The sequence below is a fragment of the Lytechinus pictus genome, chromosome 11 (assembly GCF_037042905.1).
Source record: "Lytechinus pictus isolate F3 Inbred chromosome 11, Lp3.0, whole genome shotgun sequence".
Classification (NCBI taxonomy): Eukaryota; Metazoa; Echinodermata; class Echinoidea; order Temnopleuroida; family Toxopneustidae; genus Lytechinus; species Lytechinus pictus.
This window is the reverse complement of record NC_087255.1, coordinates 29,619,263-29,741,158: the sequence shown is the minus strand read 5'-3', so window position 1 is coordinate 29,741,158 and position 121,896 is coordinate 29,619,263. Positions and strand designations below refer to the sequence as shown.

The 121,896-nt window shown below is 36.3% G+C and overlaps 4 protein-coding genes across 6 annotated transcripts; all 4 read right to left on the bottom strand.

Moving 5' to 3' along the window:
• Positions 1–5,755: 5,755 nt before the first annotated feature.
• On the bottom strand, positions 5,756–35,303 carry LOC129271146 (beta-1,3-glucan-binding protein-like). Of its 2 annotated transcripts, XM_064106297.1 has the most exons (13): positions 34,760–35,303; positions 32,482–32,583; positions 30,873–30,998; positions 24,912–25,055; positions 16,089–16,234; positions 13,692–13,766; positions 13,353–13,413; positions 12,382–12,564; positions 10,583–10,660; positions 9,860–9,974; positions 9,278–9,352; positions 7,355–7,496; positions 5,756–6,503 (listed from the first exon to the last, which is right to left on the bottom strand). In XM_064106297.1, exons 1-13 carry the CDS (start codon positions 34,881–34,883, stop codon positions 6,270–6,272), a joined length of 1,605 nt encoding a protein of 534 aa, XP_063962367.1. In that variant the 5' UTR covers positions 34,884–35,303; the 3' UTR covers positions 5,756–6,269. The 2 variants fall into 2 exon arrangements, with proteins under 2 accessions (XP_063962367.1, XP_054764485.2); XM_054908510.2 differs by lacking the exons at positions 24,912–25,055; positions 30,873–30,998; positions 32,482–32,583; positions 34,760–35,303 and adding an exon at positions 19,594–20,134.
• A 1,008-nt stretch (positions 35,304–36,311) lies between these two features.
• LOC129271660 (receptor-type tyrosine-protein phosphatase epsilon-like) lies at positions 36,312–59,091 on the bottom strand. 2 transcript variants are annotated; one of them, XM_064106295.1, is made up of 21 exons: positions 58,762–59,091; positions 56,405–56,466; positions 53,351–53,418; positions 52,914–52,983; positions 52,266–52,387; positions 51,322–51,731; positions 50,447–50,534; positions 49,577–49,653; positions 48,692–48,728; positions 47,929–48,026; positions 47,110–47,232; positions 46,615–46,763; positions 45,794–45,929; positions 44,815–44,967; positions 43,190–43,289; positions 42,605–42,681; positions 41,869–42,000; positions 41,341–41,463; positions 40,504–40,643; positions 39,761–39,896; positions 36,312–39,023 (listed from the first exon to the last, which is right to left on the bottom strand). In XM_064106295.1, the coding sequence occupies exons 3-21, from the start codon at positions 53,376–53,378 to the stop codon at positions 38,730–38,732; spliced, it is 2,493 nt and encodes an 830-aa protein (XP_063962365.1). In that variant the 5' UTR covers positions 53,379–53,418; positions 56,405–56,466; positions 58,762–59,091; the 3' UTR covers positions 36,312–38,729. The 2 variants fall into 2 exon arrangements, with proteins under 2 accessions (XP_063962365.1, XP_063962366.1); XM_064106296.1 differs by lacking the exon at positions 56,405–56,466 and having other exon boundaries at positions 58,762–59,090.
• Positions 59,092–60,507: 1,416 nt separating this feature from the next.
• LOC129271145 (alpha-N-acetylneuraminide alpha-2,8-sialyltransferase-like) lies at positions 60,508–69,070 on the bottom strand. The gene is made up of 8 exons (XM_054908508.2): positions 68,698–69,070; positions 67,523–67,760; positions 66,454–66,579; positions 65,544–65,715; positions 64,553–64,665; positions 64,129–64,218; positions 63,422–63,660; positions 60,508–62,936 (listed from the first exon to the last, which is right to left on the bottom strand). The coding sequence occupies exons 1-8, from the start codon at positions 68,699–68,701 to the stop codon at positions 62,704–62,706; spliced, it is 1,215 nt and encodes a 404-aa protein (XP_054764483.2). The 5' UTR covers positions 68,702–69,070; the 3' UTR covers positions 60,508–62,703.
• A 487-nt stretch (positions 69,071–69,557) lies between these two features.
• Positions 69,558–103,130, bottom strand: LOC129271144 (MAM and LDL-receptor class A domain-containing protein 1-like). Its single transcript, XM_054908506.2, has 19 exons — positions 102,898–103,130; positions 95,334–95,468; positions 91,486–91,799; positions 90,402–90,486; positions 89,581–89,742; positions 88,883–89,205; positions 85,272–85,356; positions 84,678–84,842; positions 84,026–84,291; positions 82,815–82,905; positions 82,151–82,402; positions 81,216–81,499; positions 78,412–78,520; positions 76,483–76,611; positions 74,353–74,627; positions 73,848–74,073; positions 73,156–73,448; positions 72,084–72,171; positions 69,558–71,303 (listed from the first exon to the last, which is right to left on the bottom strand). The coding sequence occupies exons 1-19, from the start codon at positions 102,992–102,994 to the stop codon at positions 70,999–71,001; spliced, it is 3,684 nt and encodes a 1,227-aa protein (XP_054764481.2). The 5' UTR covers positions 102,995–103,130; the 3' UTR covers positions 69,558–70,998.
• Between the last annotated feature and the right edge of the window lie 18,766 nt (positions 103,131–121,896).

The following is a 121,896-nucleotide window of genomic DNA, read 5'->3' as shown; positions in this document are numbered from 1 at the left end:
CCTATTTGGGGTGTACGTGTGCACCGCCTAGGGTACTCGTATAGGGACAAGCATGTGCACCCCTAAGGGTGTTACCTTACGAGGACATTTCACCTCAGAAAACAAAAATGTTAACTCAATGATCGTCTTCATGCCCATCATTAATGATTTCTTGCTTTCATTTAGTTTTAGACGATTAGCTTGTATAATTGCACAAATATATGTATTGCACAGGACCATCGTCTTTTACAGGGCCAATTTCCAAATTATGTTTTCACTTTTCACACATACTTGTATTTCCCAAAACGTTCTGACATTTCAATATTTTTAATGCTATCAACTGACTTGATATGCTAGTAACTATTTTTGCAATTGTCTGTTCAGGAATATTCGGAAGCCATTTTGCTTACGACTACAAATTTACTTTTTCTTTATTCTTCCATTGTATTTTGTAATCTTTGAGCTTTATAGATCCACATCCGTTTAGAGTTAAATAATATTTATTTATGTTATTCGTATTTACTTTTCCATTGTGGAACAAAAGTTATGCATTGAAAACCTTCGAAGACATTTCACCTTAGAAAAAAAAACCCAATGCTTACTCATTGATCGTCTTCATGCCTTTCATTAATGTTTTCTTGAATATTATTCTAGTTGCCTCTGGAAACCAAATTTCTGTGTATTCATGTTTACATAGACCAAATCATTTATCTCATGTCATGTGTCATGTATTTATGTAAAATAAATCTCACCAAAATTGAAAGCCTTGACAAAACTCACAGTCGGCCATTGACACAATGTGAATTCCTTTATCATGTTTATCATCAATACTTTTTTTTCAAAGTTCATGAATGCTGCTTACCAAGATACATGTATATGTATATACTTTAATTTTTAGAGACTAATATTGACTGGTTCTGATCTCTCCTCGAGGGGTGTTTCAAGAGACTAACTTGCAATTGATTGCCGAGTTTGGTGATCAGTTTACCATTAATATCTCAATTTTGATAAATAAATAGTAATGAATAGCAAATCAATCCATGCTTATGGTTAAACAAAAGACACATTTGATCAATAACAAATTTGAAGTAATTGTGAGACATAATTTATTTTGGATATTTGACTTGCCATCTGTCGCAAGTTTCTTGCAGTACACCTTTTTAATATGATATTAGGCAATGCCAAACAATTCAGCATCTTAATGTGTCAGAATCGAATGATATTGTATTATAAACATGGTCAGTATTTGCACTGTAATTTGTGGTGGTATTAAAACATTCCAGACCTAACCAACCATCCCCCAAAAAAGAATAAATAAATTGAAATATGTTGAGCATAGTTCAAAGCACAAAGGTTAAATATATCACAAGATTCATATCCACATTTCAGGAAAATACTGTATTTGTTGAGTATATTGTCATTTTAATGCCTAAATGATTACCTCACATTGATTAAGGTATGAATATTATACATACATGTGCTCTTGATCATGATTACTTACGTTTATCATATTTATTTGAAAATTTTGATTTTGTAGGCAACAGGGCCCATCTTACAAAGAGTTACAATCATACGGAAGACCTCAACTATGTATAGAAATCCACCAGTGCCATAAATTTTTCCACAGGAAATTTGCACATAACCTTTTTTACATGGGAGAAGCATTCTAAATTGTCAGAAAAATTATGAATGTATGAATATAAACTCCTCAAACAATGTTTGTAAATCTGACTTTGATCGATAATCCCTCCTCGGTTTGAGTGAATATTAATGTATGATTGATACCAATGAATAGATCATCTAATTCTCTTTAAAATTATTCCCTACATGATATGATTATGGTATAAATGAAGGTGAAGTGCCTTGAAATGTGGGCACGGTCAAAATTTCAAAAGTTGCAAAATGACACAATATTGAAAGTTACTGTTCTTTTTTCTGTGGTGATGAGTGAGTTTCTCAGCGGATTCTTTTATTTTCATGAACCTTAACATCAACATTAACATGAAATCAAACACACCTCTGCACAAGCAAACACATAACAAACAAACAAACATGCATGTGTATTTCAAACCATGGCTAAAACCATGTTATCTCACAGAACCATCACTACATAAGCCACAACAAAACATAAAAAATGAACTTTTGAATGATATCAAATATGCATTGCATTAAATTGGGAGTGAGGAGAAATTAATGACCAAACTCAACAAAACATCAAAAATTATCTTTTGAATGATATCAAATATGCATTGCATTAAATTGGGAGTGAGGAGAAATTAATGACCAAACTCAGATTTCCAAACATTTTTGAGGGGTTTATATCATATCTACAAAACATTTTGAACAAACATGCATTCATGATGTTGGCGTTGCTGGCTTTCCATAGTTGTGGTTGATCGGATCAATCGCAAGTCTTTGTAAGACTGAGCCCTGGGGTTAAATGTGTGCAAACTTCCCTGTCAATTCCTTGTAAAAAATATTTGCCAATATTGCTGTGTCTATCATATCTTCAGAAATATTTGCGCTACAATAACAATTTGGTTTCAAACAAAATATAGCATTTCATTCATATTACATTGTCATCTTATTAAGCAGTTGTATCTTATATGATTCTGCTGATGAAAATGCATCAAGGGTTAATCAGCCACCTCCTTTAAAGCCCAATATCAGAGAGATATTATTTCATGGACATGAAAAAAAAGGATATAAGCCTTAACATTTAAGTAAACATTGAGATAAAGTTGCATGAAATACTTGTTAAGATTAACATTCATTCATGCCCAAATTACTTAAGAATTTTTTTTTAAGAAGAACTTTGTTAAACTTTACTTCCTATACCAAATCTATTTTGGTAGCACAAATATTTATTGAGATTGAGATATGGCAGATTTAATGATTCCGGCAAGTTTGTGTGGTATTGACGAAGTGTAAGTAAACTTTTAATCTCAACTGTACGTGTAGATGTGAAAAAACTCGTAGTGATGTAAGTTGTAATCTACAGAGACACCTGTGAAGTTTCCCAAGTTGTTTGTCTTTTTGAGGTCACTGAACTTTTACAGACTACTGTTATTCCAGATATTATAGGAAACTCCATTTGCAGGATAAATGAAAAACATTCATTACAAGATTTCAAATTCTTTTATGTTTTTTGGGTAGAAAGGTAGGAGAAAAAAAACCCTACTGCAAATGATTGCTCTGATACTGTCCCTGTATACATAAATCATCATAATCCTCAGAGTATAGGAAAAACAAGAATTTTTCTTAATTCATATTTGTGTAAGATGCAATTTGTGTAAAAATATTGGCTGAATACTGCTGATTTTATTATAGGCTGTCAATCACTTTTAATGTGATATTACTTCATTATTTATGGACAATACTTGCAATGGGCATTTGAATTTATTTAACGTGGCTAAGTATCATTGTTACCTAAGCTTATTTATTATGTAAATTGATGTTAATCATTGTTATTTTATATTGTGTATTATTTATCTATATAATCTATCACAGGGTATATATTTTTCATATGAGAAAAATACCAAAAGTATATATTTGTGCAGTACTGAATTTACCAAAGTAGAGTAATGAAACCAAATTCTATTGATGATGTAAATATTATCTACACCGGGTACTTGATTGTGTATGTATTATGTTTTCAGCATGTTAGTTTGTGTACACATCTATCCATACAAGCTTATGGAATCCATGTAATATTTTGAGAAATGATTGTTATGAAACTTATTATTCCAGTCAACCTATTTTGGGGGATGATAATCTAGTCATGCCATCATCATGTAGAGTTGCCAGATAGTAGGATTTTTGAGGAGAAAAGGACACTAATTAAAATTTGTTTTCCCCTAGATATAGGATTTTTGAAACTTGTAAAGAATGATTTTTTTTCAAGGTTAAAAAAAATCACATAATTTTTTTCAAGGTTAAAAAAATTTAGGCTTGAAAATTGACTAAAATGAATTTTGTTTCACAAATAAGGTTGACAGCCGGGGGGGGGGGCAGTCAAATATATTGCTGTACACACGCGTGACCCACCAAAAAACGCGTTTAAAGGGGTGAATTGAATGTGCTATAATTGTTTTTCTTTTCAATATTATGGTCATCCTTGAGTCAATGAACATGAAACAAAGTTCAGACATGGTCAGTGAATTAAATTTTCATAATATATTCATGATCTGAGATGAAGAAAATTTACAAGAATTAAAGATGTTGTTATGAATTACATTAAAAGTACTTGTAAAACACTATTAGAACAAATTATTCAAATCAATTTTGTTAATTTAACTAATGTTTCTCCTTGCGTAGGATTATGGAGATTTAGGTTTCCCATCAAAATCTTCTGATTTGGAAGATCGGCCTTAGTGTACATGGAAAAGTTGGGGGATTCAGGGTTAACTGATAAAGATTTTGCATTATGGGTTAGGTTATGAAGCCTTCAGTTCGTACATAAATAAATATAATTGTGTACGTTGATATTGCTGTATATAAACATTTTTGTTATTGAGAGTTTGAATATAGACTACACAATCTGTGATAACATTACACAGTCAATTTTCAATAATGACAGTAAAGTAAATGTTTCGGGTTTTGAGGTATAATTATACATATAATAATAGTGAATAATAATATACATGTAGAATAAATGAATGTATAAAATCACATAATTTATGCTTGCGAGCAGGCCTTTGCAACTTCATTGATGATTAAAGAAGTCACAAATATCACTATATATAAATCGAACCAAAGTAGTCTGTCCTCGTTGCATTTCTACCGAGATTGAAGTGATGTTTGATATTATTATTATTCAACACTTGTTATCTACAAATCGTGTTTTGTATAAAACAAATATTCAATGTTTTTCCATTCATGCGTCCCTTCTAATATTACATCAGTTACAAATTGGGGAGGTCTATTCAACTCCGCTTTGCGTCGACTCGCTAAACTTGCACGCTCATGTAATACTCAGAACGATCTCACCCGGCCATAAACATTGAATATTTTATAATATAGCCCAGTATCATGTATGATTTAAAGTCAAAAGCTTGGTTTTTACTTGCACTCAGCATAGCATGTTTTACTGTACATATACAAAATTACTATGTCTATTCATCACCATTTCTGCACTTCATGATGCTCCTTCCAGTGGCTTACTTTATTCATCATCCAAGTAGAGCTTCTGTATGAGCTGCCAAAGGGATTACTACATCTGGTGTCAAGTATCAAGTATGATAGAGAGAGAGAGAGAGAGAGAGAGAGAGAGAGAGAGAGAGAGGGAGTGGGGGGGGGCAGTAAATGAAACAATGATAGAAAGATGACAATTACCTTCTTGGTGTTTGCCAATCCATCTGCAGTATTCATCACATTAAAGCAAAACTGTTTACTCTTTTAATATAGTTTTTCAAAATTTTATAGATACATTTGTAGGTTTATTTAGGTGTTTATCTATTTAATTTTATTTATCTTATTGATTTGTTTGATTTTTGATGGGGGAATACTTTACAACAAATATTGTTTAACTTTGATCTATTCTGCACATCTTTCAAGTCTGTCTTTCTTACCCTCCCTCTCTATTTATTTTCCATTCTCTGTCCCATCTCTCTCTCTCTTTTCCTTCCAAATTTTACCCAGAGTCACTTGTTATCTATCTCTAGCATACTCGTCGCTCTCCTTCCATTTTGTTCTCCTTCCTATTTTAATCTTTGTCATCTCTTCCTCAACATGATTGCTCGACTAAAGAATAAATTTACCACGCAACAAAATTCGATGCCGATATATGAAGAATTGATTTAATCAGGTATGAATAATGTTGAAAGTAGCAGAAGAACTCTACAATGATCAACGGTTTAATATTTCAGAACTTTTCATACAGGTAATTCCCTGGTCAACTGTTCTTTGTGTGTGTGTGTGTGGGGGGGGGGGTACTCGCATCAATACATATAATTTGATGATAAGATCAAAGAGTTTTTAGAGACAGATGTTGATAGTGAGAAACCGATCATCCCATTACAGAGAAAATCATAAATCGACTTGAGAAACGTCTTATTTACAATTCAATTATGTTGTCAAATTCATTTTACAGACTAACCAGAGACAATGCTCTTGGTGACGTTTAATCGTTTTAACGTTACCATGGAAAACCTTGACGATTTAATTCCTGTTTTTTGTGTCGTACGTTCGGTTTATAATCCATGTTTATGAATCGGATTATGTAAAATGAATGAAGTCGAATTAAAATATCGATTTCGTCATGCAAGAGCGATCGGTTTATATCGGTCGGTCTATCGGTCGCGCAAGTGGTAGGTCGTCTGACCGTCCTGGGCGTACACACGAACATAGTTAACCTGCATGGCAGCTTCTTCCCCGTTCCAAGTAGGTAGCCAGTCATCCTTAGCGTTCCAGAAATCACGGGAAGCAGTGGGAGAATCGTTCGTCCAGGGTTTAGGGGGGTCGTAGGTTGCTGTGTCACCGAAATAATTTACTCCTCCAACGGCTACGTTCAGGATCAAGTAAAACTAATGAAGAGGGATAGAAATAAAGCGATGTTTTTTATTGTTTTGTTAAAGGTCTCGATACGTATCTGGAATACAGATGTATATAACGTGTCTCCCCACATTGCAATTGTCTTTACAGGACTTTAGACTGTTTATATTATCGTTTACTTATTGAATTTCCCAGGATTTAATGGTAAATTAGTTTGAACAACTTATCATTCCAAGAAAGCCCCTAACATCTTAAATTACGAATGTGTTTTTAATTCGGATCTGTGAAATTAACAAAGATAAGTATGTAATTTCGATTCCCATTAAAGTTTAACCACTTTATGTTAAACCAGTTTATTTTCCGACAAGTTATCAGAACTTTCCTTGATTTTGATCGAATGAGAATCAATGTTTTTATGACGACTTTCGGAAAACATTTAGAGTTTGTCAGATAAAACGTCCGAAAATTACTTTCATGAAACAATCCCAGGATTTCAGCATACGCGCTAGATTGATTTGCACAAGTTATATAAAAAAGACAATATATTTCGTATTTTTGGTTGGTTGATTGCATAATAACGATTTCTTTAGAATGAAGTGCAATACAGAATAAGAAAATAATGAAATAGATCAGGCTTATAATTGACAAGCATGTCTATCTGGTTCTGAACACGATTAGACCAGGGGGCCGTTTCATAAAGCTGTTCGTAAGTTTAGAGCGATTTTAAGAACGACTGGTGAACCTTTCATACGCGCTTAACCATCGCCAATGAATATACCATTTACCACAAGAAAGGATCACCAGTCGTTCTTAAAGTCGCTCTTAACTTACGAACAGCTTTATAAAACACCCACCACTTAAACAATTTTGAAAGCTTCTTTACCTCCTGGTCAAATGGAGTGAATTTGTTTGAAGAGTGTTCCCATGGATTGCCAATATCCGGTGCTTGTTCCGCGAATTCACCAAACTCCCAGAAGCCACTGCCAGGGTCTACAGACAGTATTTCCTCGTCGTCAACGTAAAACCTGAATGTAGTAAGTAGAATCGTCAATTGTTAATTGTTTTAAATTCATTTACAAGAATAAAATAATCTATACAGTCTAATGTAAAGTAGTATTAGGAAAAAGTAATAGGGTAGAAAAATAGCAGTACTCTGCTTTAGTAGTGTAGTAATAGTAGTAGTAGAAGTAGTAGTAGTAGTAGTACTGTAGTAGTAGTAGTAGTAGTAGAGGTAGCAGTAGTAGTAGTAGTAGAAGTAGTAGAAGTAGTAGTAGTAGTATAAGTAGTAGTAGTAGTAATAGTAGTAGTAACTGGTAGTGATGATAGTGGTGGTAGTAGTGAAAGTAGTAGTAGTAGTAGTAGTAGAAGAAGTAGTAGTAGTAGTAGTAGTAGTAGTAGTAGTAGTAGTAGTAGTATTAGTAATAGTAGGAGTAGAAGTAGTAGTAGTAGTACTAGTAGTAGTAGAAGTAGTAGTAGTAGTAGTAGTAGTAGTAGTAGTAGGAGTAGAAGTATTAGTAGTAGTAGTACTATAGTAGTAGTAGTAGTAGTATTAGTATTAGTAGTAGTAGTAGTAGTAGTGCTAGTAGTAGTAGTAGTAGTAGTAGTAGTAGTAGTAGTAGTAGTAGTAAGAGTAGAAGTAGTAGTAGTAGTAGTACTAGTAGTAGTAGTAGTAGTAGTAGTAGTAGTAGTAGTAACTGGTAGTGATGATAGTGGTGGTAGTAGTGAAAGAAGAAGTAGTAGTAGTAGTAGTAGTAGTAGTAGTAGAAGTAGTAGTAGGAGTAGAAGTAGTAGTAGTAGTAGTACTATAGTAGTAGTAGTAGTAGTAGTAGTAGTAGTAGTAGTAGTAGTAGTGCTAGTAGTAGTAGTAGTAGTAGTAGTAGTAGTAGTAGTAGTAGTAGAAGTAGTAGTAGTAGTAGTAGCATCATAAGTAGTAGTAGTATTAGTAGTATTAGTAGTAGTCATAGTTGTAGTAGTAGTAGTAGTAGTTATAGTAGTTTTCAAATCCTTTACATGTCCCAACACCTAGTCATAGTGGGCTTTTAGTGTGGTTGGGCTTTTTTTAAATGTTTTATTTAACCTATGTTTTCAGTATTAATATTTATATACCTTTTAAATATGTATGCGTTTACTTATTTTAAATATGTACACTTTTACCTATTTAGCATTTTTAAAATGTTATTTTGACTTAAACAAAAACAAGGATAAGACCGTCATAATCATGTGTTTAATGACGCTAACTGGCAGTTGCTGGTATTGGTCTTCATCCTCCACTGATTTTATTGTATTTGTATTTGTATTACTTTATTTTTAAGTATTTCTATTTATTTTGCTGGTGTTATTTGTTGTTGTTTTCTGGTTTTATAGTTGTTTTCTTTGTATGTTGTATGTAATGTTTTACTCTTTTTACATTGTATAATATTGTAATATGATTGTATTTTAACAGGGCTCTCTTGTAAAGCAGTTTTGTACTGAATGAAGAGACTACCCTGGGTAAATAAAACAAAATCAATAAATAAATAGTAATAGTAGTAGTAGGAGTAGTAGTATTAGTAGTAGTAGTAGTAGTAGGAGTACAAGTAGAAGTAGTAGTATAGTAGTAGAAGTAGTAGACGTAGTAGTAGTAGTAGTACAAGTAGAAGTAGTAGTAGTAGTAGCAGTAGTAGTCATAGTTGTTGTAGTAGTAGTAGTAGTTATAGTAGTTTTCAAATTTTGATACTGTTGGAACTTAGATTTAAAAAAAATCTTTGTTAAACAATATTCACATTCTAAACTTCCAAAATAATAATTAGAATGTATTACAACTTACTTCATTGAATCCATAGTCCAGTCCAGTGCGTACTTGTGAAACCCACTTCCAAATGTTTGACCATCGGGGAGATTTCTGAAATAAATAACATTTCAGGTTGAGGTACTGTTGTGCAGTAGATAATGTCTTTGGATTAAAGATCACTAAGTGGGGGTTCAAGTCTCACGACGGTGCATAGTCTTTATTCATTTACACCCACACCCATGCACCCTCTCGCACACATTCATACAGGGGCTAGTTTACTTTATAAAGTTTGACAAGCAAGCAAAAAAAAAAAAAGAGAGATATTAAAAAAGGAAGGTGATTTTGGTCACTTAGAAATAATTGTAGAGCAAAAAGATAAGAGGTAATAAAGGCATTTCGCTCCAAAATGAAGGTGATTTGGGCCAAATCTCTACATTATACCATACCGATTAAATCCAAATCTAAGGGGGTTATTGTCCCATCGCGCCCGCTTCCCATGGCGATGAATGCTAAAAAAATAGTGCAGTTGACCGATATCGAATCCCCCCACCCATGTTTGAAGATCTGTCTTCGCCATTGACGTCATCTAGAGTACTTAAAATTTTTAAATGAACTTACTTTGTTGCATGCGTTTTCGGGTATCCGTTGAGAGGCCAGAATGGTCCCCAATGCATAGTCGATCCCATCTGATCTACCCCAGCTGATTCGTCACCGTATCTCATATTTGCATTACCTAACGAATAAAAAAAAATCAATCATATTTAAAGTAATGATTTATGATATACTAATTTTCCAATCATTAAATGTGTGTGGTATTCTTAGGGAAGCATAATGAGCATATTATGTGTCAGTGATTTAGTTTGAATTTGACGAGATATGTTATGATTATTACAGGTTTATCACATCATCATCATCATCTTCAACACCAACATCATAATCAGCATCATCATCATCATCAGCAGCACAAATACCATAATCAGTAGCAACATCAGCATCATTATTATCATCATCATTGTGAAATGTTCAACCTAGGTGCAAGTCTGAAGGGAGGGGGAAATTTAGGCGCGTGTCCTATTTTTGTTAACCTAAATCTGCATTATAATTTCCCATACTGCCTCTGCTTCTAAAAAAAAAAGTAGGTACTTCTCTTTGTTTTGTCAGACATTTAGAAGGAAGTGACCCAAAATACTCTCTTGACCATGAGGACCCATATCTGGTCCCTCCCCTCACAATCTAAATGACAGACTATAACAGTAGTATTTTCTGGATTGTATTGGCCTATAGGCATCACTCCGATTAATAACTGAGTTATTTTTATTCTGATTTGACGATACAACTCACCTCTGCTTTCAACCAGATCTATTTCTCCCGAAGCAGGCCAAGTTCCATATGCATTACGAGTAGGTAAAAGCCAAATAGCTGTCAATGTAAACAAAAATATGATTTTACTTCATCCATTCCAACTTTAAATCACAAATTTTATTTGATTGTAATTATTGTATAGTGGCATATTAAGGGTTTCAAGGTAGTTAATCTATTTATTTGTAATTATACAAGGGAACGGTTACTGAACAAGCGCTATGAGCTTCTTTGAATGGTATGTGTGCTCTAAATATCTCCAATATTATTTATTTATTTTATTATTATTACTATAGTATATAAATGACTACATGAACTAATCGCGTTGGGAGGGGTATGAAGGGGAGAAACATGAAAATCAATTGAGACTAAATAATGACTGCATTCGGGGTATCGTAATAGATCTTAAGGAAATGTTTAAGTTTAAAGTACTTTAAAGGACAAGTCCACCCCAGCAAAAAGTTGATTCGAATAAAAAGAGAAAAATCCATCAAGCATAACACTGAAAATTTCATCAAAATCGGATGTAAAAGAAGAAAGTCATGACATTTCAAAGTTTCGCTTAATTTCACAAAACAGTTATATGCACATCCTAGTCGGTATGCAAATGAGGAGACCGATGACGTCATCCAATCACTATTTCTTTTGTATTTTATTATATGAAATATAAAATACTCTAATTTTCTCCTCATTGTCAAGGGAAACAACGATTAATTCCTCCCTGTACATGTGGAACTATGTGGTTCAGTCAAGTTGGTCCTTATTGTCAAATATGTAAAAAATGAAATATTGTATAATTCAAACAATAAAAACAAAAGAAATAGTGAGTGATGGACATCATCGACTGACCCATTTGCATGTCACTGAGTTGTGCATATCACTGTTTTGTGAAAAATAAGCGAAACTTCAAAATGCCATGACTTTTTTATTTTACATCCGATTTTGATGAAATTTTCAGCGTTATAAATTTTCTGGGGTGGACTTGACCTTTAAGCAAACTTGCGGTTATACTTAAGTCTGTGTGACAGCAACTCCTTTCCAATGTATTATCGGTAGCCTTATCGAATATGCATAGCAATGTTTTCCCGGCTTTTTACCATAGGTTCATAGGTTTTACACTATATGGCAAGTTTCAGTATTAATCAAGATTTTAATGCTTTATAATACTGTTCAGTGCTTGTGTTGTTAGCATAAATTTTCCAGTCAATTTTATGTGTTTAGCTTTAACATTGATAAATCATGTATTAATTTTCATGTGCTTGATTGTCCATTATAGAAACATGAATTTAATTTGATATTTTACTTTTTCATGTTCACATTTACTATTACCTTGTATGCACCGCTTTGTTCGAAATACCCGATAGATATTTCATCTTGTATATTATTGATGTTTTGAAAACGGTATAGCATTTCTTCGTTTTCTTCTTATTATCATTATTATCCTTTTGTATTCGTATTTTCTTCTTGTTTTTTTCTTCGTTGTCTTTTTCTTCTCCTCCTCCATTTCCCCTTCTTCTTCCTTTTTTCTTCTCCTCCTCTCTTCACCTTTCTATGATTCCTTTGTAATATTTCATTGATGCTTCTGTTTATGTTAACATATTTTTTCATATATATTGTCCTGTAACACTGGTTTTTAAATGTTTACTATGCCAATTAGATATTATGTTCCACAATGGAAATAAGTCTGAACTCTTTGGGCTTTTAACCTTGTATTATAAAGTAAATCTTATCTTATCTAATATTCGATTTTTGATAGGTAACAAAACATAATGACGTCATACCAGGCCACAGCCAATCACCAGTAGGTAGCTTAGCCTCCACCTCCAGTCGTCCGTACTTAAAGGAGAACGAATCGACAGTTCGCAGGCGAGCAGATTGTATTGGATTCAGAATGTTATCAGCAGTTCCAGTTCTGTCACATCCCCACCATGCATTTCCAGTACAAAGGTTAGCAGGCGAAGCACCTTCATCAATGAAAATTTATTTTCAAAACATCAACATGTTTAACAACGGTGTAAATTAAATTCTTTCATCAATTTAGAGATATTCATTTTCTAGGTTTGAATCAGAAGGTAGATAAAATGAAAGATTTACATCATAGTTAAGGTGTTCAGGGCAAGGCCATACAATGGCTGAAATTTTATCTCTCTTTCCATTCACAGTCAGTTCTCCTAAATGGTGTTACCTCTTACCTAGACCTGTTACCCAGACTTCAGTGTCCTCCTTCAAGGGCAACCTGAAAACATACCTGTTTAAGAGTGATTTTTGATAGACATTGACTTTGACATTGACTTGATTGTTCAGACATGTATTATATGTAAATAGTTTTTGTTGTTCTGCTCTGAAGCGCCTTGAGCATCTAATCAAGATGGATCGTGCGCTATACAAATCTCATGTATTATCATTAACATAAAATGTGCGAACGGTGCGATCTAAAATCTGATGCAAGTAGGAAAGATGTGCAATTAAAATGTCTGAATCAACCCAATTACCCGGCATTTTGGCTTGCATCATTTTTTGTACAAAGGACCATTTTTCAAACATGGAATAATCCAAAACCTTTTTGTTTTCTCTTTCTCTTTCTCTTCCGTTCCCTCCCCTCTATGCTATACTCTTTTTCTCCCTCCCTCCCTCCCTCCTTTCTTCCTTCTTTGTCCTCCACTTCCTTTATAATATATCCCTCCCCTCTCTGCCTCAACCCCCTCTCCCTTTCCATATATAAAACGGAGTATATCAAACGGTGCGAACTCACCCCACAGATCTAATCTTGAATTTGTCACCGAGCCAGGTCCCAAAAGATCCTCGGTTAATGTCTGATCAATGGCGTTTTGAAAGAGAAGGGGAGAGAGAAAGTGAGAATGAGAAAGGTAAGATCAATAGAGAGAGAGAGGGGGGGGGAGGAGGAGGGAGGGAGGGAGGGAGATACATGTATATTGAAGTAGAAAAGGTAAGGATAGGGAGGGGATAGAAATAGGTGAAAGGGAATCATCGTAAGAAGGTGAGGGTGAACAATCAAGAAAAGAATATTCAAAACCACAATGCTTTTCAATCACTTGTTCATCAATCATAACTGATTGATTGTGCTGCCTACCGGTTTTATGAAGAGCTTTCCATCCTTGACGTAGCTGTTTGAGCGATTGTTGGTATAATATTGGAATTCCCAGTTCTGCAATGAGAAAACATTTATAGAGTATCGTGAAATCTTTACTATGCAAACTTATAATTTGATCACAAATATTTACTGACATCTATTCACAGAGCTGTAACACTGGATATTAATGATGATGGGATGGATAAATAGGGCGCCAAGAACACATTTCACAAAGAGATGCAATTGAACGCATCTCCGCAAATCATTCAATTTGATTTGCATTCAATAAGAGGTCCACATTCGGGTTTGCGCGAGATTTCGTTTTAATTACAATTTGCGTAACACTGGATATTAATGATGATGGGATGGATAAATAGGGCGCCAAGAACACATTTCACAAAGAGATGCAGTTGAACGCATCTCCGCAAATCATTCAATTTGATTTGCATTCAATAAGAGGTCCACATTCGGGTTTGCGCGAGATTTCGTTTTAATTACAATTTGCGTTTAAATGCAACACTCTCTTAAACGGGGCTTCCTATCAGTTTGTTCCAAATAAAATGAATGTGTAAAACTTATTTAAAAAAGATAGATTACCTAATAAGCAAACAACTAATAAGACTTTAATAAAAAAAATCATACAGGAATACCTTTAGAAGTTAATAAAAGCAATTGCAAACAGAAGAAATCATAAATGACGACAGTAAAAGACCAACAGGCCTATGGTTTATATGCCATTGTTGCGTAGTATCGTATATTCATTACAATAATCAAAATTAAAACGGGTCGCATACATTTTTTAAAAAGAAGTTACCGTTAATAAACTTTCAATCCAATTTCAAAACATACGTAATCATCATTCTTATAATTCCTCCTCCTTCTCCTACTTCTCCTTCGCCTTCTTCTTCTCCTCTTTCTTCTCCTTTTCCTTCTTCTTCTCCTCCGTCTTCTTTCTTTCTTTCTTTGCTTCTTCTTCCTATTCTTCTTTCTTCTTCTTCTTCTCCTCCTTCTCCTTCTTCTCCTCCTCCCGACGAAGATCAGAGTTCACTTGCTTGCTCCAAACGTCTAGACCATCAGTTTTCTTACGATCTATACAGTGGGTGATTTCAAGTCCGATGTTGGCCTTGGTGTTGGTGTTAGTGTTGAAATTTGGTTTGCTTCCCCTAGCTCCAAAACTAATTCAGATTTTGGAAAACTTATCCAGATCACTTGATTGACATCTCAACAACTAGTGAGTGGCTTTTCGGGACCATTTTCATGTTATTTTTGGTGTTATAATCGTGTAAAAATTGACCTAACACCAACACCAAAAGGTCAACACTGAACTTGAAATCACCCAGTGCGTATCAAAAAAAAGTTTACACTTTGAAAAAGCCCTGGGAATTAAAAAATATACAACATGTGGGTATTTTTTTCACATATATTCTTGGGTTTGGGTCTCATCTATCCAATGAAAGTAAAATTTTTGACAGAATGTTACACTTGAATGAGCACTGTCCATTTTTGTAAAGCTCGCAGAAATCTGTTTGCGCAGAAATGCTCGTTTTCACGCTGTGTCAAGGGGAAAAGGCGAAATAAAATTTATCCTGCAAAACATTTCTCATACATTTTCTTTGCACTTTGAGTCAAAATGCAAGCATTTTGTAACTATTTTGTCACCAAAATTAAATTTTTAACACTTAGTAAGCACAACCTTTACGTTTTTTGTGCCAGCTGGATCTGAGGACATGACTAAATCTAAACAAAGGCATATATCAGACATCTCCAACATTTTTTCATTAAGTTTTTATCATTTAAAGTGGGTCTACATTTCATTTTTCATTTAATACTTGTTTCTCCACACTTTTCCTAAGCTTGACAATGATTAACAAAATGAAAATCAAGCCTAAGCCCTTCATGAAAATCACTGCTCAGTGTAAAGCAAATATCGTCACGATGACCTTGGTGTATGGGGGAGTGGGGTGGGGCGCAATGGCACTCTTCGAAGTGTTTTGGACAAGGAAACAAGTTTAAAAGGTAAAAGATATCTTCAAATCAATTTCACTAGCTAAATTCCTCATGATTAAGGTCTACTTTTATTCGCATAACTATTTCAAATTTCTGCGCAAATCATTTTTCACTAACTTTTCAAAAGTAAGTGGTGCTCACTCAAGCGGAAATATTTTTCGACAGTTATATCGTCATTTGCTTAAATGGATCTGTACCAATGTTCAAATGTCGTAAAATCTTCAGGATATTACAAATATATAATTTTACAGGATTTTTTCTAAGTGTAAACTTTTTTTTGATACGCACTGTATATCATCAGAAATATTTTATGCCTAAATGTTCTTTTGAGGGCTATCTAACATGATGAAACCAAAAGCTTTGTCATATATTGTTATCATTACTACATACCCCTCCTCCTCCAGCTGTAATTTCATGTTCCCAGATGTCTAGATTTAAAGAATTAAATTCTTCTTGGAAGATGAGACCATTGCAGGGTGGAGATGACGAGTTACATGATGAGTCACATGGGTACATGCTACATTGTGATGGAACACCTACAAAGAATCAAACCAGGTAATTTTATGATTAACAACTCTTACCAAATATCAAACATTTGATATTAACAGGCTAAATTGCCAGTCAAACACATTAGATTCGATCGCTTGTCAACCATAAATATCACAAAATCGCAGGCTCGCTTGGTTGTCAAGCAGAAAACAACAATAAAAGGCTCAATCTCTAATCAACCACTAACACAACAAAAACTGCAGGCCCAATCGGCTGTCAACAATAAATATACTAATTGCGTCCTTATCTCTGTGTTGTCAACAACAAGTTTGACAACACTCCATCGTCAACAACCATCATGACAACATTGCGAGCTTAATAACTCTACAACCGCTACATATAACATGCAGACTCAATCGCTCGTCGGCCATAAAATATGATAAAATCACAAGTCCCGTCGTCCGGTTACCACAAAATATGACAACATTGCAAACACGATCACTCGTCATCCACTAAATATGACGAAGTTATGGACTTGATCACTCGCCAACCACAAAATATGACAACAAATTCAGACTCTATCACCCATCAAACATCAAATATAACATTACAGACTCGATAGCTCGCCAACCGATAAATATGACATTCCATTCTCAATCGCTCGTTCACCAATAAACATGACAACATTTCACACGCAGTCACTCGTCAACCAATAAATATGACAACATTTCAGGCCCAATCGCTCGTCAACAAAATAAATATGTCAACATTTACGGTTAGATCGCTAGTAAACAAATACATATGACAACATTTCAGGCACAAATGCTCGTCAACTAATAAACGTGACAACTTTTCAGACTCAATCGTTCGTCAACCAGTAAACAAGACAGCATTTAAGGCTCGATCGCTCGTCAACCAATAAACAAGACAGCAATTCAGGCTCGATCGCTCGTCAACCAATAAACAAGACAGCAATTCAGGCTCGATCGCTCGTCAACCAATAAACAAGACAGCATTTAAGGCTCGATCGTTCGTCAACCAATAAACAAGACAGCAATTCAGGCTCGATCGCTCGTCAACCAATAAACAAGACAGCAATTCAGGCTCGATCGCTCGTCAACCAATAAACAAGACAGCAATTCAGGCTCGATCGCTCGTCAACCAATAAACAAGACAGCAATTCAGGCTCGATCGCTCGTCAACCAATAAACAAGACAGCATTTAAGGCTCGATCGTTCGTCAACCAGTAAACAAGACAGCAATTCAGGCTCGATCGCTCGTCAACCAATACACAAGACAGCAATTCAGGCTCGATCGTTCGTCAACCAGTAAACAAGACAGCAATTCAGGCTCGATCGCTCGTCAACCAATAAACAAGACAGCAATTCAGGCTCGATCGCTCGTCAACCAATAAACATGACAGCAATTCAGGCTCGATCGCTCGTCAGCCAATAAACATTGGAGGTACCGTGGCCGAGTGGTCTAAGGCGCCTGGCTATACATGGAAAGTCCGGGGTTCGATTCCGGCCGCGGCACCTATGTCCGTGAGAAAGACATTTAATCGACATCGCTCTTTTATCCTACATTCAAATAAATGGAAATTATTGGTAACTATATAGGTGTGGACTTGTTTTTTTTTAACATGACAGCAATTCAGGCTCAATTGCTACTTAAATTAATAAATATGACATTTCATGCTCAATCGCTCGTCAAACAATAAATATGACAGTATTTCAGGCTCAATAGTTCGTCAACCAGTAGCGTATCTAGGGGGGGGGGGCAAGGGGGGCGCAAAAATGGAAAGGGGCGCAAATAAAAAAAAGAAAGCGAAAAAAAAGGGAAGAGAAAAGGCAAGGGAACAAAAGCACAGAAAATGAATACAAATGAAGGTGATTAATACCCCCGTCATATGCTAGTACCATTGTAATGAATTTTCCAACATATTTAGAAAATGAATCTTGCATGTCTTCACCCAGGGATGGATATTCGTGACACATTTTGATTAGTATTATACTTCTCCTTTTCAAGATTCCAACAAACAGTCCTTAAATTCCTTTTTCAGACGCAAATATCAGAATTTTTCATCTCTAGCTGCGGGTTTGCATTTTTATATTTTTTCTGGCTAATTCTCAAAGCTTTCCATCACGCACTGATTTGATAAGGGAGATACAAATCCTCTTCATTAATGTTCGCAACTAATCATTAAAATGCCTCAGCCCTTTAAGGTGAATATATATAAAAAGGCCAGAAAATCAGATCGCGCTTCGCGCTCGCATTACGCCGATGAGATACTTATCCTTTTCCATGAATTCCTACAAATAGTCCTTAAAATGTTATTCTTTCAGGTAAGCATATCAAAAATTTCAGCTCATCCCTCGTGCTTGTATGCTTAGTTAGATACGCATCGTGAGATTACTTCTTCCTGACATGTTCCGATTATAAGTATAAATATCAATAATTTTCAGCTCGAGCTTCGCTCTCGCATTTATGTTTAGCTATGCATCATGTTAATGATTACAAAAAGTGCTTAGAATGTTCATCTGAGTTAATAGCTCCATGGAATATTCATTCTTATGACCCCAATCATGGAGCTACTACGGCTGTGTTAATAGCTCCATGATCCTAATATTGGAATAAAAATATGCTCTCGCTTCGTCCTCGTATTCGGTCGATTTATTTAATGAGATACCTATCATCTGTATCAATTCATATACAATGTTCCCTTTTCAAGTCTGAATATCGATAATTTTCAGCTCGCGCTTCGCGCTCGCATTCATTGTTTAGATGGATAGGAATCAAGTTTATGATTGATAAAAATATTTAAATATTAACTTAAATCTTATCGTCATAATATTGAAGAAAAAAAAATATATATGACAATACACTTTGAAAGGGGCGCGATTTTAGCATTTGTCCCGGGCACCGTTTGTCCTAGATATGCTACTGTCGTCAACCAATAAATATGATGACCTTTCAGGCCCAATCGCTCACCAACAACAAAGTATTGATAACACGACGGGCTTAATCACTTGGCAACTACTTAATATGACAAAACGTATCGATAAGCGCAAAACAACTAAATTTTATAATTAATGTACAATACCTAAAAAGGTTATCTAGCAATTAAAAGGCTTTGACAGAAGACAAAATGGTTACTTTATATTTGATGTAAGAAATAACAAATGCATGACTAAAGCTATATTGTCAATAATAAGACGGCTGATCAAATACACCATTTTAGAGAAATAGTCATGCACTAACCTTTTAAAATATTAATAAAAAAGGTAATTCGCTCATGGTGTTCCAAAAAATTACAGTTGACGTACATATGTTTGGAATCAATTAAAATGATGTAGATGAAACAAGGATTTAATAAAGACATCATCGTGATTTTGAAAATCCTCACCAATTATGGAATCGTTCTCACTAGGGTTTGTATCCCCTAATGTTAGAACTAAAGCTGTGATTACTGCCGCGCCGATAGCCAGGACTACGACCACCCCAAACGCAAGCCAATGGGACGACGAACTTTTCATTGTCTTTTCTTCAATAATCAAGTCGCTCTTAGATACAGAGTTCCCATTCGATTTCATCTCATACTTTCCTTCCGACATCTTTGGATGAAATAACGCAGGTTTTCAAATAAATTAGAAGACTTTGTACGTGGATATCGAAGGTAAAGAAATGAAGAGATTTAGGCCGGGTCACTACACAATTTCTTTCATGTCCAGACTCGACTGTTGTTTGTGCTGCTCTTCAAACTGTCAAATGCCTAATATCTTCAATTTAATAAAAAATGACAATGTCACGATATCTGATCCAATATGTATTTTATTTCTTGCAGCTTGATGTTTCCACGACAGAACTACTCTACACAAGTATGGGTAACCTCCTTGTATTGGGTGGTAAATATTGACTGGACCAAATTGGGATAGGAGACCTTATATAATAGACATATTTAAGGGGCGTGTCTCGTTTAAACAACGAATCGGGACGTTTTTTTTCACGGGTGTTGTTTTCTATTATAAGGCCAAAACATTGGGAGAAATGCTAACATGTGAAATAATTCCAAGAGGAGCCATTATAAATGTCTAAGTGCAAGGACGGAATTCTTTTTTCTTTCTTGCAAGTGGTATCAGACATCTAAAAAAGGTTTCACGTAATGATGCGAATTCGAGATAAAATAGAAAAAAAAACATGAAGGTCGTGTCCCTGAAACAAAGTCAATTCCACCCTTTTCGCATTTTACCTGACTTCATGAAAGCGATCGGCGATCGCCCCCTGCCGCCTCCGACTACTACTACTACTACTACTACTACTACTACTACTACCACTACTACTACTACTACTACTACTACTACTACTTCTACTCCTACCACTACTACTTCTACTACTACTACTACTACTATACTACTACTACTACTACTACTACTACTACTACTACTACTACTACTACTACTCCTACTACTACTTCTACTCCTACTACTACTACTACTACTACTACTACTACTACTACTACTACTAAAGCTACTACTTTTCTAACTTTTAACCCTTTACATAAGTGTTAAGTACTCACCAGAGCATAAATTATCGTTGTGCAACTGCGTAACATGTCATACAACTGACCATTAGTTTAGCTGCTTCTTTAAAGTTTATAAATCCTCCTAAAATTGGTTGCAAATTGCCCATTGGACCCAATTTTAACTTTTTATAATATTTACTGTTTTTTCAGTGGATATTGTCGAGGACTTTATTTTGACCATAAACAAGATGAAATTAATTGATTTTAATCAGTTAAGCAATTTTGGGTCTGCATGCACTTACAAAATATCGTGTAATTCATGAACCGCGTACCCGGGGATCGCAATTTTGGTTTCAAAAGTTTTGCGGGACTTGCGGGAAAGTAAAAACTCAGCGAGCGACGCGGTCAAAATAATTTGCGCAGCGGATTTATCGCGAAAATGTCGGGGGGGGGGGGGCTGAATCAGCCCCTCAGTCTTATTAGGGTAAACCCTATTCTGGTAACCAATTATAAATGAATGAGAACTACACTGGGAACATATTATTTCTGCATTTCTTAATTGTACACAAGCAATTAAAAAAAACGCGTAAAAGGGCAATCTTTGCTTGTTGGGTTACGATATACGCGTGGCGCGTTAAGAGTGTAAAAATTAATTTGTTCAGTTCTACAAATTGGTTAAAAATGCGGGCAAAAATGTATCTTTCTGAATTTGTCACAATTGTTTATAAAGGGTATATTCACCACCGTTGGTCTGAGTTTTTATTCTAATATAACGATAATTGTTCATATCCATACGGGGTCATACTTGCTGAAGAGTATGTCGATCAGATGTCGAAAATTTGACTAGGAAATACGTTGGAATAGTTGAGATGCCCCTCAAAACAACCAATCATCCAAAGTTTCCATGAAAGTTACCACAAATGGAAAACGTACATGTACATCTCGTTAGGGGAACAGTGGTTAAGAGCTTTTCTCATGGATGGGGGGGGGGGGGGTCATGGGTTCGATCCCGCTCGAGTCTCTTCGCTTGCCGCTGACTCTTCAAATTGGGGGAAAATATGATATTATGGGAGGATGCGATAGCACAGTAAATAATGAAGAACCCTGGATAAATCAACGATTAAAATAACAGTAATTGTTTATATTTTTAATCGTTACTTAATCTTGGTTTTTATACATGACGGTCCTGCCCGGTAACGTGGATGCATAACATGCCCAAATTTTATCAGTAAAGACTCATCTATGTCCATGGAAAACCTGCCCAGATGTTCTCGCTTACACATTCAGTCCAATTGAGACAATAAAGATAAAAGGTAAATACAATCAACATATCAACCCGATTGATATCTCCATAACGAAAAGGTGTACAAAGTTTACCTCAAAAGCTCGGTTTTATAATAGTCTAAAGTTCAACGGATTTTGTAATACTGTGACATGCTATAATATTTGCCGTGTATTTTTTGTTTGAATTTCTTAAAAACTTTATTGAATTTGGTAACCACCCAGAAAACCCCAAACAAGGATGTGTATTAACTCTACGGCACTCGATTACAATAATAACTGTATTTTTTGTTTAAAAACTATTTCAAAGCATGGGTATGCGAATGAGGGGTTGTAAATATCAGGATATCACCATTGTTTGGATGTCTGATGTGTTATCACTAAATATCTAAAAGAGGTGTTCAAGGGGTTTTCAAATTGAGAAAAAACATTAACGTGAGAGGTGCTTAATGTTTTCAATTAGGTGTACAAAGTTTACCTCAAAAGTCTGTTTTTGTAACACTCTGATACATAATGATATCGTGTATCGTATTTAGTTTAAAGGACAAGTTCACCCCGAGCAAAAAGTTCATTTTAATAAAAAGAGAAAAATCCAACAAGCATGAGACTGAAAATTTCATAAAAATGTAAAATAAGAAAGTTAAGACATGTCAAAATTTCGCTTAAATTGACAAAACTATAATATGCCTATCTTGGTCTGTGTGCAAATGAAGGGGCTGATGACGTCGCTCACTCACTCACTAATTCTTTTGTATTTGATTATATGAGATATAAAATATTCTATTTTTTCTCCATTGTCAGGTGAAAGAAAGTTTTATTCCTCCCTGAACACGTGGAACTACCATTATTTCGACATTTTATGGTTCAGTCGAGTTGGCCCCTGTCAAATTTGTAAAAATTGAAAAATTGTATAATTCAAATAATAATAATAAAAAAGAAATAGTGAGGGACATAATCGACTCTCATTTGCATGTCACTTATTTGCGCATATAACTATTTTGTGAAAAATTTGCGAAACTTTAAAACCTCATAACTTTACATCCAATTTTGGTGAATTTTCAGCGTTATGCTCGTTTGATTTTTCTCTGTTGATTCAAATCAACATTTTTCTGGGATGGAATTGACCTTTAATATTCTTACACACTTGACTGAACCTGGTAACCACCCAGATAACCCCAAACAAGAACATTTACTATGTCACTCAATTACAATAATGTAATCTGTATTTTTCGGTTTAAAACTATTTGAAAGCATGGTTATTGGCAATGATGGGTTGTAAATTTAAGGATACAATCATTATTGTTCGGATGTCTGATTTACTACCACTAAAGTTCTAAAGACGCTGTTCAATTGGTCTTGAAAATTAGACAAACATGAACGTGAGAGGTGCTAGGGATGGTCCGGGCTGAAAATATTTATATTTTCATAGAGTAGAATTCACTGAGCAAAATGCCGAAAATGTCATCAAAATCGGATAACAAATAATAAAGTTATTGAAGTTTAAAGTTTAGCAATATTTTGTGAAAACAGTCGTCATGAATATTCATTAGGTGGGCTGATGATGTCACATCTCCACTTTCCGTTTTCTTAAGTTATTACATAAAATCATAATTTTTTCATTATTTCATACTTGTGTGAATAATATGTCTCCCTTATAATGAAATAAGTTGCAGCAATAAATATCTAATGCACTAAATCAGTTGTCAATCCAATTTTTCTAGTTCTTGGAGGAACAAATTTGAATAAACCTAATTTCATATAATAAAATACAAAAGAACAAGTGGAGATGTGACATCATCAGCCCACCTAATGAATATTCCTGACGACTGTTTTCACAAAATATTGCTAAACTTTAAAATTCAATAACTTAGTTATTTGTTATCCGATTTTGATGAAAATTTCGGCATTTTGCTAAGTGAATTCTACTCTATTTATTAAGCTATACATAATTTCAGCCCGGACCATCCCTTTAATGTTTTCAATAATGAAATTTAAATTTTCACGGACCGTCAAACAACGATGACGACGAGCAACAGAAGAGTGGTTACCACACTTTAGATAGGCTAGCATGTGATGCACCACTATAATTCACATTACTGAAAAAACTTTAGACATATTTTGAGCTTCCCTGTATCAGTTATTATTCTGACACGATCAGATGCATGCATGAAACGCAGGCGCGGTTCTAGACTATAAGTTTTTTTTTTTTTTTTTTTTTTTGGGGGGGGCTTCAGTCCCTAAAGCCCCCCTAAAACCGCGCCCGATGAAACGTCTTCCCCCTAATCGTCATCATCATCATCATCATCATCCTCATCATCACCACCATCATCATCATCATCATCATCATCGTCATCACCATCCTCATCCTCATCATCCTCATCATCATCATCATCATCATCATCATCCTCATCATCATCATCCTCATCATCCTCATCATCATCACCATCATCATCATCATCCTCATCATCACCATCATCACCATCAACATCATTATCAGCATCATCATCATCATCATCATAATCATCCTCATCATCATCCTCATCATCATCACCATCATCATCATCGTCGTCATCATCATCATCATCATCATCATAATCATCCTCATCATCATCACCATCATCATCATCGTCGTCATCATCATCATTATCATCATCATCTTAATCATCATCATCATCATCATATCCAAGATTGCTCCAGTGATGGAGTATATTCATTGCAGCAGCCAATCTCCGAATTAATATAAATTGTGTTTTTCTTATCATTTCCTTGCTCCCTTATCCATACTCTTAGGTCCCTTCTGTCGAAGATCCTTAACCAAACTCGTTTTACCTTCTCGGAGTATGAAGGGTTTTCCTGTCAAGAAGAGAATAAATTTATGCAAATTCTTTTTTTTTAATTAGAAAACGTTATAAACCCCTCACCTCCACCGTTGGGGGGAGCCGTCTCCCCGGAGGGGTTGGTGACTGGCGGGTCGCTCACAGTGGTCACGGTGGTAAGAGTGGTCGAGGCGGTTGAAGTTGGGTTGGTAGGTGGCTTGGTGGTTGTTGTTGGAGCCTGTGAAGGTTCTAGAAAAAGAGGGCGAAAGTGTAATCAACGCAGCATCTGTCATGATTGACACTATCAGTAATCATTTTGCTTATTTTCCCAGAAAATATCAACATTGTCTCCTCTTTTGCAATTCCTTCATATTCACTTAGACGAATAAATATAAAAGCTCAATAATCATACATTATTATACACTGCCTAATTGGACACCAGGGAAGCCTTTCATCAACGTTTGTCTGAATTTGATTGGCTGAGAAGCACTGTTACTATGGTAACTGTTCGATATAACAAGAATTGTCGGATAAACTTCTGACAAATCCTTTCATGAAACGGTCCCCTGGTCACAAACTTCTGGGGCCCGTTTCATTAAGGACCTGCAACTGTTGTAACTTTGCCATTATGGCAACTACCATGGAAACCTTGATTCTGATTGGCTGCTGAGCCCTGTTACCAATAAACATGACAACATTTCAGGCTAAAACGCTCGTCAACAAATAAATATGAAAGCATTTAATGCTCAATTGCTCCTCAAATTGATAAATATGACATTTCATGCTCAATCTCTCGTCAACCAATAAATATTACATTATTTTAGGCTCAATCGTTCGTCAACCAATTAATATGACGACCTTTCAGTCTCAAACGCTCGTAAACAAATAAATATAACAGCATTTCAGGCCCAATCGCTCACCAACAACAAATTATTGACAACACGACAGGCTTGATCCCTTGGCAACTACTTAGTATGACAAAGCTTTGTCTCGATAAGCGCTAAACAAAACTAAATTTTACAAATGTACAATATTTATAAAGGTTATTTAGCAATCGAAAGGCTTTGACACAAGACAGTGTTTTCTTTATATATGATGTAAGAAGTAACAATATTAAGGCAGTTGATCAAATACATCATCTTAAAGAAATAGCCACGCACTAAATCTTTAAAATATCCATAAAAAGGTCAATCGCTCATGGTGACCCCCAAAATTACATTTGGCGTACATTTGTTTGGAATCAATTAGAATGATGTAGATGAAACATAATTTAATAAAGACATCGTTGTGATTTTGAAAATCCTCACCAACTATGAAATCGTTCTCACTAGAGTTTGTATCCCCTAATGTTAGAACTAAAGCTGTGATGACTACCGCGCCGATAGCCAGGACTACGACCATCCCAAACGCAAGCCAATGGGACGACGAACTTTTCATTGTCTTTTCTTCAATAATCAAGTCGCTCTTAGATACAGAGTTCCCATTCGATTTCATCTCATACTTTTCTTCCGACATCTTTGGATGAAATAACGCAGGTTTTCAAATGAATTAGAAGACTTGATACGTGGATTTCGAATGAAAAGAAATGAAGAGATTTAGGCTGGGCCACTACACACTTTCTTTCATGTCCAGACTCGACTCTTTGTTTGTGTTGCTCTTCAAACTGTCAAATGCCTAATATCTTCAATTTAATAAAAAATGACAATGTCATGATATCTGGTCCAATATGTATTTTATTTGTTGCAGCTTGATGTTTTCACGACAGAACTACTCTACACAAGTATGGGTAACCTTCTTGTATTGGATGGTAAATATTGACTGGACCAAATTGGGATAGGAGACCTTATAATTTTTATAATAGACATATTTAAGGAGCGTGTCTGCTTTAAACAGCGAATCAAGACGTTTTTCACGGGTGGTGTTTTCTATAATAAGGTCAAAACGTTGGGAAAAATGATAAAATGTGAAAAGATTCCAAGAGGAGCCATTATACAAATAACGAATAGGCATGAGTGCGGTGGTGCGAGATTTCGCAAGAGGTGAAAGAAAGATGCTCTATTCGACGAACGTAGAGGGCAGTAACACTTTGCAGTATTGCTTTTAGAAAGGTCTGCTCAGATTTTGTGACCACTCTAAGCCCCGCCCCTCACTCAGAACTTTTTTGGTAGATTGTAGAGTTTATTTTTTTCTTCAGTTCTCTGAGTGAGGGGCGGAGCTTAGAGCGGTCACAAAATGAGCTTCGTCAAATCGGGGTGAAATTAGCAGATTGGTTTATTTAATGACAGAATTCAATCCTGTTTACTGAAGATTTTAAAAAATATGACCATAAATAGTAATAGTTTTTTTTTATGAGTTACATTATTATCCGATTACAGTGTATTTGCATATTTATTTTTACTCCTATTATTTGAATCTAGTATTGTCATAATCTGTTAGTCTACCTCTATTTCGCTATTAATCCCTGAGTTGTACACTATAAAATGTCTAAGTGCAAGGACGGAATTCTTTTTTTCTTTCTTGCAAGTGGTATCAGACATCTAAAAAAGGTTTCACGTATTGTATTGATGCGAATTCGAGATAGAAAGACAAAAAACATGAAGGTCGCGTCCCTGAAACAAAGTCAATTCCACCCTTTCCGCTTTTTTTTATGAACGCGTCTTAACATGTGTCAGTTGTTGTTTCCAATGCGCTATTGCTGCTGCTGCTGCTGCTGCTGCTGCTGCTGCTGCTGCTGCTACTACTGCTACTACTACTACTACTACTACTACTACTACTACTACTACTACTACTACTACGACGACGACTACTACTACTACTACGACGACTACTACTACTACTACTACTTTTACTACTACTACTACTACTACTAAAACTACTACTCTGCTAACTTTATACCCTTTACATATTAAGTGTTTATTACTCATCAGAGCATAAATTATCGTTGTGCAACTGCGTAACATGTGATAAAAGTAAACTGACCATTATTTAGCTTCTTCTTGAAAGTTTATAAATCCTCCTAAAATTGATTTCGAATTACCCATTGGACCCAATTTTTTTTTAATATTTAAATGGTTTATCTATAACTAGCCCATTATTTTTTCAAGCAAAGCTGATATATATGTTTTACGATTTTTTTTATGGACAAGCAAACATGTGGTTAACCCTAAACAGACTGGGCTATTTCGACGCCTAAAAAGAAATAGGGGGGGGGGGGATGATTCAGCCCCCTTATGATCTCGGCCATCGATCGCGTGATCGCGACGAAAATGGGCATACACGTTACCTATTGCATAATCTACAAAACTATAATTGTATAAGATCAAATCTTCGAAATATCTCATTGCTAATTAATTATGCTAATTTATGCGTAAAATAAAAAAATACTCTGATTAACTAAATAATGCCCCTAAAATTCGATTATCGGTTCACAGGCTCTGGAATCTGATCAAACGTAGACTAAAAAATCAACATCACATTTACTTTCTTTTGTATTTCATTGTTTTTCAAATATCTTACGTAATTCTTTGTTTTTCGACTTTTTGTTTTTTATTGTTTTTTTTTTCAGTGGAAATTGTCTGGGACTTTATTTTGACCATAAACAAGATGAAATTGATTGATTTTAATCAGTTAAAAGAAAATAATTATACATTTATGAAGTTTGGCTAAAACACTATTTGCATTTTCAAGCAATTTAGGGTCTGCATGCACTTACGGAACATTGCGTAATTCCGGAACCGCGTACCCTGGGGGTCGCAATTTTTGTCTCAACAGTTTTGCGGGACTTTAAAGTAAAAAGTCAGCTAGCGACGCGGTCAAAATAATTTGCGCCGCGGATTTATCGCGATAATGTGGGGGGGGGGGGGGGTGCTGAATCAGCTCCAGTCTTATTAGGGTTAACCTATTCTGGTAACCAATAAATAAATGGGAACTACACTGGAAAAATATTCTTCCCGCATTGCTTGCTTGTACATTCGCAAGTGAATAAACACGTAAAAGGGTAGTTTTTGCTTGTTGTGGTACGATACGTAAAAAAATGATTTGTTCAGTTCTACAAATTGGTTAAAAATGCGGGCAAAATATATCTTTCTGAATTTGTCACAACTGTTACAGGGTATATTCCCCACCGTTGGTGTGAATTTTTATTCGATTATTACGTTAATTGATCATATCCATACGGGGTCACACTTGTGAAAGAGGATGTCATTCAGTAAAGTTGACAAGGAATAGTTGAGATGCCCCTCAAAACAACCAATCATCCAAAGTTTCCATGAAAGTTACCACAAATGGAAAACGTACATGTACATCTCGTTAGGGGAACAGTGGTTAAGAGCTTTTCTCATGGATGGGGGGGGGGGGGTCATGGGTTCGATCCCGCTCGAGTCATAACAAAGATCTTACCCTCTTCGCTTGCCGCTGACTCATCAAATTGGGGGGAAAATATGATATTATAGCAGGATGCGATAGCACAGTAAATAATGAAGAACCCTGGAAAAATATAAACAATTACAGTAATTGTTTGTATTTTTTATCGTTTTTTAACCTGGGTTGTTTATACATGACGGTCATGTCTGGTGACGTTGATGAATAACTTGCCCAAAGTTTATCAATAAAGACTTATCTACTTTATGTCCATTGAAACCTGCCCAGATGTTCTCGCTTGCACATTCAGTCTAACTGAGACAATAGAGATAAAAGGTAAATATACTCAACCCGACCGATTGACATCTCCATAACGAAAAGGTGTACAAAGTTCACCTCAAAAGTTGGGTTTTATAATAGTCTAAAGTTCAACGGATTTTGTAATACTGTGACACTTCGTAATATTTGCCGTGTCCTTTTTGTTTAACTTTCTTGAAAACTTTATTGAATTTGGTAACCACCCAGAAAGCGGCCAGAAAGCCCCAAACAGATGTGTATTCATACTACGTAACTCGATTATAATAATAATAACTGTATTTTTCGTTTTAAAACTATTATTTTAATGCATGGGTATGCGCAACCGCAATGATGGGTTGTAAATATCAGGATATCATCATTGTTTGGATGTCTGATGTGTTATCACTAAATTTCTAAAAAAGGTGTTTAAGGGGTCTTCAAATTGAGAAAAAGAAACATTAACGTGAGAGGTGCTTAATGTTTTCAATTATGTGTACACGGTTTACCTTAAAGTTTTTTTGTAACACTCTGATACATACAAATTTGGGCCTGTATTTTATTTTGTTTAAAGGAAGTCCACCCTGTGGCTCGTTTCATTAAGGACTTGCAACTGTTGTTACTTTGCCATTATGGCAACTACCATGAAAACCTTGATTCTGATTGGCTGCTGAGCCCTGTTACCATGGTAGTTGCCATTATGGCAAAGTTACAACAGTTGCAAGTCCTTTATGAAACGGGCCCCTGGTTTTATGGTTCACTGATTCGTATTAAAGTGAGGAGGTGATGGTGCTACACACTCCAATTGATACAGTACTCGGCATGCTCAGAGGCGCTGAAAGTGAGCCTCCCGTCCGAACCCAGCATCTGACGGTAGAACTACTACTGATTTTTTTAAAAACCCTTTTTTGCTTTTCATTCCGTAATTCCTTTGAGTGCTCATTAGACGACTTTCGATTTACAAAAATACCCCCCCCCCCAAAAAAAAAATATATATTGTTTATCTCTTCTTTACGTCCCATCACACTTATAGAAAACAGTGCATATCTGTACCCTTGTAATGCAACACAAATTGACTAAATGTAGTTCCTTTATGTACAACACACTTAACTGTGTAAGACGTAAAAAAGCGCATGCTTTGCACCTTTTTCACGTCCAATGTAATCTTGCCCCAACGATGCCGCCAGTGTTGCACCGTGGCACAAACTTGATTTTTTTTCTTAGTGTGTTAATTGAATGTGTCATCGTTATCATGACTTGTCATTCAAAAAAGCTTGCAATTAGATTTTGAGAACATTTCATTTATGCAGAGCTATAGGAAAGATGACACACAGCCTCACTGACCCTCACATCTTTCTTCTTTTAATTTCCGATGTGGAAAGGTTGGCCTATGCACCAAGCAGTCTCACTTACCAGCATCAGTCCACGATTGGTCAGTGAGAGTATAGCCTGCTCCAGCTTTAAGGGCATACACCCAGTAATAAACCACATCACCGCTTTGAACCACCACGTTAGTATTTTCATGGACCCAGTAAGCTCCTGCAATAAAAATAAAACAACTTAAATCATAATGAATAGAAAATGACAGACATATTGATCGAGAAAAAAAAACTGCAACCAATGATCTCCCGTTTAATATGTCAGGGCCATGTCAAGTACTATTATAATGTACAGTATAACGGACATCATTTGTTTTATTTAAAGACGAATTTCCAATTGCATAACATCCACTGCTTCGTCTCAACCCACATGGTCTAATCTTATTTCGTCTACGAACTACTTGGTCTAATAGCCATATTTAGCCCATTTACCATTTTGTTTAATTTCAAGATAGTCTGAAATCAACCTAGCCTAACACCACTTATTCTATTCTTATACAAAATTCTCATTCGACTAAACGTGGAACTGCATTTACCCCCCTCCCCGGGGCCCGGTCTAGTTAACACGATCAGACATCATTTTACGGAGAGTAGGCCAGACCATGCAAGGCGTTCGTGCGGGGGGGGGGGGGCGATATAGGTCTACAGATCTTAAAAACTATAGTAGGCCTACACGTTAATGTATAGGACAGGTAAAAATCGATATTGCTATTTGTTACAGTTCTGCATCAAACATTACATGCAAAAAAATATCATATATCCCTTCAAAACATCGATGAAAATAATGATGGATTAAAAAAAAAATGTCGTCTCTTTTGGGGGCTTTAAGAGGGGCGGGAGGGTGCATCCTAATTCCTTTCCCCCAGTACGCCAAATGCAAATGGTTCATTTTTCATTGCGTTTGATCATACCCTTGTCACCATGCCTTGTCCATGGCACTAGGAAGCGGATGTTTTTTTTAAAATATATATATATATATATATATATACATGAAGAGCTCAATTGCAGAAGGGGTTAGATCCATTTGATTTTTTTTTGTCTCAATGTATAGACTTTTAGTAGCTCTATAAGATGATACCAAAGAAAATGTGAAATTACTATTAAAAAATGGACAATAAAAGGCAAAGAAAAATCACCTTTTTTCAAAAGGGGGTTAGATCCATTTCAGTTTGTTTGCAAAAGGAGTTAGATCCACAAAGGTAATTTTTGGAAAACAATATTTAAACAAAATATGAAGCCAGTCAGATTTCTGTTATACTAAATTTTATGTTCACATGGTCGTTTATCATGACAATTTAGTTTCGCATAAGAATATTGCAATATGGGGGAATAAAAAAAACCACGATTTTCTTGGTCTGCTAGTTTGCTATATATAAATTTAGAGTTTCGGCCAAAAATCACATTCGTTTGGAGTCAAAACCTTTTTTGATTTTGCTAGTCAGGTTTTTCTTAACCAAAATCATCTTCATTTTGAAGTGACGACCTTTTTTGGCAGAGAAGGGGTTGTCATATTTTTATAACAAACTAGAATCCTCTGTTAGGAAATCGTTTGCTGGCCCCTGCCCTTGTCTTAGTTTAACTCTTGTGATAAGATACCAAACATGACATCATAATTAATGATTTGGGTAAAATAAAAGACTTACCTGTCTTTGTATTGACGTCATAATTGTAGTCCCCAGCAGCAACCCCCTCCACAGGTTTGTTAATACTGTAGTGGAATGCTACTAGAGTAATACTGGGCTCATCTATAGAAAAACAAATCTTAATTAGGCTTATATACAGCTTTAAAGTTATAATAATGTACAAGTACGTTTAGTGGAAATAATCGGCATGAAAATAATATGTTTAAAAATGATAATAAATACACTGATAAAACAAAATCATTACTCTTCAATCATTGTACTATTCAATGCATTTACAATGTTTTACGCGCTTTTTATCATCCTTATTTATTCACATTTATTATAGGCCTTTATTGATCATTATATATAATTTTGTGTAGACCGGCCAAGAGACCGTTTGATAAAGCTGTTAGTAAATCAGGCCTGACTTGATTTGGGCAAATAACAGTTCTTTTGATCTGAAACTTGATAATTTAAGAACGTTTGATATAAAGACAATTGTATATCTCGATGAACATGCGTGCGTGTTTTAAATTCAGACATGGAATCTGGACATTCTAAATACATTTCTATCAATAATACGAGCGGAAAGCGCGAACTGAAAATATTTGATATTCCGATCTGAAAAAAGGGTCAATTTAAGATTGTTTCAAGTGGAAAAATTATGAAGTGGATATGGATTGCACTTAATAAATGATGCGAGCGCGAAGCGCGAGCTGATATTTTCATTGTTATTATTTTGACCTAGGACCGGGCATTCTAAGGACATGAAAATGATGACTATCTTCATATTCCTTTTCCTGAGCGCGAGATGAAACTTTCCGATAATCCTTTCTGAAAAAGGGACAATTTAATTGTTAGGAATTCATGAAAATGTTAACATTATCTTATCAATCTAATAAGCCTAATGAGAGCCACTCACACGTATTGCGAGGTTAGTGTACTATACTAACGAATGAGAGCGCGAAATTTGTTGATATTAAGGCCTGAAAACTTGACATTATAAGCAATTTTGCAATTATGGATAGGATGCATGGGTTAACGTATTTTAACAAGTATAATGCAAGCGCAAATCGCGAGCCATAATGTTTGATAAACTGTCATGAAAAGGGAATTATTAGTCTGTTATCGTAGTTTGTTATAGAATTACTATAAAAGTATTCATTACTCACCAATCAAAATGCGTGCGCGCAGAATAGTTGATAGGTTTTGACAATAGAATCTGACAGGAAATATTCAATTGAGAACTTTTTGGAATACACGAAGAGGTCCTTGACAAATCGGATAATGCGAATACTCGGACAATAAAACGGACACTTTACCGAGCACTTCTTCAAAATCAAATTTGTAAATCAAACAAATTAACGAAAGCTCGATGTCCGAGCTGAAATATGTTTTGTATAATGACTTCAAAACTTGATATTTTAAGGTCTGTATCAGCCTATTGAGCGAGATATGTATCTAATTGAACATGCCAAGCGATCGCGAAGCGCGAGCGAAATTTTTTGATATGATATATATTTTTTTATTTTCCAACTCTTCCCCTCAGTTTATTTTATTAACTCTTCTTTTTTCTCCCCTCTTTTTCTTTTCCCCCTTTCTTTTCCCTTTTTCTTTTCGTTTGCTCCGCCAATAGGGGGGGGGGGCAGGCCCCTCGGCCCCCCTGGATCCTGGATCCGCCTATGTATATGAATATAACATAAATATAATCTAACATGTGATCAGACAAGTTAGCATACAGGGAAATTTGCTAAGTTCTGATAGGCCTTTATCTACTTCTGTTCTTGGTTTTATTGCCTAGTCATAGTTTTGAGGTGAGGATGGTTTCTCAAATAACAACTATCAAATCCACCATCTTATAAAACAAATAATACACACCATTTGCTCGGGCAATAACAAAAATAGGAAGACACTCTTGTTACCTTTGAAACAATACTAACGCCCTCGACCGTGCATCGGGAATGATAAAACGGGTTCAAAAGCACCTCGCACATGCAATTCGTATGCCCTCGGTCATTCGTATTAATAATGAGTTTCATATCGCCAAGAATACAGTAAATGTATTGAAATTCCTATTCGAATACAAATGGACAACTGGGAAGTCTTCGTCGAAAATTGATGAAACGGAACAGCAGTTCGTTCTAGCATTGAGGACTTCGTGATATCATCACCAAGTCCTCAAGGCTAAGGTCGTTCTAAGTTTCGAACCTGAAGAAAAAAAAGTAATTTCTCCAGAGTCTAGGACGAAATTGCCGTTTTGATTCACCAATTTTCGACTGAAATATAAAACAATACATACCGGGATATGCGAATCGAATTCCTTGAGGTTCCAAGAATGATATGTCAGGATTCTTGACCTGATATGCATTGGTTGAAACCAAGAAGAGAGGCAACAAAGCGACGACTCGAAGGAGGACAGCCATCTTGCCCAATATCTCAATGAATAATGATCTATCCTCTCACATCAACTGATAAATATATTGGTCCACTGCTAGGGCATTGAGAAAGATGCAGATGTTACCATTGATATCAATGAAGATAATTATAGTAGATCACAATCAGAGATATTCTTATCCTCAGGTATTAATAATTAATTGATTATTGATTGTTGAGTGCCGTTCGCTAATTTCCTATGACATTAACACAAGTTCAATGCCTCTGTATACACTCTCCCATTTCACCCTTTTCAGTTAATTGAATGTACTTTCTGCCACCAGATATTGTACTCTTTACTTGACATGATATGCATGCATGGTGTGGTCACTAAGGAATCCGAGTCTTATTTGAATTTGAATTAGACTTTGTATCGGTATACCTTCGTATTTTCTGGTTTCTCCGTTTCTGTACCCCTCTCTATTCATCTTTCGATTATCCATTATCCTCTTGTTTTACATAAAAGCGACAATGCCTAATTCTGACTCCCGCCCTTTAATCAGACTGTCGTCAGGCATGTCAGGTCAAGTCCGAGCAAGAAGTTTTTGAAATTCCTTGGTCAGAGCCATGACATGTTTTCATCCACAAAAAATAGTGGCAGTGAAAGATCTCATATTATTTCGGGGGGGGGGGGGGTGGGATTCCAACTATATGATGTAGGAGTGCCGTGGCCGAGTGGTCTAAAGGCCACCGCACACCTTACGACTGTTCGCGATCCGATTTTGGAACAAATCGCATTTTGCTCTTTTTCTGAAAAAGTGAATGGAACATATCATTTTATTTGAGGTTAAAATTAATGGAAAGAATACTAATATAACCATTTTGAAAGATTCCAAGCCTTTATTTTAGAGTAAAGGCCAAATTAGTTTCAAATCGTAGGCAATCGTACGACTGCTATGACGTCATTACGACTAGATATTAAATTCGCTTTTATTCTAAGAAGGATGATAGCACAGTTACAGATTTGAACACAGGTATTCGTACGATGATTTAGAACATTACAAAGTAAGATATTCAAAGTCTCAATATCAGCATCAAATTCTACTACATTTTATTCTGAAATCGGGTCGCAGACCAGTCGTAAGGTGTGCGGTCGCCTTAAGGCGCCTGACTATACATGGAAAGTCCGGGGTTCGATCCCCAGCCGCGACACCTATGCCCGTGAGCAAGGCATCTACAATGCTCTTTTATCCTGGAAATGCTAAATGGAAATGCTATATGCATTATTGGTAACTAGGTGTGCACTTGTTAAAAAAAAAATAAACATGTGTACATTGTACGTTATGCATGGGTGTGTGTAGGGTTGAGGGTGGGTGTGTGTCTGAGAGGGAGAGAGGGTGGGAAGATAAGGGCAAGGTCGAGGAGCACTCGTTAAATCAATACTTGAACATGAGAATAACAGAAAACATCGTCTGACATTTAAGAGTGCTCAATCTTTAATTTATTACAAAAAAAAACAACTTCTGTCCAAAATAACTTCTGTGAATTTCAATTATTGCAAAACTGTTAGTATGATAGAAAGAAAGAGAGAGGTAAAGGGGGGTGGATAGGGGGGGGGTGAGAATTAGTTCAATTTCCATTGGTCTATTTACCATTTGGTCCAATAGGTTCACTTGCCATTTGATTTAATGATCATTTTGTAATTTACCAGGTAAGCGATTTCAATAGTTTTCTTATTCATAGAAATAACAATTTCATGTATACCCAGACAAGAAGAAAAACTCAAAATGACATGATACTACTCCACTAACCTCCATTAACACTGAATGGTATATAAAAATGAACCATGATGAAATCGTGTACAGTGGGATATCATGGTTGTTGTTATTTTTCACTCTCATGTCGTGTTACACTGTAGAAACTAGGTGTTAAAATCAAAACCATTTGGTGTCCCTAGAGGACTATAACCTGGCGTGTTAAGATTACACCATAGAGATTAAAAAACAACACAAAAGGTGTAGAAGTAACAACAAAAAATGTATAATATAGTGTTGAACAAACACTGTAAATTTAACACCAGAGTAAAATGACCCATTTGGTCCCCTATATACAACGGTTAACTTCAATGTTAACTGTGTGTCTGTAACGTTTCTTATGGTGTCATTTGGTGTCACACAACGCACAAACCAATGCCACATGATCTTGCAAAGCTAAACATTCAGGACTGCACAAGAGAGGATATTGCTGTGCTACAATTATGGGGGGGGGGGGGTGTCAATACTCAATTTGTTTTGGAAGAAAAGAGTAGACCAAATATGAAAGAGAGCAAGATAAAGGTGTGAAAATGAAAATGGGGAAAATATGGACATCGAATGAGAGGTCTAGGTCAAGTAACTCTACGTAATCATTGAACAAACAAATGACGTCCCATGAATGATGTCCTGTCAAAATACTCAAAACACCATCCATGCTTTAAGTAGTCCTACACCTTTACACTTCACATTTCTAAAAACAAAACCCATTAACATTCAACTGCTAAATGAGTTCCAAATGAATTAAAACATTGACTCGGTACACACTATGAACCTGTGATAATGTAAGAAGGTAAAATCAACAAGAGAATAAGGCCCTTTTGCAACTTATAATTGCCATTTTGTTTCTGCACGAATTCATATATTGACGGATCATATTACAAGTATATATTGCAATTATGAATAGAGGATCGTTATCAACGCCAGAGCGTGAGGAGTTTGAAGCGATAGTATAAACAAACTCACACAATGTACCTAATTTTTAAGACGCCGAAGAAGCCAGAGAGCTTATACAGTGCGTATAATTTTTTTTTTCAAAATTGTCCCGTCTTTTTATACGCACTTCAGTGTGTTCAGGTTTTGGAAAGTACCGAGTGTGGATCATAAACAAACAGTGGTGTTTGTTATCATTATTTTTCTTTTAGAATATATTGTGGATCTTTTTTTAATTTGACAGTATGCCAAAGGCCAGTCATAATGAATTCAACGTTTCGGGCAAAATAAAGGCATAGCCACGTGTACACTATATCGACTAATCATGTGATTGGGATCACCACGACTTACCAGTCAAGCATTATGGATCGCCTGCCTCTTGCTATAATACAGAGGTGATCAAGCATAACCTCGTTTTTCTTCAAAATATTTCATCAGATATTTCATTATATAAAATGAAAAGTTACATAACTACCAATATAAATAATTTCATAATAATACAAGACAATCCTTCATATCAGGTTTGGATTGACAATATTCACACATTAATCAGGCACTCTTTCGTTGCGCTCCAAATCTTAAGCTGCAAATGCTGTAGGTGAGATTTTAGAGATTTAACTATATACATGCAAAACATCGCCAATTTGAAAATGCTAGGGTCGTCTGTCAACGTTTATGTAATTTTCTGAAATAATAATATTTTGTTTTATTATTTTTTTTTATGCATTAGGGCCCAGGTCGAACAAACATTTGCGATGATTTTTTGAGATGTTTTCGTTAGACAGTTGCTAGAAACAACATATGACCTACATAATTCACCAAAACGATATTTCATCTGATGATTCTCAACTATGCGAGAAACCCGTTCGTTCCCACATCGATTCATTTAATTAAAATATAGACCAATGTGGTTTGGTGCTGTATTTGTGGAAATTAATTTCTAACTTGGTGGCTTCAAGTATTGCCTAACAAAAATAATTCATGCAATGACACAACAACACAGTATGGTTCATTGCATAACCCACTGATAATGTCTTTGTTCGTCATTGGAACCCCCCACAATTATTATTGGAGTCTTACAGTGACAGCGCTCTGAAGTCATCAAGGACTATATTAGGCTACGAATGGTACTAAATAACAACCATCTCATTGTTAAAGTTCAGTTATTTCTTCTGTTAGATTTTGATCTTCACCATTGCCACCACCATCATCGTCATCATCATCGGTATGAACGTAGTATGCATTGGGATCTACGTCATCATCTTCCTCCTCCTCATTATCATCATCACCGTCAACGTCACCACCATCATCAGCTGTCTTTGCCGACAGAGACTCAGACAGACATTCCTCCTTCTCCATCTGGAAATCTTGAACAGATTGAAAAGTAGAGTCTTGTGACATCGCCATGAGATGATTCAAGATGCGATAACACAGCCTGTAGTCCTCCTAAAATTATTGAAACAAAATTAAGATCGAAACGTCTTCAAAAAACGAATTCAAAATCAAAGTCATGAGAATATGACATCAACCAACAAGGTTGTGAATACATGAAAAGACAACGTCATTGTGAACTAAGCATACCGGGTGAAAACAGAGTGGAAAGTGCGTTACTGCTGGGTAGAACGATTCACAATATTATGTAAAATACATTCGAGCTAAAACATCTAATTCACCTCATTTAGTTAAAAATTTCGTCGTAAATAATTTTTTTTTGTTAGAGATTTAGCATACAGTATTGGATTCAAATATTTAACAATGACTATCACGCAGTTCAACCATACTCTTAAATAAAATAATGAATAATCCCGAAAGAAGTCACAATTTGTGTTCACATAAAATTCAAATAAAATTTCAACAAAATATACATTTAAAATGATGATCATAGAGAAAGAAATTGGCAGACTGGAACGAGATATGGGAAAAAAGTGATAGGGAAAGAAAGTTCGGAGATGAATTAAAGACTGAGAGAAAAATGGAAAGAAAGAGAAAGAATGATAGAAATAATATAGATAAAGGGAGGGGGAGGCAAAGAGGGAGAGAGAGAGAGAGAGAGAGAGAGAGAGAGAGAGAGAGAGAGAGAGAGAGAGAGATGGGGTGGGGGAGGGAGAGATGATCGAAGAGACAGAAATAGAAAAATGGATTAGGTTAGGATGAAATGGAAGAATATTCTAATCTAATCTTACCAAACTCTGTATCATTTGAAAGTTATCATTCTTGAGGGTCTTGACAATCTGAAATACGTCCACTGCATCTTCATACTCCAGCTGGTCAAGACACATCTTCACAACACAAAATACACCAGTCCGGCCAACCCCACTCCTATATAAGAGTTGGTATATTTTTCAAATGAAAATAGCGAGTAGTAAAAGTTTTTAAAGTTAATGCATCGTTGCTTATAGCAATATCAACATCTATTTTCCATCTTTCTTAGTTTCTAATCATGGTATAGTGTTGACAGTGGGTTTTTTAGGGTTATTTATAAGCATGGATTAAATTTCCTTTCGAATTTCGTAATCGTTTAGAGTGGTGAGTGATTTGATCAACTTTCGAATGCGTATGCTTAATTTTACTTTCACGTTTGATCATGTTGACGATATTGTCAGACATGATGTATGCGATTCACATTTATGGCACAATATTTACCCAGAAGTGAAAATGTTTGAAATATGTTAATAATAATAATAACGCAATTCTTGTATAGCGCATATCACATTATGTCATAACGTCCCTATGTGCTTCCAAAGGACTCGAATATTATGTTCGCAATCATTCCTGGTTTTCAATAACGATGGAATGGCCATCATAATTTTAAACCAAAACTCGCAATCCAATTGTCCATTCTAAAACAAATGGGACTATGACAAGAGATTAACTATTATGCGAGTAATCAATAAAACTATTTGAATTTTCAATTGAATTAACTCACAAACAGTGAACAAGAATTGGACTATCATCGCCTTGTTGACAGGTTACGATGTTCATAAAATCAAGTAATGTCTGGTAGAATTCTGTAGAATCCACTTTCTCCCACGATTGAAATTGGAAATGTTGAACAACCCTGGTGTTCTAGAAAAAAATGGAAGAGACGAAACTTGGTTAGGAAAAGTAACTACGATCTTAGGCATAGATAACTTGCTTTATAATTCAATTATCACAAGTGATGGTAAGTTAGAAATGACATGTTATTATGACGGGCCGTTAATGCCATAAGCCGCCATTCATTCACTCACTCGAGTGAGTGAATGATCTGTAGGTATTTTACCATCACTCATTAGAGAGAGTGATTGATTGAAGAGTTTTATCCAATCAGAGAACTAGAATCGTTGTACATCCATCCGAGTGGATGTACATTCACTCGAGTGAATGTACATCCACTCGAGTGAATGTACAACCACTTCAGTGAGGGGTGGGGGCCTCAAAAACAATTCAGGCTCTCTAATTGGATAAAACTGTACACTCATTCACTATAACGAGTGAGTGATGGTATAATACGTACAAAGCGTTCACTCACTTGAGTGAGTGAATGATTGACGGCTTATAGCACGAACGGCCCGTCATATGTTATATACATGTACCTCAGTCACAATACCCCTACGGCGGCCGTACGGTGAGTCGAAAACAGCCGTTTTATTCATTTTTATTCAAACAACATATAATAATAGCTGGTACAAAAATGTTAAAACGGCTGTTTTCTACTTGCCGTAGGGGAAATGTGACTGAGGTATTACTTATCCATCGCGAGTACCACACATGGTCTGAATACCTTTCTGTGTTTGAGTTCTATCGTACGTTCTGTCCAATGATCAGATTTCACGACGTCCAATACATCGATTGAAAATGGTAGAAGAATGTTTGGATTATCCCCGTCCCAGTACATAGAAGAACTCTAATGATGGAAAAGGAAATAAGAAATAGAAATAAATCCATATTGGGAATGGATAGAAAATCAATTTTTGCACTTCTACTGGGAATAACATCCTGGTAAAATTTTCCCTTCTTTTTTTTAAGGAGTCGACTTGTGGACATTTTGACTTGAACAGTCGAAGTAGTACTATGGTAAAGCTATTTAATATAGTAACTTAGGGTGAATATGGTAACTCATGGTGAATTAAGATATGAAAGGAATAACAGGAGAGAAAGGGGCGGAGAAAAGGAGAGGCAAGTTACAGGTCAAAGGAGATTGGTATATCCTTTCCTCTTTTCGCTTGGGAATGGTTAGGGGTTGCGAAATATATCGATTCAATAACAACAAAAGAAAGAGAAGATATATGTAGTATTGATATTCTCTTACGTCTTCGTCCGAGAGCCCGTTAAGCATGACGACGGTGCTAATACGATAATCGTAGATCAGTCGTAGAAAGTCCGTAACCGTCTGTGGGAGGGGCATCTGAGTCGTAATGATCCGTTCACGATCTTTGTATCCCTAAAAGTTTATTCACATATGGCATTATTATCATAGATTGAAAGCATGTCAATCTGATTTATTCATTTATGATTCGCCGATACTTAGCGTTTTCATGTTTTATTTATTAAAATGATATGTTTAAATATTTCGCACTGAACAGAAAGCAGTACGTGCAAACTTACCCAGCATCTATACTATGTACCAATCAAACCAGAAAAGTGTTGGAAACAAACACCACTTTAGTCTACGACCGAGGCTGTTTTAAGTTTAACACTGAATGAAGGTGTTTAATCATCTAGGATTTAGCCGAAACCAAATTGTTGTTGATTGAATAAAGCGTTAAATGGTACAATTAACACCAGAAGTTTTGTAGTGTGTAACACTTTGATAATTTCCGCCTTCTTATTATAATATTTTACTGATTGTTGAAGAACAGAAATCCTACGAACATAACATTTCCGAAGAGGGTTCTGTATGATCGAATAAATAAATTACTTGAAGGAAAAAAATGGATAAATGGTGGCAAAATATGATATATATCTAAAGACACATGTGATCTATTCGCTGTGTACTGGTATACGAATTTATATTTATTTGTAGAAGAAAGGAATTATCGATATACCTGACAGAATGTTGCGTTGATATACTCCGAACATGAATTGGTACTGAAGGATATCAGAAGAGGTCGATGTGTGTCTCCTAAACATTAACAAAAATCGTTCCTTTAATGAGTACGTAAAATTCAGCATAAATAATCACGGTACGTTATTGTAGCTAAAACTCATATCTCTTGTTGTCACATAAAACTCATCAATTTATAAAGATATCCTTTATATAAAAAATGCCATCTGTTTTTTAGACAATGTGATATTGTATTGGCCATGTGCAAATTTATGAAAGTCACTAAAATTGTTCTGCTAATTTGATATTTTTTCTCTATTCATTCAAATAAACTCTTTGTTGGGGTAAACTTGACCTTTACACTGTAAGAATTGAAGTGCTAATTTAGCACTTACAGTTCTTGTACATGTATAATAGTGACTGCACTACGAGTGCTGATTTTCTAGTTCAAATTTAAACTAGAAAATCAGCACTCGTAGTGCAATCACTATACAAGCACTGTTAAATTAGCACTTCAATTTTGTACAGCGTGGGAATAAAAAAGAGCCAACATTCTTCTCTTTTCCCTTCATTTATTGGTACTCACGAGGAAGGACGTTTTGGTATCGATTCTTTGATGAATTTTCTTCCATTCTCCCCATGTTACTGGCATCAATCGGTGGCTCATGACAGACTTGATTCAGGATCTGTAAAGAAAAGAGAAACTGAAACTGAAACTTTACTCTGTCGACCCCTTTCGGAGTATGAAAATATACACAGTTATACATACATCATACATTCATACATAGTATGCATACGTACATAAATACATACATAAATATAAAAAGCTATAACAAGATGGCAAAAAAGGTGAAGAAAGCCTTGAATGCAAAAGATAATACTGTTGAACACATGAATAACAAAAAGAGATAGAAAAATGATTAATAACAGCTTAATATACAGGTATATACATTTGGTACTTATCTACGAAACTGTGTCATAATAATATTAACAAACTTGGCAAGTTTTGACAGTGTTTTGGGAATTTTAGTATTAAATAGACTATGCATTTTTAAAGTGTTTGGACGTTTGGCAAACTGAGAGGGAATATATTTGCTTCTGTCTAATTTGAAGTAAGAACACTCAAATAAATAATGAAATTCATCACCAATCTTACCCATGTTACAAAGATTTCATAATCTATTCTCTCAAGGAATACCTTCATAACGACCCTTGACGCAAGGCAAATACTGACTGCCACATCTAAATTTACAGAGATATGTTCGATCTTTTTCATTAAGTTGTATGAGATAAGGCTCTAAGTTATGGGTGTCCTTGAAAATCCTGTAAATTACACATTGGTTATTTTAAAAAATGTCGTTGTGCCAGTCTTGAAAAGCCATAATATCATTGTGGCGAGAGAGAAAAGAAAATGGTTACTCACATTTCGAAATCTTTAGGGAAAAGTATCAAACTTTTCTTCCAATAGGCCACAGATGAATAGGTAAATTAGAAAGGGATTCAAATTGGCAAAAAGTTGGGTGATAGGAGCGTATAGACCCCAGTCGGAATAGCATCCAAAGCCATCATGGTCTCGGACATATATCTGAATCAATCAACGATGTTACTAGATGTTTGGACTGCTATGAAAGGCATGGTATTTTTAGAGGCTCAATGGGACCGCAACGCTAATATTAACACGTTTAACTTCGTTGACTTATGAAGTAACCAAAAATACCATAAACAACAGCGCATCTTCCAATAATCTTCTCTGACAAAGTTTGGTCATAATCATGCAGTGAGCACTGAACCAGGGGTGTGAATGTGTGTGATTATGATCGTTCAAACTTGAAGCTTGCATTTGTCAATTTCCGTTTAGCGCTAAAAGGCTCTTGGGAAATATGACAACCATTATTGTTCATGCTATATACAATATATTGTAATTTCTTTGTTTTATTATTTTCCTCACATATTTCATTCCAACTATATGAAAATTGAAAAAGTCAATACAAAGGGAAATTTAACAAATATAAAGAGAAGAGTCAAGACCGTCCGGTAATTGATCTGAACATGCTCGTTCCAAGTGTCATTCTCTCGAAAGTCCACAGGAATCTCTCGTTAATCTTTAAATGTTTGGGTGAATAAAAACTATTATCATCTTTCAAGGTCAAGTTGACAATTTACACAAATAAAAAAACGGGGGGGGGGAGGGGTGGGTTCAATCTACATTACCCTGAATTCTTGGTGTAACTTTGAAACAGCGCCATCTTCTTCAGGTTTGTTTTCCATCTCAGTGAGGTGTTCCACGAATCGGTCACGTGGTATCATAGTGTCGTGACCAACAAGATATTCCAACATGGCGTCATGGATGAATTCGTATTGCTCCTATATATTTTTTAGACAATAATACATTGATTATTATTAAAAGAAATCAAAATGTGAAAATCATCATATATAATGCGTATATGTGCGTATGATCCTCTCTGCGTTGGTTGTGTGGAGGAGGATGTGATAGGGGCATGATACTAACACGTACACACACACACACCCTCCCATCTCACACACATTGACAATCTCCCACTAAGTTACACACAAATACAAACACACAACCACTACACTCTCACGCACGTAACCTCATACCACTTACTCACTCACTCATTTACTCACTCACTCATTTATTCACTCACTTACTCATTTACTCACTCACTCATTTACTCACTCACTCACTCACTCATTTACTCACTCACTCATTTACTCACTCACTCACTCACTCACTCACTCATTTACTCACTCACTCACTCACTCACTCATTTACTCACTCACCAGGCTGAGTTCACTCCACAGTTGGATGTAACCCTCTTCATGATCGTTCCATGACTTTCAGTTCTGAGCCATACCACACCCATACCCAGAATCCACACCCACAATAACACCCACACCATTAGAACCAGGCCGACATAGTACATTGACTTTCGTGAAGCTAATTATAGGGACTGATATGGTCATATTTTGGGTTCCACGGACCGATTCCTACAAAATCTGGGTAGGGAATATTTTTCCTTATGATCCGTATAGATATGGTACCAAAAAAAGGAAGAATAGATAAATAAATAAATAAATGAATAGATAAATAAATAAGTAAATAAAAATAAATAGATAAATAAAAATGCGGCGTCATGCATACACTCATCAATTTGGAGTGGTTACTTACCGGTGTCTGTACCATCTGAGGTCTACACTGTCTCATCGATTTGACAAAATTGAAGATATCGACAAAACCAGTTTGTTTGGATCTTCTCATTTCGTTATCCAATGCGATCACCACTCCTGTACGACCAACGCCAGCACTATGGAAAAAACCAAAATAAGTTGGTATTATTGTAAAGCATGGGAAAGGGAACCTTAAGGGGACACAATTTGTTTTTCTCTCAGTGAAAGAAGGGGTGTCTTATAGCTTCATCATTTCGCAATTTAGTCAATTTCTCATTTTTTCTTTTTGCCGCTCTTTGCGCCTTTTTAGAGCTTGATTGATTCGTTATCCATTTATTTATTTGTTTTTTTTTACCAACCTTATACTACAAAAAGATGACATTTCAAACTAATACTTGGTGAAAAGTTACAGAAATAGCAATGATATTAAATGAGATGGGGGGAGGGTTATAAGAAATACAAAATTGATCTAAAGAAGCAATTTTCCTAGGTATATCGTCATGAAGAAGGATTAATACTTCGTTTGATATTTATAGTTATGTGTTCAGTTAATAAATACGACCACTTGACACGAAGTTTTTTTTAGATCTCTGTATTTCAGTTAGACAACAGGAAAATGCCCTGCTCAAATGAATCTCAGTGACACAGCCTGTTTTGCCAATTACAGTGGCTTGTAAATCTAATCATTAATTGCTGTTTATTTTGAAAATATCTATGAACAAATGAACAATGGATGGATGAATTATATATATATATATATATATATATATATATATATATATATAAAACCCTTTCATCAAAGCCACCAAACAAATGACGCACCTACAATGAACCAATAGGGGTGTAGATTTTTGGTCATGTGATGTATTAACTTCTTGTATGAATCTGAGTAGTACTGAAACGTTCCTCGGCACTCCTTTGTCTGGCCAGCGTGTGAAATGAAAATGTTCCAGGATACGAATCTCATCGCCCTTGTCAACAAAATAAATAATACAAGAAATACTCAATGTCAATTTCAATAATGCATAATGAGATTTTCAATTTGGAATAGAATGGTATCTCTCCCAAGTGCCATGTAGGTCTCATACAAATTGTCATCTCTCATTTAAATGGTTTATATTGTTTTTCTGTCATGATATAGTATGATGTGTGTGATTATTATATTGAATGCACGTGTACAATCTTAAACTGTGTAATAAAATGGCACAGCATGGAAATTAAGATGTTCATATGTTACGTCGTCGTGAAATGTAATAATCAAACAAATGTATAAGACTGCTATAGTTTTTAGCCGAACATCTGTTGGCGGAATGATACCTTGTGAATGAGGAGTGATCGTCTGGCGTCATGTATCCCATGGATCTCCGCTTCACAACTCACTATCATATCCTCAAAAAATAGTTCCTCTCCCTGATCAGGCCAATATTTCTCACATTTTATCTGTAACGACAAACGATATCTCTGATTTAGTATTTGTATATACATCCGGGGCCCGTTTCATAGCAAATTGTTAAAGCTACTTGTATCATTCAATTTGATTGGCCAATTGTGAAGTTTTTTGTAGAAATTATGCATTTGTTATTATAAAAAGTTTTGTGAATAGGGACCCGGATGGACCATTCTGTTTACACTAATAAGCAGTAGAAAAGAAAGGTCAAGTTCACTCCAACAATGTGATTGTAACTTTTTTGTGAAACCAAACACTGCTAAACACAACTCTAAAATGCAATTTCTTATTTTACATTTGCATGTGAAGACATTTTCATCGTTATGATTGTTTGTTTTTCTTTAAACAAAATTCAAATCTACTTGTTTCTGGGATGAACTAGACCTTGAAAGTTATTACATCACTCGTGGAAAATGTATTTACATATGGCAATGTAATGTTAAAGTTATTAACAGAATAACTTGTTACGTAACCGTAGCAAAATTCGGGTGACGGAGGGAGAACATTTTAAAGAAATTGGCAATCACCTTTTCACTGATTGTTCCTCTTTTTTCAGTCAGTAATCCAAAAATGAAAATATAGCTTGACGTTATGAAACATGAATGGCCTACATTCATGTCACGTTATTCGTTTGCTTGTAAAACAATCGTAACGCATTGTCACATCGAATAAAAGGAATGTGTTTATACCTTGCCCCTATCCACCAGATTGGTTACCATGACAATAGTCTCTATCTCTTTCTGCCAAACCATCCTCCAAAAATCTGATATCGAAGTCGCGTTAGGTCCTAGAAATAGAGAAGGGAAAATTATACGATATAACAAAGGAGAGAGATAAGGGGGGGGGGGGAAGGGGGAGGAAATGGGAGGGGCGATAAAGAAAACCATTACCATGTAGGTGAAACCGTATTATCATTTTGCTTTTGCATGATACAGAAACTGAGATATTGATGAGGTGAAAGAACAGGGACATGGAATAGCTTTTCAATGTATATTGTTAGTTCCATTCCCGGGGCTCCACCTCATCAATATCTCAGTTTCTGTATTATTTTCTGAATTGTGATTCTGCTTACATTTCCTGAAATACTGCTTTGAAGTCAGACTCATATTTTCAACAATTTCCTGTGACCTGAAAATCAGGATATTTTTTATACTTGTAGTAGATTTAGAACATCATTATGTAATACGAATCTTTGTAAACATGATAGCGTTTTATTATCATTGGAAATTGCAATTAAGGAGAATATTTCTGGTGCCAATTATGTGTTTTTTATTTTCTGAGATTCAGACTAGTTTTATTCACAATTTCTAGCTCCCGGTGATTAATGATATTGGATAAGAAATAAAAGGAAATAACTACACATGCCTACTTTTTATTTTATATCGTAATAGATCATTGATTAATTAGTTGAAAATTAAAAATTGTCTTGATATGAATGACTGTGTTTCTTACCTTGGGATGCAATGTATGTGTTTTCTTTTGAGAAACTCTGCAAAAAAGAAAAAAAAAGAAAAAGAAAACAATCTGCGTTAACTAGGAGGCTCTATCATACCTTTTGGCATGCCAGTGTGGACATTTGGTGATCCGTCACCAAATTTTGACAATGTTCAAATAATGACGAAAATATATCAAGAGGCAGAGGAAAATTTGAAGATTTTGTTATTAAATTTTGCCATTTTGGGGTACCAAAGTAACTATTGAGGCTTTATATCCGTAATCACTTCTTGATAGTTCCAATCTACATGAAGACATGCCATATATTGCAAAACTATTTTTCCTTTCTTTTGCTCTCTCACTTCGCGTGCTTACATTTTATATCTCGACATGTGTCGTTATGCGTCATGCTCATTCTCCTCAAAACCTAAGCTCTTGGTGTTACAGAAATGAAGGAACGCGCCTTCAGACTACCAAAAATGTCCAATAAGTCGTAAAAGGGCGTCAGTTAATAATTAAGTATATATAATTTGGGATCCATTCTGTGAGTTTTTACAATCACTTTTCATGTTTTTGGTGATATCGTTCAGTTTGGAGCTGTCAACCGTAAATTTTTTAAGGCTTAAAGAACCATTAAAATATGGCAAGTCTATGATTCTCAATTTTGACCAAACAACTTCTTAATGTTTTTATTGAATTAAAAAAGGGTATAGTTGAAAAATAGCCCTGTTTTTGTATTTGATTTATTAGATATAAATTAAGATAAAATGCATCAGCACAAAAAACAAATGCCTGATAAATACAACCTGAGTTCATTAATCCAACTTAATGCCTTAAAATCTGCTCGGTTTATTTGTAATCTATTTTTTTTCGAATGATATGTTTCCATGTGGTTTGACTCACCTGAATATAACTTGCATTGACGTAATCACTGTTAGGATCACCATTGATTAAATCAAGGATGACTCTCGTATGGTCATCTACAAGTAAACAACCGCAACGGTTCATAATTGAGAGAAATTCACAATATTATATTGATATTAAACATTTTGTTTTATTCACATAAATTATGATATCTATATGTTGGACGATACATCCATGTCACCATTTATTTTGTTTCACTCTCTGCATTATGTCGTGTATACATTTCATAAACTAGTCGTGCACAGCACATTTTACAAAGTGAAATTAATTCTTTAAAAAGAACTCGGCCAGTAAACCTGAGCATTTGTTTTAATCACATTTACACAGTTACATGCGTGGAAGGAAATTTGTTATTCAATTATGAAAAAAAAATCACATGACTTGTGTACGCACCGAACAATGTATCAGGTTGCAAGAGGCCTCACAAAAACTTGAAATTAACAGATTCATAATTCTGCCGGAGTGTCCTTTGGTGGATTTTCGCCCTACCTTCTTAACCCCTTAACTACTGAATTATTATTCACACAGGCTCGTACAAGGGTCAGCCCAGTTCGAGAAGGTAATGTGTAAAAAAAAAAAAAATCATTTTTTTTCCTTTACGGAAATTGACACAACTTGCAAGAGCGTATGCACGTGATGCATTATAAGTTTAATGTACAGCTCCTGGAGAATGGTTTGATATCATGGGGAATAACATCACATCCGTGTTGATTTACTGATGACGATGTCATCAGTGATAGCTGATATTTGGAGATTTAGTTTCGCAAAAATATTTACAAGGGATGGTTACATGACTACCTGAATGGTATATTCTAAAATTAAATGTAATTTCAAAAGCTTCTCACTCACACGGAAGAATGTTCTTGTATCGATTCTTCTTGAAGTTTGCTTCCATTAATGCAAATGACTGTGGCATGTATCTATGGTCATATAATCGCTGTAACGAAAAGACAAATCATATTATGAATGCAATCTCTCCTACCCCCTCACTCTCTCTTTTTCCCAATCCTTTCTCTCTCAGCAGACAGTTTTCACTCTGTCAACGACAGTGTAGGAACCTTAGATTTTCCACACAACGTTTGCGGCGCGCGTATATAGACAAATATGCCCTTTGCACATTCATTTTGCCCCTCCCCCCAAAAAAAAAGCGTCATAAAGTTTCAATACTATAGGAATTTTTGCTCTTGCATAGCCTTTTGCAAGGGGGGTGGATTCTAAAACATAGTAAAATACGTTGAAAATACCCGTCAAATCAAAATGAATAGCAGAGCGGTCTTTATCTCAAATGCATGAACCGGAACAGCTGATCGTCCTAAGATTCTCACCTGACGATAAATTGCAGCTATGTCGTTTGACCAGAGTCACGGACGAAACTGCTGTTTTGATTCACAAATTTTCTACAAAGACTCCTTTGTCATTAAGTTCTTTTGACAATAGATTGTCTACGTGCCAGAAAGCGTCTGCGTAGTGAGTGCGAAAACTCCATGATGTAAATTTGATGCCGCCAAAATGAGGATTAAGCAACTAAGAAGTGATAAAGAGTTGTACGTCAGTCGTGATTAAACGATCGTTACCCTAATTAGGGCCTGCAATAAAACAGTTTTCGCAACTTCTTGGTGGCAGCGCGCGTGACATCGTACGAATTCGATGCGCGTTGATTGGTTATTGATCTGATGGAGTAACAATAAAATGATTAAGAATATTTTCATATGAACATAACTCACGGCCCATTCATCGTCGAAAAATCCAGTGTCTTTCTTCATTTCCTTGACGTGGTCTACAAATTCATTAACGGATACAGGGCCTATAGTAGCCCCTTGTGCGTAGCCATGAGACTGGGTAGAATCTTGGGACTGGAAAGTTTTAGGATTATCCTCCAGTTTGGTTGATTCTACCCCTTTTAAAGCCTCATCTACTTGTTCATTTCGTTGTTCATCTCGATCTTCTTGTTGATGTTCGGCTGGTGATGGCTTCGGTTCCATGTGTTTGTATTCAATAGCTGATATCCCCTCATAACTGGCCTTCGTTTCAGGAGGAGGAAGAGGAGGAATGGAGTTTCCCGCTCTGAGGCTATCGGATCGTGGATGAACTTCCGGAGTATATTGAGTAATAGACACAATTGCGGAGGATTTGTCTGTATCGTGTGCAATCATATCGCATGTAATTATGAGATTGAATGAATCACTTTAACGGAGGGTTAAATACCTATACCATTTTGTGGCATCCACATTGGTTTAATGTAGTTACTATTAAATTAACTTCGATCTCATTTCCACGGAAATTGCGCCTGAAATGCTAAAATGTAGTGATTTAAGCAACCCTCATTTGAGAGTGAAATTCCCCTTTTTCTGCTTGTTATTTATTTGACAAAATCACCTTCATTTTGCAATTAAAACGTTTAACCACTCTTTTTCTGACTTGTCATGTTTTTTTTTTATTAAAAAAAATCACCTTCCTTAAGAAGTTAGGACCCTTTTTGTGGAAAGTCAAACAATTCTTGACCAAAATCACCTTAATTTAGGATTAAACCCTTTTCTCTGTGTATGTTTCTTTCTTTATTGTATCTTGAGAGCATGCAGCATGGCAAAGAGTTTCAATGTCACCTTGCCATATATCGGACTCTAGTGTTTGGGTGGGATTTGAACACATGACCCTCTGAAATACATACCAGTCGTGGCCTCACCGTTACCAGTCCCGGATTGAGTCAATCTTCGAGGATAAGAAAACTTGACAGCATATTCCATGTCAATCCTACTCTGCCTTCGTCGCGGTGTCCGGGATCGTCTAATCCTGTTTCATTACACAAAGACATTATGTGAAGGTAATCAATGTAATCAGAACGGGAATAAAATCATTCAGACATTAGTGCATTCAAATCGCCAGCTATTATCCAATGATTTTATTTTTGAAATAAATTCAATTCAGTTTAAGAATAATTGGTTATTGAAAAGAAATGTATCGCAGCAAAGAGAGGAATAAAAAGTGTACAGAAAATTAAAAACAGGTATTTTGATAACGATTTAACATTATTAAAGTCCACTAAAACGATAAGTGTATTTCATATGGTGGAAAAATGGCAGAGGTAAAATATGTCAGAGGTAGAAATGGCAGCGGTAAAAATGGAAGAGATAACAAAAAATGGCAGAGGCAAAAAATATAAGATGTAAATGGCAGAGATTTAAAAAAGACAGAAGTAGGCATAAAAGTGGCAAAGGAAAAATGACAGATAAAAAAAAACGCAGAGGTGAGAATGGCAAAGGTAAAAATTGACAGAATAAAAATGGCATAGGTATTAATAAAATATAGCATTACTTACCACAGACACCATATTAAGGTGGTAACGGTGACACACAGAACGCATACTGCAATAGTTGTTAGTTGAAAATCTGTAAGAATATGGGTTAAACCAAAAAGATGGTGGTTAACTGAAAGAATACTAATATAACAATTTTGGATGATTGCAAGCCTTTAATATGGAGGGAGTCAAATTAGTTTTAAATCTTAGCCAATCGTTCTATTGCTATGACGTCATTACGACTTTTATTCTAATAAGGATGATAGCATTATGTGTTAATAATAGTTCCACCCAACTTGTCTGTTTATTTGGTTCAACCCCTAACTCTGACTGATAGAAGGGCCACGCCACCGCGGTGGTAAGACAATGGTTATGCTCTAATATCTATTTTCGAAGATTTATTTGTAATGTTTCGGTTTGTTAGATTACATAAATGCATTATTATTCAATGAGCTCACCTGACATGTATGAAGTAATGGATAACATGATGCTTGGAATCCTCTTTAGTAAGATCTCCTTGGTCAAGCTTCAAACATAAAAATGTGAAACCACAGTATAATTGTTGTAATGTAATGATAAAAAACAATCATATTATATATATGAAATATTGTTAGCCCAATAACTTGCATGTTTGGTCGGTAAATTGATGCAAAATATTGTAAAACAATTGCTAATGTTGACTTACAATTTACAAATTACATAAAATATGTTTTTTTTTATTTAAACGGGCCAAATTTCCACTAAACAAACACGGGTGCTCATTCTTTTTTAACGTAATATACTATGTGGTTATTTTTATTCAACTAATTTGTATTGTATAAGGCTCCAATAGCGGATAAAAAAGTATTTCATCCGTTCTTACTCATTCTTTTTGAACAATAATCGATTCCGCGGGACAACGACAACGGCAAAATCAAATTGGAAAAAAAATAGTTGAATAAAGCTAAATCTTTTAAAAGGCAGAAAAGCTGATAAATGAAAATTCGAACAAGATCAGAAAACAATAACAAGTTAAACGTCCTTATGCCAAGATGAATATGAAGGATAATTACTTTTTAATTTTGCCCCACTTTCAGAAATAGCCTAAAATGCTATCTAGTTTTAAAATCAGAATGTTATCAAAGAGGATAGTAATAGTACATGACAAATGAAAAAAAAATAGTTTCTTACACCACTTGCAAAAAATATACTTACCCATAATATGAAGGATTACAGTCTTCAATGTCTTAGCGACCTCATTTTTGCAAACATCTATAAAATTCCATAATTAGTTTCAATTGTCTATACTGCTCACATCAACTTCTTTTCACATGGATACTTTTTATTACCAGAGTGGGTTTCCCTTTAAATGCAGTAAGGATTCTGCCTGACAACAGTTCATCATTTAGCAGAGTTTTTATTGAATTTAAACGGAAATATTTGTAGGTATGATCATTGACCATCACGATAATATACTTTTCACTTTCGTTATACCTTTTAGTATAATGCGGACAATTCATAAATTGCTTGGTTTTAATGTTTGCTCACAGGCTATAAATTGCATTTATCTTTATCATGATATTTTCGATGTGAAAATTTTAAAGTATAAACAATTATCTTTCGCTCTTAATGTTAATGATTAAAAATACATTATATTAGAATGCCTAGCATACCAACAAAAATCAAGACCTTTTCACTCGCAGTCTGTGAAATGATGTCTGTGTTAGATTATACATCCCCAGTATCTGTGGTAACGCTAATCCGAATAATGGATTTAATTTAGATTGCACATGACTATTACCGGATCTTCTTTTTATTTATCGCAAGAGATATCTAGGTGAAAATCTCTTGAAAATAAAAATGTCAATGATTCCGAACATTTTGTAAAGGCAATGCACGAATTTGGCATACAAATAAAAGAACGAGTCATTTGAAATAGGGCCGGAGAGTCTATGAACTTGCCATAGCTCCCCTCCCTATACATATAAGAAAGCTGGTATACATTTACTCTTCAGGCCGATATTCCCATGTCCCTGATGCCATTGTGTTATTCAACAAGACATTAATTAATGGCAAAGACACCGTTTGTTTAATCTTTCGGTTTCATATCGTATATAAAAAGATAATCAGGAAGTATCAGCGTATTTGCAGCGATTTGTATTATCATGATGATACGAATCCTTGCACATACTACTTTATATTACAAAGTAGATTTTAGTTAACTTTGAAAGGTTTACATTTCATATATAAACAGTCAACAGAACTGTTTCTATAAGCCAGTTCGAAGGAGGTCATTGGCCAAAAAGTGACATCGTGGTTTAATATTTGATTAGATAAGCACCAATTTGATGTATTGATTATTCATATATTCTTTTAAATTGTTTCTTTTCATTAGATCCTCAAAAGACTTCAATGCGTCCACTAGCAAGTGGTATTTAACAATTGGCCAAGTACATCGTTATAATAGTAACATGCTAATCTATTTAACGTAGAAATGCAACAAATACCTTCATATAGAATGTTAATTGGTGGCTATTCTATAGTCACCTGTTCTATACAATTTCTGCACCCTGCTATGTAAGGCATGCTAACATCATATCTTGCTTTGAAATCTGCCTATCATATTAATGAAAAAAAAATGTGAAAGGTCAAATGACCAAAATTGCCCATGATTTAACTCCGAACTGGTCTATTTTCATTTTGGAGTTTGGAAGTAGATATATTCAGCATCTGAAACTTACTCTGCTCTAGCTTCCCATACGTTATTATGATCATTGAACCAATTAGTGGGTTTCATTACCCACATTATAACAAAATACTAGTTATGTAAAACACACGCAATAGATATTTGTATAGATTGAACAACTGATACATGCTTTGGTGTCAGAAATTGCAATGAGCCATTAAACGAAGCAACTGGAGATAAGCACGAAGAATGGGTATTCACTGTTAGCTTCCATTTCTGACGCCAGTTTGGAATTTTCTGTAAAAATTATCAACGTAAATTATGTTATTAATGAATTCGACTTCAGAGCATTGTAACTCATGACGATCGATTATGCAATGAGCCAAGTGTATTGTATGCTAGTGCATAAATCACTCTCCTAGTTATACATTATCATAGAAATAGCACGCAAACCAAATTACTTCATTTATATATTGAAAATTGCGGGAATTTTGCCATTTATCATGTTTATGCAGGATGTAGAAACCGCTTTCTATTTAGCTTAATCATGTTAATGATAATCCAGAAACATCTTTATATCCCTTATAACCTTTACATACTCCAATGTGTAGATTTTTTTGGGTTAAAAAATACGTGCTTCCGTGACAGATTGATCTGAGTCAAAACTGAAACTTCACAAGTACCCTTGCTTTTGTCATGATGCTGGGATTTGAACATGTCGAACGATGATGCAAACCAGTGTATCTAAAAGTTTCCCTCTTATAATAATATAGTGTGTACTGTGATATTAATGTAGGCCTCGACCTGCTAGTAAATCAAGATGCATGACCGTATGTTCAAATATTACCTTATTTTGCCTTAAAATCCGAGCACTGTTGACAGTTTTCACCCCTTCGACGGATTGGAGATCTGTTACAAAGAATCAATAAATCTGAAATTTACATAATATTGTCCATATCACAGTGGATAAGGACAATGGTCATATTTTGAAGCCAAAATGTCTGTGATTGATGATGTAGTGATTGTGTTGTAAAGCGATAATGTGTCAAGTCTGTTCCGTTTCAATGCACTAGCAGTTTACGTGTGAATAGTCTTCATAATCATACGTAATCGTTCCAATGCGACGAATAGCAGGTAATAAGTGGTGTAATTAGCCCAAGAAATAGATAAAAATAAATGATAAAATAAGAAGTGGAGCGCCTCTGGCAGTCTCACCTGCATCGCGCGATTCAATATAGCAGCAGCGCTGACTTTGAAAACTACTATAAAATAATTATTAAAAAAAACACCATTCATATAATGATACAATACGACGTTCATTGACCCTAAATGCCATTTGACCTTGATCATGTGATCTAATTCTTGTCAGTGATACTTGATTACCCTATGTCCACAATTCATAAACTGTATCCATAATCTTTGAATGTTATGACAGCAATTTAATAATTACCTCCAACATGACAAAAGTTCATTGACCTGAATGACATTTGACCTTGGTCATGTGACCTGAAACTCGCACAGCATGTTCAGTGATACTTGATTACTCTTCTGTCCAAGTTTTATGAACTAGACCAATACAATTTCAGAGTAATGATGGTAATTCAACAGATACTGCCAAATACCGCCACCGTCGCCGTCGGAAAAGTGGCGCCTATAATCTCGCTTTGCTATGCAGGCGAGACAAAAAAAGAGGTGTTTTTCATACCCTTTACGAGTGCACGCGCGGCCCTCGTCCAAAACTGAAAAACACCCCTTTAAACGCGTTTTTGTGTCACCCATGTGTACAGCAATATATTTGACTGCCCCCCGGGCTCATTATACTCTTTTAGACCTATACACAAACATGATAATGGCAATAATGAGGAAAGTGGTTTCCACTTTTAAGGTTTTTTTAGTGGGTCGTAAAAACCTAAGCTACCATGAAAATAGGCATATTGAATTGCCCTCTTTATAATAATAAGAATTAAGACAAAATGAAATTATGCTGGTATCTTTTTTTAATCAATTAACCTACATACATAATGTCATAGGCTTTTATAGCGTACGCAGCATACTCTAAAGCAATGCTCCAATATATTGATAATAAGGCACATATGTTTTATTAAGTAATTCTTCTAAATTGATCCAAAAATCCCAAGGGGAGTACGACAATTTAGGAAAATGCTTCAGCACTTGTCATTGTAAGTCAACACTTGTTGACTTTATATACATGTACTACTTCTCTCTCTCTCTCTTCGTGCAATATCTCACATAAATAAGCCTACTCACTGGTTTTACGAATTTTAAGTGCAATTAGGGTCCATATAATTTGATATTTTGTTTTATATAAATGATAATATTTTATTAATAGTAAAGTATTTATTAATAGTAAAAGTAAAGTCCTAATTGTTTCCTGTGTGTACGATTTTGATAGTTTTAACTTTACTCATGAAATATTTATAAATCGACTAGTTTAATTTACAAGTAATAACTTAGTATTATTTTTTTTTCATGTTAAGTATTTACAGGGTCATTTTCGTGGTGCACTTTGGATGATTGTATTCAAAGTTAATTTTCTACAGGTACCCCTTTTGGGGTGCCTGGATACATTACCTAGTTTTCTGTTTGTATTTCTCCTTACTGAAATTAAGTGCACTGCGAGAGTGACCCTTTGATTTGAATTCCTATGTTAATACTGTATATTGTTTATTGTCTTTTTTATCTGTAATTCATGTTAATTTCAGTTTGTACTGCGAGACATGGTGTTTTTAACAAAATCCATTTATCTATCTTTATCTATCTATCTATCTTTCCACGCGGAAGTACATCCTATATCTAATATACGGTATAACATTGCTTGATACATTAACACTATGAAACAGTTCCTGATTCTTTGCCAATGTTTGGTGGGAAAATCCAAGAAAGACGACGAAAAAACAACACTTTAATTGAACAAAACTCAGTATTATCTCAAGTACACATGATTGTCGAGGTATCCGATGAACATTAAATCCTGAAAAAAAGCATTTCAGTAACTTGTTATTCATGAATGAACTGCAACTGCTTGGTAATCAATAAGTACATCGCTATTCATTTCAACTTTAAATTTGGAGTAACAGCTTATTCTCCAAGTTGCAATATAATGACTTGAATTAGAGACGAATGTTAGACAGCTGGTTGTATACATTTTCAAGTCACATAAATATCAAGAGTATATTGACTTACCAATCGGGTCGGCACGAATTATGGCCTGATCAGCAATATTGTAATCTCAAACAAACTGAAGCCACAGTTACCACATTATTTTTTTTTCATTGCAAAGATGATTCCATTGATGGCACAAAAGGAGAAAGACTAAGAGGAATCAGTTATTCAGCCCTGACGAAGAGACTGCATATATTGACAATTAATACCGAGATTAAACTAAATACGAAGGTAGTCCAAATGGATTGAAGTACACCAATTTGATGATAGGTTGAGGATAGTCGGAATAGTTCCACAATATGAATTGAGATACAGACAAGCCTTGTAGGTATATAGGCTACAGTGTAACTAAACGGGTAAGTATCACACACATTAAGAATTTTTATTAATTAGCTTAAGACGATGCCTATTGGTCATGTTGGTTGGTTTCGGATTGCTTATTACTCGAGAGCACAATATTTTATTATACAAGCAAGTGAAATGGGTAGCTGGATGATGGTCGTTCCTGAGGGCAAGTTACAAAACCACTTGCAATCAATTTTACCACCAAAACATCGAACGCAACCTGGTTTTCAACTAACCAGAAGCGAGTACTATAGAACTTGCGTTCGATTACGTTCCTACTGCATTTAATCCGAACTCTTTTTGCAACCGACCGACCGCCGGTGTGCATAAGAGGCTTCAAGTGAAAGTAGAGTGCCACACTGCATCATTATGCGGTCACGTGACTGAGATCGTGTTTGTTTCATTTGTATCCTTTTTGGTTTCTATCAGCTATTAATAAAGAAATTACACTTCATAACTGTGTATATACATCCAAAAGAGAGACGATTCCTTGGTTGCTTGTCACGTAATCGATACCTTCTAAGACCCTTGAACGTTATAATTTGACTTTCTTTCAATTAATTGGGTCTCCAATTGACTTATAGACCGGTTGACAGATAAAATTTTGGAATGTTCATATATTGAATTAGACAGATTAGTCAGGTAATAATAGTTGCAATGTAAAACGCTTACAAAATAAAGTATGAAGCGCAGTATGTAAGGGTGTATGCACAGGTGTATATGTATGCTTGTATTATTATTGAAAAAATAAAGGCCGTATACGTATCTCCCTAGTGGAGACATTACTGCGATATTTAAAAAACAAAAAAAATGATTTTCCAAGACGTCTCTGCGACTATTGAAATAGCGTCGACGCTCTCGCTAAGGCATAACCTTCAGGAGACTGATGGGATGCATCTTCCACGTCATACAGGTGTCAATCAATCTTTCTTGGAAGGCGCAGATTCGTCACTGGGATGCCTCATACGCTGCGGCTATAACATCCTTTCCCTGGAAACGTCGTGACGTCTCTGCGACGTCTCAGAAACAAAACGATCGCCGCAACTGATTTAGACGTTGTGGAGACGTCACCGAGACTTTTCAGAGACGGATTAAGTCCCCAAATAGCCTTCATTAAATTAATTCTCTCTCCTTAATTCTCTTGCAACTCTTCAGAGACTCGGTTAATTTGATATGGCACTTCACAGAATGACTTCTTCGTATCTTAAATATATTTAGAGATTGAAGGTCATTCAAGACATGAGCTTACTATGAACTAGTCTGTTTGCTACCATCAATTACATTGTCGATCTGAAGACATTGTCAGACGGAGTCAGATGGTATAATTTTACAGTAGCGAGATGCCATAGTGATCTGACTACGACCAGTGTTATACTATGACGCCAAGTTTAGTTTAATAATAGCAAAAATTTGAGGAAACTGTTCGTGAAGGTCTTCTGAAAGTTCAGACCACACATTTATTGAGCACTCGTAGCCAACTCCTTCACCAATGATGAATAATATTCAAATTCTGAGTGATTGATAGTGTTCATAAAACTCCCGATTAATTTTAAAGAAAATAATAACCCGAGTATAAAATAAATTTAAGTGAATATTTAGGTACATAATACATAGTAAACATTTGCCATGAATGATAAATTAAGGAGATAAGACCTAGAATTCCTTAGAAATTGATTTAAACTTGTTCTACAGTTTAGAACTTAACTCACCCTTCTAAAATAATTGAGTAAAAGTATACCCAATATTCGGTATAGAGAAAGAACATGTTTGTTGAGTAAAATATAGACACGAAATCATGTGCAAAGTGTTATGTGAAATCAAACTCATGGAAATAACGAAACAGGATTATAACATGCATTTCACCATTTATTTTTCTTTTTCTTTACAGAAGATGAGGTATTTTATCTCTCGAATATTCAACTAGAACCTTGTAACCCTGTAGAGCAACCAATGGATTCAAATAATTTTTAATATTTAGAATGGCGAAATGATTTTCACCACTCGTCAACTAACCCTACACTTTCCTGACAAATATTTCCTTTTATTTACCCATAACTGGGTAAAGTTCTTTGATTTTCTTAAATATTTCACCATTTTTTTTATTCCGTCGATAAAAACAATTGCATTTTAAATTATACACAAATCATGTATTACTAAATGTCAAGATATCTACTCAGTTTGAACAATATTTGAAATTCGTGTTAATTTTTTCATTTTTCAAATTAAACCCCTTATATTCACACTCACTCACTGAAATTCATAAAAAGTTCAAAGCACTACAATCGAACAGGATCGTATTCTGAAGTTCAGATTGACGAATGGAACTCTGTGTTTAAAATATGACAAGCTGAAAAGGTCAATTTTTTGTTGCTTGTATTATATTTTCGTTATGATTACCTCCTTTCCCCATATTGTAATGTTAAATTGTTTTAGTCATCACTCCCAGACAATTATGAATGATTTATGTGTCATATGAGCTGATAGATTGAACCTTTTTTGTAAAATAAAGTCTCAAATAGTTGTACCAAAACAGAAGTATAGACCATAATTCAAACTCAAGTTCAGAATACGGGCCACAGTGTCTGCGAGTTGGAGGTCAATTTTCATTTTTCTACAGCCAGTCATACATGCTAAAATATATTTTCGGACTAATGTAGCTCGAAATGAATTTACAATGAACAACAATATACAGGATCGTTTGAAACAGGATCATAGGTTACCAGCCACCCCCAAACCAACATTAAGTTGGATTTGGCTTCAAAATTAATTTTGAGACTTTCATTGAGCTTGAAATGGCTCATCATAAGCTTTGAAATGATATGTAGCTTGTCAAAATTGATCAACATAACCCTCACATGCACTTGATTGAATGCAGAAGAAAATCAGCAACAGCTTCTAAAAATAAGGAGAAAACAAAGTTTGAGGTTGAAGCATGAGATGTGAACACTAACTATACAATGTCAGTGAAACTTCCAAGCAGTCCGCAAAATTGGTGTCAAAGTAACTCTTGAATCTTTTTTGTTCTTTTATTAAACTTTACAAATTCAATGTTTGACAGTATATAAAAAAAAAATTAATCTTTTAGACAAGCCAATTGTCTGATTTATGCATATTGAAAACTAAATTATTATATTTGCTATTATAGAGAATATTCCCTGGCGACTTAAATATTGTTGGTTTTGGGATGGTTGGTAACAAAGTAAACTTCTATCATATACAAATTACCTTATCATAATTGATGAATGTCAAAGCAAAATTCAATCAGCACCAACTTAAGGCAAGACTATAGCACATTATGATTACATACGGCGGGAGCGTGTATGGCTGACAACGGATTGGAAAAACCAACGAAACCATCGAGCATGTCGAGTATACAATCAAGACCCGTTTTGGTGGCACGCAAGATACACTTGTGTCGCCAGTGTTCCTTTTTTTTCAAATCAGAATGTCATGAAAATATTCAATGAGAGGGATGTCGTAGCGTTTCCCGATGCGCAGGAGAAGTATTCAAATGGCTTGTTTATCTGCTCCATTGCTCTCTAATCAACAGTCAGACTGCCAGAAAGGTAAATAGTCCCTGTTGAAAGTCCTTCCTATAATCAAGGTTTGATATAAATGCTATGAGCATTTTCCAACGTGCATTCGGAGCAGACCGTGCTTGTGCATCTGCAGAAGAACTTGGAACTCTTTGCTCATGTCATGATTCTTGGTAACCTTAAGACCATCAAAGTAGTGATATGGAACGTCATGGACCTGTCCAGGAAATGGGTCCAGTTGAGATGAAAAGGGCCAGAATCCATAGAGATGTGTTTCTTCACACACGCTCAGTGCAATATGCATCAAATAGAACCCTGTATAGCCGGCAAAAATATTAATCATTCAATTAATGAAATCAATAGTGAAATTTAGTTGATATTCTTTCTATATAAAGTGATACAGTAAAGGTGTTCAAATTCAGTGCAGCTGAAAAGGTAATAACCAAAGCACTATCTCTCTAAGTACCAAACCATCTCTTTAAGAAATAAATTGATATGCTTGCAAATGAACCCAATACTTATCATTCAGGTAGGTAAACCATTCCTATTAAAGTTCAACGAAAAAAAATCCCCTTCCTAAATCAAGTCTACCCGAATGAGCAAGCAATAACATTACACTCAACTATTTGTTTTTCGTTAGTTATACACTTTTCCCTCCCCTTTCTTTCTCTATTGTGTACCACTCGATTTCTTAAAACCATAAATTGAGCCCTCTATCAATCTTTATATACAATCTTTGAACGACTGATTGGCAAATGACCTTAACAAAAAAAAGATGAAACTCAATTGATTTCACCAACCTGTAGATAGAGTTTCAGTTCCAAATTTCCTTTGCTTCCAGAAATCCCAAACGAGACGAAAGTGCGCTGGATTAGCGACCAATAATCTTGGATTGAATTCCTCGTATACATCCAGCGCTTTCAAACATGTTTTCGTGTGTGACTGGACTCCGAAGCACGGTAGCCAGATATCACCATTGTACTGTGACACCGCCTTGGCAAATGACGTAATGTTCTCTTCTTCTTTTAGAAAATTGAATCTGAAAAAGGGAAAAAAATGTAAGCGAAAAACTGAGATCGATTTGTGTCTGTGTGTGTGTGTGTGTGTGATACATAGAAACATTTTGGAATATAAATTATGCAAGAACTGGATCATAATCAGGTACATCAGTTGTTGATATTTTTCGGTTTCATGTTTTGGTTATATACAAGCAAAATAAAAATTAAACGAAGTCTGGGGTGGGGGGGGGGGCGTTTCATCAACATTTTCGTCCAACAGGTTGTCAGATCTGACAACTTTTCTTGATTTTGATTGGCTGAGAGGCACTGTCAGTCTGTCACTATGGTTACTGTCGGATAAAACGGGACTTGTCTGATAAAACGTACAAGTCTTTTCACGAAATGCTCCCCATGTATCATATTTTGAAATCTGCATAAACATACATGTATAAAGTATAGAAAATTGTTCGACCTATAAGAACCCGATGAATGAACCCAATTAATCATACCTTCTTTCAATGATGCTTGGGTTCATAGTTGTAAGGTTACTCTTCATCCCAGCATCAGATCTAAAAGGCGCTATGGGTGCTGTGTTACACCTGTAAGGAGAAATTAATGGATACAGTGCATTTATTGAAAGTCAAATGGAAAACATTAACCATATATTGTTTATAACTAACATTTGAAATATATGTAATATATTTTTAGTAGTCCATTTACTGCCATAAGAAACGGCAATCAGTAAAAGTCCATTATATGACTTGTCTAAAATTAATATATATGATCGTGAGTGTAGTTATGAACCTTAAGCAAGGAATTTGTACAAGAAGAATTATATTAGCATCCAATAAATGCAGCTGTTAATATATTAAGAACAGAGGGGAATTTTGATCAAATGTTTTAATAAGTGAGAATATGTTATATTTATTATACCTGAATACAAAATCTGCCTGGTCAATCTGTTTCCCACAGTTACTGTTGAGTAGGATGCCACTATTCCCCACTAAACTACACCGACCGAGTCGAACTCCATCAAGTGGTGAAGCCTACGAGGTGAGAAAGAGAGAGTGAAAGAGGGATAGAAAGGGAGAGAAAGAGAGAGGGAGAGGGGGTTGGAGAAAGATTCAATATTCACATTATTCGTATCGTTGAATCATAATGAAATGTACTCTGTTTATGCGTGTATATCGAAAAACAAAATATTTTATTAGAAAAATTGCATTTTAGGTAAGTTTGACTAGCATGTCATGGACGGCCTTCTCGCATGTGACGTCAAAAAATAAAACTGAAAACTTTAATTAGTACGTTTCTTTTTTTTAGCATTCATTAAATCATACTTTTTTTTATTAGAACTTATATAAAGTCTTCATGGGTATTAATAACGGCTCATGCTAGGGGATATTTTATACCATCAACCCGGTTTTGAGACCGACGGCCTGAAACTTGACCATAATACGCAGTGAGGGATACTCGCCATGCTGTAGTTTATTCAGGGGTGCCTCCGCAATGTGTGTGTGTGTGACTGTGTGTAAGGGTGTGTGTGGGGGGGAATCACCCTCTTTATTAAGTAAAAGAACATTTGAAAAAAATTACAAAAGAGGGTCAAGGAAGTTATTGAGAGGAGGATGGGGATGACGCCAACTCTGGCCCCTTATTGAATTACAACACGTGGTCGCCCCGCTCTTTTTATGAAAACTATAATGTTAAATGGGCTTTGCACATGACTGTGCTTGGCTTTTCAGCAAAGGTTGAATATTAATTTCACAGTCACACAAATGTTTGAATGAAGTCAGTATCATCGATGCGACTTAGCAGGTTAGCATTAACCAATAATTTATGCATTCATCACTAATTATGATAGCCGATATGCAGTAAGCTCGCACTAAACATGCTAAATGGTTATTAAGAACAACTTATGACTTACGTTTGGAATATTTTGCATCAATTGTTTGGTGACTTTGAACTGCTTCATGGCTTTACCTTTCACCTTTCGATACAAGCTATAGACCAGGGAATCGTTCTCTTTTACATTTGTTTGTGTCAAGACAAAGTCTTTTTCTGCAGTACAATTGGGAGATAAATCCTGCCATTCCGATCTAAAAAGAAACAAAGAGACAATACAAAGTCATATAAATATCATTAAAAGCAAAATAATAAGGTCTTGTTATGTAAACGATTGCAATGAATTACAAATATGAAAGAATCACTCTGATTGGTTCATTGTCAGTGTTTTGAACAAAATGTTCATGCAATGTTGATTTTGATTGGTCATTCGCATTTTTAGCGATTGATTACAACTTTTATGCCATGAAGCCCTGGGCTGGTTAAGGATGTCACAAGTAGTAATAATTAAAAAAAGAAAATGACGGACAGTAATATCTAATCATTAAAAAAAAATTATGTAATGCCTTCGAAACATTTAAACTAAAAACTCAATTGATTTCACTGCCAATTTCACATTGCGAGCCACCATCGCTGCCGTAAATACCCAACAATATTTGGGAATATTGCGGGGGAGGGAATAGATATACTTCTTTTATTTTATAGTTAAATCGTTCGAGATAAGTTGGGAAAATATTCCAATCTGGTATACATTAAAACAGGCTTACATCAATCGGGTTTAGATTTATTCTCACGAAGAAGATGGATGTCTCCCTATAGCCGGATTTATTGTCTAACAAAATACTAGTAAAAGAGAATTAAGGAAATATGATTTTTATTTATTTAGGAATAAATCTTTCAGCAATTTTCTTCCAATGCAATAATTCATTGTTAATTGTCTAAAACGATGTCGAAGTCAACATTTCGGGGAAGGGTATTGTTTACATTATTACCTCCATAATTGTTTATTTGTTGTATTTCGTTTCCATGGTGTTTCTAAGAAATGTTGGTATAGGAAGAGCTTCTCTGCTTCATTTACCACAAAATTCCACAAATTTGGAGTGAAATGCTGGTCAGATCTGAGAGTGAAAAATAACAAAAGTAACATTAGGCAACATTGGCAATAGTAATAATATTGATATCATGATCTCGGAAAAGAATGACATCTATTTATACCAGAAACGTTACTTTTACCACAATACAGCAAATATTAAAATTATTTACAAGTTTATATTGAATGTACTATAAAAAACATGTTGATAGTATGGTGAATTAGAGAGTGGATTCGTTGATCTGTCTTAAACAAATATCAAAGTACCTTGAGCATGTTGAGAGTTAGACAATGGTAGATAAAATTGAGAATTAACGCTTTAAAACGCTAGGATGAGGTGCCAAGAATCATACGTCTTCTTTTTAGGAAGTGAATTAAGTGACTAAAATTCCATGTAAAATCATGCCGTATGGACATGGAAACACTTTTAAGATAAAGCATGATAATAATAGTATTTACTAAAATATGAACTTATAGGCTTGGGCGGATCTAGCTTTTTTTCTAAGGAGGGGTTTGACCGAGAAATTTGACAAGCCAAAAAAAAGGGGGGGGGGGGTTACAAGGTAATTTGGGGTTGTCTCTAAAATGTAGGTCATTACCTTTTTTTATTTGGCAGCCCGCAAGGAGGGGGGGGGGGGAGTTAGACCCCTAACCCACCTCCCCGTCAGATCATCTAGTGCCGACTATCTGAAAGGGGTTGGCGGCAATGAACCTCCATTGATTTATGTTGGTGTTACGAACCCTTGTTCTATAATATCTCGATTGCTGAAATAAGGCTAGTCATTTTTTACATTACCAAATCATGACATTTTTAATGACAATTCCCTGATCAACCAAGATGGCCCCTTTCACCACTCTGCAATGCCCAAAAGCATGTATATTTTTCCGAAATCGTCCATTATCAATACATTACCAGAGTACGCTAATTTTCTCTTTAACAACCATATAAAATTATTGATACGGCAACTTACTTATGTTTCGACATGGGTTCTGCGGGTGGCGGTGTCTCTGGGCGTTTAGCTAATCTTGAAGTACTAACAGGTCTAGCTCGATTGGCCATCAGTTCTGAAGCATTAGCCGTGAAATAACTTATCGTGAAGATCGTTGCCATGGCAACAGCCAAAATGACCAACATACTGGCATTCTCGGTGTAGAAAGTTGATGACCGGTGGTGTACCGTTAGTCTGTGCCGGAATTGGTAGCGTCGAGCTGTGATATCAAACGAATTTTATTAGGACAGAACGGTTAGTTATTTAAATTTTCGTCAATAATAGCAATAATTAGTCTGATCTTAAAAATTAAAGCCTTCACTGCAAAGCGTTTGATGTTAAATGTACAACGCTATAAGCTGGTGTTGATTCATTTTGTGTTATAATAACACAATTGGTGTCTATTTAAAATCTTAAAGAGAACAAAAATTCCCTGCTAATTCACCCGAATGTTGAAAATAATTAATGTTAACACATCTTTATACTTGATCGGTGTTACACTATTAAAATTGCCACTTGTGTAAAATAACACAATAGTGTGATTATTGGATCGATACTACCAAAGTAAATTACTAACTAGCTACAGTATCGAATTAACACTCGGAGGTGCTTCATTTTTAACTCCATCACAGTAGTTTCAACACCTGTCGGTAAAATCTTCATGTGATACCGAGCTGTGTTAATAGTTTTACAACCTATGGTTAAATCCAAGGATACCTAACTTCTTTCGTATAACAATGTAGGTCGCTTTTGCCGTAGCAAATATCCTGCTTATCATTTTTGAATAATTCAGTTTCGTAATGGACAAGCTAAACAGGGCCGTATCTTTCGACAGTTACCATAGTTACCGTTAGACATCTGTTCTTTTCAATAATTTAAAATTGCGAAATTTGTAAGATCTGACAACTTGCCAGACGACAGGTTTTTATGATGTCCTTCATGATCTTAATCTAAGGAAAGCTAAGGAAAATACTTTCTTTTAGAATCAATCTTAATACAGATAAGATGATTGATACGAAATAAGTTGTACGGATAAAAGCTAGTGCAATTAATCTGATCTATATAGGTCCAATTAAGTTTGTGATCAGAAGAGAAGGAGTTTAGGGAGGTAGTAAAATGAAAACACACAGTTTACTATAAAAGCACGATTATCATACCCATGTTACGTAGCTCATCCAAAGTATCTTCTCGGAAAGTATATCAACAAGCAATTCCATGTATGATTTATCATTGAAGGTATTTCTTGCGTCTATGTATTCTTCTTCTCCTTGGTACTACTTTAAAGAACAGTCCACCATTTTCATACATTCGAAGTATCCTTTCTCGTTATTTTTGATATAGTCTATGACAGGCCATACAGCATGTAAAAGCTTTATCGAGCGAATTTCGTTTTCAGCAAACGGCAATAAGGTTATGTAACAAAACAAAAAGCAATACAAAGCGACGAGTATTCAATGGGGTTTCTCTTGGAGGGAGAGGGAATCGGAGACCAGTTTGAATGCAATGATACAGTGCTCACCGGGCCGACTCAAATTGATTATTGCGTTATTTCTAATCAATGCGCGCTGTCCACGTTCAAGATTCAAGTCGGGATTCAAAATTGTACACGAATCGTGGAGTGTTCGATCGGGATGACATGCTGCAATAAACTATTGTCTGAAGCCGTTTTCCTATAGAAATCACGAAATTTAGTAAACTACAGGTTTCATATAATCATTGATCACAAATGTCTACGATGGATTATGTGGAGTATATAGATCTCATGTGGATTAGTTCAATAAATCATAATTAGCAGCCCTATAATCGACAGGCATTGTATACCCCCAAAAGCCTTGTCCTGTTTTAAGGGAGACAAAGAAATTTCATCATGTTCATATTGTCATAAGTTTGCTATTTCTCGTTCCATTTCGTTTCATGGGCGTGAGTATACTAATCTTACAATATCTTCCACACTCACACACACGCACTCACATGCATTTCAGGACAAACACAAACAAAATATGGCATATCCATGGGATGGTGTTTGATAAATCTGTTCGTAAGTTACCAAAGACTTTTACTCAATATTATTAGTGATCTGTACATGAACGTTGACGCTTTAATTCATGAACTGAATTTAAAGAAAAAAAGACATTTGTAGATTGAAATTCTGGTTAGCGATTATTTAAATATAACTGTTATACCCCCCAAAAATACTGCATCTCATTACCGGATAAAAAAGGCTAAAAGTCATGTATAAGTTTTATGAAACACCATATGATGAAATAATGCGACATCTAACTAAATTGTGATCTGTTCGTAAGCTATTTGTTTAAAAAGTCTTTTAAGCTCACAAACATTAATAAGAACTAATATTGTGAATATCCCTCTTTTTTACATTAAAGACAAGACGATACACACGAAATCAGACAATTTTGTGTAATTCGAATTTCCTACGTACAAAACAATGACAATACTGATGAAAACCATATAAAATGAAATACATGTACGTAAAACATTTATGCAATCTTTGATATGATAATACGATGACATACAGAACAAGCAAAATAGAAGAAAAATATGCGGTAGTGTTTGGAATGTATTATACATTCATAGAATTTATCACTTTATATAATAATGTGAATATACAAATGTTGAAAGATTGTCAAACTTTTGAAAGTTGTTCTATAAACAAGCAATTGATATGCACTATTACAAGTATTGTTATCATTGTCATCTTCCTCACCACCACGACAACCACCATCACCACCATCCTCATCATAATCATCCTCATCATCATCATCATAATCATCATCATCATCGTCATCATGATAAGTTTTATTGTTATTGTTATTATTTTATTATCATTATTATTATCATAATCATATAGAAGAAGTAGTACAATCATTGTTATTTTGATCTTTTCTCGTAGCGATATAGAGGACCTAATCACCATGCACCATCATCATCTTCATGATCACCGAAATCACAATCATCATAATCATCATTACAATCACTAGTACTACTCTCGGCGGCCACGCTGCCCCTTAATACGGTAAAGCCTATCTGTCGATTTTCAAAGAAGTATATAGAAAGGCAGGATTAGCAACTTAAAGACCAAAATGTTAATATTTTATGCTTAAAAACAAACATTCATATTACAATTTCAAGTTATGAGAGGTCATCCTTGATGCATCACGTGCGTGGCATTCAACCAACTTTCAATACACTAAAATAGATAACATAATAACGTTAAGAAAGGTACAGTTTTTAAAAACATATCAAATATTCCTAGAATACTTAACCCATTAAAACATCATAAAATTGATACTGATTCTTCCAATATCTGTTGCTATATTATACAAAAACAAAACGTGTTTTTGATAGCGATAAGGCACTCCTGAATGGCACGCGTGACGAGAACAATGAACGAAATGTCCCATGTTGGCTCCATCACAAAACAATAACTTCGATATTTCCTAGTTTATCTGAGTCTTTTTATCGTCTTCAATGGTAGACTCGGGTGCAGTCGGCGATTCCTGGTTCCCGGTGGCGGAAATCTCGACCGATTCTTTCTTGTCTTCGTTGACGAAAGCGACATCGGAACGTTTGTAATTCATCTCGGTAACAGACTGAGAGCAGCGATGAACGAGGGATTGAATGCGACTTCGATAGATGAAAGCGAGTACAGCCAAGGCAGCTACGATGAGAAGGATGAGGAAGGTGAGACCAGCAGCCATACCAGATCGGTTACTACGCCGCGATGCACTCCCACTCGTGGATCCTGACCATTTTGAGAGAGAGAAAAAAGTTAATACAGAAGCTTGATAATGAGGATGTTTGAGGTTACAGTCACACTACACAAACCAACATGTAAAACGAACAAAGATATTGTGTTTTCCTCAATTACATTATCGTCGGTTTTGGAGCCGGGTTTGGGGGTGTGACTGACGACTCCTATGACGCATTTGTAATATTTGTTTTGTTTTGTCTTTTTCCGGGGGGGGGGGGGGGGGACGAAGAGCCCATTGCTATGTGCATGCGGAAGAAAAGGGGTACTTCTTTTGCACTTGCATAACAATATATTTTGACGAATGAGCTTCTTCACAAGCATTGCATCGTAAATTTAAAAAAATAGTTTCATGATACTGTCTACATGGTCTGTGAATGCATAAACATGATAAAAGCGTACCATATTTGCGAACTATTTTCTTGAAATGTAATTCATTCGGTCTTAGTGGCCTCACTCTACCCAATGCATCAATATTTGTGAGCAGAATGAAAATAATTAATATTACATCTCAAATCCAAAATTCCATTTATTCATTCCGCGCCAATTACGCACTTTTAGAAACTGTTTTCTTCCAAAATAATTTATGCATACAGGCATACACCCTTCACACATTCTCTTACACGAAATGTCAATTGATTTATCAATTCATAGGTGGAAATAGTAAATGTCTCCGCAATTCATCTATCTATCCATCCATCCATCTATCTATATATCTATCTATCAATCCATCCATCTATCCATCATTTATACACATATTACTATTCAAATTACCAAGCGAGGCGCAGGTTGCAGATGACACAACAAAGTTATCCACAGCAATAAGGGCTGCATTGTCCGAAGATTCGACAGATATCACCACCTAAAGAACGAATTAAAAAAAAATCAAATTTGAAGAACCATGTTTTTTAATTAAAATATAAGACAACTTGTAACATTTACAAATTAAATTCGAAAATTAGACATACGACACAATACATGTGCTTACATATATTCTACCATATTACCAAAACTATATACAACAAAAACTTTTTTTTTAAACCTCCCAGGATACAACTTGCCTGCCGACTTTTTCCCGCACCTGCCGTGCTCCTCTTTGCACCTCCAATTGTACATGCACCCCCTCTCTCCCTACATTTGCCTCTCTGTTCCTCCCTCATTATCACAATTATTGTAACCATATTATTATTTTTTTTTTATTATTTTATTACTATTATCACTTATTCTAATTTGTGTCACTCTTTCGTTGTTACCTTCGATATTTTGTATAGCCTCCTTTTAAACTGTCTTCCGTCTCTCCTTTATACTGTAGTTTTGTAATATACCTACTGAAACTAAGTTACGGGAGCTTGCCTCTCATACAAGCTTTGCTTTTCTTGGCAAGCCCCTCCGTTCTGTTTTATATAGTCATTATAGTCAAAGTTACTTTAGTTCGCATTAGTTATCATTGTTTATACCTTATTCCGATTGATGTTGTACTTTAAATTTGACTATGTATTGTTTGATTTTGTTGTGCTTTGTGAACGGAAAATGAATAAATCTAAATCTAAATCTAAATCTATATTCAACCATTACATAAGGGAAAAGTTATTCTTCTTTAAAGGACTCTTAATAATGTACATTGCCCAAGGATATCGTTTGCCTCCGTATTACGTTTACAGATTGTTTTTATAATTATACAAATCACTGTAAATTCGTTATTTTTCACATGCTATGAACAAAATATAGACAACAATTGTTGTGTGTCAACTTTAAATTAGCATGTTTTTTATTATATTTTTTTTATAAAATAAAATGAAATAAAAATAAAATAGTGGAAAATCAATGACGAAATTGAAAATGTTACCTTATAAACAATATAAGGTTTGAGAGAGTGGGATTGCAGCAAGGATGCGGTATACATCTTCCATTCGGTCATGTTCTTATTGCTTACAGACCCAGCCTGTCTTCTTGTTCCATCCTTTTCTTCCACAATCACAGCTATTGTTTGGTCGCTGGTACCTTCTATCAAGTATTCAACGCTGATACACAGATCCCGGGTGGTGGGTGAAACAGTCAGGTGACCGGAATACAGTTCATTAATCTGCCGTTTTGATGATGACGAGTTGTATAGCGAGAGATACATGAAGGAATTGGTAGCTGGAGAAGGAGAAGAAATAAACCTTTATGCTTTATATGATTAGAGCATAGAAAGTTTTCAAGTAGATAACACTTTTGATTATTCCAAACTTTAAGCAAATCTTTCAATATAATTGATAATTAAAACGATGTTTAAGAACCCATCAGAACTGGACAAAGGGATTAGGTTTTTGTTAACTTGTTCGTATAATTAGCATGACTTAAATGTTATGTGGATTCTTCATCCAGTTGTACATACTGGAGAAGGTGCGGAGGCTGAGGTACACCCCTCGCATATGAGTTCCGCCCCTTCTATGTCCCTGCCATCCCAATAAAAACAATATCACATAAACAATAATCATCTTTCTTTAACCTGGCTTCACAGGAGGCATACAATAACAAATAATTGATACAACATACCCACTGATTTACTGAGGAGTGGAAAACCTTTGCCGTAGATGGCGTCATACCAGTCCCAGCTGATTTCATTCTTAGCAGAGTTGGTGAATCCGCAATTGTCGGGTCCTAGCTCAAAATCACACGATGTTTCCGTGACAAGATCAACGCAAGGATGATTAAGAATGATGATATCATCAACAGCTATATCTGATTGGTAGCCTCTCCCAGCATATGCTTTGAATATAATCTGCGTAACAAGCCACAGAATAATGTGATTCGAATCATGGGCATAAATGTGAAGGAGATTGCCCTTTTTTGTAGTTAGCACACACCGGAAAGCGGGCTTGTTCCGCACCGTTTCCAAAGTTTCCTAACCAGTCAGCAGTTGGCCTAATAGGGATCATTGATAACACTCGTCTTTTAGCACTACACAGGTCTAATCTGATAAATGATGGGTTAAAGTCACCTCAAGGGTAAGGATAGTAAAGGGAATAAATGCAAAGAGTAGTTTTGGAGGTATACTTACATTAAAGTCACCACTAATTTCAATATCAGCATTGACGGGCACCCAAGCATCCTTCTGTTTGCCTTCAATCAACTTTAACTGAGTGAGCTGTTGACCCTGATTAGACCACTGAGCTTGCTCTCTCAAATACACCTCCATTCTACGAGTGTCATTGCCACTAGCATGGTAGTAGAACCGTACACATTGTTTGCCATACCAGTGCATTCGAGGCGAGATCAGATACCCGACGGACCGCGGTCGAACGGGCTGTGACGTCTCGAAGTACATGTAGTGCCCTAAGTCAAAAACACAGTATAATAAAACGATAACACAAGAAGTAGAAATGATTGTGGTAAAAACAATGGGAATAATGATAATGGTAAGATACGACTACTGCCATTACTAATACCACTACTGTCAGATGCGTTACAGGAAACAAGAAGCTATCGACGACTTTGGCTTTCAAGGAGTAGTGGGGGAAATTAAAAAAAGGAAGAAAAACAAGAAAAGAAAAGAAAAAGCGGGGGAAAGAGAGAGAGAAAAGAAAGTAGAGCACAAAAGATAGTTATTGGTAGGGTAACTCTATACTCCCACATTCATTCATAATTTGGGAAAACTAGGATATCTTGCCTCCCCACCAAAATAGTCTGGCCCTGCCCCTGCTCCTCATCCTTCTACTACTAGGCTACTACTGCAGACACACTCTCGGCATCGACCAAACTATTAGAATGCAGCCATCACCACAAGGCTGACGAAGTCTCCCATCAACTGTTTGTAAAATATCAGGATATCTTTAACCATCACCCACAAACCATTACCACTCGAAATGCAGTAACAGCCTCAGAAAAGTCACCCGAATTCAGTAGTCAGTTCAGCATGAATGACTTGTGCAGTGACATCAATGCAATGAAGAGTAAGAAATCAGCTGAATAAGATGATATCTTCTGCGAGTAGATGAAACATCTCTGACCCGTTTCAATCCGATGGCTCCTTGACATGCTGAACCAATGTCTAAGTGAAGACACTGTACAAAATAATACATGGAATGAATCGAGAGTATTTACATCACTCAAACCAGGCAAAGAACCAGCCAGCCCAACAAGTTACAGACCCATCTATCTGCTCTGTTACATGTACACGATTTTTTTTAATGAAGACTATTAATACTTTTACCAAGTAGTACCTTTCGTGGATGAACTCCTCATTCGTGAACAAACAGGATTCAGGCCAGGAAAGTCCTGTACTTATCAACTGCTGAATGAGTAAGGGCCGATACCTGGACCAACTTTTGTGAGGGTCGGACGGTACGTTTTCTGGTTGTAACACTCCGACAGGCCATTTCTAGATAGATGGCGCTACATAATAGCCTATTATTATTATTATTATTATAACTAGTCAAAAGGAGACTCAAATCTAAACCCAGTTTTCTCCAATAAACCGAATCCGGTAATTGATGGCTCTTTCTACAGCCAAAGTATCACCCTCTGGTCAAGCTACCTCTAATCCGTGGTATACGGGCTTTTTTATAGGTAAATCTGTCCATCCATGCAGGCTTCATTATCATGTCTAAGAATCCTTAGGGGACCGGAACAGAATATACTGTCCTCATGCAGAAACGGGGCTACATTTAACAGGGGTGGAGAAGTCTTGGACTCCGGATAGGATAAGACATTGCAACGCCTATGCTATGTTTCGCCCCCAATCCTACCATAGCCACGCACTGCCAAAGGTCTGCAATCTTTCTGTAGTGACCAAAGGAGGTAAAGACCATACTACTACATGTACTACTACTACTACTACTACTACTACTACTCCCCTTCCTCCTACTACTGCTACTAACCATAATCACACTAATAACGACTGATGCATATCCAATGTTATGACGAAAAGCCTACCGGATGATACTGAGATACTGATACTGAGTCTGTGAATTTCGAATGAAAATAGATGTGTATTTTTTTGGAGACATAAAGTAAAAAACAAAAAAAGTAATAAATAATAATGTAGCAAAAATAGAAAAATTAAGATTTTGTAAAGTCCAGAGTAACGACGCAGAAAGAGGGAGGGAAGTTATAACGTGAGAATATCTTCGGGGTCTAAACCGATCAAGGCAATCACCTTTTGAGTTGAAACAATGATAATGTTACTTACCACTAGAATTTCCGATCGTATGATCACTAGGCGGTCCGGTATGTCTGGACGGGGTTTCCCCGCTTATCCTCGTCCAGTGACCCCAGTAATTACAAGTGTCTTCTTCAAAATCACAGGATGCAGGGTTTCCTGAAAGAAACAACACCAACAACAATTTATTTCACAATTAAATCCTAGTAGTCATACGGTATTTTCACTCTTGTCAGGCCACCGTCACTTTTTTGGCAGCGGGTTTCGAGGATTGCGACGAAAATAGTGGTAGAAAATAGTGCAATCTAGGGGATGGAGAGCAGAATTTCACTAAAAATTTTAATTAGGTCTTTTATTCAAATTGTGCTGATTTACGCATGAAATATTGAGAACCGATAGGCCGTCGACCGCGCGATCGCATCGGAAGTTTGTGATAGAAAGCATTTACAGGGGAACGTATGGGGCCTCTTACTGACTATAAACAGATAGTCTTGGAATATATGTTTTGAGAAAGCAGTTGTTTTACAAAACTTTTGCACCTTGGTAAGTTAATTATTGTGATATGAATGTACTGAGTACTGAATAAGTGTGTTATCATTCAAATGGGCCTATATTTTAAGACTACACTGTCGAAATGTTGCATTGTGGGTTAGGAACCTGGCCAGATTTGAGTAGCTGAGGACTTGAGGTGGTGTTTACTGATTCGCATCTGCTTTAAAACAATGCAGTTTATGATGAAATCTTCTTTAGGTACCCTTTTGTTATTAAAAAATATATTCAAAACATTTTCATTTAAAAAAATAAAATATATTCTTTTAATTACTAGTTAGAATGCTAATAGAGTGGAAAGTTTGGGTGAAAATATCATCTTTCACATTTCCAACAAAGATCTACAAATTACTGCCAAAACAGGAATTTACTATGCATTTTATTGTCTTCAAAATTCTTAAATATTTCTCTACCTTTTTTAGGACCTTTGTTTTTTCGATGAACTTTGTCGGGGACACTTTTGCGATCGTAAATACCATAAAATGAATCAATTTAAACCAGCTAAAGTGAAAATAATTATACTTTTGCGATTTGTTGTTGTTGAAAACAAAATTTGCATTGACATTGTACACGAAATCACGTTTTTAAGTTTTTTTTGCGATGACAGATGACTGCATGGTATTAAAATAATCATATTTTGGGGGGTATTTTCAAGCAAAATCAGTTCTACCATAAAAATGGGCAGCTAAATCTAGTATCAATCATCAAATGATGATTGAATTTAAACGGAAATTAAAACGTTTCTAATATAAATGCAAAAACATGGATTATATCATATTTCGAGGAATAATCATCCTATAAACCACTTGAAAGGCGTCTTTTATCTACTTTCACTTTCAGGATTATGTGAGAGCCATTTCATATACATGAAAAACTTCCTGTGAAAAAATTTGTTTTTCAACTAGCTTGTAATATACGCGGCAATTTGCAAAATGTCACATTTTACGATTTGAAGTAGGAAACAACCTTAATGCTCATTCCGAAATTAAATAATCTTCAAAGTGTTGTCTTTGAATCGGGCATGACAAAAATTAAATATCTGATATTGCCCAAAATGACTTTTAGCGCACTTTGGTTTCGCCCCAGCATAGTGACAAAATTCGTCGGGGGGGGGGGGGGGGGAGGGGGTCAAATTTACACCCCCTCCCCGTTAAATAAGGGTTAATATATTACAGGGTATAAAATCCAGTCAAGTTAGATGATAAAAATCAAATTGGTGCAAAAGACTACAATTTTGGGTCAATTATTAACTAAGTATTTCTACGCAGTTTGTTAACAAATTCATTAACCCTTTAACTAACCGGGAAGCTCTTTTGGTAGATCATACGACCGGGGTTGTCTATTAAAAGCAACATGCCATTGCATTTGTATAATGCAGCCCGTGTGACGACAGAATAGGTAAAATCTTACTATTCAATCTCGGACAGACTCCACTTTCCACTTTGACGTCATCAATGATAAACATCATGTATTGTCTCCACCGGCTGTTTGGGCCTGGCACAACAGCTTCAAAGATAATCTGAAAGACAATTATGAACACAAAACAAACAACACCATTGTCTTTGTAAAAGTTAATCGTCAGGAACAAATGAATAATTTGAAAACTGGTTATGAAATAATGCAAAACTTGAAAACTTGTAAGTGTCGTAATTTTGTTATTCCTTGTGATTTAAATGAAATATTCAGTGTTTTGTAGACTTTATGTGTTCAAACCATATTATTTTCAGCCTGGGAAACCTCTTTGAGTAATGACTGTTGACGACGGGATTATTAACTAATCACTTTAGAGCACTAGCGTACCTAAGGGGGGACAGACTGCCCCCCCCCCCCCCTGACGAGTCACATGCAAACAAAAAGGGAAAATAGGGAAAGAAAAAAAAAAAGAGGAAAAAGGAAAGAGAGAAAAAAGGGGGAAGGGGAAAAGAAAAAAGAGTTTAAGAGAAAGGGGAAAACAAAAACTGGACTGCAGAATGTCGGAAAAAAATTACTGTCGGGCACACGGGGCTGTTCCAACTGATTCGGTTTTTTAGTTCCACCATCTTTTTTTGTAAATGTCATAAAATGTCATAAACATAAATCATATTTTTTTCATTATTTCATACTTGTGTGAATAATATGTCTCCCTTATAATGAAATAAGTTGCAGCAATAAATATCTAATGCACTAAATCAGTTGTCAATCTAATTTTCTGGTTCTTGGAGGAAAAAATTTGAATAAACCTAATTTCATATAATAACATACAAAAGAACAAGTGGAGATGTGACATCATCAGCCCACCTAATGAATATTCATGACGACTGTTTTCACAAAATATTGCTAAACTTTAAAATTCAATAACTTTGTTATTTGCTATCCGATTTTGATGAAATTTTTAGCATGTTGCTCAGTGAATTCTACTCTATTTATAAAGCTATAAATATTTTCAGCCCAGACCATCCCTTTAGTTTATTTTCTGGTGAAACTCTTTTTTTTTTTTTTGCTTTTCAAATTTCTCGGCACCGAATTGATATCCATTTTGTAGTGAAACTTTTGTTTTCCTTTCTTTTTTTCTTTTCAAATTTACATCAGCACCCCCAGGCAAAAAAAAATCGATCCCAGGGCTCTGTATTTGTGGTGACTATTATTAATTTTATCATTGTTGCTGTTTTGGTTACATCATTATTATCAAAATGTATTATTCTAATTTGTTTACTATTATCAGGTCTACCATTTTATTTTCAATTTGAACAAATCTCCTTTATATCGGAGGCACACACGAAACATTGTGTGTTGATACTGATTAATAATGATAATTATAATAATAACTTGATTTATATAGCGCTTTTTCCGGAGGATACAAATCACTGTAAAAAAAAACAATACAAGCAATTAAAACAACATATAAACATTGATCCCTTCACACCACAAAACTACTGTGTTTGCTAAACATGATAAAGTACTTGTATAGTAAGGGTGCGTTTATCCGCCACTTTTTTACCCTATAATCATGATTCCAATCATGATTCAAATCACGATTCTGCAGAATCACGATTGCGTTTAGTCGAAATTGAATATAATCATGATTAGAATCACAAACATGAACTACGAAAAAAAGGGCGTTTGGAAAGACGTTTCTGCAGAATCACGTACGAAAATGTTCGGATAAACGATATCGTGATTTGAATCATGATTATATGACGTCATTGTGTCGAGCTATTTCCGGTTCTTGCCAAGGCGCGCGCCCCACGTTGTCACATCACATGTACGTCGCCGACCTCCAATTAAGTGTCCAACGTTGACCTATACTTCCTGGGTCAAACTGCGCACTGTGATGCGCACTGGATCGGTCCGAATCCGAGGAGAAACAGCGTTGGAACGAAGGTCGTCTAAACCCTGATTCTGTAGTAATTGTGATTCATGTTTGTGATTTGAATCATGATTCCAATCATGATTCAAATCACGATTCTGGCTTGAGGTCGGATAAACGCAGCCTGATACTCATTATCATCAACTTTAACGTGTATTTGCCAAATCACTATCTTGGTGACTCCAAGTAGGAATCTGCAAATGATAAGACTAGCTCGATATGCACAGAGCTAATGCGATATGCCGATTTGTGCATTAAAATCAAAACGGTTAAGGCTATATTGGCGTCGATTCCGCAGACTCAGTAGTCAGTACTCAATGTCGTTTATTCAGTCAGACTACGCATCATGGAACAAAATATAGTCTAATTCCCAACGAATTGATCAGTTCTACTGGTGTCGTAAAGCAATGCGATGTTGTGGGTTTTCTTTGTTCTGTTGACGGACGTTCGAATCTCGCCTCGAACCATCTATTTCAGATCCTTTTTAAAATTGTGGTAACCATACGTGTCACAGTATGGTAAATAAACAATGTTACCACACGTCCCGAAATCATATATCAACCACTTATTAACCACAAATGAAAATAAACACTGTGTTTGACACTGTATAACATACTTTGTTACGCACTATTACCACGCGTCCTAAAACATCATGTATTACCCACATTTGTTTGACACCGTCTTACACACTGTGTTGGACAGTGTGGTAACACTGAGTTTTTTCAATAACTGTGCTTCTACAGTCATTTTCTGCATCATTCGGCACGAACTATAGCGTTGAAAAAAAAACACAGATGACAAAGGAATCACATTTATACAATATTTCTTCTTACGATAAAAAATATAGCAATATTTTTTTTCCCCTTACATTGAATGGTCTATCAGAAGGAGGGATATCGACCATCTTTCTCATCCAGTATTTATATGAAGGCCAAAAGTAAGCCCAGTCTGGATCAATCTCCCTTGTTTCTCCGTAGTATTGGAAGTAAACATTCATGAAATCGGTGGTGTAACCATCCTTGAATATATAGAATGTGAGGCATCTAGGTTGATCCGATCCACTCATCAAAGGTGATATGATCCTTGACTGATCATTCCTAGCTAACCGAGGACTGTACCAACTCCAGCGATACCAGAAAGCCATGAACCATCCTAGAAACAAAGGTTAGAATAGTGATAGTAATGATAATGATAATTATGATTTTATAATCAGCGGCATAATGAGAGAAAAAAAATATAAGGGGGCACAGAACGGCGAAGGAGCAAAACTTTTTTGAAAGTCGCAGGCGAGCGAAAAGAAGACTTTCGTAAAATTACAATTTTATTTTATGATATATTTAAAAAAAAAATCAGAACAAAATTTAATGATATCATAATTATATCAGTTTTTGAAGATCTCCCATGATTTACACAACAGCGATGGAAACAAGAACATCTACGAAAACAGTGGGTATTTTCAAAGAGTGATTAATGTTTTCAAATGTTTATTCAAACTTTTCCCTGGTATTTGGCATGACGAAAGCGCGGCGGGCAACTATGAATGAATAAAGATATGGGTCAAATGTTCTTATCGTTTTTAGAGAATCGTTATCACTGTGCACTTCAAAATTAAGGGGCAGAACCAGCGGTTGTGGTGGGCAGGCGATATTGAAATTATAGTTGCACTACCAAGCAAACACTTTTCAATACTCGTCTTCCTTGTCTTGTTTTCCCCTTGAATTCAGCACATAGAAATCACGAGGAAGGGGGGATGTCACCCCCCCCCTTTGTGGAGTTAGCCTGATGGCTTCCACAATACCATACCATCGTGAGACTCTGTTGTGTGGTCGGTGGCCGGTCCTTTGAGTCTATTCCATTTAGGAAAGCGTCGACTCAACATGTTCGTGTAACGCCATCCATTCAATTCTTGCTGCAGGTAACTGGCTCTGACGCGTTGCCAGTCCAAGATGTCGTCCGTTGCTTGGGTGAAGTTACAGGAGTCTTCCTCAAAGGTACATGACATATTAAACAGAAGTCCTGATGGAATCGTTGTCGGGATAGGCTCCTGTGTAGGATCTAAAAAGAATCAAGTATATCTAAGGGTTATACTTTTTCTTGGATCATTCTGTTATGTCTTGTTCGTGTATCGTTTCTTATGACTTTGTTCTTTTGTGGTTCAGTCCTGTTCATGTAACGTTTTGTTTTGTGTTGTCCCATTCACTTGTCTTGTCATATCCGGTTATTATCCAGCTTCATCTGTCTTTTATCATGATTATTTGGCAGAATATTATAAAAAAAAACGTTTATCAACACATGTATTAAAATACCTTTTGTATTTAAGTTTACACAAATTAACCAAGATATGATTGAAAAGGGAGACTAAGGAAGAAATTATTAAGAGATCTAAAGAAAATGAAAAATAAAAATTAAGCGCTTTATAAAAGCATAAGCATTACTATATATTTAATTTTACAGACCTTATACTTACAATATGGACAAGGTGAATTAGGGTAAAACGCCACATCGTCTATTGCAATATCGGTACGATAAAATCGACCAAGTACACCCTCAAATACGACCTAAGGTGGATGACAAAGGAGAAGATAAAACAATTCCATTTTCCTAGTCAACAAGCATACGCTTAGCTAGCCCTACTTCGTTAAAAAAAGTTTGGTATACGTATTCAAAAGTAATTCTTAAAACTGACTTTGTTGTGTATAAAGTTATTTCTCGTTATACATAGAATCGTCGGGAATCGAGTATATATTTTTAAATTTCTGGCAACATTCTGAAGTGATAAAAAATAAAAATAAAAACACAACAAGTTTTATTTTTAGCCATAGACCCGTTGGTAAATTGCCAAAACACTAATGTTTAATTTGTGTATTCAGAGAACCACATTTTACATCGGTATTAAATTAATGGTCTTTATTTGAAACCCAATTGTATTATCATAACACAGTCCGTTTTGACAACAATATCGAATGATTTTTCAAGGTCTAATCACTCATTTTCCATAATAATATCAAAGATGTATCACATGATATTTGAATATGAAATGATTTTCAATATGTTATCAATGGCGTGCATAGGGGGGGGGGGGGGGTTCACGACCAAGAAAAAAAGGAGAGAAAAGGATATAAAAGGAAAGGCAGGAGGGTGAATTATGATATTATTTTCTGAATATTATGTCAAAACATATCACAAGGTTTAATATTTAGAAAGTCAAAAGGGGCCTAAGCTTTCGATCCTAGCAGAATCTTCGTCGGAGACAAAATTTTGCCTCCGACGAAGATTCTGCTAGGATCGAAAGCTTAGGCCCCTTTTGACTTTCTAATTTACTCCATTGGCTCTCTTTTATTAGATAAGCAGTTTTCAGCAGCTTCTTTTTGCCAAGGTTTAATATTTGTAATAAAATTGTCGAATTTTCGCCGATACGCAATATCTATCCCCCTCAAAATTTTGGGCTCACTACGCCACTGTATGATAAATTATTTGTACCATTTTAGGGGTTTGCGAAAATATGGACTATGGTAATGTGTACTTCGCATTAGAACTATTTGCTACATAAATTCACTTAATACACACACACACTAACGCATTGCACACCCCCAAAGACACACACCCTCTCTCCCAAGACCCACACACGCACACACTCCCTTATTATACACATAAAGTAAAAGTGATTGCTATATTTACATGAAAATCTTGCGTCATTCTGTTTATCACAAAAGATGCTCTGTGCCACACGTTGCCTTGGTTACCAGAAAGTGACCAAACTGGTTTGTTAGGGAGGGTGCCGTCATGGTTCTTCAAGTAGACATTGAGTTGTCCAATATGGCTGCCGTACATGTGATACCAGAATTCAAGGCAAGACGAGCTTGTTTGTGGGTTCACAAGAGGTGAGATGAGTCGAGCTTTACTTTCTGGACGTTGTCCGCTGCTACTTATATGCACATAGAATCCTAAATAGAAATGATAAATAGAAATTATAAAAAAATCACCCTTAAGATGAGGGCCCTGGAAACGATCATTTAGCTGAGGGATCTACAAAATGTTGGTAATTTTCCTTATATTTTACCAATTTGCCACACCTACCAGAATTCCTGGGGTGCTGCCTATGGAGAATACTATACGCAGCATCCCCGCAGCTCATTCCTATAGATGGTATTGTAGACTAGTCGCAACTCGCAAGGTGTGGGATGGCCCAACGTCATTTGCTACTTCATTTAATTCATTATGTTAAAAATGGAGAAAATAAACAAATTATCTATAAAAGGAGCACGCACAGTCGTGCGTAAAATCATTCGTAACTCAAGAACAGGATTCTGAAAAACTTCCATGAACTCACCTAATTCGTCCCCTCTTGTATGGTCCTGAGCTGGACCAGTAAATGAACTATCTGTTGCACGATTAGTCCAAATCCAGTTAAAATTGGCTGTCGGGTCATGCGTGTAGTAACAAATTTCTGCTTCACCGAAATCACAATCGACGCTCGGCACAAGGGCAACTGGGTCTGGAGAAGGATGCAATCGATAGAATCGTGTTTACGCCAAATAAAGAAGATAATTATTCAGTATTTTTTAAATAATCTTCAAACTATACTATCGATATTATCATGTTATTAATGAATTCATTAATATACTTATAATCTTAATAGAATAGTTTAATTATCAGAGGATTATTATCATACTGTTATTTATTTCTATCACCATTACTATTATTGTTATTATTATCACTTACCATCATAATCAGTATCATTTTCATTCTTTATAATTGTCACAAACTTTCCGTTTCTTTACTGTTTTTATAATTATTATTATCATCCTGAACATAACAACGATAAAAAGGATTAATAATGATTAATCATAACTATCATTTGTTACCGTTATTTGCATAATTATTAATAATATTTGTAAACGCGTCGTATACAATGTATACTCACGTTCACCGGGGCATTCGTATCGTGACAGGCTGATGTCATCTATTGCAATATTTTCCAAGTTCCCAGCGGTGATTTGGAATATGATCTGATAAAATGAAACAAAACATTGTTCCATATGTTCTATTACAAAGACAAGGTTAACGACATTTGTAACCCTAAAAGTTTCTCCCCCATCCACCCTACCCTAATTATAAGGCCTAAAGCAAATCCAAATGGACCACAGTAAAGTTGACTCCTTTATCCAGTTTAGATCAGTCAAAAATCTAGAATGCCTCCGGAGGTTACCGCAGGACGTTCTGGACGAGTCATTAGATCTAAACGGTCTCGGCACCATGGCCCTGGAAATTTCCTTGAGGGTGCTGCGGGTATTATTCTCCATCATATGCAGCACCCCCAATTATCCGGAATAGTAACCAAAATAACCTTCATTAATAGTGAAACCCTTTTTTATTTTCAAATTTCCCGGGATCGATTTGACCTCTGTTTTGTAGTGAAAATTTTCTCTTTTGTTTTCAAATTTACATCAGCACCCCCACTAAAAAGATCGTTCCCAGGGCCCTGCTCGGCACAAAGGACAAATCAAGAATCTGAGGTAATCGCGAGGGAAAATACACCCTACACAGTCTAGCACCACTGGCGTAAATCCCGGGGGGATGGGAGGGATATATCCCCCCACTTTTCGAGGAGGGGGGGGGGGATGGCCTGTACAAACATCCCCCCCCCCACTTTTTACGAAAGAAATGAAAAAAAAATCACAAGAGATAATTGTTTTATTGGTAAAAATTATTAACAAATAAAACAATATTATTAAATCATAAAATGCAAATAAAGAGCCATTTCACCATTTCCAAACGAAATACTTATGTCCTTATTATAACATTGAAGAGAAACCCCTGTTTCTTCCAATTCATCAATGTTTGGGTCTTTGGGAAGGGATTAAGATGGAATGTCAATTTCTTTTTAATGTAATCTCTAATAAAACCATTAAACCATCATGAGGTAAAAAAAGATAATAATATTGGAGGGGTATTTGCCATATGGACATACAGTGGCGTAACTACGGGGGGGGGGCATGGGGGCACATCCCCCCCCATCGGCTGACAAAAAAAACGGGGAAAGGGGGGAAAGGAGAAAAAAGGGAGAAAGGAAGAGAAACGTAGTGGGAAAGAAGAAAATATTATTCATTATAATGTTGTATTATATTATAATTATGTTATGTTACATTACAACTTTATGAAACATAATTTGCCCAGGGCCTACGTCTTTTTTTATTGTTCCTGGTGCTCGCATTGTCTGTTTAACGAGATATATAATCCTGTTGTACTAAAACATCCCGTTTTCAAGTCAATATAAACCAAATATATTTCCTAGCACTTGAGTTATCATTGTTTAATGTAGTGACATATGCTTCTTTTTCATGACTCAAAAGTGATTGCCCCATGTTAAGGTCTTCGTATATATGAAACATTTCCTGTCCGTGATTACCTTCGCATTAGTGGATTGGTGAGATATGTCTGCTATTCATGAATTCCTAAAATCAGTCCTTAAAATGTCCCTTCTTCTGATCTGAATATCAAAAATTTTCAGCTCGCGCTTCGCGCTCGCATCATTTGGTTAATGAAATTCGTATGGTCCTAGTTAATTCCTACAAAGAAACCTTAGAATGCCCAACTTCAGGTCTGAATTATCTAAGTTTTCAGCTCGCGCTTCGCGCATGCATTGTTTAGCGAGACAGGTACCTGTCATGATTACACAAATTTGATTATATTGTCCCTTTTTAGGTGTGAATATAAAAAAATTTCAGCTCGCGCTTCGCGCTCGCATTATTTGATCAGTGAGATACATATCCGTTTAATGACATTGTCCTTAAAATGTCTCTATTAGGTCAGTATAACTGGCAACTTAGCGCGCTTCGCGCGCTCACTAGCGCACTCACTTAGTGATTCAAAAATTTTGCTGGTGCCCCCCCCCCTCCCCAATGCCGTGACCCACGATACGCCACTGTGGACATATCAATGACAATTCCTTGCATATCTAAAAACATGATTGCAAAAAAATGCCAAAATATTTCAGTCATCCCCCCCCCCACCCATCAACACGGATTTACGCCAGTGTCTAGCACAATCACGAGATCACACGTACACACTAAGAAATCCTGGTGCAAATGGGGTGTACGATACGTGCGTACACCTCGCAAACCCATCAAAATGCAAGTTAGCTCTTTTGCGAGAGTCCGTGTTCTGTTGTACACCCGTGTACTCTCTGCATGCACCCCACCAGTCTCGCTGATAGACGTATATGGTATAAAGTTTATTTGTGATCGAAAAATACCCGAAATAACATTGCACTAACGCCACACTTTACCTAAGTGAAATGATTTGTTATATATATGTAACATTTATGTGATGATAATTGTTCAAAAACACATTTGATTACGTATACATTTGGAGAAACAGTAAATAGAGCTACTTGAATCACAACCATCAGCACAAGTAAAAAAAGAATCGGATCATATCGCTAGAGACCTCATCTGGTCTCAGCGCTTCTCGCTGGCATAGCGGGAAGAATCTTGACTGCAGATAAAACGAGGTGAGTTCGAGTCCCGACTAAAGGTAACTATAAAATTAATATAGAAAAAGAATGGACCGAAAGTCTCTACAATCATTTTGTTATTTTAGGTGGGGTACATTATGCACCCTAAGGGGTAGACGTGTACACCTTCTAAGGTGCAGATGGACACCCTAAATAGGGGTGCACACTGTACACCCCTATTCGGGGTGTACGTGTGCATCGCTAGGGGTACTCGTATACTCGTATAAGGACAAGCCTGTGCACCCTTAGGGGTGTAAAATTGAACCCGATTTTTTTAGTGTGTACGTCACTGATCCACTGTTGGACTGAAGATCTAAACGGTCTCGCGGCGTAAACTCGGCATAGAAAACGAAAGTCCTTTATCTGAGCGCCTGGCATCGACCGTAGTGTGCAGCCCGTGCTTTCTCATTTGATTGACATTTTGCCATGAAAATCATGTCGTTTAACCCCTTTCGTGTGCTATTTGATTCTTATTTAACAGTGCATCATGTAACTCAAGTTAGAGGGTGACCTAGCAAGTGTTCTGTGCAGTGAAATATTAAAATAAATATATTACATAAAACATTGTAAGTATTAATTTCCCCTTCATTAAATGCGAATCAAGATTATCTTTAGATATAATTTGAATCCTCTGAATCAGAGTAGCATTGTCCAGCTTTTTTGTCGACAAGAAACAAAAAGCTTTAGTGTTCAATCTTCATGAATGAATATAATAAAAAGACGAACCCTCGTCGATAGGAAGCTTGAAAGAATCTATAGGCCTACTGATTGCTGTTAACTGTTTTGTTATGCCCCAAAAGAAAGCGTAATAATGATTTTTCTCTTATGTAGATGTATGTAGATTAACCACCTTTCACCTCGTTTCCTAGAGGAAGATCTTCGGTATGTAAATGACAGGATTGCATCAACCATGGACCCACTACAATAACAGGTCCATGCATCAACGAAGTCCCGCATAAAAGAAGACAGAATCCCAACCAACCAACCCCCCCCCCAATCTGGAATTGAATGAACAGTACCTGGAAGTCGAGAGGTTGATCAATCCTGACTTCAGCTGCCCGCCAAACACTACCCCTCTCACCACCCAAGAACCACTCCAGACCGCCCAGATCTTCCGATGTCTCATTCTTGATGAAGACTCTTATCTGACCGACACCATCGCCTCCGTGCATATGATAGAAGAAGAGTAAGCAAGCGGGATCTTCCCCTTCATTGACCTTAGTGATCATGGGTGAGATCAGTCGAGCCACCTGGCCAGCAGACTGATCTGCAGATGTCCTGCGCCAACCCCACCAATACCAATCCAAACGATGATTGTATGCATCGACGGACATATAGCTTCCTGTTGAAGAAAGGTAAATTTCATGAGGTGCAAAGTGAAGATGTGGTATACGTGATGGGGGGGGGGGGGTAATGTGACAGTCAGATCCTAGGCAGGGTATTGAAAATAGTTTGTTTATGTTTACAAGGGCGTATAGGCTGGTTTGAGCATGGGGAGGTGCACATTCTGGGTAGGTGGAACTAAAGTGGTATGGGGGTGCACATCTTGGGGAGGTGGAACTAAAGTTCGAAAAATCAGTTGTTAAAAGCAGAAGAAGGGTACAAATTTAGTTTTGTTGCCAGTGTCGGAACTCCTCTGTCTCAGCTGGAGGGTCCAGTGCACCCCAGCCTACACCCTTGTTTATAAGAAACAAACTAGTGATGGATCTCTTGTTACCTGTGTCATCGCCAGTGGTGTGGTCTTTCCTCATAGCATGCGGATTGAGATTATTCGACGCTACATATTTCCAAAGATTGAAATCATCGGTGTCATCTTGAGTAAATACACAAGTGTCGGGCTCCTCAAAAGTGCAATTGAATGTTTCAAGGGGAGTAGGTCCTGAAAAGAAAGAAAAAAATGTGACAATTTCCAAACCAATAATCCTGGGAAAAAATTACACTAGTATATGCATGACAGGTGACGTCCACCATTCGACGGAAATTGAGATAACTCTAAAATTAGATTTGATTAAGCAATGGACTGTTGAAATTGATGACAAATGAAATTAATTGTTTGTGAATTGAAGCCCCCTCCCCCATACGAAAATGTTCATTTATATAGATTTGTTTGGGGTCTTTCTGATAGTCGTAAATAAAGATATGATAAAGGAGAAATTTATATTTTCATGTGTTCAAGAGCAAACCTATCCATTACATTAGCTATGCTGTTCCCATAGCCGATTAGGCCTATTTATATTGAGGTTGAACAAATTTGGTCTAATACACATTGAGACTAATTATCAGTTGGTTCATGAATAGTTCATATCTCATACAGACTATAAACCAACTGGAAAATTAGGCCAAATGGTTAATTGGCTAAATGGCTATTGGGCCAAAGGATTAATTCTGTTCAATTACATTCACTAAATTTAGTATTATAGTAGACCAACTGGTTGTAGACGACGTAGGATTAGACCATGTGGGGTGAAACCGAACTGAAAGTGGATGTAGCAGACCAATCGGCAATTTAGGTGAAATAAATAAAGAAGCCATTCCCACCTGGGATGATGTCATCATTCACAGTGACGTCATCAATAGCAATATCACTTGCGGAAGATGCTCCACACGTGGCTTCGAAAACGATCTGTTGAAGTTAAATATATAATAGTGTATAAACTATTATTCAAAAATAATATTGAGTACAAATAACCCAATATCGAGTAAAAATAAATCATTCGCAGGGTTGTTTTCGAGATTTATAGGTATAACATTCATGCATGAAATTAATTTACCAAAGAATTGTACATGTTCTCATACAGAAACCTTCGTAAACTTTTTGAAATTTTCTATTTTTAGGCCAACAAATTTACAATTTCATGGAACGTAAGTTTACAGATTAGTAAACAAATAAACGAATTTAGGTATAGGAATAAATAAGCAGTGCTCATTTAAAAAAATAAAACTAACCAGGCAAAAACGAATAATTGAATTTTCCCAAATCGGAGGTTTCTAGGAACTTTGAAAACATTGCGGAACGCAAAATGGGGTGGGAGGAAGAGATTTGAAAGAAAATCAGAAAAAATCTCCTAAAGTAAGGGGACTAAATGCACAAATCAAATTCCACTCGAAGCTTCTTTTTTTTTCACGGAATCCGTCCTATTTTTCGAGAAGAATGTGATGGTGAGTGAATATCAACATGAGGCTTGATCAAGAAGTTACTCCAAATCTAATCACATTTGAAGCCACTCTATCAATACAATCGCAACCCTTCCACTTTTGATGTTGACGGGTTCCTGGATAGTGTGTCAAATGATTTTCTCTCTTTTACCTATTCCTTTTAATATTAATTCTTGGCACCCCCTGCAAGTGGTGCCCTGGAACCTTGCCCTTTCCCCCCTTCCCGTCCGTAGACATGATAGATATGCCATGGTATTTCTGGCGGTATATTATACACAAAATAAATACCTTCCTCTATCCTGCTCTTGATGGAGCTATTTATATCTCCGCTTATATATGATATGACCACAAAGTACATTTGAATGTATATATAGTCAAATGGGAATATTACTTCAACAGAAAATAATTCATTAATAATATATAATGGAAGGAAAAAAAACCCGGAATACCCGAAAATACAACGTACATAAAAATCTCCTGCTGGCTTAGGAATAGTGACGTTTTTCTTAACCCATTGAGTCCCAAGCACACCGGGGACTTCCAGAATCTGCTGCATTGTGGAACTGGTGCTTGTTACTGTTTCAGTACCGCTGGGTGCGTCCATCTTAAACAAACGAAGGTCGCCCATTTCTTCACCATTCTTACTCGCCCAGAAGGTGATCTTCACACCGTCATATTCATCATCATCACTCGTTCCACCTACAAATCGAGGGGAGATGATGCGAGCATTGGATCCAAACGTTGCACCCGATGCTTGGAAGTACATGTAATGACCAAAACCTGAGAAGAAAAAGTAAAAAAAGCAATTAGCATTAAGAAGAAATTAACAATATTAGAAAAATAATAAAAAATAAAAGATTTAGTAATGTTAATAGGATAGTGGTGGTGGTGATGATCAATGATAATTGGGGGTGGTGATGATGAAGATGATAATGATGACAAAAATGCCGATGGTGAAGATAATAATGATAATAATGGTGTGATGGCGAAGGTGATAATGAACGCGATGATGGCGATGATAATTATGGTGATTGTAATGATGATGATGATGATGATGATGCTGCTGCTGATGATAATGGGTTGGTAATGGTGATGAAAAAGCTTATAATAGTGATGACGACAATGATGGCGGAGATAATAATACCACGAACGATGTATCAATAATCTTGCTCACTGAGATATCGAAGGCAATCGAGAGGGTAAAAACTTCAATAAAAGTGAGCATTGTGAAACATTGCCAACAAATGTTAACTACCGCTGGCGGTGATTTCGTGAGATTTTCGATCCATCTAGGGTGGGGGGGGGTGGGGGATGAACCTATCAAATAGAATACTGCACAAACTTCGAAAATCGAAGGAGTAGATGGGGGGTGACCCATCTCTTAGATTTAGATCGCCGCTAATGGTTACTACAGTAATGATGCGTTATACTTAGATTTTTTAGCGACTATATCACTGCCCCAAGAATATTGATTACCTCCCTTTTTGCTATGAAGTTTGGAGGCAGTCAACTGATGCCCGTTCCAAGTGGCGTACCGTGGGTCGAGGCATTGGGGGGCACCAGCAATAAATTTCGAGTTACTTAGTGGGCGCGCGAAGCGCGCTTAAATGCCAGGTATACTGACCTAATAGAGACATTTTAAGGACTGTGCCACTAACGGATATGAATCTCACTCATCAAATAACGCGAGTGCGAAGCGCGAGCTGAATTTTTTTTATATTCAGACTTAAAAAGGGACTTTATAAGCAACTTTTTGTAATCGTGATATGTACCTGTCTCACTAAACAAACATTGCAAGCGCTTAGCGCGAGCTAATTTTTTTTCTATATATTAACCCAAACGGACATTTTAAAGCGGACACGAACCAGCAGCCATCTCAAGTACTTAACTACACAAATCTGGCCAGGTTACTAGCCCATAATGCAACATTCTGAGCTGTGTAGTCTTGTTATTTAGGCCCATTGGAATGATAACACACAAATTCACTACTCAGTACATCCATACTGCAATAATTATGTTACCATCTAGGTAAACAAGTACTTTTCCTCTCAAACCCAATTTAATTTGTCTACATAAGTAAAATTGTAGGCTGAATAATCTCTGTATTATTGATAGTTATCTCAAAAAGTATGTTTTCAGACTAGCTATTTATTGCACACAATGAATGAGAGACCACGCTCAGTTCACTCCCACTTTAAGGACTATTTAGGAAATAATGAAGAGCATACATTTCTCAACACAGTCATCTAACGCGAGCACCAATTAAGCACTTGCTGATTTTAATAAAAATCCACCTAAACACATAAAATTTGTAGTAATTTTAATCATGAACATGATACGTATCTCATCAAATAATGCGAGCGCGAAGCGCGAGCTGAAAATTTTTGAAATTCATACCTGAAGAGGGGCATTCTAAGGCTGTTTGTGGGAATTTACTAAGACCATACGTATTTCACAAACTAAATGATGCGAGCGCGAAGCGCGAGCTGAACATTTCTGATATTCAGACCCCCCCCCAAAAAAATGACATTTTGACTGTTTTGGGGAAATCATGAAGAGCAGACATATCACACCATTCCACTAATGAGAACGTAAGCACGGACTGGAATTTTTTCTATATTCAGACCTTAAAAGGCCGTAGGCCTAGTCATGAAAAAGAAGCATATGTCACTACATAAAGCAATAATAACTCGAAGTGCGAGGAAATATATTTGGTGTATACTGACTTGAAAACGGGATGTTTATATGATTATATATCTCTTCAAACTGACAATGCGAGCACCAGGAATGATGAACACATAGGGCCTACGCAAATTATGATTCAGAAAGTTATGAAAAAAAAATTTCGTATGTGATATGATATAGCATAATAAAATATACAATAATTTACTCTTCCTCCACTGCGTTTCTGTTTATTCTCCCTCTTTTTCTCCTTTTCCCCCGTTTTTTTTTTTTTTTTTTTTTTTTTTTTGGGGGGGGGGGGCACGTGCCCCGAATGCCCTCATGTAGTTACGCCACTGCGACCCTTCCGAAGTAATGATAAATAAAAAAAGGTCGAATAACAAAACGAGAAGTCAGGGTCGTGACTCTATTATCCCTGTTATTCAATTGCAATATAATATATACATGACGTCTTCTTGTGTCGCCTCGCCGCCCCCTATCAAAATACACTGACGGCGCCCCTGAGATATTATTTCATCTACTAAAAGATCAATGTTTATATGGTGTAATTGTTAACACTATTCGTGATTTTTCGATTCCAATTCTAACAGTCTAGTCATGAGCATATGGATAAATAATCAGAGCTGTGTTATACCATTGTACTCCCTCGTGGAGTCTATGATAGGGGGCGTAAACCCGGCGGAACACAATGATGTGTATATATATTTCAAGACTAGTGCATGAATGCTACCGTTTACCAACGACTTAACTTACAACCTGTAACCTTCCTTGTTGAAAACCTAAAATATTTTCCCTGCTGATTTTTTTCATTAAAATATGACAATAATTCGATAATTTTCAGTAACATATATACAGACATTTTTTTTGACAAACTTAATAAAAACTATGTAATTGCGCTGCAAACCATCGTTCTCAACGTGCACGAGCATGGAACACTCGTAACGGCGACCTTCGTCAACCGAGGGTCGATCTAGTTCATATGATACATAAGTGGTATTTGAAAGAAAATTAATACCGACCAACGGACCCTCCAATTTTTCCTTCTATGTTACGGAAAATGAGAGACAATTTGAAGGCCTAAAGGAAGTCAATTTTCTAAAATATTCTTAATCTTGACAAATAATAACCCTTACATTGAAATCATATGCTTGGCAACAACGAGAATTAATCTAAAAAGAACAAGGATTTCAAAGTATTGAGGAACTGATGAAGAGCAAGAAAGTGTCACCAGTATAGTGCCTTACTTACGATGACCTGATTTAAACGCCCCTCCCCTGAATACAATCTTTCTAGAACTGATAATGGGAATGAATCTGGTTTTCTAGTGGCATTGATGATATCGCTTTATCAGATTTATTCAACCAGGGGTGGTGCCAGTTATGGTACCGTGACAGAGGGGGGGGGGGGGTGGTTTCCCGACAGAATTACAGAGGTTATAGATGGTTACACGACCAAAACCATGCACTTTTTTTAAAGACACTGTCCTTTCTACTCTTCTCCCTTTTTCCCGTTTCTCTCCATATTTTTTGCTACCTGAAAAAAATCGACATGCAGGAGGAGGGTGCCCCTGCCCCCTCTAGAATCGCTCCTGAGATTTAGCTGGTGATGAAGAAGGAGGGGGGTGGTACGAACCTGAGGTATGATCTCCTGGCGGCCCCGTTCCTTCTGTTGGAGTCAACCCACTCTGATGAAGAAACTGCAGATCATCATTTGTATCTTGTGTAAAACCACACAAATCTGGTTCATCGAAATTGCACTCGAAATCCTCTGTAATAGAAACATTCATTTATACATCGTTTGATCAGTCAGTTCAATATAAGTTATCTTATTTCACATTTGCATAAAAAAGATAAATACATACAATTACAATGGTAAAATAGGCATGAGAGACATAAGATTAAGAAATTAAAATACGCTTACCAATTTGGAACTACTTGACGTTGATAGTTATCATCCATCCATTGACACCCACATCGCCCCACACACATACAGTTTACCTGACATTTTTGCTATTTTCACAGTTCTAAATCGTATGGACTAGATCAATAATGGGCAATTGTAAGGACTCTTGTCAGTTTTCATGTCTTCTCCCTTTTATACCATAATTTAAATTCTAATTCATTCTCTATTTTCAAATCATTTTGCATCATAAATCTGAATAAACAATACCCCCTCAAAAAAAAAAAAATTAAGTGATATTCAAAAGGTTGGCAAAATACACGAAGCACACCCCTTGCGCTTGATTACGTGGAGAGGTAAATTTTGAAACGATTATGTCATGAATAAAACACATAAACATGAACTAGTGAACTACCATCCTCAGGTCATCATCTACTCCTCCTTTTTCATCATGATCATACTTGTCATATAAATTCAAATAAAATTTTATTAATACTACTCTTCGAGGATTTTCAACAAAGCAAAATAATACATTAACAGAAACATTATACAATAATAACCGGTCAAATTCATTACAAATAGAGTTCGATTTGTTCACAAATGCAATAATGAATACACAGTTTTGATACAAGATCAATCCCTATCACCCGAATTTGGCACAGAAGACATGACAGAGATGAATAAATAATGCTTAAAAATTAATTCGGGATTACATTGTGCATTGCTGGTAGAAAAACCATCGTGTTATTGGTTAATAGCTGGTCATATGATATTTATTATAGACATTCTTATGTACATGTAGATAAAGACTTAAAAATTATTTAAAGCACACACACACAAGTTAATCAATTTCAAATACGATAAAATCAATAGTTATTAAGTCATTAGGTCGAACATTGACATGAAAACTTATTTTTTAATCATTTTTTTTTCTCTTGTCATTTAATACATCATGTTAATAATTCATTTTGTAAATGTTGTAATTGTCATCATTAATTTCCGGTATGTTTGAAGTTTGATGTATATTTGTATGGATTCATGTATAATTTATAATCATGTTTCAATAACATGAATAAGTTGTACAACTTGTTCATGGAATGTGAATGTGTATTTTGATTTGAGAGAATACAATAAAGACATCCTTAAAAAAGACAAAATAAAAAGGGTCGGGAGGGGGAGAGGGTTGTAGGAAGGGTCCAGGGCTGAGATTATTATGTGGTTAGTATATTAAATATGAAATATTATGTGTTTTGAGGCGGGTCGATGGGGGTATTTATGGAAATATTTGGTCATTATTCTTATTATTATTTATTCGGCAATTGATACAAAAATACATTTCAGTATAAACAATACAAAATAATAATATCACCATTGGCACGCCTGGGACAGAAAAAGTTAACTGAATTACTGTGGCATAAATCCTCCTGTCCCAATTCCAATGGTTGATATACAATATTTATATTAATAACTTAACAATATTAAAGTACTCGTAATACAAAAGGGTGGAGCATGCGACATGAGTGATCGAAAACAATATGTGATGTAGATAATATAAAACTATATGGACGAATTATGGGTAAAGATAAGTAATAATCATACCCCCTCTACAATTAGAAACACAAGTTTTAGATTCAAGAGGGATACAGAAACCCAAAAGATGAAACATTTTGCAATTAGACACTGAGTAAAAAACACATCCTAAAAACCCAAAACAATATAAACAAATGCGTATTCATCAAATGAATTTATAATCACTAGTAAATAAAAATTAGTGGAAATGACGAGGGGGTGTAAATGTTATTGGCTTCAATTCGACTGGGTTTTATTAATGATCTGTTTTTGTGTATTTCGAAAATCTTTTGTTTTAATGTTGTGAATATTTGACACTAGAAAAATAATTTGAGTGCGTTGACTTTATTAGGTTTTATTGTAGCACTCAAGGAAAAAAAAAGAAAATGTTAAGTGTTAAATGTTTGAGTTGTCAATGTATCTATACTTTTTAAATAGATAATATTTGATTAGATAAAGAGATGTATGTATCTTATTTTGTATATGAATTGAAGTTTTTGACAAATAATGACTTTTGAATACAAAAAAAATAGATTTTTTTAGATTGGAAGTCTTATTTTGGAGTTACAATATATTATGACATTCATCATAATTATTACAATGTTCTACCGTAAATTATGGGAAGGGGGATGGGTTGATTAATAGGCCACCCCCTCGTGGAATATTGGGGGACATATCTCTATCCCACATCCCCCTTTTCTTCAGTTCATCTCTTCTTCAAATTATATTTTTTTGCATTATTTTGTTGTTACATTTATATCGTTATTTTTAATGTCCCTTTAGTACTTGTGTCGATATACTATTTTACGAAGGGTAGAGACATCCAAACCTGAAATCTGAAAAAAAAAATGTAACCTTGACTTTGTGACATACTTTATTGGACCGGTGACCTCGAGAATCACGAAATCTAATCATAATCATCACGTGCTAATACACAATTAAATACTTTTCACACTACAGAACCCTTCCTTAGCCCCGAGAAATAGGTGGGGTTAAGAGGGGGGGGGGGGGGGCTTAGCCCCAACAATTTCCCGTGGTTAAGCTTATAGCCCACTGCGGTTTCACACTACATTTTACCAGTGGGCTAGCATGGATGTAGTACGGTACTATCTGGCCCTGCTAAAAAGCAGGGTTAGCCGGCTTATTGCGGTGCTAAGATCTGCAGTGTGAAACCAAACCGGGCTAAGGAAAGGTGGGGCTTAGCATTATATCCAATCACAGCAGTCGAAAAGTGTGGGGTTACGACAGACGGTCTGAAATAAAACAAAAAAATAGTATGGGGTAAACTTAGGATAGTATGGGGTTATTAAAAGGAAATACAGTATGAAAAGCATATTAAAGGGGCGTTGATTTTGGCCCTGAGGAGGGGAGACTATAAACGGGAGTGAGGTTAAGTATGACGTCATTCCATCAAAGAATTAGTTACAATTATTTGAATGTAAGATGTAGCACAGCGACCTGAAGAGGAAAACTTTCCATTTTTAAAAGTGAAATAATGAAATTCGGTATGAAATATGCCATGAGGGTCTGATCACCCTCACATATGTCAATGTCACTGAATGTGATGGATCAGGATCGCATGACGAGGGGAGAAAAAGATATAGTAAATATTTTATTACTAGTAAGCTTATCACTCCTCAAAGGTGGGAAACAATTGAGTTTTCCACTGTTGTATAACATATAAAAGCACACCCACCCAACACACCCTCACAAAGGGCTGTGTATTCGGGGGTATATAACCGTGTACATAATACTACATGTACCATCTTTCAATTAAAGGCCCATCGCAATATTTTCGATGGTTATGTAATGTATTTGTTGGGATACAGTAAATATTACTCTGCGAGCAAAATTTTAAGAATTGGAAGACATGCAGAATGACCAAACTCGTCTTTCAAGGTGTGGGTAATTATTACAGAAATGCAGCGAGTGAGCGTAGTAAGCGAGCCTTCAAAAAGTTTTTGCTTCAGTCATTTAAAATGATATGCATACATTACAGAGGATGATGACGGTAAATTATCAATAACGTAAACTTTAGCGGGGAGGGAATATAAGAAGAGAATAAAATATCAAGATCAAATGAGCATTAAACAGTCCAGATATTATTCAATGATGAATAAGAACGGGATCATGGTTATCAGGATTAAGGTTACTTTATGAAATGATTTGTAAGCTATCACATGCCACAATATAGACCCCCCCAAAAAAAAAACAAATAGTACAGTGATACAAAGGTGAGAAGAAGAATGGGATCATGATTATCGGGATTAAGGGTGCTTTATGAAATTATTATAGGCCATCACAGGCCGCAATATAGACCCCCCCCCAAAAAAAAAATACATATGGAAAACTAGCGGACAGAAGGTCCTCGCTGCACGCGCGCACCCTTATAACACGCAGAATTCCCTTGCATCATACCCTTTTTTCACAAACAAATGTGTATCAAGGACAAGCGTTGATTCATATAGAATTTCCGCCCCCCTGAAATGAATGTTAACAACTTCTTCTATCAGATGATTATAATTTTTTTGTAATTCAACTGGTGGGAAATATGGCACTTTATTACATTAAAATCACTCAAAACCATCCATAGTCAGGAATATGTATTGGGATAATGGGTTTGGGGGGCATTTTTATAGTACCCGGTTGGATTATATCCGTCGTCACATCGGCGGGTGATGGTATCAAGAATTTCCGCCCAGATTAAAATAAAGGGCACATTGTAAGGCAAATACTCATGAAAGAACCATGGAGATTGGTTAATAAGGAAATAGTGCACTTTTATCATCAAATCAGAGGAGATTTTCTTTGTGATGGTGATATCCGAAGAGCAACCCTACACTCGTGACGGGTCCATTATGTATACGAGGGGTGCATCCTAGCTTACCACTGCATAAGTGAGTCTGAAAATAAAGTTTTGCTTAATCCTTTCACTTCATAATGATGTTTTAAACGTTCAAACAACGATAATTTATGAAATTGACACAAAATATTGCGAATCAACGCTGAAACATTATTTGTGTATACATTTTATCCCTCTGTAATGCTATCTCCCCCATAGAGCCACAATGGAACATTCTACACCACTAGTCATACGATGATCGCGAAGTCTGCAAACGTCGTCTGCTATGTTTTTACATGTCCGGTACACTGTATGCAAGTTTTCGATATGTAATAATACAGTGATGTAAATTAAAATGAAAATATTGCAGAAAGGAAAGATTTTGAATAATATTTAAGATTTTATTTGGAGATGCAAAATTCAAAATTTTGAGCGAAATTCAAATATAAAATATTTCTTAGATTGTTGTGACTTGAAAGTCTCCCATTAATGTGATAAACGGATGAAATTGTAAGGTGTGTGGGAAATATTGCTCCCCTTACTTGCCTCTGTGTTTCATTAACGGCATTAATTTGGTCAATGTCAGCAGTAAAACATCGTGCACTTAACTTGAAGGTTAGGATATGCCTATATTTTTTTAAACAAAATTATTCTCCACTTACACAAAGATTCTACGGTGTCATTGTGCCCCCCCCCCATCACACCAGTTTATTCGAAGGATGTTTTGATTGGTTTATAATCAAATTTATAACCACATTCAAAAGTCATTGGTACCATCCAATCCATAAATATAAGTATAATAACCATTCTCTCATGGTGTAGCGGGTATAACCTCTGCAAGACTTTAAACGTATATAGATATATGTTATGGCAAACATCTTGTAAGAGTAGAGTGAGCGTATGGGGTCGAGAGGTGCGACCGCGCGAGAAATTTTGCATTTTTAGAATGCAACATTTTACAAATTTAAGTACTTATATTTTTTAATTTCGAGTTTGAATGATGTATTTTTCCATCACATATGACCACAGATAGTGGTGGGGGAGGGGGACGCGTCCCCCTGGGATTTCCGTCCATAAAGCTATAGCATCCCCACTTTACGTAGGTAATATCATATTGATGGCGTGTGTATAGCGACAGAAGTAGTAAATTTTCAATTTCTCAAAGTGAAATAAAAAATAAACAAAGATCCTCATTTACTAAGATACCATATATGGCAATCTAGTAAATGGGGGTCTAGCTGTCACGTCACCCTCATAAAACTGCGAAAAAACGCAGGACAGAGGGGAAAGAAAAATATATATTGTAAAAGAAATAACCGAATACTTTTTATATCCAGTTATACTGTATAATCCAAAGAAGTATCAAGCAGTAATTCAAATTAAGCCTACACACATATTCATTTTCTGCAGCAATCTTTGACTTGGTAAAATATTTTTGGCAGGCTGGTCGTTTCATGAAATGACAGGATTGGGAAATATACCGTATAATTACGTATGGGCCCATTTTTGTCTTTAATAATACCCCCCCCCCCCCACTTGTATTCTCTCCCATTTTTTCTCATTCGGTAAATCTCATGGGGAAATCAAGTCCCCGATCACCTTGTAGCTCAATTCGCCGGTTTCTGGATAAGTCTCATAATCTTGGCCAAACATCTGGCTCGTGAACCATATAGTCCTCACATATACCTCGATTCAGAGGCCTTGAAAAAAGACAAGTAGTTTGAGAGTACACCGGGGAGTACACAAAATAAGATTGTAACGGAATTTTTTTCTTCAAACAATATCTTTTTTGCTTGTGTTGGTTATTGAAAATATTGTTTTGGGTGTTGTTGTTTTTGTGCACGATGATGGAAATTATGACAATTACGATTATGATGAGGATGCTGATGATGAGGAGGATGATGATGATGAATATGATGATGACGACGATGATGATGATAAAGACGAGTATGATTTTGACGGTGATATGATGAATGATTATAATGACGATAACGATGGTGGTTGCGAGGATGCACGAGGATGATGACTGGTGATGATGATGGCTTTGATGAAGATGGTGATGATAATAAAAGTTGGTGATGATGGTGGGTGGACTTGGCTTCAATGGAGATGATGATGGTTATGATAGTGAGGATGATGGGGGGAAAGGTGCTGATGATTATCATGATGATCACTTATGGTGGTATACATGAAGATGATGATGATGCAGTCGTGGTGATAGTGATGACAATGGTGATGATGCATGATGGTGATGGTGTTGACGGTGTTGGTGGTGGTGATATTGATGATGACGATGATGGTGCTGGTCGCGGTCTGATGTTTATTGCAGTTATTACGGCTGCCAAATACTTGGCAACGTACATATTGCACAACTTCATTATGAGGCTGCATAAGAAAAATTAATTCATAGAAAGAGTTTGAAAAAAAGATGAATCAAACTTCAAATCAAGTATCATCCCGGATATTCTTTATTTCTTGCATCATGAAGCCAGGCCGAAAAATTATGAATGGCCCGGGACCCAGCATAGACGACTGGAAGGAATAACTAGGGGGGGGGGGGGGGGGGGTCGACACGTGGTTGTAGATGATCATGATTACAACACATGCACATGCATGTAGTCATTGTAGTTTTCTTGGTCTTTTGGAATATACATCGGATATACATATACATACATTCAAAATGCCAAGAAAATACTGGCAATGTGCTACTTCGGCCAGTGAGAGGACGGGGGAGTGTTTGTTCATTTCCCCCCGAAAGTCCTCCCATCCTTGTGAAACAGCTAAATACATAACCATGTTCAATTCCCTGGCATAACCATCGACCATGGAATTGTGCATGGACAATTAGAGTATGAAGGGGATGAAGTAAATAAAGGATTATATTACCTGAATAGACATGATTCCTGATGAGGGTTAGTAATAACATCACAACACAAATATAATTTCCTATTCTGCAAACTCCAAGCAACATTTGGATGGCCATTTTTCTTACAAAGAATCTGTTTGGTCCCTATGTTTGTGAACAGGTGTACTCATCATCATTCTAAATCCCAAAATTGAGGAGAAAGTGGAGAAGCACTGTAGCAGAAATGGGACCACGTAGTTAATCCGCCGAGTGCATAGCTGTACCCGTCTCCGCCCCCTAATTCATAGGTCCATGGTAAGAGTAAGTCTGAGAGAGAGAGAGAGAGAGTGAGAGAGAGAGGGGGGGGGGGAGGGAGAGGGAGGGAGATAAAAAGATTCTGCGGAGAGGGGCGTTCAAACTTCAGATTTTTCCTGTAAATACCGTCAACTCGGGACCCCTTGCCCCCTTGGGACATTGCATCCTGTCTCTCCTATTAAGATGAGATGAGGGTTTGTTTTCAGGTGAACATGAATCGATTTGTCAAGAGTTTCTGCAGAAATCCTAAAATTATAGAGTTTTTGTTTTGTTTTGTGACGTCACATGAAGCATCACATGTGTCACGTGATACACAATTCAAATCAATTCAATTCAATTCGGTTTTATTAAAGGTCAAGTCCACCCCAGCAAAATGTTGATTTGAATAAAAAGAGAAAAATCAAACTAGCATAACACTGAAAATTTCATCAAAATCGGATGTAAAATAAGAAAGTTGTGGCATTTTAAAGTTTCGCTTATTTTTCACAAAACAGTGATATGCACAACTCAGTGACATGCAAATGGGTCAGTCGATGATGTCCATCACTCAATATTTCTTTTGTTTTTTATTGTTTGAATTATACAATATTTCATTTTTTTTACAGATATGACCATAGGGACCGACTTGACTGAATCATATATTATTAAACAATGCTAATTCCACATGTATAGGGAGGAATTAATCACTGTTTCACTTGACAATGAGGAGAAAATTAGAATATTTCAAATATCATATAATAAAATACAAAAGAAATAGTGAGTGGATGATGTCATCAGTCTCCTCATTTGCATACCAACCAGGATGTGCATATAACTGTTTTGTGAAATTAAGCGAAAATTTAAAATGTCATAACTTTCTTATTTTACGTCCGATTTTGATGAAATTTTCAGTGTTATGCTTGTTGGATTTTTCTCTTTTTAATCAAATCAATTTTTTGTTGGGGTGGACTTGTCCTTTAAAGAATACTCACAAAAAATCCGAAGACTAACAATGTGAGTTTACATTTTTTTTAAATACATAACAGAGAAATAAATAAATACATAACATGCAGTGACCATTAAAGAAGAAAAAAAATACATTATGAAAGTTTGTAGGTTTCAAGGTATCACCTAACAGCTTCCGTGAAACATCTACTACAGTCTTTTTCCATTTTCGATGAAAATTTCTTTGTTAATTTTCGTCTTTTTAAAATTGAAATTACATTTGGTCATTAAAATCAACTCGGTGTCTGATAATGGACCTTCCCCCACCGTCCATTGTTACTGCTACTTTCATCGCACTAATTTCAGTATGTTTTGTAAGGTCATGGTCATGAAGCTGCTACTCCAGGTTTCAACTTTTTCTCGGATTCGGGTGAATTGTTAGTTTTCATCTGCAATCCTAAAGCCCGTAAGGTTTGTTGACTTTTCAGACTCCCTGGGCCGAATTTGATTGAGATAGTTTTTCCCGCAGCATGCGTAAACTAAAAAATGCATTATATGTTGGAATTTGAAGTAGACTTCTATCAGGACACTTTTTGTAGATTGAAGGGATATCTAGGGTCTGTGCAAGCAGACTACTGAGTTGCATTGTTATAAAATTCAAGAGAACAACGTTAGAAGTGAACTCTGAAGTACGATTGTTTTTTAGTGCCATCTACTTGATTAGATGGTGAGATATTTTATCTTGCCGTGTCGATTTTTTGTCGGTATGTCGACAAGCTATCTTGCATTACCTAACTAAAAAGTACGTTAACATGTCAACATAGCTTGCCATGTCGAATTTTAAGATTGATGTTGACCTGCTGGCGACAATTAGCAAGCCGGCTTACAAATAGCTATACATGTATGTCGTCATCGACAAGATCAATGTATCTCTATGACACCATACAACTGTCTATTAGTCGACTTGGTGAGAAAATCGACATGTATGTTAATCAGGATATAATATGAAATTTTATAGGGTTTGTTTAGATAGATAGCAATATAGGTATTTTTAAAAACATTCGCGAGAGAACAAAAGCTTGACAATGTTCTCTACTAGACTATGCGTCAAAATAAATACTTCAGACGAGATGATTTTAAGAATTTTGATGAAATAAGAGATAATGTAAAATGTAAAGAAGTGATTAAATAGATTTGTGGGGGAGGAGGCTCAACGCACCAGCACCCTCCTCCCAATATACCAGTGGGGCAACCATTTGTCTGTCGACATGCGTCCTTTAAAAGGATCAGGCCTACACATATTTTTGGCAGCATCATGATTAAATCATGATGAACGAGAAAATCACAATACATGTTATACAAATCACGGGGGGCCAATGTAGCTCTATAGAGCTCCAATAGGGGATGGGGCAGGATGGTATTCCACCTCTAGCAAGGGGTCAAGTTCACGAGGTCACCTCCTACAGTGTCAAAGCGAAGACTTAGCTTTAAGCCAAAATGGAACAAGACGAGGGGGAGATACAATTAATTAGAAGCAAATGGAATCTGCTCAATAGAGAAACTATTTTATTATTATTCATATTCATATTGAATATGAATATGAATACTAATATTCTTCACATTTGAAGGTCGTAAAGTTTTTCTTCAGATGAGATAAATCAAAGCATACATCAATTTCATAAGCCTATTTACAGCTGTGGATTAATGATTGGCCAGTATGGGACCAACAAACGGGTCCTACTTAAAAAAAATGACAAGATTAAAAAAAAGAAGCTACCATCTTCTACTTTTTTCTTCGAAATGTTTATTTACTCGTAAATCACATCATCTTGACGCCAGAGGGGCCACGAACATTATTATATTTTGTAAAAAAATTTTAACAGGGACCTGGGAAGCGGGGGTGCTGAAGCACCCCCAGAAATTTTCCTGGGGGTGCTGCGTGTATTATTTTCCATAGGCAGCACCCCCACGAAATCAGGTTCCCCGTGTATTTTTTAAAATATGTTGTAATCTACATAATTATCACATCCGACAATCGCAAATCATTTACATAGTCTTTCACATATTCCAATAACATCCCTCCTATAACGCGACTCAATCAAGCTCCGGCATTCCGATACAGACGTGGTCGCGCGCGATACGTGATAACCATAATTTATACACTACTCGATAGCAGGGAGGGACATATGGGATATGGGTGTGGTTGGACTTGAAACTTCCAGGTTTTATGTCGAATCAAGTGTGCGCGCCCCCGACCGCCCGTGTTTTCTAACAATTACAAGTCAGACAATACAAATCAAATTTCACAGTCTTTTTCGCCCTGCCCCATGGCCCTTGGAAGCGGGGGTGCTGGGGGTGAAGCACATCAAAAATGCAGGTGTTATTTTCCATAGGCAGAACCTCCTGGAAATCTAGTGGTAAGTTGATATATGACAGAAATGTAATGAAAATGAACGACGTTTTGTAGATCCCCCCACTTCAGAATTTTCCGATACAGTACTTAAAATGGTGTTTAAATTCACCCTTTTTCAGATCGGAATATCAAATATTTTCTGCTCGCGCTTCTCGCTCTCATTATTGATTTTTATAATAAAAAAAAATGTATTTAGAATGCCCAGATACTAGGTCTAACTCTAAACACGCGCACGCATGTTTATTCAGATACGCAGCTTGTTTTTGGGTTACCCCTGGCTGAAAATATTTATATCAAATACAATTTTATGAAAATCTGATAACAAATAGTTAAGTTATTTAATTCTAAATTTTAGCAATATTTTATGAATATGGTGATATGCATGTCGTCATGAATATTTAATAGGTGGGTTGACATGGGCGGAAATCTGTCCCCAAAGGTAGGCGGACCAGGGCCTGGAAAATTTGACAAGCAAAAAAAAGGTTATTATCACCCTAAATTTAGGTCATTTTAACCCTAACAAAATTTGACAAGCCCCCCCCCAAAAAAAAAAAAAAAAAAAAAAAAAAAAAAGGTTTTCACCCAAAATGTAAGGTCATTGGGTCCAAAATACATGTATTATTTCGATTGTGAAGTGATGTATTTTTCTCCATGAAAGACCAAAAATAGTATAGTGGGACATTTGATATTGTAATCCTCTACTATTTTTGGTAGGGGGGACACGTCCCCCTGTCGACCCCTCTGGGATTTCCGCCCATGTGGTTTGAAGATGTCACATCCCCACTATCCTGTTTCTTGTGTTATTACATGGAATCAAAATTGTTTCATTTTTTCATACCAGTGTGAATGATATGTATCCCTTATAATGAAATAAGTTGCAGCAAAGAATATCTAATGGACTAAATCAGTTGTCAATTCAAAAGTTTTTGGTTCTTGAAGGGAAAATATTGAATAAACCTAATTTTATATAAGATACAAAAGAACAAGTGGGGAAATGACATCATCAGTTTGCTCATTGAATATTAATGAAAACATGCTTAAAACTGTTTCACCGGAATAATGCTAATCTGTACAATGCAATAACTTTGATATTCCTTGTCGGATTTTAATCAAATTTATATTCTTATGTTCGTCTGATTTTTCTTTATCTGTTCAAACCATATTACATTCAGTCTGGAGTTTCAGATCAGAATATCAAAAAATTTCTGCTCGCGCTTCGCGCTCACATTATTAATGTAAGAATATTCATCCAATTACCCATCATTTTCTTGATTTACAAAACATGAATAGAATGTCCCGTTTATAGGTCTGAAATCTCAATTTTGTTTCCGCTCGCGCTTTGCGGTCGCATCAATTGTATAATTATATACCTAATCCTGTTCATGATTAGAAAAGTGCTTAAGATGTCCTGTTTTTAGGTCTGAAATTTCATTTTTATTTCCGCTCGCGCTTCGCGCTCGCATCAATTGTATAGCCAAATACCTACCCTCTTCATGATTAGAAAAGTGCTTAGAATGTCTCGTTTTGGGGGTCTGAAATCTCAATTTTTTTTCCGCTCGCGCTTTGCGCTCGCATCAATTGTATAGTTATATACCTATCCTGTTTATGATTACAAAAAGTGCTTAGAATGTCCATTATTTAGGTCGGAATGTCAATTTTTTCAGCTCGCGCTTCGCGCTCGCATTATTTGATTGTTGATATATGTATCGTCTTAATGGGTAACTGCAAACAGTCCTTATTACACTTTCCTTTCGATCAGACCAGACCGCATAAAAAAATATTTGCTCGCGCTGACCACGTTCGCAGTTATTCTTGTTCAGGACCACAAACATATTGCTCAAAATGTACAATTTTCAGGACAAAATACATGAAATTTCCCCCCCCAAAAAAATAGCTCGTGCTTCGCGCTCGAGTTATCTAATTTTATATCTGATTATATATCTATGTTCTTTTATAAGAAGCCTGAAAGCTAAGAAGTGACTGGCATATATATGAACATATATATATATATGTATTTATATATATATAAGTGTGTGTGTGTGTGTGTGTGGTGCCCTTAGAGGTGTGTGTGTGTGTGTAATTATGGAAAACTCAATTGTGTCCCCCACCTTTGAGGAGAGATTTCAGCACTCCCACTGAAAAAATCGTTCCCAGGTCCCTGTTTTTTAAAACATTTTTTTTAAAGGGAGGTTGGCCTTAATTGGTCCACAAGTAGTCTATTATAGCAGTGAAAATAGTCCATAAAATCGAAATTGACATTACGTGAGAAGAACTCAACTATTGTTTTGTGCATATGCTGAAAGTTTTCTTCAATATAGTAAAATATCATTTGATTTGTAAAAGACAACATGTAGACTATTTACTTTTGTCCATTCTCCCGAATATGTTCTGGGCTTTCAGGTCAAATGATTATGATTTGCACAAGAACAGGGAAGACGCAAATCATTGGCGTATATTCAAGGGGGAGGGTATCCCCACCCCTCCCCCACACTTTTCGGCCGGAGAGGGCGAATGGCCTACACAGTGACTACCCCTCCTTGCACTTTTCACAGAAACTGTTTTAATCATCAAACGGTAAATATACTACCATTACTACTGTTAATACGTAGACATATCTCTAAATGTCGTTAAAGTTCTTAAAGAGGAATTCACCCCCCCCCCATGCAAAAAAAAAAGAATTTCAAAAGTTAACTTCAAATTATATCTTTCTTTTATGACGACATAATTGTCTCTATCAATTCAATTATTTTAATTACATTCTTGCCACTTTAAAATTCAACCATAACTGTTTTATTTCTTGTCCGATTTTTTTCAAACTTTCGCGCTTGATCTTACATGCGCATCTGTCATGACAAACTTCCTACGCCTAGCTTTGTTGCAAAGACTAGTACCCCCTGCATCACGTGATAATGTTTATAATTTGTCGTTTAGTCATCCATGAATGGTATGATTCCAACGTTTACAAAATGTTGTAATAACTTTGATCATAAACCAATCAATACTTTCATGAGATATTGTACTGTTTACGACATAGGCCTATGTCCACCTGTGCGGAACCCGACCCCCCTATGGCAGATCTAGGATTTTATGAGTGGGGGATTGGAATTTCAGATTTTGGAACACCCATAATTTTTTGTGTGTATCACACTGGAAGAAAAAAGGGTACATCAAACAAAATCTCGTGTCACGCCATGGCCGTGCGATAAGCGGGGCTGGGGGTAGGCGTTGGATTTGCATTAGACCAAATGGAAATTTGACCAGGGCCCAAGTGGGTAGTGGACGAAATGGCAATTGGACCAACAGACAATGAAGTTAAATGAACTGGCTATTGGACGAATCAATGGCCTGTGAACGGTGCCTTTGGCCCAACTGGCTACCGTCAGAGAATTGAGACTCCCATGCACATCCACTTTCCTGGTCAGTTCAGAACCATGATAACAGCAACATTCGTAATATAGGCATTTACTAGCTGTCATCACCAAAAGTGATTATTGCATCTACCCCGTACACACAGCCCGTGATGGGATGGGACCCCCAATATTTGGAATTTTTAGCTCAATATTTTGATGTTGCCCACACCTCCTGCTCGGGCCGGATTTGCGCCACGGAGGGGGAGGGGGGCAATAATACCCAAAAGTGACGTAACTCCGTCACTCTTCTGAAAAAAATTGCCAGATACCGATGAAGGGTTTCATCACAAATATATTATTTCATTTGACGGCACTCTACTATTACCAATTGTGGTTATTTTATTCCTTAAATGCCGTAGCAGAATATTTATATTAAATGGCTGTGCTTATGAGAGATATTACCATCTCATGTCTAATATTAGAATAACAAGTGGAACGCCTCTGGCAGTCTCGTCTGCATTAAGCGATTCAATATTGCAGCAGTGTTGACATTGAAAACGACTATAGAATAATCATTCACCAAAACACGATTCATATGATGATAAAATACTATGTTCATTGACCCTAAATGACATTCGACCTTGATCGTGTGACCGAAGACATGTGATCAGTGATACTTGATTACCCTTTTGTCCACATTTCATGAACTAGATCTATAAACTTTCAAAGTTATCATAGCAATACCCCCAACACGGCCAAATTTATTCATTGACCTTGGTCATGTGACCCGAAACTCACGCATGATTTTCACTGATATGCTTGATTATGTGTCCAAGTTTCATGAACTAGATCCATATGCTTTCAGAGTTATGATCTTTAAAAAACTTAACCTTGGATAAGATTTCTTGATTCCCCAACATAATCTAAGTGCATTGACCCTAAATGACTTTTGACCTTGGCCATGTGACATGAAACTAAAAAAGGATGTTCAGTGGTACTTGATTACCCTTACCGTCCTGGCTATAGGCTTGAATAGTGACATCTTTTATGAATATATCGGCACAGGAGAGTATATGCACCCAGGAAATAATCTTTTCCTTGAACGGATTGTTCATCTGACGTAAAGTTACTTTTATTTAAAGCAGCCAAACGAAAGAACATATTAATGATGTTTGGCGGAAATTTAAATTTGTAGTACTGTGACGTCACATGCGAGCAGTGATAGCGCAATTTTCTAAGAAATCGAAAAGTATGGGTTCAATGTATCATCAGACACACCGTTTCATACACTCGTATCCGAAAAACATGACTGTTTGTATGAACAGTTAATAGATTACATGGGAATTTGGAATTTATATGAATCATCTGATTACATACAGGTGTATGTCGCCACATAATTGAAACTGTGCAATGACATAGCTCTTGAATTATTTGAGTTTCGTTAAATCGTCACCAATATTCTAGACTTCCCCTACTGGGAAGAATATAGTGTGCCACAGTGTGTCCCAAAATGTAAACCCACCTTTTCACACTTTGAGCATTTCAACATGCAATGTGAATCACATGTTCTCATTGCCTATTATGCCAACACACTAAAATTCCTCACCATGGAGGTAACCACAGTGTGAAATTCCTTTCACACTGTTAAATTTGTGCATCTTAACAGTGTGAATGATATTTTCACACAGTGATCGCTTTGTGTGACACTATGTTTTTTTTCCAGCTGGTATATATTATTTCTTTCATCATGTTCATGTAAACCATCTTTTAAGTGGTCTACCTCTTTCGTATAAACACAGTTTGCTTTATATTACATGATTTATATTCCAGATGAAAGGGAAGCCATCCTGGAGAGGCGTGGCGTAATTAAATTCGAATTTGAGCGATTGCTTGGATCTTCCATTAACCTTAGTGTGCCTCCTCTCTCCCTATCGTTTAGCACATAAACCCCCCATAAGACGATACATTTGTCTACGGACTCACTGTGGCCCAATTATGTCCAAGTTATTATTTATTTATTTGAGGAATGAAAGCAAGAAAGGATTCATTATGTCGATGCTGTTTTAATATCAATCACTTTGAAATTTTCATTTTCTTTTTAGCGAAGCTTATAATCTGTAGAAGAGTTGCACTATGGCATCCAAAATGCACCATCATGCACTCTGACGTCATAGTGCAGGATAGTGTGAGGTCTGGAATTATCTAGAATTATCTAGAATTGAGATCAAATATATAGCATTAGGGGCAACTCAGTAACATGGGGTCGGGGGGGGGGTGTATAAAACAATGCACGCATTATAATGCACAGAGGACCTAAAAACAATGAACTCTGTGCTCGACTCGCCAATGGACATGATGGATATACTGCACTCGGTCCTGCAGACCTCGGCGCGATATATCCATTGGCTCTTCTCGCACATCGTTCATTATTTGGCCTTGCATGCACGCGCTTACGTGCATTATCTGTATACAATTATGGTAACTTTGCCATTCAATGGTAACTACCATGGTAACGCCAATCAACAGCCAATCAGAATCAAGGATTCCATGCAAGTTACCATTGCAAGGCAAGTTACCATAATGGTAATTTTTTTTATATGCATCGGGGACTAGGAGGCTCATATTCTTTGAAAAAAAAAGTTTCGGAGAGGGTTCTATGGTTGTTCCATATTCGGAACCTTTAATGGTTCGCTAAAATGTTACAACGTACCATAAACCACTTTGGTTCTTGAGCAAGTTAACAACCTTTACGGGAACCCTTTATCTCGAGGGTTCCAAATTCGGGACAAGAGAGTTCCAATAAGCACGTTTTGTTTCTAAAAGTGAAGGACACCACCTCCCAGACAGAAATTAACTACATTTTTAAGGTATTTTAAAAAATATATAAATTGACAGGAAGATCTGTTCGCCTAGCAACAAGTGAAGAAGGTACTCCGGCCTGAAGGCTTGGAAATTATATTATCTGAATGAATAAAGTAAAATTAAATGAGAAAAACATAAAAATTCATCCAATCTGATTTACAAAAATATAAAGAGTAAATGAATTTTAAAATTTCACCAATATTATGTGAAAATAATTGTATTCATGCCGCTATGAATAAGCAATGGGTCGATGATGACGTGCCCCAACTTTCCTCCATATTTCATTACATTCATTCATTATTTTGTATTTCAAATTGTCCCCTTAATTTTTACAAATAAATTTTCAAAAATGATGATCTGACAAATTAAAGCAATAGTCAATCAAGGTTTTAAATTCTAGGACAGCACAGGGCACCATCTCCAAGACAGAAATTAACTTTATTCTTACAATAATTAAAAATAATCTGACTGGGCGTTCCGTTCTCCTACAATTTAAGGGGCAAGCCCCTTAGGCATTGTAGGCTCATCTTTCACAGGACACCATCTCCTAGACAGAAATTAACATTATTCTTACAAAACTTCAAATGAAAAAAAAATCTCACTGGGCGTTCCGTTCTCCTACAATTTAAGCCCAGGTAACAAGCCAACGTTGGCTCCACGTTGGAAACTTGAAAGTCGTTGGACGTTGGAAAAACTTGATGGATTAACGTTGAATCGACGTTGGAAACTAGTTTGATGGAAAGATGATGGACAATCAACAATGACACGACGTTGGCAACGTTGGAAACTTGTTAGTTGGAGAGTTGTTGGACAGTCGACAATGTCACAACGTTGGAAACACGTTTGATTGGATAGTTGTTGAACAGCCAGCAAAGGCACAACGTTGGCAACGTTGGAAACTAGTTCGCTGGAAAGTTGTTGAACAACCGACAATGGCACAACGTTGACAAAGTTGGAAACTAGTTTGTTGGAGATTTGTTGGACGGTCGACAATGGCACAACGTTGGAGACTAGTAAGTTGGAGAGTTGTTGGACAGTCGACAATGTCACAACGTTGGAGACACGTTTGATTGGATAGTTGTTGACAGCCAGCAAAGGCACAACGTTGGCAACGTTGGAAACTAGTTCGCTGGAAAGTTGTTGAACAATCAACAATGACACGACGTTGGCAACGTTGGAAACTTGTTAGTTGGAGAGTTGTTGGACAGTCGACAATTGCACAACGATGGAAACTAGTAGGTTGGAGATTAGTTGGATAGTCGACGATGACACAAGGTTGGCAACGTTGGAAACTAGTTCGATGGAAAGTTGTTGAACAACCAACTATGGCACAACGTTGTCAAAGCTAGAAACTAGTTCGATGGATATTTGTTGGATAGTCGACGATGGCACAACGTTGGAAACTGATAGATTGGAGATTAGTTAGATAGTATACAATGACACAACGTTGATAAAGCTGGAAACTAGTTAGATGGGAGGTTGTTGAACAACTGACACTGGCACAACGTTGGAAACTGGTAGATTGGAGATCAGTAGGATAGTCGACGATGACACAACGTTGGCAACGTTGGAAGGTTGTTGAACAACAGACAATGGCACAACATTGGAAACTAGTGTGTTGGAGATTTGCTGGACAGCCAACAACGTCACAACGTTGGAAACGCGTGTTTGATTGGATAGGTGTTGAACAGCCAACAAAGGCACAGCGTTGACTACGTCGGAAACTAGTTCGATGGAGAGTTGCTGAACAACCGACAAAGGAACAACGTTGGAAACTATTTTCTTGGAGATTTGTTGGACAGTCGACAATGGCACAACGTTGACAAAGGAGTGGAAACTAGTTTGACGGAGAGTTGTTGAACAACGGACAATGGCACAACGTGGACAGCGTAATTGGAATAGTTTATTGGAGAGTTGTTGACAGTCCCGGGGGGCCAGTTTCATTCACGAGTGGATACCATGCGCGACCATGGGGTTTCGAAAAGCACCCTAAACACGTAATTTCCATATTCTGAAAATGCACCCCTTAACAAGTATTGGCGTGTGAAACCCTACCCTTAACAAGTATTGGAAACAAAACGATACTCTTGGCAAATATTCCCTGAAATGAACCCCTAAACAAGTACAGGAATGTTTTATTGTTACGGGTCCTTCGGTCGTCGGCTTTACCTAATTTGGTTTAGTACGACCCCATCTTCTACACCTCGCGCAAATTGGACTCTAAACACGAAGTGTTGGGGCAAAATGGACATCCTTTATAAAACATTTTAATTTTGTTTTATCATCCCCGCAAATTCGACCCTAAACACGTAATTGTCCTAGCGAAATAGATACCCTTTTTTCATTATTTTTGTATTTTTGACACCCTTATCACGTTACGTACGTAACGTGCCATATCGTGAAAAAGACATCCTTTTTACGTGGTTTTTTGGTCGCGCATGGTATCCACTCGTCAATGTAAGTGGCCCCCCCCCCCGGGTTGACAGTTAACATTGACACAATGTTGGAAACTATAGTTTGTTGGATATTTGTTTGACAGTCAACATAATATCCCGGCATAATATATACAGTGTTGAGAACGTTAGAAACTGGTTCATTGGAGAATTGATAATGATATACAGACGACTACTCGCATAATTATTAATGGGGCCAAGGGGGGGGGGTCGATCAAGTAAGTTTGCTTGTCTATCCATGTCACCCTTGGTATCCCCCAGCAATAAGGGGAAAAGAAATCGAGAGAGAAGGAAAATAATGGGAAGGGAAAGAGGAACTAAAACTAAGTCTAAGGGGAAAACAAAAATAAAGATGGGGTAGAATAGAGAGGCTGCATGCACCGGGGGATGCAAATGTGTCGATTAATATAGAAAATAAAGGAGAAAAACAAGAAAAAAAATGTAGTTCAAGACCAGAATTTCCAGAAACGCCCTCGTCCTTTGCAGCTGGCTCGGCCTTTCACAGTAAGTACGAGATAATTCATAGGCCTACCGTCACATAACTAGAAGAAATTGAAGAAGGAAATACAAGCATCAAATGTGCCTATTTAAAAATACCATACTATTCTGATGCGCAGAATTAGTCTCGACGTCGGACTCCTTCTGTCATGCATGTCTGTGTAGTCTGCTTCCTTCAATTTTGAACTTGAAGAATCTGGTAGAATTTGGACTGGATAGTGGATATAGACAATTGAATTCCAGAATATCTAGTGATCTGGAACAGTACTTATAAGCTGCATATTTAGGACCTACAATCTACAGTGGAATTTTCTTTGCACTTGCAGATAATCGGTAACTGCAACCATTGATCCCCTCCGAAAGATCCCGGAGTCAGCTTCTGTGCGCGTACAGTCCGACGCTACTATATTCGTGTAAGTAGTAGTAAAGTAGTACTTAACACCAGTCACTGCACAGTATAACATACTAACTAACCTCGTAATTAGCTTGTGTGAGTGACTAATATAATACTAACCTCGCAATACGTGTGAGTGGGAACGAGTATGCGATACCAAGGGCAAGGCAACAGTCATTGGGTGATTTCAATAATTTCAAGTACAGTGTTGAAATCCAAATGTTTGGACCTCATTGGTACTAGGAGTGTTGAAATCTGGTGTTGGAGTTGTGACAACACCGTACTTGAATCAGGCTGGTGTTGAGATTGACCTTGGAAAATATGGTGTATTTCCGGCAGTTTGTGTTGAAGGCTGGTGTTGATTGTCATCTGCTGAACCCAACACTGCACTATGGCTGCATGGTGTTGATGATCTACAAGCAATTTCCCCATTCAGCAACACCGGCCCCCAGGGATTGGGAGAATCGTGATTTAAAGTTCAGTGTTGGTGTTGATGAACTGTAGCTCACGAACAGGGGGCGAACACGACGAACCATCTCCGTAAAATTATCTTTTACATTTAAGATGAGAGCAAATCATTAGAGTTTTAATACATTTCAATGAAAAATAATATTACGCTTGGTGTTGGAGCTCAGTTCAGCAGCCCTTTCACGCTCTCAACACCGTACACCGTACTTGAAATCACCCAATGACTTGCTACCTGGCATTCCTGCCTTATTTATTATACGCTGCCTTGAATTGACCTGGTCGGTCCTGCTTGGCCTAGCCTGGACCGAGTGTTTTCCAACTGCAGTCAAACCTGTAGTTGCTATGTGAGGCATGCTACACTTGACGCTGAAATATCATTTAATAGTTATGGCACGAGCGAGACTGGGCCATGGCCATGCATATTGAGATATCAGTTGACTTCTATCTTAATAAAAAAGAGGCACTCTTTAGTTACAGTAGGCAGTAGTTACGTTACTCTGAGTGAGGCCAAGTTACGCGACCTCCCTTTTAGATTTTGTAAATACTGAGAGACTGCAATTACACATGTGAGTTTTTGTGATAAATAAATATCACACGTAATTCTCTTGATTCCTCTTAATTATGTGAAGAGACTTGTAACAGAAAGAATGAAAAGAAATAAATAGCTGTAATAATAGTTGTAATGTTTTTTGATAGAATCATGAACAGGTTACAGATGATGATGGCACAGTGTTGAAAACTGTTTGATGGAGATGGTGCATCGTTGGATTTGTTTAAAATTAGACCAACAAAGAATCAACGTTACAACAACATTTAACCGATATTAGACAAACATTGAATCAACGTTTACGCTAACATTGGACTAAAGTTGAATCAACTTTCCATCAACATTGGACCAACATTATACCAACGTTGGATCAACGTCACCCAACGTTGGACCAACATTGGACCAACGCTGCCAAACCTGCCTCATCTGGACAATGATTATGCACTCATGAATATTCATTACATCAGTAAATGACCAAAATTTTAGGTAATATTGCTATAATAATTAGAGTATTTATGTTTATTCAATATTTCCACCATGAAAAGTTTCAGAAAAGTATGTGGCTCCATTACCATATCATTTATAATCAAAACATATTATTCTAAGTGAAATATTCAAGGTTAAGTGTGGAAAATGATATTAACTGTATTCTGCCAAGTATAGCAAAGTTGCTCTATATATAGGAGTCAATGACAGGATACAGTGGATAGGTGTAGGATGATATGAATAGGATATAGGATTAGGATGTAGGATTTTAGGATAGGATAAGACATGATGATAAAGATTAGAGTGAAGAGTTGTAATGGTGGACTTCACCTTGAAACCAATTAATGTTTTGTTAATTACTGCCATACGTTGGAATAACGTTGGAGCAATGTTGGAGCAACGTTATGACAACGTTGTAACAATGTTGGAGCAATGTTGCCAGACAACGTTGGAGCATTGTTGCTGGACAGCGTTGAACCAACGTTGTAAACATAGTTGGACTGACGATGTATGCAAGTGCACGTCCATCGCTGCTTCAACGTTGCCCATCAACGTTGCAGCAATGCTGTTATTGATGACTCAGCCGACATTATACCAACGTTGGAGCATTGATGGTGGACAACGTTGAACTGACGTTAGAAATGTTGTTGGTCTGACGATGTATGGACGTGCACTTCTATCGATGATGCAACGTTGCTTACCAACGTTGTAGCAATGTTGTATTTGACTATTTAGCCAACATTGGATCAACGTTGCCAGACAACGTTGAAACATTGTTGCTGGACAACGTTGAACTGACGTTGGAAATGTTGTTGGTCTGACGATGTATGCGCGTGCACTTCTATCGATGATGCAACGTTGGCCTGCCAACGTTGAGGCAACGTTGGGAAAAAATTTCCCAACGTTGATCCAACGTTGGTCCAACGCTGTATTGTTACCTGGGAGGGGCAAGCCCCGTAGGCTCATCATTCACAGGACACCATCTCCCAGACAGAAATTGATATTATTCTTACAAAACTTCAAATAAAAAAAATCTGACTGGGCGTTCCGTTCTCCTACAATTTAAGGGGCAAGCCCAGTAGGCTCATCATTCACAGGATTCCATCTCCCAGACAGAAATTAACTTGATTCTTACAATACTTAAAAAGAATCTGACTGGGCGTTCCGTTCTCCTACAATTTAAGGGGCAAGCCCCGTAGGCTCATCATTCACAGGACACCATCTCCCAGACAGAAATTAACATTATTCTTACAAAACTTCAAATAAAAAAAATCTGACTAGGCGTTCCGTTCTCCTACAATTTAAGGGGCAAGCACAGTAGGCTCATCATTCACAGGATTCCATCTCCCAGACAGAAATTAACTTGATTCTTACAATACTAAAAAAGAATCTGACTGGGTGTTCCGTTCTCCTACAATTTAAGGGGCAAGCCCCGTAGGCTCATCATTCACAGGACACCATCTCCCAGACATAAATTAACATTATTCTAATACTTCAACAACAACAAATCTGACTGGGGGTTCCGTTCTCCTACAATTTAAGGGGCAAGCCCCGTAGGCTCATCATTCACAGGACACCATTTCCCAGACAGAAATTAACATTATTCTAATACTTCAAATAAAAAAATATATGACTGGGCGTTCCGTTCTCCTACACTTTAAGGGACAAGCCCAGTAGGCTCATCATTCACAGGACACCATTTCCCAGACAGAAATTAACATTATTCTAATACTTCAAATAAAAAAATATATGACTGGGCGTTCCGTTCTCCTACAATTTAAGTGGCAATCCCAGTAGGCTCATCATTCACAGGACACCATCTCCCAGACAGAAATTAACATTATTCTAATAATTCAACAACAAAAAATCTGACTGGGCGTTCCGTTCTCCTACAATTTAAGGGACAAGCCCAGTAGGCTCATTATTCACAGGACACCATCTCCCAGACAGAAATTAACATTATTGTTTTACAATACTTTAGAAAAATCTGACTGGGCATTCCATTCTCCTACAATTTAAGGGCCAAGCCCCGTAGGCTCATAATTTACAGGACACTATCTCCCAGATAGAATTAACATTATTCTTACAAAACTTCAAATAAAAAATAAAAAATCTGACTGGGCGTTCCGTTCTCCTACAATTTAAGGGGCAAGCCCAGTAGGCTCATCATTCTCAGGACACCATCTCCAAGACAGAAATTAACATTATTCTAATACTTCAAATAAAAAAATCTGACTGGGGGTTCCGTTCTACTACAATTTAAGGGACAAGCCCAGTAGGCTCATCATTCACAGGACACCATCTCCCAGACAGAATTAACATTATTCTAATACTTCAAATAAAAAAATATATGACTGGGCGTTCCGTTCTCCTACAATTTAAGTGGCAATCCCAGTAGGCTCATTATTCACAGGACACCATTTCCCAGACAGAAATTAACATTATTCTAATACTTCAAATAAAAAAATATATGACTGGGCGTTCCGTTCTCCTACACTTTAAGGGACAAGCCCAGTAGGCTCATCATTCACAGGACACCATTTCCCAGACAGAAATTAACATTATTCTAATACTTCAAATAAAAAAATATATGACTGGGCGTTCCGTTCTCCTACAATTTAAGTGGCAATCCCAGTAGGCTCATCATTCACAGGACACCATCTCCCAGACAGAAATTAACATTATTCTAATAATTCAACAACAAAAAATCTGACTGGGCGTTCCGTTCTCCTACAATTTAAGGGACAAGCCCAGTAGGCTCATTATTCACAGGACACCATCTCCCAGACAGAAATTAACATTATTGTTTTACAATACTTTAGAAAAATCTGACTGGGCATTCCATTCTCCTACAATTTAAGGGCCAAGCCCCGTAGGGTCATAATTTACAGGACACTATCTCCCAGATAGAATTAACATTATTCTTACAAAACTTCAAATAAAAAATAAAAAATCTGACTGGGCGTTCCGTTCTCCTACAATTTAAGGGGCAAGCCCAGTAGGCTCATCATTCTCAGGACACCATCTCCAAGACAGAAATTAACATTATTCTAATACTTCAAATAAAAAAATCTGACTGGGGGTTCCGTTCTACTACAATTTAAGGGACAAGCCCAGTAGGCTCATCATTCACAGGACACCATCTCCAAGACAGAAATTAACATTATTCTAATACTTCAAATAAAAAAATCTGACTGGGGGTTCCGTTCTACTACAATTTAAGGGACAAGCCCAGTAGGCTCATCATTCACAGGACACCATCTCCCAGACAGAATTAACATTATTCTTACAAAACTTCAAATAAAAAAATAAAAAATCTGACTGGGCGTTCCGTTCTCCTACAATTTAAAGAGCAAGCCCAGTCGGCTCATCATTCTCAGGACACCATATCCAAGACAGAAATTAACATTATTCTAATACTTCAAATAAAAAAATTTGACTGGGGGTTCCGTTCTACTACAAATTAAGGGACAAGCCCAGTAGGCTCATCATTCACAGGACACCATCTCCAAGACAGAAATTAACATTATTCTAATACTTCAAATAAAAAAATCTGACTGGGGGTTCCGTTCTACTACAATTTAAGGGACAAGCCCAGTAGGCTCATCATTCACAGGACACCATCTCCCAGACAGAATTAACATTATTCTTACAAAACTTCAAATAAAAAAATAAAAAATCTGACTGGGCGTTCCGTTCTCCTACAATTTAAGGGACAAGCCCAGTAGGCTCATCATTCACATGACACCATCTCCCAGACAAAAATTAACATTATTTCTACAATACTTTAAAAAAAAAAATCTTACTGAGCGTTCCGTTCTACAGTTTATTCTCGCGTCGTCAACATTGGAATCATAAGTTTAACCAAGGTTTAGTTTTTTAAATGTCACCATCACTTAGAAAGTATATGAACCTTGTCACAAAACTTGAACATGAGAGTAATCAAGTATTACTGGACATCCTTCCTGAGGCAGCTCACATGACTAAGGTCAAAGGTCATTTAGGGTCGATGAACTTAGACCATGTTGGTGAATCAATATGGAAATCTTAAGAAATGTTAAGTTTTTGAAATGTCGTCATAACGTAGAAAGCATATGAACCTAGTTCATTAAACTTAGGCATAAGGGTTATAGTGTATCACTGAAGATCCTGTCTGAGTTTCAGGTCACGTGATCAAGGTCAAAGGTCACTTAGGGTCAACGAACTTTGGCCTTGTTGGGGGATTTGTGGAATTGTCATCATAACTTTAAAGTTTATTGATCGAGTTCATGAAAATCGGAAATAAGAGTAACCACGTATCCCGAATATCATGTGCGCGTTTCAGGTCACA

Excerpts from the sequence above, each read along its gene's own strand:
- LOC129271145 (XM_054908508.2), bottom strand. Across the intron at positions 65,716-66,453 it reads ACAAATAAACAATTATGGAG|ATCGGAATGGCAGGATTTAT; the intron begins GTAATAATGTAA and ends GTTTCTTTTTAG. Across the intron at positions 62,937-63,421 it reads AACTGAAACTCTATCTACAG|GGTTCTATTTGATGCATATT; the intron begins GTTGGTGAAATC and ends CCGGCTATACAG.
- LOC129271660 (XM_064106295.1), bottom strand. The coding sequence starts at position 53,378 with ATGTTATCCATTACTTCATACATGTCAG. Across the intron at positions 49,654-50,446 it reads ATACAAGAACATTCTTCCGT|ATGACCATACGAGAGTCATC; the intron begins GTGAGTGAGAAG and ends GTTTACTTGTAG. Across the intron at positions 41,464-41,868 it reads ACGGGCTCTCGGACGAAGAC|AGTTCTTCTATGTACTGGGA; the intron begins GTAAGAGAATAT and ends TTCCATCATTAG.
- LOC129271146 (XM_064106297.1), bottom strand. The coding sequence starts at position 34,883 with ATGGCTGTCCTCCTTCGAGTCGTCGCTTTGTTGCCTCTCTTCTTGGTT. Across the intron at positions 25,056-30,872 it reads CCAATCGTGGACTGATGCTG|AACCTTCACAGGCTCCAACA; the intron begins GTAAGTGAGACT and ends CTCTTTTTCTAG. Across the intron at positions 16,235-24,911 it reads GGCTCCCCCCAACGGTGGAG|GTGTTCCATCACAATGTAGC; the intron begins GTGAGGGGTTTA and ends GATTCTTTGTAG.
- LOC129271144 (XM_054908506.2), bottom strand. The coding sequence starts at position 102,994 with ATGGCCATCCAAATGTTGCTTGGAGTTTGCAGAATAGGAAATTATATT. Across the intron at positions 91,800-95,333 it reads GCCAGGAGATCATACCTCAG|GTTTTGGTCATTACATGTAC; the intron begins GTTCGTACCACC and ends TTTTCTTCTCAG. Across the intron at positions 82,906-84,025 it reads GAATGACGCAAGATTTTCAT|GTCGTATTTGAGGGTGTACT; the intron begins GTAAATATAGCA and ends CATCCACCTTAG.